The 143838-nt window shown below is 48.7% G+C and overlaps 1 protein-coding gene across 7 annotated transcripts; it reads left to right on the top strand.

Annotated features, from left to right (window-relative positions):
- The first annotated feature begins 27351 nt into the window (after window positions 1-27351).
- WNT7B (Wnt family member 7B) lies at window positions 27352-106536 on the top strand. Of its 7 annotated transcripts, none has more exons than XM_071551501.1 (4): window positions 27352-27863; window positions 69045-69267; window positions 93646-93917; window positions 103256-106536. In XM_071551501.1, the coding sequence occupies exons 1-4, from the start codon at window positions 27834-27836 to the stop codon at window positions 103733-103735; spliced, it is 1005 nt and encodes a 334-aa protein (XP_071407602.1). In that variant the 5' UTR covers window positions 27352-27833; the 3' UTR covers window positions 103736-106536. The 7 variants fall into 7 exon arrangements, with proteins under 7 accessions (XP_071407602.1, XP_071407601.1, XP_071407603.1 ...); XM_071551500.1 differs by having other exon boundaries at window positions 69045-69271; XM_071551502.1 differs by lacking the exon at window positions 27352-27863 and adding an exon at window positions 28752-28827.
- Window positions 106537-143838: the final 37302 nt, after the last annotated feature.

The following is a 143838-nucleotide window of genomic DNA, read 5'->3' as shown; positions in this document are numbered from 1 at the left end:
GCAATATGGTACCTTAATAATCACTCAGTATTATGTAAAGCCAAACCTGCTGCCAGACCTGAAGGGTGCCAAGGCAACACTGACCTGCAGATAACCATTATCACAGTGCAGAGCTTTTCCTAGATAAGAACTTCACTGAAAATGAGTTTGCACAAATCAAAGCAGTCCCTAACTCATGTCAAATCTGGACATTTTTTTCCAGTGACAGAAATCCTTTGGCTCTATTAATGCAGTAGATGAAGAGCATTCAAAAGCATGACCCCACAGCACAAAGGTTAAGGCATGAGCTGGGATACCTATTTTGCAGTTTCTGTTCCAAATCCACTAAAGAGGAGATTTTATCCTTTAGTTCTTCCTCACTGGGCTGAGAGTAAAAGGAGAGGGGCAAGGAGAAATAATGAAAATTAGCATGTGCTCCTCTTTATTCAGATATATCACTATTTCTGTTTACATCCAATAAAAGTGCCCAGAAATATTTCACACAGACAGCTATGTTAATATGCCATTATTACATGTTTGAATTTGGTTCTACGTCAGTGTGTTCAAATCTCATCCTGGCTGCCGAAGCCAAAACATCATTTATTCACCTGTTTTTTTTAAATCAGTACCTTTAATGATGTATTTTCCAGGTCTCTCTTCCTTTATAGAAACCTGCCTTGAGGAACCCTGCCATATCCAGAGAAACAGGAGGGATCACATTCTGGCAGGATGGAAAAACCTCGGTGCAGAGACTGGGGCAGAAACAATATCCCCAGTCAATAACTAAGCGAATTAACACAGAGCTCAGCATGTACCAGAGAGCAGAGGCTGCAGGCCTGTAGCCAGTTATTCCCTGTGTAGAAAAGCAGATTTCTATCAGTAGGAATGTTTAATTCCATATGCAACACCAATGAACCCCCTGGAGCAGGTGCTGGATTGGGCCCTGAGCACCCACCCCCTTTGCTGAGCTCACCCCCAGTCCCACCTCAGCCACATCACAGGCAGCTGAAACACACCCTGACACCACTCCCATCTCAAATAGAAACCCAAGAAAATTACACTGATATATTTCAGAGGCTTCCCGAACATTCCAAGGCCATTGAACTGCCCAAAGAAGGTTAAAGGAATCACAGCAAGTAACAAAAAACAGACCTACCTAGCTGGGAACCTGTTTTTCCAGGGTTGGGGATACCTAATTCATTTAATATTTTCTTTTCTTTCACAAGTTTCCTGTTTCAGACATTTGAAGAAAAAGCTCTATTTAAGATGTCCAAAAAAAAAAAAATCTTCTCAAGAACCAGCAACACTCTCTCTAGGGGTTATTTTAGGCAATTCTAATTTTACAGTTTCCTCCTCACATTGGATAAGGATCTTGCATAGTGTCAGGGATTTGGTATGTGGACACAGTCTTGGCCCTGGGATGTGAGGTTGTCATGGCTACTCTGGATGGTTTCTAAACATGACCAAGCCCTCCACAGGATCCTTCCCGGGTTTCAAGGTCTGCAGGGGCTTCTCTTCAAAAAACAAGAGTTTGCAAGACTGTAATGCAGTTTTTCAGGTAGGGTTTGTCACTGTTCTTTTGAAAATACACATTTTTTGAAGTTACAGAATAGGGAAAGGGTGAAAAAGAAAGACTACCGACCAAATAAGAGAAAGTCATCACCTGAAAAGAGAAGAAAACGGTCCATTTCTTTCATGCAAAGTATACAATAAATTCTGGTTTGGCCACAGCAGTATAAAACTGGAATAAATTCATCAACACTGGAGAAGCTGAGCTTGGATTATACCTGAACAGCTGAGAGCAAAGCCAGACCTTTAGTTTTTACATTTTGTCCAGCTCTTCTACAGGTTGAGAAGAACCATCATCTCTGGAAATAAAGTAATTTTCATTCAGGCCTAAACACAGAAGAATGGTTTAATTTCCTTTATCTTCAAAGCAATAATCCTGGACTGAGGTATGGACATTCTTCAAAATATGGCATTTTAAACCCTCTGACCCAGGAGAAAGCAACATGTTCCAAACTGTGTTTTACCCTAGATATTCAGGTTAGTCTCTGTTCTTTCCCGTTGTCAATGCAGGAGGCAGGAGCAGGATAAATCCTGAGCAGGCATTGTTCATTCCAGAGGTGACTACAGGGTATGTGCATGGCAGAGAAGTTAATCAGGAAATTCTAGTAAATGGAAAGTGGTTTAAAATAAGCTCTTCAGTGAGAATTATTGCCATAAAATACTGCTATTGAAATAAAAAAAATAATAGAAACCCAACCCATCTTAGTAGGTTAGGTCTGCTTTGAGTAGGAGATTGGGCCAGATGACCTCCCAAGTCCCTTCCAATCTAAATCATTCCATGATTCCAAACAAACTGGACTTTTCCTTGTAAACATATTTGTTCAAGAGACTAAAAGAGATTTAAAAACCAAGATTGATGGCATAGGTGCTTACTATAATAGCAAAAATTACAAATAGTCACTTACAAGTAGCAAAAATATTACTTCCTCAGAAATACAAAAAATAATGACCTTATCATTTGTCATCCAAGTGAAGTCTGGTTGAAGAAAAATATGGTGTAACACTTTTAGTGTTTTTCCTGAGTTTTCCCACTGATGGAACACAACCTTTTGGTCAGCTGCAGTCCTCTTGCTGGATTCCAAAAGACCCAAGGAAATGATGTTGTTGAACACAAAATTTTATGAATATCATGATGGAAAATGTTTCAGTGTAAAACTTACAGGAAATTTAGCCTTAAAATGGGATATGCATCACTCACAAACAGGGCACTTAATTATTATTGCCTTGTTGACTAAGTTAGATGTGTTATAACTCCTAGCAACTTTTCATCAGAACAGGAGGCTGTTTTACCATATTTTTTACATTGTGCTTCTCTGGAGTGCACTAGGAAGTATCACAAATGCAGACAGAGGACTGTGATATTTCTGCTCAAAAGTTCAATCTAAAACTTGCCATAAGACAACAATAAAATGGAGTATAAGGCTGATATTGAGGTAAAGAAGTGGAATTTGGCAGAGTGAACAAATGACAAGAGGAATATGAGAGGTGTATTAGGTGAAAAACAGGAAATACATGAAGTTTTTGGTACTGAGTCTCCTGTTGCCAGCCCTCTGCCCCCAGCCTGCTCAATCCAACCACAGCACAATCCCTTGTGATTTCAAGGAAGATATTGGAGTCAAACTGGGCTCTGTCACACTCATTTGAACAGTAAATACAGTGATTGTTCCTAGTGCACTTACAATATGCCCAGTGAGCTCTGAGTTCAAAGGTGGTCATTTTTATGTGTGCATTTATGTGCAGATCTGTAACCCTGGGAGCTCTTTTGGTACTCACCACATCCATCTCTGTGTTTTCCCGGTGTTTTGAAGCCATAGATATTTCCTGACACAGGGAAAGTGCAGAGACAACAAGTGTCTCCTTTCTCACCAAGACACATGTGTGCCTTCTCACTTTTCTTCTTTTTTTTTTTCTCTTTGTTAATCATCATTACTTGGAAATACAGATTTACAAAACCAGTCTGTGTTGAGGAGGGCAGGTTATCACCAGTATCTGGACAAGATGCTATAAAGACACCAGCTATAAAGACAGTTCCTTCCCTGAAGAGCTTTGAGGGCTTTGTCTGCTATGTCCTCTCACTTAATCCTTTTCAAAGCCACTGCCAAGGAGGGAAGATCCAAAGATAAGAACTCAAGAGTTCTCTGAGGACCCACAGGTGGGGACTTGACATAGCTGGAGGAGAAAAGTGTTTCCCCCTTCTGTGTCCCTCTTGCCCCCTCCTGCCCCATGCAGTCCCCTCCACACTCCTGGAATATTCTGATTTGAGCTTGACTGTAACCAAACTCCACATTCCAATAAGGCTCAGCTGAAACACCTGATGAGGAGATGCTGCTGAGAAACATCTGGGCTTTGGTTTAGGCATCTCAAGAGTTAAAATGATTGTCATCAGTCCCATAATGTATAAAAGCCGCAAACACCCAACTGCAGTGTCAGACTTCCAAATTGTACAAACGTATTTGTCTCTCCTATTAGTGAATGTTATTTGAACAGAAATAGCACATTGTAACAGCCTAACAAGAAGCAGTCTTCCTGGGGACGTTTGAGCCTTCTTTGCTCCACTGTATGGAAGTATTTAAGACTTAAAAGACTTATATTACAAAATAGCATTTTAAGTGGGTCAGTCCTGTTTCCCCCTAAAGAGGGTTTTACCATCAGCTTCAATGAAAATGGTGTAAGGACCAAGATGTATTTTAACATGACTTTTTTTCCCCTGTGTTGTTCCAAGAGTCAAGAACTCCCTCCAAAAGTGCCCCTTCTTCTCCCTCAAAAAAACATAAAAATCAGGGAAGTTATCAAGTGTCAGCCACTGCCACAGCCAGATGTGAAGGGCCATCAATACCCTCCCTCAGGTGGCAGAGAGGGCTCTGAGTGTCAGAGCTGCACCAGGCACAGCACACTGGCACAGACACACTGGGTGTTGGAGGGGTAGGCCTGGAAAGCTTTCTGAGATACTTTCTCACAATACCCAACACACTGTCCTATTTGCTCTGGGACAAGAATTTTCACCTTACACACACACTGGAAAGATAAAACTCAACACAGTCATAAAATCTTATCCTATAAAGGGATTTGTGTTTGAGGAAACTCACCATCCTTTGATGCATTTCCTTTTTTTTCTTTGATTGACAGATGCTAAATGAATGACATAAATGAAAAAACCAGCCCCATATATTTTTAGAATCCGTATTATAACTTAATAATGCAAGAACAAACACCATTTCTCTTCAGCTCAGTTTCTCCACCATCCTCCAGGATTAAAATGTTTTTCTGTTTTGGTTTTTATGTTTTTTTTGAACACATTTTTAATACATCTTTAGGATATGTATTTTGCATTTCTGTTGATCCTTAAGTGATATGTAAATAGCATAAAAGTTTACAAGAAACATGAAAATGACACATCCTAATGTTTAGGGTTTTTTTCCTTCATCGGTTTCTGATTTATCTTCCTTTTTATTAATTTATTTAGAATTATAAGCTCTGTTGGAAACTACACACTGTGCATATGTCCAAGGCCCACCCTGATGGGTTCTTGAGCTAGTTTTGGTATAGATAAACGGGGCACAAATCATGAAGAAAAGATGTTGATGCACATCCTGAAACTTGTATTAAGAAAATGTGTGAGCATCCTTTAGTGTGGTCATGTGTATCACTGGAACAGGACTCACCTGGTGCCAGCACTCAGGCCTGCAGTGCCCTGTCTGTTGTGTAAGAAGCAGTGAGTGTTTCTGAGGTCCCTGCACTGCAAGTCCCAGCTGAGCACACCTGTGTGGCAGTGCTGGGTGTCTGTGCAGGGCAGGAGCTGCCCTGGGGGGTCCTGTGGGGCACAAAGGGAGTGTGTAACAGCTGGATCAGACACAGCCCTTGGGCACAGAAACACAGTGGCAAACCCTGCGGCCCTCACCACACCCCCTGTCCGTGGGAATCCTAGCTCGGGATTGCCTGAGGTCTCAGAGTGAAACAGCTCTGTCCCTGCAGCACAAATTAATTTACCCCCCAGATGAGGGCCTGGCCCTGCACCCCTCGGGCTCAGAGCTCAGCACCCAAACCCCCCGGGGTGCAGGGGATGCTCTGGGTGGGTACTCACTGCTCTCCTCCGGGCTCTGCTTCGCTGTCCTTCCGCCTGCAGAGCCCTCAGTGACCCGTTAGCTTTCCACACAGCCAGGCAAACGCTTATCCCCACGATTATGAGGGGAAACAAGGGAATGTCACACAAAAGCGATGCAGCCACTTAATTAGAACCAAGTTCAGAGAGACGGAGACGCTGTAAATCCCCGGAGGGTGCTGAGGTGCTGCTGCGGGAACACGAAGTCCTGGAAGTGCTGGGAAAGGGCAACACAAGGCCGGGAACACACCCTCACAAACCCGAACCAAAACAGACCAACGCGCTTTTTACAGCAGGCAAAAAACGTTCCACTCTAACCGTGTATTTTGAGAGGAAAATGTCAGCAAAGCCTTGAGGGCGAGCGGCCAAGGGGTTAACGTGGAGCAGCCCGAGGGCTCCGGCGCCCTCTGCTGAGGGGCGACAGCAGGAGTGGAAATCTCTGGGAACAGCTTTGTCCCCAAGTTCGGGCACAGAAAAGGACTGTGAACCTGCCCATAGCACGAGGGCAATGCCCCTTCCCAAGGGGAGCTTGGCCGGGGGGCAGCTTAGTGTGGGGTGATAGGGAGAAGACGGGGAAGGCTCCTTATTATTACCGTTATTGTTATCATCATTATCATTTTGTCTTGGTTTTTCCTTTATTTCTGCTGCGGAGCCCCAAACTGGGCCGGCTGCACCATGACGAGAGGAGCCCTGAAAGGAGTCAGGGAATGAATCCTCGCCAGATTCTCGGGACAAACATGTTTAAAAACATAAAAATAAACTAAAACCATGTCCGTCTCTTTCCTTCCCGTCTGGAGCTTCCAAAGGAGAGCTTAGCCCAAGCGAGCGTGGAGGGGAAATGTCTTCTGCCTCCATGACTTTAATACTAAAAGGAAAAAGCCGAAAAAGATTTAAAAAAAAAAGAAAGGCCTTTGCGACTTGAAGCACCTCTCCCTCAGAAATGGAACCTGCTCCCCAGTCCCCATCGACACCCTTATTTTAATTGCTAGGAGGGCGAGGGGCACTCTCTGCTGTGTGTGTGGCTCGGCTTCCCGAACGAAGATTTGGGAAGGGCTGTCCCCACATGGGTGTGCCCTTCCAGCCTGCGCAGTGGATTTTAGGTGAGAGCGTGTACAGAACTGGCCCCACCGTTTAAGTCCTGAGGTTCGTCTGCCACGGCCGAGCGAGCTTGGACAGTGCCAGTGAAGTCCTCAGGACTAGAACCTACAGTACCCGGCATTTCCCAGGAGGTCTCCCATCCAAGTACTAATCCGAGGCTGACCCTGCTGAGCTTCCGAGATCTGAAGGGATCGGATGTCAGGGAGGCATTTAACTGCCTACCCTCTGCTAGCAGGCTACAAATTCACACCTTTTTAACACCTTTTTTTACATGTTTACCACCATTGACAGCAACAACAGCTACTTTTGAGGAACAAATGCACCAAGCCTACCTGTAATCACGAAGGCGCTGCCAGAGCAGAACCGCGAACCTCAGGGCTGTTCCCTCACGAACCTGCTGAGGGAATGTGAGGGGTTTAACCCTCAAAACAGGGGCGGGGGGCGGGGTTGCTTATTGGGGTACACACTCACAACAGCTTTGCAGCTCATCTTTACCAGCTGTTCTTCCCTCATTCCTGATCCCCTCCTGTGAGAGGGGTCCTGGGCTGTTTGAGGGGTGTGGGGTTGTGTGAGGGGTCCCTCAGGCTGTGTGAGGGGTCCGGGGGAGTTTGAGGGGTGTGGGGGTGTGTGAGGGGTCCCTCAGGGTGTGTGAGGGGTCTGGGGCTGTGTGACGGGTCCGGGATGTTCCTGATCCCGCTGCCGGGCACGGCGTATCATCCTCTCCCCTCCCTTCCCCGGGGCTCGACCTGCTGAATTCACCCTAAAAATAAAACATAGATGTATTTAATTAAATTTCTCTTCTTGATGAGACTTTTTAAAAAAAAGACAGGTTTTGTGTTTGTGTGGGTTTTTTCTTTTTAAAAAAGGGACTTTTTGTGCAAGTGCTGTCACCTCCCGCCCCTGACAGCGCTTGAGGAAGTTTGGGGAGACGAGCGCAAGTCCCTGACGGCCGCTCTACTTTCCCATACCAACCAAAACGCGTTTCCTGCGAAAAAAAACAGCAACCAAACCAAACCCAATTTATTTACGCCAAGCCAGCAGGTTTCTTGGTCAGGATGCACCCACCCCATTGTGACACACGCGCGTGGGACTCTACCACCCCGATCCCCCATCCGAGTGTTCTGAAAGGGTAAAATGCATTTGTATTGCTTTAATAAAAGGCCCCATTTTGCAGCCAGCGATGCCAAAGCAAACTGTGGCCGGATTCCTCAGGAAGGGTCATGCATGGGTGGCCGTGTCCTGTTAACGGGACACGGGGACAGCTGCCCTGGGCACAGCGTGGGATGTGGGCTGGGGTGACAGAGGGGGCAGGCACGGAATGGGGACTGTGTGCATGTTCAAACGCTTCGGGATTTTTGCATTAAACAACATTTTAGACGATGCTCCCGTGGCTTTTCCGCTGGCAGGACGCGCGATTACCTGGAAACAGTGGGAAAATGGGGAGGAAAAAAACCCTGCATGCAGACAGCTCCCGGTGGGAGGCTAATCAACATTATAGACTGTACATGTTCTACTGTCAGGAGCTGCTTTGCCGCAATTAGTTTTAAATAATACACATATAAATACAGGAAATAACTGAGACCACATCGGAGTTTACGTGCAAATGACTGGAAAGGAACAGTGCATTCTCGAAACACTCAGTCCCTTCCAGGGACGCCTGTGGATGCTGAAAAAATGAGAAGCAGTGGAAAAAAAATAGGGCAGGACAGTGCCCCGACCCCAACGTTGCCGTGCTTAGGAGGAAACACACAACACATTTCTAAAAATGCCGCTCACCTGGTTATTACTTTTGTAGTTACAATATTGGCTGAGGCGGGAGATGTTCGAGACCTCAGTAACATGCGGTTACAGACTTCGGAACGTTTAAAACATGACCCCTGCAGTTAAAGAGGCAGCATTTTAGGTGAAAAGAGTGCCATAGCTATTCATCTTCCCTAACTAGAAATTAATTTATTTTTTAATGAGTCCCGTTTGCAACAGAGACTTCACAAAACAAGATTTCAGTATTTTTGCTTGGACTGTTGGACTGATCTTGCCCTTCACAAGCAGTAAAAACTGCAGAGTTCAGGAGGTGTAGGGTTTATGGTTGGTATTATTTTATTTTTTATTTTATTTTATTTTTTTATTTTTATTTTATTTTTTGTCTTTTTTGTTTTGTTTTGATTTGTTTTACTTCATTCTGGGTTCTCTTATTTAGTTTTATTTCGAGCTTTTATTGTTTAGGGTTTTTTTCTTAATGGCCCATTTTATATCCATGTTTACTACATTAATCTATTTATAAGGATTTCCAGAAGAAAAGACCCCAAAACCCTATGGAGGCGATGAGGAGGGCCTGGCCGTACTTCTGTAATGAACTGGAAGACAATTAGGTGGGAAGCTAGTGAGGCCCTACAAGGATCTGCGCGGGGTGTCCCCTGTGCAGGGTCCAGGTGGGTTCCCTTTGTCCCCTGACCCCTGCGAGCCGAGTGGGACAGGGCACGGAGCCTCTCCCAAACCGCTGCGGGATCGCTCCCCGCCTCCCAGCACCATCCCAAACCGCTCCGGGATCTCTCCCCGAGTTCCAGCATCCCGCCAGAACCATCCAGGGGCTTGGCAAACACTCCTTCCAAGGCGCAGCCAAAAGGGCTTACACTGAATTATCGAGTATCCCGCAATATTCGCATTTCATTCACGTTTCGAATAAATTATTAGCTATTTATTAGCGACTCATTAACTGTTTTAACGACCAGTGTTATTTAATGACCAGTACTCCGTGAAAGTTACTTATTTGAGAGTTCTTTGCGGTTTCCGGTCGCTGTTCACATAATATACACTATTAGTGTGAAAGTGAAAGGGCTTTCAAAAACACAGAATTAGTCCCGTTTATTGCAAGACGGGATTGTGTTTATATTACGTCCCGGGGATGCTCGGCACAAGGAGAAGAGAGCCGAGGTACCCCCGACCACCCACCAGCCAGTCACTTTTATTCCGGTCCGGCCTTCCCAGCCCATCAGATGTTTATTCCGAGGTGGGGCAATAAAAAAGGGCCCCCAGTCCCCAGCACTCGGCCCCTGTCCGGCTCGCAGGGACAGGCAGAGCCCGTGGCACACACAGTGACCCGGGCAGGGCTGCGGCATCGAGCCCGCACCTCAAATCAGCAACAGAAAGAGTTAAAGAATTACCTAAACCCGAATCAGCGTGGAGAGCTCAGTAGAACAAAGAAAGAAAATCAAAAAGCAACAACAAAAATACGAGCCTAGGACGGGCACACAGCGGCACAGCACGGCACAGGACAGCACGGCACGGCACGGCACAGCATGGCATGGCACGGCACAGCATGCATGCTGCTCGGGTTTCCACTCGCGATGCTCCCATCCCGGAGGGAAGGGAAGGAACATTTTTCTGTGGGTTTTTCCCTCCCTGCAGTGTCTGTTCTGCACGAGGCAGCAACGCCGTCCCTCTGCACCAGGCCGTGCAGAACCTCCCCAAACAGTTTAATAAAAGGGAAACCCGGGATTAAGATATATTCTGATTGACATTGATTTTATATATAAAATTATTAGATAATATATATATTTATATGTAATTTTATATATATTAAACCCAACGCTGCGCTTTTCAATATATGGGGAACAAATCAGACCCGAGGTAACGCCCCGTCAGTGACAGGAGCAGCTTTTCTCGCCGGGCTCTGTTTGCGGGTGGTTTAGACGGTGCTCAGTAAAAGGGATTGCCCAGAACGCTCGCCGGGTGATCCCGAGCACTATGACAGACGTAGAGATAAAATGTGACCGTGCCACGCTCCACAAACTCTTCGGGACGGTTTTAAAGTGGCACATCCCCGGTTATCCCTCTACCTCTGGGCTGGGGCTGCTGGAATTAAATCCACCGTCACACGCGGTAAAGTTCTCAGTCCCAGGACTGACCTTCCTCTTCATGGACAGTAAAAAAATGCAGAGTTCAGGAGGAGGAGCCGTGGGCTCCTATGTAAAAATCGTGACAGGAAAACAAGGCACGTCTCTAATATCATTAATTTTAAATAGTAATATCTTTCAATAAAAAATGCAGAGTTCAGGAGGAATAGCCATAAACTCTAATTTAAAAATCGTGACACGGGGCAATTAATGTATTTTCAAATAATTGTTGTGGTTATTTTTAAAGGATCACTATGATTCCAGCAACCTTTCCTTTGAAATACACTCCGGGGCCCGGAGTGTTACGTGCTTTGCTACTCGGGAGGGAAAGGGCAGTTACGGATATTCGCATTTTGGGGAATTTTTACCAGGATTATGGCAGTGCCCCAGCACAGGAGCGGGGCAGGCGGTCCCTACACACAGCGGGCACAGCTTGGCCATCGCACACAGCCCCGCGCGTGTGCATGGCACGGGCTGCGGGACACGGGCTGGGATGGGCTGCGGGACACGGGCTGGGATGGGCTGAGGGAGCGGGACACGGGCTGGGATGGGCTGAGGGAGCGGGACACGGGCTGGGATGGGCTGCGGGAGCGGGACACGGGCTAGGATGGATGCGCTCCAGGAGCGGGACCTCCCGCGAGCCCGACAGTGAACAAAAGAGATCGTAATAATGATAACAAGGGCAGGGAACCGCGAGTCCTTCCTCCTTGGGGGCAGAGGGGCCTCCACGTTCATGAAGATGTCTCTGTGTGTGTATCGGTGTCTGTGCGTCTCTGTGTGCGTCTGTCTGTCTGTATCTGTGTCTCCGTACCTGTATCTGTCTGTCTGTGTCAGTGTGTTCCGGCCGCCCCGCCCCTGTGCCGGCACAGCGCGGGGTTCCCGCACCACGTGGAGCCACGCGGGGCCGAGGCGGCAGCGACCGGAGCTGCCCCCACTCCGCCTGCCTGACCTGGCCCCGCACGGGGTGGTCTCGGTCCCGGTCCCGGTCCGGGCCCCGCACGGCTCGGGGCGGCGCCGCACGTGGGACCCGCACGGAGGGTCCCGGGCCCGGGCCCGGTCCCGGTCCGGGCGCCGCACGGCTCGGGGTGGCTCCGCGGCCCTTCCAGAAGGTTCCGCGCGGGCGGTGGCCCCCTCTGGCGGCCGCGCCCCGCATCGCTCGCGGGTCACACACAGGCAATGTTTAATTACTCATTTAATGACAACTCCTTTAATAGCTCCTTTAATAACTCCTTTAATGACCCGGCGCTGGCTCGGCACCCTCTCCGCGCGCAGTCGGGTCGGGACTGTCAGTGCATGCCCAGCCCCAGCAGCGCTGAGTGCCCCATTCACTGAGCGGAGTTAGACTCGGTGAGCGGCACAACATACACGAGCTTCCCATTCTGTTCCTCTCCAAAGCACGTTCCTGTTTTACCACCCTTTATGGTGGTTTGTGGTCCCACTGAACGGCCCCAAATATCAGATCACAAACACTGAAAATGTAAATCCAGCTTGTCTAATCTGGAGTTTGAAATATTCTTGTAATGTCACAAAGTGATGGCTTATAAAATATTTTCATTTAATTAGGCAGCACTAAGAGGATTTCTGCAAGGAAAGAAAGTAAAGAGGAGGACGCTCGGTTTGCATTATTTATGTGCTCTGAACTGTCATGATTGCTGCTGAAGCTTTTCAAGTACCAAAATGCAGGCTTTGCTTGCTTTTCTTTTCCAGAACCTAATTCTTTCATTATTCATTCGTGTGAATGGGGATTAATTATGCAGGTAATCAAGGCTATATTCTAAGTTTGCTTTTAAAAAGCAAAGATTGGCTGATACTATGCACAGTCCTGCTGAAACTGTTCCTGCCCTGAGAGACTCCTTTAAGATGTCCTGTATTGTCCTGCCTTGGGGACAGGGCACAGGTGGGTGGCAGTGCCGACTCTCAGGATTTGCCAGCCATGGGCTGGACACTGAGCTGTGCTGGCACTGCCATGGCCATCACGTGCAAACCCCTCCGGTGTGGCCTCTGGAGAGGCTCCTGCCATGGGTTAGGGGAGCACACCTCCTCCCCGCCCTCGTGTCACCTTCAGCCTCTCAGAGCGTTGTCCCTTCTGCCCAGGGTGGGAGCAGACACCTCCTCCCCACCCTCGTGTCACCCTCAGGTTCTCAGAGCATTGTCCCTTCTGCCAGAGCGTTGTTCCCACTGCCAGCACTGAGTGGATGGGAGAAGAAAGGCCAAGGAGCTGATCCTCAGTTGTATGCAGTGAACAGCAACAGATGGAGAAGGGGAGACAAATGAATTCTCCCTTTCCTTTCTGGATCTCTCTCTGGATTTAATTATGCAGGGATTCTGTAGCTGTCAGCAGATGGATGTGCAGTACCAATGCCTGCTGGCTAATCCACTTTGGGACTGCATTAGATTGGCTGAAAAGTGATTGAACTAGAAAAATGTTCTGCTGTAATGTAAAACAATAGTGGGAGAATGAGGAAGTCTTTGGAAAAAGTATTACTGGTGTCAACAGAACAAACTGAGTTGCAGTTTCTCAGAGGTAAATCTGAGTTTCAGTTCATTAGTGCAGCACCACAGGAGTTGCTTTCTTAGGAGATTGAAAATTACATTAAAAAATTGAAGACACAAAAAAAAAGAAAAAAATTAGGCTTGATGGTCCTGTGTTTTGTTAGCAAACCAAAGAGAGGGTATTAAATTTGGCTTTTGTGGTCAGCAGCATCCTGTAAACCCAGAACACAGAAAGTGGTAAAACAGTAACAAATGGAAGAAGAGAAATGGGAAGATGCAGACCCATCAAAATAAATGTCAGTGATGTCCTAGAGTGTTGCCTTGTGCCATGGGAATTCCCACTGTGTGTGCCAGTGTCTCACAGGGTGGGTTCAGTGCCCCCCTGGCTGCCCTGTCCTGGAGGGCAGCTGAAAGAGGGACCCTGTGCAGGGACAGGGACAGGGGCAGGGGCAGGGGCTGTGGTGACCATGCAGTGACCTCGATAAACGTGGAGCTGTAGGAGGGTTTGGACTGAAGGACCTTTCAGGATCCCCCTCCAGAGCAGAGGGCAGATGTCATGCCAGAAAGGCTGAGTGGGGCAGCTCCTGCCCTTTGGGGCCTGGCTCAGGAAGCCTGGCCTTGGGTTGGAAATAGTTTTTTAATGTTTTTTGTAGTGCATGTGAGGCATGTTAGGGCTACATCCAAAACACTGCTGAGAACATTTGGCAGTGATGAAAGAGTAGAGGGAGTCAACACCACTTAAGATTTAAAGCCTGGTCTGTACAGACATCTTGTACTGAGTTAATCAGACACTGGATTCAAACAAAGAGTTAAATCTGAGAAGCAAAGTATGTGCTTTTAAACATCCCAGAAATTGCTTGTAACTGCACAAAGTCCCGCAGGGTGCATGTGAGCACCCCCACATGGGGCTGAACTGCAGCCAGAGAAAATATCCTGCAGCTTGTGCTGATAACACTGATGAAAGAGGGGCTTACTGGAAGAGAAAGAAAATGTAGGAACAATTTGGAGATAAGGACCATTCTCAGTCAGTGACCTGAGGGAGGACATGATGCAAACAGCATTATTTGATGAATCATTGAAAACTGGAAGGGGAAGAGTGACAAACCTCTGTAGATATTTCCAAAGTCTGGCCATTACAGATATACACATGTAAGTTAATGCAACCAGTGCTGCTGCATCCCAGAACTGCAGGGAGACAGCACAGCTTGGTTAGTCCAACCTGACACAGAGAACACAGGGGAAAGTGTCCCAGTGACAGAGACAAGTGTTCTGGCAAACAGATGAGGGATGAGTGAAGGGTAAGCTTAGCTGGACACAGCCTTGTGGCACCACTCACTAGGCACCATCTTCACCTGAACACCTCCTACCTGGGGCATTTATTTTCGATTTAAGACACCAGAAATATACAAAACTGCTGAGAAGTAACGTAATAAACGGACATTTATCTCAGCACTGCAGACCCTCTTGGGTAAGAGCAGTAGATGTTCCTTTGTGGTGGCTTCTGGAAAAGACAGAAAGCTCAACAAACCAGTGTCCTCGTGGTTAGGCTGGCAACATTGGTATCACCAACTCTGTGCTTTCAAAAGTAATGACATGATTAGACTGACCTTAAAAATCAGGCTAAGTTTAAAAATAGCAGTTCTAGATGTGCTTCCTCTTCTTAGAAGGCCATGGTTTCTGTGAGGAGAAAAAAAAATCACATTTAGGAGTTTTTCTTGCCATCTCATGTGTATAGAAAAAAATAATACAGAGAATCTGACTTGTTAATTAAAAACATCAAGTACTGGAAAGCATATAATTAGCTCCTGAAAGCTGGCAAAGATGTGCTGTCAAATGTATATAAATATGGATCAGCAGAGTAATTTTTAAAAACAATATACATAAAACTGGGAGATGGTATTTTTATTCCAAACAGGAGGATTCATATTCACACAGATCAATCTCAAAATAGTAAGCAGTATATAATAAAACAAATTAATAATTGCAATATGAATAAAGCTTATAGAGCCCTGTTGTCCTAGTTCAGCAGGAGGGACCAGTTAACACTGTGTGTGGGGTGATCAAAGCTGTGTATTCTACCCCCTCTATTCATTCCCCAAGGACAATGGACCATTAGCAGCAGCTGCCCAGGGAGTCACACCCAGCCTGAGGGGGCGGAGCTCCTATTGGGCCATCAACAGTTCAACAATACCCCCTGGCTCCCAGAGTTAATCACCCATTGTGTGAGTCCCCGCCCAGGGGGAGGGACTGGGTGCTTCCTGAGGGTACATAAGTAGTGTGTAAGAAGACCTCGGGAACTTCTTGTCAGATCCAGAGAAGCAGCAGGACCTCAACAGGAGGAGATCACCGGTCTCGGCCAGACTACAGCCCTTGCCTGCACCAACAGGTTTTTCATTTCCTTTTGCTCTAGACTTGGGGGAGCCACAGGGGGTCTCAGCACAAGGGCAAACAAACCCCTTTGGGTTTTTGCCCCAGGGTTATACTGCTGGGTTTTTGTGAGTTGAAAGCAATTTCCCTTTTGTGCCAGTGTATTTATTGTAATATTATTATTAAATTTTAGCTCTGACTTATAATCTCTCTTGTGGTGAGTTCATTTCCCCTACTGGTGCGCCTTTAAACCAGCACATCTTTTGGTGCCCAACATGGGGCCACGAGAGAGAAGTCAGAATTACAATTTCATTTTGTGTATTTGGATACAGAAACTCTCTGACTACCATGTTGCTTGATGTATTCATGTGGATGGTGTATCTGGGCCTGTTCATATTTCCACACATGGGGAACCATTTGCCTTTTTTGATGCTCCCTTTAATACCAGGGAGAAGGATCAAAATTGCTTTATTAATATACTATGTTTATGTTGTCATAACATCAGAAGCAATGAATTTCATTGTGAATGTATATTCAGTCTGGTCTGCCTGTCCTGGTTTGGGTTGTGACCTCTGGGGTCTCATTAATAATAGCACCCAGACTGTGGGGAAAACAGGCGGAGATAGTTACTTCCACCTTTTCACCTCTGCTACAACAATCATTGAAAATATTGAGCTTCCTTTTGATGTTAGGGACAGCATAATCTTACTGTTAGTGCTGTTAGTGTTGCTTTGCCTCCTCTGTACTGTATACACCATGTTTAGGGTCCGAACTGGGCCTTCTAAGGAGACTTGCTGGAGGCCTGCCCTGGGAGCGGATGATGTTGAGTGGCACGGGAAATGGGAAGATATGGGCCAGTATTTGGAGACCTTCTCTCCTCAAATGATCTGGAAATTCACCCCAGAACAACTGCAGGACCCTGCCAAAATGCTAAGCTATGTGAAAGGAAGATGCTCTGGTAGTCCCAGAGATGTGCAGCTCACAGCAACCTGCTGGGCCCTGGCCACTGCCTATCGCACACTGCTTGGTGTGGTACAGCATTGTCAGGAGGAGGAGAAAAGGAGCAAATCCACAGGCACCATGCCCACCCAGACCACGACTGAGCCAGAGAGGAAGAGAGATACATCAACCAGCACCATGCCCACCCAGACCACGACTGAGCCAGAGAGGAAGAGAGATACATCAACCAGCACCATGCCCACCCAGACCACGACTGAGCCAGAGAGGAAGAGAGATACATCAACCAGCACCATGCCCACCCAGACCACGACTGAGCCAGAGAGGAAGAGAGATACATCAACCAGCACCATGCCCACCCAGACCACGACTGAGCCAGAGAGGAAGAGAGATACATCAACCAGCACCATGCCCACCCAGACCACGACTGAGCCAGAGAGGAAGAGAGATACATCAACCAGCACCATGCCCACCCAGACCACGACTGAGCCAGAGAGGAAGAGAGATACATCAACCAGCACCATGCCCACCCAGACCACGACTGAGCCAGAGAGGAAGAGAGATACATCAACCAGCACCATGCCCACCCAGACCACGACTGAGCCAGAGAGGAAGAGAGATACATCAACCAGCACCATGCCCACCCAGACCACGACTGAGCCAGAGAGGAAGAGAGATACATCAACCAGCACCATGCCCACCCAGACCACGACTGAGCCAGAGAGGAAGAGAGATACATCAACCAGCACCATGCCCACCCAGACCACGACTGAGCCAGAGAGGAAGAGAGATACATCAACCAGCACCATGCCCACCCAGACCACGACTGAGCCAGAGAGGAAGAGAGATACATCAACCAGCACCATGCCCACCCAGACCACGACTGAGCCAGAGAGGAAGAGAGATACATCAACCAGCACCATGCCCACCCAGACCACGACTGAGCCAGAGAGGAAGAGAGATACATCAACCAGCACCATGCCCACACAAACTATGGAGGAGCCAGAAGGACAACAGAAACCGATAGCAGTTGCCCCTGTCCAGAAAAGAAAATCAAAGACCAAATCAGTTCGTATAGTGCATGACGAGGAAGAGTCAGAACCTTCATCTCAAGCAGAAGAAATGGAGCCAGAAATAATCACCCGGTCCCTATCCCTGGGAGAGCTGCGTGAGCTCCGGAGAGAGTTCACACGACAGGCAAATGAGTCCATCTTGACCTGGCTACTTCAAATCTGGGATGCTGCAGCCAATGATACAATTCTAGATGGGAGTGAGGCAAGGCAGCTGGGATCCCTGTCTCGAGATGTTGTCATTGATCAGGGCATTGGAAAGAGACAGAAAACCCTCAGCCTCTGGAGGCGACTGTTGTCAAGCGTGAGGGAGAGATATCTTTGTAAGGAGGACCTCCATGTACAGCAAGGACAGTGGAACACAATGGAACAAGGTATCCGGTGCTTAAGGGAATTAGCCGTACTGGAGATAATCTTTTCAGAGGATGAGAGATTCCCTAAAAGTCCAGATGGTGTCCAGTGCACATCCCAGATGTGGTTAAAATTTGCACGACTTGGGCCAGAAATGTATTCTCTCTACCTTGCAACATTGCAGTGGAGAGAGGGAGAAGACAAGGTGGGCGCACTGGTCAGCAAACTCAGGATTTATGAAGACACTGTCACTGCTCCATTACGATTCCACGTCTCAGCTGTGGAAACAAAACTGGCTGAACTGGAAGAGAAGATTAAGGAAGGACTCTTCCATATCTCTCCAGAATAAACGAGAGTCTCTGCCATCAGAAGCAGGCGCCTTCTGGCTAAGGAGAAAGGGTACACTCCACGCGGCAATCTGTGGTTTTACCTCCATGAGCATGGAGAAGATATGAGGAAGTGGGATGGGAAACCCACCTCTTCCTTAGCAGCTCGGGTATGTGAATTGCAAAGAGGCACAACTAACACAGGGAATTCTTCAAGGTTGAAGGCTGCTCCGGTCTCTCGTGGGCAAGGCTCCAGACAGTATAGGAATGATGATGTTATGCCCGATCCTCTTGAAGGAACCTCCCGGTCATATTCACAGGGAGAGCGCAGTGAATACCATGACCAGGACTAGGGGGGCCCTGCCTCTAGCCAGGTAGAGGAGAGGGACAATCGGGTTTATTGGACTGTGTGGATTCGGTGGCCTGGCTCATCAGACCCATAGAACTACAAAGCTTTATTTGACACTGGTGCACAATGCACGTTGATGCCATCAGGATACGTCGGGGCAGAATCCATCTCTATTTCTGGGGTGACAGGGGGATCCCAACAGCTGACTGTACTGGAAACTGAAGTCAGCTTGACAGGGAAGGAATGGCATAGACACCCCACTGTGACTGGTCCAGAAGCCCCATGTATCCTTGGCATAGACTACCTGAGGAATGGATATTTCAAAGACCCAAAGGGACTGCGTTGGGCCTTTGGCATAGCTGCTGTGGAGACAGAGGAAATCAGACAGCTGAGCACCTTGCCTGGCCTCTCAGAGGACCCTTCTGCTGTGGGACTGCTGAAAGTTGAAGAACAATTGGTACCGCTGGCCACAGCCACAGTGCACCGTCGGCAATACCGCACTGACCGAGACTCTGTGACCCCCATACACAAGATGATTCGTGAGCTGGAGGCCCAAGGGGTGGTCAGCAAGACTCACTCACCCTTTAATAGCCCCACATGGCCAGTATGAAAGTCCAGTGGAGAGTGGAGGCTGACAGTGGATTACCGTGGCCTCAATGAGGTCACACCCCCCCTGAGTGCCGCTGTGCTGGACATGCTGGAGCTTCAGTATGAGCTGGAGTCCAAGGCAGCCAAGTGGTATGCCACCATCGACATTGCCAATGCCTTTTTCTGCATTCCATTGGCAGCAGAGTGCAGGCCACAGTTTGCTTTCACCTGGAAGGGGGTGCAGTACACCTGGAATCGACTGCCCCAGGGGTGGAAACACAGTCCCACCATTTGCCATGGACTGATCCAGACTGCATTGGAAAAGGGTGAGGCTCCAGAACATCTACAGTACATCGATGATATCATTGTATGGGGGAACACAGCAGGGGAGGTTTTTGAGAAAGGAAAGAAGATAATCGAGATTCTCCTAAGAGCTGGTTTTGCCATTAAACGAAGTAAGGTCAAGGGACCTGCTCAGCAAATTCAGTTCCCAGGAGTGAAGTGGCAAGATGGGCGTTGCCAGATTCCAACAGAGGTGATCAACAAAATAGCAGCTATGTCCCCACCGACCAGCAAGAAGGAAACTCAGGCTTTCCTAGGCGCCGTGGGCTTTTGGAGGATGCATATCCCTGAGTACAGTCAGATTGTAAGCCCTCTCTACCTTTTGACATGGAAGAAAAATGATTTCCATTGGGGGCCTGTACAACAACAAGCCTTTGATCAGATTAAACAGGAGATTACCCATGCAGTAGCCCTTAGGCCAGTCAGGACAGGACAGGATGTGAAGAATGTGCTCTACACTGCAGCCGGGGAGAACAGCCCATCCTGGAGCCTCTGGCAGAAAGTACCTGGGGAGACTCGAGGACGACCGCTGGGATTCTGGAGTCAGGGATACAAAGGATCTGAAGGCAGCTATACCCTAACTGAGAAAGAGATCCTGGCAGCTTATGAAGGAGTTCGAGCCGCCTCAGAAGTGATTGGCACTGAGGCACAGCTCATCCTGGCACCCCGACTACCAGTGTTGGGCTGGATGTTCAAAGGAAAAGCTCCTTCTACCCATCATGCCACTGATGCCACATGGAGTAAGTGGATCGCTCTGATCACGCAGCGAACCCGGATAGGGAATCCTAATCGCCCTGGGATTTTGGAAATCATCACTAACTGGCCGGAGGGTGAGAGTTTCAGATTGTCCTCTGAAGAAGAAGAGGAGCAGGTGACACGAGCTGAGGAGGCCCCACCATATAACCAGCTACCAGAAGAGGAGAAGCGATATGCTCTCTTCACCAATGGCTCCTGCTGCATTGTAGGGACAAGCCGGAAATGGAAAGCAGCTGTATGGAGTCCTACACGTCGAGTTGCAGAAGTGACTGAAGGACAAGGTGGATCAAGTCAGGTTGCAGAGCTGAAAGCTGTTCAGCTGGCTTTGGATATTGCTGAATGAGAGAAGTGGCCAAGACTCTACCTTTACACTGACTCGTGGATGGTGGCCAATGCTCTGTGGGGATGGCTGGAGCGTTGGAGAAAGGCCGGCTGGCAGCGCAAAGGGAAACCCATCTGGGCAGCTGAGATGTGGCAGGACATCGCTGCCCGGGTAGAGAAGCTGAGTGTGAAGGTCCGTCACGTAGATGCTCATGTACCCAAGAGCCGGGCTAATGAGGAGCATTGTAACAACGAGCAGGTGGATCGAGCTGTGACACTTGTGCTGCCATCAAGCAGGCCAAGCGGCTGAAGCCTCTATGGTATGGTGAACGGTGGTCGAAATACAGGTATGGGGAGGCCTGGCAAGTTGACTACATCACACTTCCCCAATGTGCTGGTTTAAAGGTGAACCAGCAGGGGAAATGAACTCACCACGAGAGAGATTATAAGTCAGACCTAAAATTTAATAATAATATTACAATAACAACACTGACACACAAGGGAGATTGCTTTCAACTCACAAAACCCCAGCAGTATAACCCAGTGTCCTGGGGCACAAACCCAAGGGGGTTTGTTTGCCCTTGTGCTGAGACCCCTGTGGTTCCCCCAAAGTCCAGAGCAAAAGGAAAAGAAAAACCTGTTGGTGCAGGCGAGGGCTGTGGTCTGGGCGAGAGCGGGGATCTCCTCCTGTCAAGGTCCTGCTGCTGCTCTGGATCCGACGAGAGGTTTTTCGAGGTCTTCTTACCCACCACTTATGTACCCTCAGGGAGCACCCAGTCCCTCCCCCTGGGCGGGGACTCACACAAAGGGTGATTAACTCTGGGAGCCAGCAGGTGTTGAGCTGTTGATGGCTCTACCATGGTCAGCACGTAGCGCTTGCCTTGGTGTGTTTGGGTGTCCTAGTTCAGCAGGAGGGACCAGCTAACCCTGTGTGGGGGTGATCAAAGCTGTGTATTCTACCCCCTCTATCATTCCCCAAGGACAATGGACCATTAGCAGCAGCTGCCCAGGGAGTCACACCCAGCCTGAGGGGGCAGAGCTCCTATTGGGCCATCAACAGTTCAACAATACCCCCTGGCTCCCAGAGTTAATCACCCATTGTGTGAGTCCCTGCCCAGGGGGAGGGACTGGGTGCTCCCCCTTGGGTTTTTGCCCCAGGGTTATACTGCTGGGTTTTTGTGAGTTGAAAGCAATTTCCCTTTTGTGCCAGTGTATTTATTGTAATATTATTAAATTTTAGCTCTGACTTATAATCTCTCTCGTGGTGAGTTCATTTCCCCTGCTGGTTCACCTTTAAACCAGCACACCTGTATTTTTATGAAGAGATGGTTATCAAGCCCTTTAATGAGTTATTCTTAGGTGAAAAACGAATGTTTAAAAGCTCAATTCACAATACTGAATATGACCCAAACATAGGTCTGCTTTTATGGAGCTCCTCACTGGTTGCTGAAATTACTAGAATATCTTCTTGATATGAGAGGAAAAAAGATGCTATTAACCTGTTTTCTGCACTTACTGGTTACCTTCCAGTGTGTCTCTAAGAGGAGACTGCACAAAGGGCAAGACACAGATGGGCACGTTCACTCTAGGCCTGAGATTTCTGGGAAATGTAGTTTAGAAACCAGAAAGAAAAAAGAACAGAGTTGCTGCCTGGTTTTTATACCCATGTTTATTTGCAATTAGTGAAATGACAAGATTTTGTATTTGCAATTAATGAAGTAGGAAGATTTTTGTAGTGATGCTGTTCTGGTGCCATGGCAGTCCCAGGTGGGTGTTTGTTCTGATGACAGAAATTCATGTAAGGGATTGTCTGAAAGACTGTGATTAATACCTGCCAAAGGAGAAAGAGGAACTGCTAAAGAAGATTCACTCAGTGAAGCTGCATTACCAGGAGTGTATTGACAAATAAAAAGAGGAGTAAGCTCATCCATGTTGTAGTCAAGACAGTGGAACTGAGTCATCTCCACACCTTGGGAATTAGAAATGAGTGCATTCTCTCTCACTGTTTGTCAATGAGGGCAGAAGCTGGAGGGACGGAGATGGGACAGGGTGAAAGGAAACCTCACTACACCTCAGAGCTCCACATGTTGATGTCTGACTCAGCTGGAGGGGAGAACCATTGTAACATTTTATTTACCACTACTGCCCTTCCCCACTGTGCTTCTCTCATTTTCAAATGAGTATTCCTGTTGTATACCTTTGGCAATCCTTACCAACCTGCCCCAGCTTCTCACAGTGAAAAGCATGTAGGAAGCAGGTGAGGAAATGAGAGAGGGTGATTTAAGGAAGGACTTCATATCCAAAGGCCTGGTAACCTAAATACTAAATGTTAAAGTAAGTACATATACTTAACATATACAGTTGTAAAGAACATGTGTAAATTGTATGTAAGATCCTGACCATCTGCAAAATACCTATCTTTGCATATATTTTTTTCATTTTTCTTCTGTTATTTCTTTTCCCTTCTTTCTTTTCCAACAATACATGCTCTGGATGTTTATGTTCTTAGTGTTAGATGGGGCCTTCATCTACAACTGCATGGAGCAACAGTGCCAGAGAGTGGCGGGCTGGGATAAATGCAGCTGGATTTGTCTTGTAGTTAAGTTGGAACCTGTAACAAACACACACAGACTCTCAGCACACCCCGAGCTGGAAGGGACCCACAGGGCTCATGGAAGTCCAGCTCCTGGCCCACTAATCTGAGCAGTACAGAAAGGCATGTAAAGTGGCCTGTCATGGAGGAATTCTCTCTGTTGTCTGCATTCCCCACAAATTTCATGGGATTTGCTCTGATTTTGAACACTATGCCTGGAAATAACCTCTAGGGAAGATGATGTGAGCTGTGACCAACAGTTTAAAATTCCTTTCCCCTTTGGCACTGCTGTCTCATGATTCCTTTTCCAGGGCTGTGTAGGCTGCAGGCAGCTCTGATCCTGTGGAATTGCCCCTCCTGCTTGGGCAGAGTTCCCCCTGTGACAGCCTGCGAGTCCCAGCCAGGCAAACAGCCCCGCGTCCCTCGCAGCAGAGCCGGGGATAACCCAGCCCCGCGTCCCTCGCAGCAGAGCCGGGGATAACCCAGCCCCGCGTCCCTCGCAGCAGAGCCGGGGATAACCCAGCCCCGCGTCCCTCGCAGCAGAGCCGGGGATAACCCAGCCCCGCGTCCCTCGCAGCAGAGCCGGGGATAACCCAGCCCCGCGTCCCTCGCAGCAGAGCCGGGGATAACCCAGCCCCGCGTCCCTCGCAGCAGAGCCGGGGATAACCCAGCCCCGCGTCCCTCGCAGCAGAGCCGGGGATAACCCAGCCCCTGCCCTGGACAGTGAGTCCTGATCCTGCCAACTCCATTCGTCAGCACACCGAGTGCGTGCCACTGCCCTTGAATGCCTGCACACCTGGCAGTGACTCCTCTGACTCAGCCCTCAGGGACACAGCCTGCCCAGTCACTCCTGAAGGTCACCCGGTGCAGGAAAAGCCCCTCCAGCTGGAGTGGGATAAATACATTTGTGATGGATTGTGAAAGCTGAAGCCCGACAGGACTTGGAAATCTTTTACTACAGGAGCCACTTCATCAAAATGCTGCGGGGAGGTGTGAGGACCAGGCAACATAGATGGCCTTCCCTTCTGCAGGTTTTGGAGGAGCAAATGCCAAGTTTTGTCAGGTGGGAAAATGAATTACTGAATTTTCAATTGACTATATCACCTGCCATGCCAATTATTCTGGATAAGTAATAAATAATAATTGTGCACTAGAAGAACATTCTGGAAATGGTTTCAACCCAAATCTACCCAATGGTTTTGTAGTTATGATTATTACCTCATGTTCAGGAAGTCTTCTAGCATCACTGAAGTGATATTTGGTTAATGTAATTCAATAAGCTTTATGTATTTGGCTATACAGTAAGTATGTGAATCTCTGAATGCTAATGTGAGAATCATCCATTTTAATATTCCACAAGGTTTGGCTTTCTTTTTTTTTTTTCTTAAATAGCAGAGTTATTAAGCTTCACAAAATCTTCTTATCCTCAGCCTAAAGGTTTCAGGAATAGTTAAACTGGTATTTGAGGGGAAGGAAGGCTATAATTTTCCCTCAGTCCATCATCTTTGAATCAATTAGCTGAAGATGACAGTGGACTAAGGACCAAAAATACAGAAAGATTTTGCCATCTGTCTCCAAGGTGGTTTAGGTACAATCTAGTTTAGTTTCTATTGTTGAAACTTCTTGAGTTTGCATGAACACATGGGGAATACTCACTATGTGCAGAGGCCAGCGGGACACCCTGGGCTGATGGGGAGCGCACAGTTACTGAGGAGGCGGAGCCAAGCTCAGTTGTGGTCCCACTTCGTGAGGGTTGGCAGAAAATAGGCGAGCAAGTACGAGGGGTCTGTAGAGAAGAGCCGTAACAACAAGCACTCGTGATGCTGAGACCCTGACTCCTCCTGCTGCCCCCGGCCCGTGAGTCCCGGTCCTGCACCCAGCCTGTCCCCCCGCGCCGGTTCCACACCGTGCCCGGGGCAGTGCGGGGCACAGGGGACGGGGGCAGCTCACGGGCAGAACCGGGCTCCTGTTCCCACCCCGGCCTGGCAGGTCCCGAGCGGGTTCCGGCCCGGCGGGTCCCGGCCCGGCCACCGGGTGTCGCTGTGACCCCGCGGGACCGCCCGGCGCCGGGGCCGCTCCACCGCCGCGGGGCCGGGACACAGCACGGGGCTCTTCCCCGGGGCACATCCCAGGGACACAGCCCCGGGGCACATCCCCGGCACGTTTTCCCGGGGCAGTTCCCCGAGGCACATCCCCGCTGCCCTCGCCCGGCCTCACCGCCGCCGGTCCCGGCCCGGCCGGAGGAAACTCCCTGCTCACCCCGCGGCTCCCGGGGGGACACACGACACGTGTTCTCAAAAAGGCTTCAAACACCGGAAAAAAAGAGGGAAGGAGGGAGAGGCGGGTAGTGATGGAGCTGCGTCTTATATGCCCTGTGCGTGTTGGTCGAAGAGTTTAGGAGGCAGCTGTGGGTAGTTAGGAGGCTCTTGGAAACATGGTTCTGCAAAACCACAGAATCACGGCATATTTTGAGTTGGAAGGGACCAACAAGGATCATCAAAATCCATCTCCTGGCCCTGCACAAGACAGCTCTGAGAATCACACCAGGCCTGAGATTCTTGTGATTTTGTGAAACACGGCCTCATCTTACAATAAAAATCCTTAAAAAATTGTGGGGATGGAGAACAAGAAAAATTAGATTGAGTCACGCAGTGGGGGGAAAGAATAAATGACATTTAAATAAAGGAAAATATTTTGAAGGGAAGGAAGATTCAGCAGACTTTTTAAGGACAAATTGTCCGTAGTTGAGTATAGCCGAGCGGTCTGGAGCAGAGCTGGCTGCCTGCGAGAGCCGGAGCGTGGATTATTAAAGAATAAAACCGAGGAATGCGGAGGGAAGGGCAGAGCCAAACCGATCCGCAGGCAGAGAGAGCGAGGCCGGCGCTGGGGTGGGCAAGCTCGGCCGCCTCCATCCCTTCCGCGGCGCGGCCCTTCTCTGTCCGCTTCGCTTTCCCTTTCCCAGGGACGGGCTCGTGGGCTCCGCGCGATGCCCGGACAGGACCCTCTTTTCGGGAGCTGGGGGGCGATGGCAAGGTGCGGGCAGCCTTGACTAAAGGAGACATCCAAAAGTGCCCTGTGATTCCACACTGCCCCTCTTCAACCACGGCAGCCTGCCCGGCCTTTAAAAACTCCTTTGTTTTCTCCGTCGGGATAGATACTTCACGATGAAGTTCTGTGTTCAGCCTCTTTTGCTTGCTTGTCACTGCCTGCTTTCCTTTCAGCCTTTGCCGGTGTGTGTTTAGCCGGTTCCCTGAGATGCCTAGAGCCATCTGTGCTGACTGTTGCTACACGTATATGAATGTGTGTAGGAGAGGGCAGAGGTGCAGGGGTTTAGCCCTATCTGTGTAACTCCCCACCGCCTCGTCCCCGGGCGCTATGTCAGCGTGCATATGCATGTACATCTATCTGTGCCTCCGGACAGGCACACCGGGTGTAGCAGACTGGAACAGGTAATTCCACAGAATGAGGGAAAGAAAGAAAGAAAGAAAGAAAGAAAGAAAGAAAGAAAGAAAGAAAGAAAGAAAGAAAGAAAGAAAGAAAGAAAGAAAGAAAGGAAGGAAGGAAGGAAGGAAGGAAGGAAGGAAGGAAGGAAGGAAGGAAGGAAGGAAGGAAGGAAGGAAGGAAGGAAGGAAGGAAGGAAGGAGAGAGAAAGAAAGCCTTGCTCCAGTTAGTGTCAGAATACAAAGTGAGATTTTGTCTCACCGGTTAATCTCCCTAGGAGCAGCAAACTAAATATCCAAAACTCCTGTTAAAAGCTAAGTGTATCTGTTTCTCAAAGCAGAAAGAACGTTTTCTTACTGCGGAAAAAGAAATCGAATTTGGTGACAGGCGTTTGTGTCCAGCAAAGTCGGATGGTCGAAGGGAAATAGTCTGGACACTCGTACACACGTCGCCTTTTAGGATACGGAGCTGCAAGCAAGCGGAGATTAGCGCCTGCCTCGTTCGATTAGAAAGGGAAAAGGAAAAAAAGTTTAATAGACCCTTTTGCGAAGTCCGTACTTTGCAAATCCCGCCGCGTTGCTGTACTAGAGGAAATGAAAAAATGCTTCGGTTTGAGAGGACGAGTCCTTTCTTTCCCTTATTGGATGCGTTTCATGTGTTTTCCCCAACAACTCCTGCTTAAGGACATGCCTTTTGAAACACAAACACGCGCACAACTCGCACACGCACACAGACAGATAAGATACGTATTAGATCCTGACACATACGGGGTGGGGGGAAGAACGGGAGAGAGAGAGAGGAGAGAGAGATCCTCCTACCTGGAGCCATAGATTGCAAGATACGTAGTGTTACCTGGGGAAGTCAGAACAAGTAAAAACAGATTGAACTTCAGGGCTCTGTGAGGCAGTTGATCAAGATCAGTGCTTGCTCATTCTCTCTCTCAGACTGTCTGTCTTGGGTTTTTGTTTTACCGTTTTGAGCAGCCCTTTCTATTTTTTCTTCCTCTTTAGCTTGAATATCGGAGCCGGTTTCGGTCACCATGGCTCTGGGAAGAGCTGCCTATTTGCGCGGAGTTGATCTTTTACAGCTCGGCCGGCTTTGCTCCTGGGTAGCTTCAGCAATGCTCTTGACTGGGATTTAATCGACAAGATCAGTTCGACTTTTTGTGCAATTTTTATGGCTCAGTCCATTTTCTAGATCATGCACAGAAACTTTCGGAAGTGGATTTTCTACGTGTTTCTATGCTTTGGAGTCATCTATGTCAAATTAGGGTAAGTCCTTGTGCACGACAAATCTCCCTGACTTTTTGGGGTCACGGTAGTGGAGAGTTGTGAGTAAAATACCGCAAAGAGGGGGAAAAAAGAAAAGAAAAGCAAAGAGGTGATATTTCTGCCTCCGCCCCCCGGTGCCCAAGCGCCGGCAGTCCCTGGAGCACGGCGGGGGTGTCCTGGTGCCGGGGGTGTCCCGGGGTGTCCCGGTGCCAGGGCTGTCCCGGTGCCGGGGCTGTCCCGATCCGGGGGGGTCCCGGTGCCAGGGGTGTCTCGGTGCCGCGGGCGCGGCGGTCGATGCCCGGCGGCGCAGGAGCCAGCGGGAAGCCGCTCGCGGATGATGACGGATCCTTTTATTTTGTACTGCTTAAGCGAACTTAAATATTATCTCTGGCGTACAGTACTCTCAGAGGGAAAAAAAAAGGCAGCCTGACAGAGTCAACTCAGGCGCTTCTGCTGGGACAATAGAGCAGAGCTGAGCTATTACAGAGACGAAAGGGGCGGGAGGAGGGGGATTCCCTGCTATGAACCTGCGCTCAGGGATTCGGTTTATGCAGGCCTAGACACAATTTGCGTTTCTATCCATCACACGGACGTGTTGAAATTAAGCTGACAAGCGGCCCGGCTCCCCCCGCCGGAGGGCCCGGGCAGCCGGGCGGGCTCGGCCCTGCGGGCCCCGCGGGCCGGGGGCTCCGGGGAGCCGCTGTTTGCTCCTCGCTGTTTGATCACCGCGATGGAGAGCACGCGGTTATTTTAGTTGCCAAGTTTCGCCCTCTCTCCCTCTGCCTCTCCCCCCGGTGCCTGTATGCCCTTATTAATATTGCTCGTCGCAGTAGGCTGACTTGAGTTGAATTTCCACATTCCTGAGCCCCAGCCGAGTCCTTACCTGTCGAACTACAAACTCTTTAAAGATCCTGTCTTTGCATAGCTGCGGGATTTTTTTTTTTAATGATCAAGAATGCATAAGGTGAGTTGCAATCCAAAAAGGTTCGCTTCCCACCTTGAAGTCAATACGGGGAAGAGGAGGGGGAGCCAAAGGGCAGCCCCCAGAGGCGGGGCAGCTGGGGCAATTCCCCGGAGGTACGTGCAGGCGGCTGAGCGCCCCGTCCCGTCCCGCGGTGGAGCGGGCAGAGGGGAGCGGGCAGCGGGCAGCAGGCAATGGGCAGCGGGCAGAGGGCAGTGGGCAGCGGGGAGCGGCCCGGCCCTGCCCTCCGGGACCCGCCGGCGCCGCGGGCGTTTCTCTGGGCACGATGCGCGGCGGGGACAGCCCCGTGCCCGCTGGCAGCAGCCCGGGCGGCGGCGGGAGGGAATCTGCAAAAGGGAGCATTCCAGAGCTGAGCAATAAGGTGAAACCTGGGAGCGAGGTGGAGGGGGAAAGAATTAAAGCAGGCTCCTCGGGGTGCGAGGGGGAGCGGCGCTGTCCCCCGGGAGCTGCCCCAGCTGCGGGCAGCACCAGGGCAGGGCAGTCCCGCTCCCACCCCGGAGCTCCGCAGCAGTTGCTCGGCAGGCATGGGCCGGCCCACAGCCCGCCGCGCTGGCTCCCCTGGGTGGTTCTGGCAGCGCTCTTGGCCCTTCCCCGCGGCCGCAGGTGCCGTCGCGGGGGCCGGCGGAGCTGGGGGCTGGCGCTGCCCCGCGGAAGTTACGCGGCCGCGGAGGGGGAGCGGGGCGCACTCTCCGCCTTCCCCCGGCCCTGCCCCGGGGGGCAGCCGCGCCCGCCCCTGCGCACACGCCCGGGGCTATCCCCAAATCCTGCCTGCTGCAGACGGGAGGTGTTGGCGGTGCTCGAGCCTCTGCGGGGCCAGGTACCTGCGCCGCCCTTGGTCGTAGCCGTGGTCGGCAGCCATGGGCTCTGTCGTCCTCCAGGCTCGGACTGCCGGGGCTTTAGATGAGGAGTGAATTTGGTGAGGCTGAGTATCCATAAATGAACCGACGACGGCGTCCCCCACCTATTCCAATGGCTGCAGCACTTGCTCCAGCACACTCTCACAGAGAGGCAGGCGAGCTCAAAGAAAACACTCAATAAGGGCAATGATACTGCTATTCGCTTTCGCTGCGGTGAAAGGGAACAGGGCTGGGCACATGTTAGAGTCTGGAAGGCAGTTCTCTTGTCAGAATTGTTTATGGCTATTTTATAAGGGGATTCAGATCAAAAATCACTAGAATGCTGCTGGGCTGAGCCTGGAAGTGAATCTGAGAGGACAGCAGGAACAGTAAAAGCCCTTGCAGAAACCCTATAAGATCCATCACCATGCCTGTAAGGCGATGAGGATACTTCACTTTCTCTGAACAATAGGAGAGAAATTTGCTCTGAGATCCAGGGCTACTTCTAGGCTAGGCATGTGAGATGCAATTATTTCCTCTTTCATCAGCCACTGGAATTACCATTTTCTTGAAACCATATCCTTGGAGTGTAATGATGCCTTTTCTGGTGAGCTCTCTGTATTGAAACGGGGCAGATAAAAAGCATTCTGTCTTCCAGGGCTTTCGATTGATTTTCAGCGGGAAGCAAAGCGCCGTCGTGTCAGCCCCGGCAAGGAGGGAAGGCTTGGCAGGCTTTTTTTTCTTTTTTTGCTTGCTGCTGAGCACGTGTTCATGTCTTAATAAAACGTGCAGAAAGTTCCACTTGCGGTGTCAAACATGACACCGAGGGTAGAGGAAATAACGCAATATATAAGCTATTGGACGGGTCGGAATGACACGGCAGAGTCCCGGAAAGAAGCTACGGTGTTCAGCTAGGAGGGGAGGGCAGGGTCCCACGCAGGTAGTCCTTCCCCTCAGGGAATTCCCCCTGTTCCCGTTTCTATTCCCTGCCCCCTAGTTTGCTGGAGTAACAGCCGTCAGGTGAAGCACCCTTTGACGTTTCTGTCGATGACGTTTCCCTCCACACATCGAAGCTTAAAGCCCCGCTGACTCCATGTAATTCCCCGCGAAAACAGGTCACATCAAATACTGACCTCGGGTCGTAATGAAACAGAAATATTTCCTGCCAAGATTGCAGAGCATTTGGCTCCCCTGTAATTAATAAATACGTTAGAAATTAAAAATCCAGCAATGCCACAGATGCAAATCACAGTGGATGCTCTGGGGATGAGTGATGTGACCCTCGGAAAGACGGAGTTGCGGGCAATAACCGGATCGGGGATCTGGGGGTAAACACCACCCTTTTAATTCTGGAGAGAAAGATGGGTGACAGCCGGGCAGCGCCGAAGAGAGGGAGGATCCCCTTCCCTGCGTGGAGGTTGGCACGGTGCGGCCAGAGGGATGCGTGGGGGGCACAACGAAAGGTGCCGGCCCCGCTTCGGGGGCGGCGGGGACGCCTCCTCCGTGCTCAGCCGAGCCGAGCTGGAGCACATAGGGCTGCGGGTAAGGTCACCCGGCCCACCCTGGGGTGGCCGGAGCGCTCCGCTTCCTCTCGGGACTGCAGGGACCCTGCGGCGGGGAACGTGACAGCCCGTCCCGCTCTCCTGCCTTCCCGGGGAGCTCGCCTTGGCTGTGCGGCGTTCGCAGCAAAAGGCCAACGAAATGCCGCTGCCCTCGCCGTGCCCGAGGCTGTCCGGCCGAGGGGAGCCCGGCCGGCCCGGCCCCGCAGCCCTCGCAGGAGCGGCCAGGGCGCGGCCTCCACGGCGGCAGGACGTGGAGCACCGGGAGCCGCAGCGAGGGCCCGGCAACGAACCCGGGGGGGCTGCTCCCCGAGCCCGGCGCTGGCCGGCCCTGCCCAGGCACCTGCCGAGCTGCCATCGCCCTCCCTGCCCCACCACAGGCACCTGCCCAGCTGCCACCACCCTCCCTGCCCCGCCACGGGTACCTGCCGAGCTGCCATCGCCCTCTCTGCCCTTCCACGGGCACCTGCCGAGCTGCCGCCGTCCTTCCTGCAGCCCGACACCAGCTCACGTGCGGACGCTTCGTTTCCTCCTTCCCCCGGCACGGCACCTGCAGCTCGGCGAGACACAACAAATACCTGGTCCTGCCCAGAAAGGCCCCCGGGGTTTGCCCTCCGGGCGCAACTTTCAAGCCCTTCCCGGCTTCCGACGTTCCCTTCTGCTGGCCTCGCCCCATGCTTAAGGTGGGAATGGAGCTGCAGCTGGGAATAGAGAGATAATAGGTGGGAAAACATCACAAAACACCCAGCCGAATAGTTTATTCGTTCCTACTCTGTTTCATCTGCCCGATTATGATGTCGGCAACCATTTCAGTGCCGTTCTATCCCATTTGGTCCAAAATACACCTGTTTGTGGCAGAAGGAGCAACAGATGCTGAAGCTGCCGTATTAGGTGTGACCAACAATGCTTCTCTTCCCGTATGACATCATTTTATTGAAGAGAATATTTGCGTCTCCAATCAACAAAACAAGTGTTCTTCTCGCTACTCCCGTTCGACACACGCATAGGATGGAATGGATGGAATTTAGCAGGTTATTCGTACCATCATCATTCTCCTTCTCCTTATTTTTTCGACGTAATAACCGGCTCGTAGTTTTAGAATAGAAAAGTAACTCCCCAAACAGAAACGGTACAATTTGGTATCTTTACACGACTTTTCTTCCCCTACACAACTGAGCTGTGGATACGAAAACTGCAGAAATTGGCAATCCGTCTTCGTTTCAGCTGGATTGCGTCAAACTTTGCCAGCACCGGTTCGAAGTTCTCCAGCTCCAGCATTTACTTTGCCTTTTTACAATCCACTTTCTCCCTTCTTCTGTCCCCGAGGCATATCTTTAAAAGCAGAAGTACATTTGCAATTTATATCTAAAGTGGATCAAATGCTAGAAATAAAACATTCGAAGTGGCTACTCGTTGTCCTGCTCGACGTTCAGCACAGCTGCCCCAGCCACGGCACGAATGTCGGACGGGAACGGGCACTGCCGGGGATAGCGATCTCTCACTATATAGACACTCGCACACACGCTTACAGAAGTATAAATACGACCATTTTAGAATCTTAAATAGTTATAAATAAGACCATTCTGGGACGTAAATAATCGTTGAAATGCTTAAGCTTCTGTCTCTTGTTCAACGAGATCAGCATTTCTCGAAAGGATGTTGACTGCCACAGCGTCTGTGCTGAACGTGGAGATGAAAGTGATTAAAGCAATCAAACCCCGAGGAGATTTTTATCGCATAGTGGGCGGCATACAACGATTTTGCACCGAATCTGCAATTCCCATTCCATCTGAAGGAATATTTCGTTGTGTCACGGAGACAGCTGCTGGGACTGGTTAACTGGAGGTGTTGTTCCCAGGGTGTTTGGGAGAGCTCTTAGCCAAGAGTTCTCCTTCAGTCATTAGGCAATTAATCTGAGACGAACAATGTCAATGTTCGTTTCGAGGGGACTTGGGAGCCTGGTTCTTGCTCATTTCGGCTGCATTTGTGTTAAGGTGTCTGCGGTGCTCGTTTCTCTTTTCGGGGTCAGTTTGCAAACCCCAGCCCCGGTATCCGCAGCGCACATACTGCACCATCGCTCTCAGCATTTTTGGAAAAAAGACAGACGGCCAAGGAGGCAAAGAGGAAAAGCGACTGCCTCCTGCACGACTGCGGCTACGCGGGGCCAAGGAGTCCCGCCGGCCGGAGCGGGAAAGGTTGAGCATCTCGGTGCCGAGGGGCAGGAGTCGCCCGGCTCGGGGGCAGGGCAGGGGAGAGGCAACTAACCTGCCGGGAAACGTCTCTTCGGACTGGCAACTTCCCAGGAAGGAGAGAGGGGCAGGGAAGAGAAGAGCCGAGCGCCGTTGTGCAGCGGCGGCGCGGTGTGGGGAGCCGGCAGCCTCCCCCGCACGCCTCCCTACACCCGCTGTTCCAGACCAGTCCTTCCTTCCCCTTCCCTGTGAAACCCAATCTCGCCAGGCAGCTACGAGTGTGCATGTCTTTATTTCTCACTCAGGCATGCTACGACTACATATACGCTTCTTTTTGTTTGTTTTGTTTGAAAGTTCCCCCTGAAATCAAAGCTTAATTTTCAATACCGACGGGACAGGAGCCAAACCCCTGCCGAGGCTGGAGGGACGGTGGAAGCCTTCGGGAGAACTGGGGCAGCAGCCCATACTAAAGCAGTGTGAGGGGCGCTGGGAGCTGCCAGCTCGTTCAGCATCTCTCGAGGGCGAGCCAAGGGTGCCACAGCAGGGGCAAGGAGCCCGCAGCCCGCCGAGCACGGGGGGAGAGTCAAAACCGCCCCATGGACGGGTGAGGAGCCCTTGCGGGGCGAGGCTATGCAGAGAGCTCAGCCAGGGAGCACGGATTCATTGCAGCCCAGGCTAGATCAGTGTCTATTGTCATCCTCCCCTTAAAAAAAAGGGAGAGGGAGAGAAAAAAGTAGGCGGATTGCAGTGACTGACTGCCCAATGGCAGCCCCGGGTCTCAGGAGAGTTACTGAGAGAGGGAGAGAGAGAGAGAGAGAGAGGCACTTTCTGCCATCCAAATCCCTTAAACCATCCTCATTCCAACACGAGAACCCACTGTAACAACTTCCAACCACTGAGACATGACAGGCAGGAGCCCAGAGGCAGCAGCAGCAGCAAGAGCAGCAGCAGCAGCAGCACACACTCTGCACAGGGAGCAGCATTAGCACCAGGGGGATACTACACACAATACAAACAAACAAACAAACAGACAAAGCCCCCCCCAAGCCCAAGGGACTGGATTCCAACTCAGATTCAAGCCACAGCTGACACCAAAAAGGGTGGGAAATTACGACCCGGGGGGGCCAGGAAGGAATAACCAAGGAAGCGAACTCCAAGAGTGTAAACGGGATTCAGCCATGATCCTTTTTTCATCTCGAAGTGTGTTACTCTCAGTGTATTACCCTCAGATTTTCCTCATCCTTACCAGTGGGAGTTACCTGTAAGTGATCCAGATTTTTTTTTCAAATACTGTTTGCAATGCCCTCGCTAGCAGCTGCCTATGGGCAAAGCGCAGAGCGAGCAGAGGGAGCCGGGAGAAGCCAGCCCGGGCGGCAGCTCCGCGCAGTGTGTGGTGGTGAGGATGGTGGTGGTAGCGGTGGCGGCGGCGGAGGAGGTGCTGCGCTGGTGGCGGTGCTGGCGCTGCCGGTCGGAGCCCGCCGGGGAAGGGACACACCGCCAGGTAACTGCCGGGGCTGCCCCGCCGGCCAGGCCGGACCCGGCGTGCCCGCAACGGGGGCGGCGCACCTGGGAGGGCGGCGGGGCAACGGGGCACGGAGCGGCCGGCGTCTCTCCTGGGGACTCCGACCCCGACTCCTCCTCCTGCCAGACCGGAGATGGGCATCGCTTGGGGCCCGTCGGGGGCAGCCTGAGTGAGCGCGGAGATGCCGCGGAGCCGCAGCCGGCGGCGAGCGCCCAGCCCGGGCCGCCCGCGGAAAGCCGGGCGCTGGTCGGCCGGTGCTCCCGCTCCGGAGGGATCCCCAGTCCCGCAGTTATTGCTGGCTCCAGGACCTTTTCCTTGTGAGGAAGGGGGTGGAGGTAGGGGTGGGGGAAATGAGAGTCGGTGGGTGGGACTGCGAGGAATTTCGGTCTCTTTTTTTAATATCTGTATCTGTATCTAACGTTGCGGTGCATAAGGAGCGGCTGCGCTAGGCGGTGCGGGCTGCGGAAGGTGTCGGCGGTCGTGCTGCTGCGGGTCTCCCGGCAGGTCGCTGTGCCTGCCCCGGGGTGGCAGGGGCGGCGGGCCCGGGTCCCTGCGCCGGCCCGAGCCCGTCCGGGGCCGCAGCCGGAGCCCGCAGCGGCTGCCGGGACCTGACGGGCTCCTGCGCTCCCGCACTCCGGACGGGACCCGCCCGCGCTGCGGGACGGCCGGGCGCCGGGAGCGGCAGGTACCCGGCCCGGGGAGCCGGCTTAAAATCGGGGAGACTTCTCCCTCCCCTGAGCATCCCCTTGGCCCTGGGGGACAGCAAGACCCTCGACGCCGGGACGCGTGGGTCGGGCGCGGGGAGCTCCGGGGAGCGCAGCGGGCGGGTCGAGGTCGGTGCGGCTGCCGGGGCCGCGGCACGGGGGCTGCCCTCGGTCTCTGCTCCGCATTCCCCTCGGCTGCCGGGGCCGCGGCACGGGGGCTTTGGGCACGGGGGCTGCCCTCGGCCGGCGATGAGCAAGCCACCCTGCCATCCCTGCCCCGCATTCCCATCGGCTGCCGGGTCCGCGGCACGGGGGCTGCCCTCGCTCCCTGCCCCGCACTCCCCTCCGCTGCCGGGGTCAGGCGGGTTTCTGTTCTCCCACCCCCGTGCCGACCTCAGAGTTTTTTGTATCTAGACGGGTCAAAAATTGAGCTTTTATACCTGAACTGCATGTGGATTTACATATATATATATAAATATTTTTTCTCTGTATGCGTGCATGGGAACACATGCACATAAACAGGCACGTGTGCGTGTGTTCCTCTGTGTGTGTGTGTGTGCGCGTGTGTGTGTATTTTCTGTGGGCTGTGCTAAACATAATCCACCGCTATGGGAGAAAAATAGGAATAAACACATCCATTAAAAGAAACTAAAAGCCTATTTCTACATTCTTAATTCTTAATGAAATGCACATGTCTTGGCTACCGATTTGTAAAGTTAGAGTTATGGAAGCACGTCAGGTTTAATTCAGCCAGAGCTGCCTGTTTCTGTTCACAGAAGGGATGTGTCTGCTGGGTAGGTGACCGATAGCTGGTAAAAAAATTTTGTTTTTTTTTTAGACAGGAGGAAAGAGTCGTAATAAATAAATAAATACACCCTTTTAATATAAGCGAAGCCATATTTTTCCCAAAACCGTAGGAAATTACTATCCTACAAAGTTTTCCTTCTATAAATAGTTCAAATCTTAAAACAAAAGTTTGCAACCGCACGCCAGATGCTGGGATGCTGGCGGTTTCCCTTGCTGTGTGACATAATTATAAGGTCTGAAAGCAAAAGCTATAGAAGTATAATAATAATACTAAGGCGACTGTTGAGGGGAAATACAAGGGAAGCAATGCCTGCTTTATTTTGAGCCAACTGCTTGGGGACCTTTTGAGCGCTGCCTCGCGACAATGATAAGTTGCGGAGGATAAATAATGCTCCCTGGCCTTTGCCGGGGCCGTCCCCAGTTCATCCCCTCCGCGGCGGGTCACTCGGAGCTGGACCCGCGGAGCCGGAGCCGAGGGGGCTATTGCAGCCCAGCAGAGCAGAAGGGAAAGGGAGCAGAGGTGAAACCCAACAAAGCAGAGCCCCAAGGCGACGCGCACCTCCCTCCCTCCATCCATCACTCGGGAGGGACGAGCCCGCTGCCTCTCCGCGAGCAGGCAGCGCTGCCAGGGCCGCTGGGGACAGGCTGCCGGGACTCCCTGCCCCACTCCCACCTTGCCACCCCCTGCCCCACTCCCACCGTGCCACCCCCGGCCACACTGCCGGGACGGGACCCCCGGCCCCGCTCCCACCGTGCCACCCCCGGCCACCCCGGCTGCGGCTCCCCTGTGTCCCCTCCATCGCCCGGAGAGCCGGGCGGGCTGCGCCGCTTCGCTCGCTCCCCTTGGCAAGTGACAGGAAAGAGTTATTTCCGTGCTCATTGGAGAGTAAACGAGAGAATTTGTGGTGTTTAGCTGGCGGGTAAATATACTTCTCTGGTTTACTAATGGTAGCTTTTGAAGATTAAAGCGGAGTAGAGCCTGTGCGAGCATTATCTGCCGGTGTCTGTTCCGGCTACTCTCGCCCTCCGCAGGGGTGGACGCTTCCCAAGCTATTTATTTAGTGAGCTCTCAGGGACTGTCAATGGTTATGTTAATTTTCCCCGAGATCTCTATCATCTTTTGGCTCTGGGGACGACTCCTCGGCTTCCGCATTGCCGCTCCTTCAGGGATAGAGACGGAATTACCCGGCGATGCAGCGGGCGAGCAAATGGAGAGCGCGGTGTCCGTGCTCAGTCGCGCTCGGGGCGAGGGTGACGGGATGCTGCCCCGTTATTCTGCCACTAAACCCGTAAGGCAAAATCCTATCGGGATAAAATGGGATTATTAGAATGAAAAAGGCAACAATGCAATGAAAAGGCACGGGGGGGGGGGGGGGGGGCTCAGTGTTTTGTGTGCAATAGCTGGGAAGAAAGTTAAGTTGTAGTAGACTACGTCCAAAATGAAAGAACCATCTTCTTTCTAAAATTGGTTTCTGTACTGTAAAGGTGCTATCTGATAAAGTCATCTTCGCTGCTGTGCTTGCCTGCTAACCTCTGGCCCGCTGAGACACTGTAAACATTTTTACAACCAGAAGCAATTAGTGTCTGACTTTGTGAAAAAGGAAACTAACTGTGGCTCGAATAGCTGGTAGTGGGTGATTGATGCCTTTGAATGCACTAGACATATTTTGGTAATCCAATTAAATATTTAAAGTATAAATCTGCCATTGAATAATATCAATGTAATTAGTATAAATGTCTAAACCCGAGGATTATATATCATACTGACACCATTTCTTGCAGTGCACGTTGGGGTGTGCTTGTGTCAGTACATACATATATTTAGCTGCTTCTAAAGATGCCGGTGCTCATCCATCCTCCATTTGTGTACCCCTTTCACTGTTCATCTTTTTTAGGGCTGGATGCATTCACTGGCAACATGAGAGTTGGTTCTTAAGAGGCTTATTTTGGGGATTATCTGCTGGTACACAGACAGAGCTAATGCAGTTATTTGCTAGGAAGTGATTGGGGATAACTTGTAAGAGAGTGTGTGTGTGTGTACAGTGACAGCAGCACAAATCTTCAAAGTGGATACATATTTTAACACTATAATACAACAAATCATTTATATTGGTGAGGAGATATTACTGCCTGGTTAGAAAATGTAGAGGGAGAAAAATCCTCTGCACGTTTAGCATCTGTTCTGCTGGTGCTCCCACGTCCTTACAATTCTGCATCCTTTACAACGTGGCTTCTCCACACTTGTGGGAAGTGGGTTAGAGGGAATGCATATTTTTCCTATACCTACACGACAGTGCTCATGCCTAATCCCTAAAGATTAGGACAGCTGGAGAGAGTCCCTGAAGTTTGCCTTTTAATCTGTGCAGTGTGGGAGGGAGCTGCACAGGCAGAGGGCAGCCCACCTGCTCCGTGGCATGGCCTTGGAGGGCTCAGTGGGCACAGCCTCACCAGTAATGCCAGTAATGCTGCCCTGTCACCAGGACAGTCAGGGTGGCCCACTCTTCCCGTCCTGGTTAGAGCAGGGCAGGATCAACCTCTGTGATTAAACTGATTTAGGGAACAGGATTCTCTCTGGCTCAGTCACTGGCTGCAGTGTAAATCCACCATTTCCCTGCTTTTGCCCCTTGTTCATTTCATAACTGAGACTGGAGGCCAAGCTTGCTCTCTCAGCCTCTGTTTGTGCAGTGCCCCAAGCCTGAGAAGGGCTCTGCTGAGATCCTTAGACTGTCCTTTTACATGGTACTAACAGTCCTCTACAGAGGATTCGGAGCAGGACTTCCACTTTACCATTCCCCAGAGATGTGCTGGCTAAAAGACAGAACAGGCGAATCTCCAGAGGGCACCAACTATTTTCTGGATCTAAAAGCTAATGGTTTAGCTCAGCAGAAATGACAGAGGTATAGGGCATTTGCGTGGTGTCTGCCATAAGCACTGTGAGCTTGGCAGACCTGTCTGACACAGGACATTGCCATGTATTGAGGGAGCTCCAGAAAGATGGGAGAGGGATTGTGATACGAATTCTTGGTAGCTCTGGAAGGTCAAGCCCATCATTTCACTGAGAGACCCAGAATAAAACTCCCTGTCTAAAACCACAGAGCTCTGGTAAATCTGTGACTGGCTACTCCTCTCCACCAAGCACTCAAGTTCTGAATATCCTTGAATCTAAACACATTTGGATGAAGGCAACTCTCTCAATCCTTTGTGGCATTTAGGTTCTGGGAAAGAGATGTTTAGCACTCCTTGAAATTGAAAAAAACGCAATGACTTAAATAATTATAAGGAAAAGTAGCAGCATCCAGAATTTGTAGGACGACAGCATGGAATTATGACATATGTTGCATTACTAACATAACAGTGGGTTAAAGCAGCATGAAATATTTAGATGAGCAGGTAAGATTAAATGCAGATATGTTTGCATATTAAACACCCAACAAGGCTAATCCCTCAGAAGACAATATTTCAAAGGAGGTGTTAAAGTGCTAAACAAAGCCACCTGCAATTGCAGTTACACTGACAAGCACCTTTCATGCAGTGGCAAAGCTCCCTGTGTGTTCCTGCCAGCATGGCCTGCTGCAGGCAGGATGGGGCCATGGGTGTTCTCAGTGCATGGACTGAGTAATCTGGGCTGAAATGCTGTCAGAGAGCCTCCTCACCCCAAAATACAGTTTAACTCTCTAGTCCTCCCAAGTTATCACCAGCAACAGAAAGCTGGGCCCAGCTATAGATAAAGGAGTTCTGCAGATGTGCTGACACCGTGTATGACAGAGCTGGTTACTGCTGCAAGCCCAGTTTCTTCAGGCCACAACCTCTGTGTGTTGTTTTACCCTCGGTGCACTCTCATCAGCGCCCTTCATGCCTGCTGGCAAAGCACCATAACCTGCTACCTACCTGACAGGTGGCTTTTTGCAGCTCCAGGCTCACCTTTCTGCTTGGTTCTTCTCATTGTTGTTGCCCCTTCCTCCCTGATGCTGCAGTGCCCTCCTGTAGAGCATCACCCACCCTGCCCCGGGTGTGCCACTCAGAGTGGGGCAGCAGTGCCCCGTGGGAAAGGGCTGGATGAGACCCAGCCAGGCCTCCCTCCCTGAGAACCATGACCCAAGGCAAGCTCTCCATGAGTTGGGTGTTCTGGGACTGTGCCATGCACAGGGAACAAACACCCTGTCACTGAGCTGAACAAACCTGGCACCAAAAGCTCCAGGCTCACAAACCCAGAGGTACAGGGGAGGCACAGAAAGGCCAGGAGTGTGGGGACAGGAAGCAAAGCCACGGAAGGCAGATTCCTGGACAATGCCTTTCAGCCTTTTAAGGGTTATTAGCACCCTCTCCTTCTGTTTTACTCTCCCTTCAATCCTCCCCCAAGGGTAAAAGGACGTATTTTCTCTCCACTGTGGAGAGTTGCACAGGACTTGCAGTTTAATTCTTACCAAGACAACTCCTATGTATTTGCTTTTGCTACAACATGTGCCTAAGGAACATGGCAAATACTTCAACTAGAGAAAATGTGAAGAAATCTTAGATACAGAGACTAAAATATTTTCTCAGTATGTTTTTCTGTTCATCATTTCTCCCTTTTGTCACTGCCTAAACGATGTCAGAACAACTTTTAGATAACGTGCTGTGATAACATGCATGATAATGGAACCCTTTATGAAAAGGTTGTCTTTTCCATGTTTTCCTTGTTTTCTAGAAGTCAGTTTTCTGGATAGTGCAATGGAGCTGAAAGTTAACAACCTTGTTCAGTTCTGAGAGAATACTGGCAGCTTTTCTGCAGTTAAGATAGTTAAGGTCAAATAGTTGCTCTCATCATAAAACGTCTTTCTTCCACTAGGATATGACAGCAAGGTGATTAGCACCTATTAATTATTCTACAGCAAATCACACCTTCTTTAGAAAATCTCAAGACAGGCTAAATCAGAGTTATTTTATCTTTTTTTCTGACAATGATATTAGTAGTGCATATAGTTTGTACCCATGTTGCCTCTACAGTGTGGAACATTCATTTTCTTTTCAGCCTATGACTGTGTATCAGATTTCCCTTAACAAAGGATAAATTTCACATTTTTGCAAAAATCCCACTTAATCATCACGGTGACACAGTCTTTGTTCCAGCTCTTTGTGCAAGGTCAGATTCCCCCCAGGTTCCTACCACAGTAACCAAAGGACATCCAGTGCTACAGGAAGTGTGCAAATGAGGCAAAGCCAGGCTCAGGTGTTGGAGATGTGGTTGAGGCACTTTCCTCTGTGTAGTGGCACCAAGTCCACTGGTCCCTGCGTGTCCCCAGTGTTTCACTTGAAGTAGAGCTCCCCTGTTTCTAATCAGTGGCACCACTTGCAGATCTGGGGGCACTCTGTGGGCTTTACTGTAATGCTAAGGGGTTGCACTGCCCACCAGAATGTACTTGGAATGCACAACAGAGGCATTAAGAATCACTTCCCTCTGGATGGTCAGTACTCCAGATCTGTGCAGCACTTTGGGAAGCTCTTACCTTGTCTCTTCAGCACTGAGGGCCTGAGGCTTTACTCCCCTGGGGTCATATCCACACCTCAGCAAGCTGGTAAAGCAGGAGTGGCTCTGGCTCAAGCAAGAGGAGAACCAAACAAAGACAGCACAAGCCCTGCTCCTCCAGCATCCCTGTGAACACAGCCTTGGTACAGGCTGCCATTTTATGCAATTCACAGGGAATGTGGCCATAGTTCTCAGGAACACACAGCAAAAGCAATATTAATAGGAGGCCATGCCAGACAATCCCCAAAAACAGTCTATGGCCATTGAAAGAGTCATGGCCTGAGGAACCAGCAAGAGCAGACAAAAAGACAAAATGTTACTTATTTAAGGGGACAAGCACTTCAAAAGCCCTGGAGCATTTGCTGTTTATGTGTGAGGCATGGCAGGGCAGCCCAGCTTTCAAGGCTGGAGCAGGCATTAGGCAGAGAGATACAAACCACTGCCTGCCTGCAGGCAGGGCCTGGGAAACACTGGGAGGTGTGTTTAATTTAAAATTCTGAAGTGCTGCAGTCGTGGGACTGGATATCATATGCACGCTCCTAATCTCGCAGAAGTGAGACATAATTAAGAAATGTGACTACTTTTTAATAACAGTTTCTTTCATTCAAGGATTGCAAGTGAATGAATCCTACCAGCATTCATGTGCATGGGGCAGGATCCCTTCCTCCCTGCTGGGCTGGGCTGAGGCAGCTACTGTGCAGTGCCCAGCAGAGCTGCAGGAACATACCCAGCCCCTGCTCACAGTCCCAGCAGCAGGGCAGGGCAGCAGCTGGAATGGCCCAAGCACATCTCTCACTGATGTGGGCAGCGCCAGCCCCTCCACAGATTGCACTGCGTCAGTGGGTTTCCTTCTGTGGTGAAGGCAGGAAGGTCTGAGCCTGGCACAGGCCTGGGATGCTGCCCAGCAGTGCCATGAGTGCTGCTGCCTCAGTTCCCCACAGCTTCAACAGGGCACCAACAGCGCTGGCACAGCCTGAGGGGAGGGGAGGGCAGGACAGCAGAAGCTGCCACATCACTTTGAAAGAGAAAATGCAGTGTAAGCTCCTCGTCATGACTTCCAGTGACTCTTTTTCTGACCACAGGCAGTAGAGACCATGTGATTGTGTCTCACCTGAAATACGGCATCACCACCATCCCCTGCTTGTCCAGCACGGCCTCAGGAGAGGGCAGGGCAAAGTGCTGCTTACCAGAGTCCCAAGGTCATTCCTGCCAGTGCCCTCTGCCGCCAGGGAAGCCTTCCCATGGGAGCCAGGCCTGGCACCAGAGCTGCTGCCTGCCTGGGTGCGAGGGACTGGCAGGACATGGTTAAGGCAGTGCTGAGGGAATGGCCACATCTCTCATGACTCCTCTGGCTGCTCGCCAGGGAGCCATGTGACTCCTTGGGTAAAAGAGTCCTCTCAACCATGAGACACTTTTCTTCCCCCCTCTGGTTGTACCTTTTCTTTCCTGAAGTTAAAAGAAAACAAAACGTACCCACAAAACTTCCCACATTAAAGTTATATTGTAGTGGGATGACTCAGGGTGATAAATTCAAGGGGAATGAAGAGGAAGGGGAACATTCTTGAGTCAGACCTGTTGTGCTGAACCTCAGACGAGAGGAGGATTTTGCTGGCTGGAGAACAGCACTGCTGCACAGCACAGTGAGCAAGGAGCAAAGGATGGGGCTTAAATCCCTTCCCTGCTGCTCTGCACTCCTGTTAAATCTGTCAGGGCAGCTTCAAACCCAGTGGACTTTGACGCTATCAAGAGGGCTGAGGGTGGGAGTGCAAATAAATACGGTGTCATTTGATTCACAGTAAATTCCTTTTTCTCCACTCCCATGGCCTAAAGGGTACATCAACCAGCTTTACAGTTTTGTTTTCTGGTTGGGTTTTTTTTTATTGGCACCTCTCATCATAGTATCTGAGCACTGCCCATAATAATGAGATTGGCACATCCCTGCTAGGCTTCCTGGAGCCTTTTGTTTTTCTGCCTTCTCTGTCTGGGGAGCTCTGCCCAGCTTAGGTGCTTCTGAGGGGAGGGCTGAGGTCAGGTTATTGTTGTCAATGTCACCCTGGTTACGTTGTAAAAGATGTATCAAAGAGGAGGTTCTTGCACTATGACCTAAAGGTCATCAGACTCAGGATTAGGCTAATCTCTGAAAGTTTGTTCCCCAGACAGATCCTTTCTACCGAGAGTAACTTACCTCTAGGCACAGAGGTTTGTCTGCTGTTTTATGATTCTCATTGTTCCAGAGGAGCTCAACAGACCTGGCAGAGGCAGAGGTTTGGTCTGTCTTCCCTTGCTGGGCCATGATCCACCAATGGCTGTGTTGAGGTCAGGCTTTACACCTGTGGAGGGAAGAGCACAGGGGAGATGAGAAGGACTTGCATGGAGAGGGGACGTGCAGTGTAACCTCAGCTGAACATGTGCTGGACACTTCAACATCAATCTGCTGTTTTCATGGCTACAGCACTTTGGAAGTCAAAGGCTTCTGTCGCACTTTGGCTTCTTTTTGGAGGAAAACAGTTTAAAAATGGCCAGCCAAGCAATTTTCCAGGCTCATTGGTCTGTGTGGGACTCTTGTAGGCTGCACCTGATGGAGAGCAGCAAGCTCAGGGATTGGCATTACCCAGTACCACAGAATGCAGGCTGTGCCAGGGTGTGGGGTGCTGGGCAGGACTCAGCAACAACAGCTTGCTCCTTGTCTTGTAACCCCACACAGACATGCTGCTGAGCAGAACCAAGGCATCCTCTGCGTGGGAATACTCACTTCTAAGGAATGCACTTGAGAGAAGCATGTGTGCCTGGCCCTGTGTGCTCCTCTGCTCTCCCCACCCCACCTGCACAGCGTGCCAAAGCCAGTTCCTCAGCAACAAGACTTGGCAGGTGGCACCTGATGAGATAATCGTGCCCCTGGGACATCAGGAGCAGCCAGGTGCTCCTGATCTGTCCATGGGTGTGAGCTCTGTGGTAACCACACCCTCAAGTGTTGTCTTACTGCAATTAGGAAATTTGTTCAGTTTGGGTCAAGTACTTCTGTTAGGGTGCTCTTCACATCTAACACGTGTGGGCATGGCAGGAGGATGTGGATGTCCAGGGCCAGGCAATGCCCTCGGCTGAATGCTGCCCCTCCAGCTAACAGGGAAGAGATCCTACTTTTCACCACTTGGATCTCTGCTTCCTTCCAAATCTGGACTTTCCCTGCCTGGAAACCCACTACTCTGAGCATTAACCCAGGTGTAAATAATGAAATGGCTCCCTTGGACAAGCTGCTCCATTTTGTGTGCCACACATGAGGAACCTTTAACAGTTTGCCACTTCTGCTTCCTGGGATTTCCATTCTCCAAGAAGTGCTTTAAAAGCTTAAACATATGAGGGCTATACTGCAGGGGAGATCAATGCCAGTTCCTTTCTGTAGGCTGGAAATGCCTTGCTGTCCCAGGCTGGCTTACATTGCAATCTTACTGTCAGTGTGGGAACTGGGTGTTAAATCAGTATAATAGTGAGAAACACCAGTCAGATACTTGCATGTTTTTATCAAGCCTTGGTGTGACAGGTCCAGCAGGCAGTGAGGTGCCCTGGTCATCGGGGAGGTGGGTAGGAAGGGGGCCCCCAGTGCACCCCAGGGTTTGTTCCCCTGTCTTTCCTCAGCAGATCTTTGCTTACGTGATAGTTGCTATTGTATACCTTACTAGAAACCAGCTTTAGCTTTCTGACAATAGCTGGCATGGATTACATCCACTCTAAGACATCTTTGAGATAATTAAAGTGATGACTGACAACATAGCACAGCAAAAGGAATGTTTCTCCAAGCAGAGCTGCTCTACAGGTTGCTTGTGTGCATTTTGCTAAATGTAGCCCAGGTATAACCACCCTGACTTTGGTGAATTCCCCAGAAATTAATTGAGCACTCTATTTTTTGAGAATAAACCCTGAAGTTCTCTAAGTTTCTGTCTCCTTCTTAAATTAAATGCATGTACATGAGTACGCTGCTTCTGAAGGCAGCCTGAATCCCAGCCTTGGAGATGAATTCCTGTCCTTGCCCACAAAGCCAGGGCAGCCCAGGCAGAGGGTGTGTGAGCCTCCCCCTCCAGGCCAGCCCTGTCCTCAGCCATGACCCAGAGGGGCAACCTCGAGCTGGGCATGAGCGGGTGGCTCAGCTCTGCACTCATTTAATCCCTGGCCAACCTGCCAGGGCTGCCAGCGAGGGTGCCAATTGTGGTGGTGGTTGCTGTGATGTGGAGAGTTGTGCACTGGGAACTGGATTAGGCCCATCAGCTCGTTCCAGATACTCCAGGCCACAAGGCATGTGCCCAGTGGGAACCATTTCTGTGTCCCTGCTGAGCTGGGCCGTGTTTGGAGCAGCGATGAAAGGCCTCGGATCTCAGCACCGACCCCACAGCCACACAGCTGCCTGGAATCAGTCTGGAAAGAAGGGAAACATTCCTTTTTGTCCTGGAGTCTACTTTGATCTGCTGAGTTTTATGTGCATATTGGCACTTCAAGGTGCTAATTTCCATTACTTGATGCTGAGGGTTGAGATGCTGGGAAGGGTTTGGGAAGATGGCAGGTGGTGTGGTCCAAAAGAACCTCTCAGAGATAGTGGTTGCACACTCTGGCATCCCAGCTGGCATTATATTTAGACCTAAAACTGACCTCACACCTTCAAATGTATCTCACAATCCCTCAGAAGGAAAACTGCCATTAAAATTGAAGTTCACTTTCTCCCTTGCTCCTGTTCCTTTGGCAATACCAAGTTATCTGTGTCAGATCTGTGCCACCAGCCAACTTTTCTGGTAGCTCTTCCAGCAGCTGTTTGTGTTGCCACTGGTGCCTGTTGAACCCACCACACAGAGTCCTGCACATGCCCACCAGCACCCCCAGGGTTGGGCTGGGCCTCACTCCCAGAGGCTGTAGAAGGGCAGGAGGCAGAGGCTGAATGTCTGCTCAGATCCCACAGCCCAGCAGGGCAGGGAGCTGGGGGTGCTGAGGTGGGCAGCGCAGGGAGCAGAAGGGCACTGAGGGTGGACAGTACAGGGTGGGCAGCACAGGGAGCTGGAGGGCACTGGGGTGGGCAGCACAGGGTGGGCAGCACAGGGAGCTGGAGGGCACTGGGGTGGGCAGCACAGGGAGATGGAGGGCACTGGGGTGGGCAGCACAATGCCAGGCTGCTGCAGGAACCCCCTCCTGGCCTCTCTCAGGTGTGTGTAACCATGCAGTATTGCCACCAGCAATGCCTCGAGGTGACTGGGTTTTTCCTTCCTGGCAGTCATTTGCATTTAGCACAAAGGCACTACTTGGATTGCATGAGTTCTTCAGAACAGGGAGGTACCTGCCTCCTCCTTGCCCATGGCACATGGCAGTGACACATGATGGGAGACCAAGGGAGTGACTGCTAAAAGGACAGAAAATTCTCAGCAAGTCCACTACAGCCCTGGACACTCAGAGCAACAGCTGGAGGGAAAAATGAGAGTACTGACTGATGGTATTGTTAGTCTGGGGTAGAATAGATTTCTCTCACACAGCCATGTCAGACCCATCTTACCAGTGGATATCTCACAGTGGTTTATTGGTCTTAAGACTGAAACATATATTTTAGAGTTCCTTTTATTTTGTTTAAAATAAGACAAAAAAAAGAGATCTTATTCAATGTATCCTTCCACTGGGAAGAATTGTTTCTGTTAAAAGAAATAAAATAAGATAGAAAAAGTAGGGAAGAAATTGTGTTTAAAAGATTATATGTGGTCATATAGACCTGTATAGAAATAGTGATTCTTTAATTTTTTTAAAAGCAAGTGTGTCTCTACAAAGCTCTCTTCTTTTGAGTTTCTCTGTTTGGAGCCCTTTATGTATAGTTTCCCTTTCCAGAACAGAAACTTCAGGAGTTCCCTGGGTACAAAGGGTTTCTAACACATGCTTAGCTTTCCTAAACCAAGCTCCAAATCTGGGTGACTGCTTTCAATTTTACTTTTGGGCTTTCAAAAGCCTATGAAAAGTGAGCAGAAAATGTAGAGTGTCAGAGAGATCTCAGACTGGGATGTGTGAGCTTATGTAAGTCACTCAGTGTCCCTTTCAGCCTTTGGCTGTGAGCAAAGACCAAGCTGAAGGTGCCAGGAGGTGTGAGAGGAGAGATGGTGAGGAGTGATGGGTGGCAAGGCAGGCACTGCCAGGAAAGGGCCTGCCTGTTCCCCAGGAGAGGGAATGGACAGAGGGGTGGGCTGGGAAATCCCACTGGGAAGGTGAGTGAACCAGGAAGGAAAGAGGGGAAGGAGCCTGACAACTGAAAAGCAGAAGGTGAGAAGTCAGGGAATCATGGAAAAGAGGGAGCTGGAAAATGGAACAGCCTTTAGGATGGTTTCCAGAGAGAGAGGCAGCTCTTGGGAGGTCCAGCATTTAACAGAATTATAGTTCAACCTGTGCTGTTGGTCCAAGCCATGCCCCACCCCTTGGTCAGGAGTTTAACCCGCCTGAGAGCAGCTTTTTGCCCCTCAGCATGAGGCCCAGGGCTGGAGAGCAGCAGCACTGTCACCAAGGGTGGTGTGAGGAGCACCAGCAGTAGCAGAGCGGCTCAGGACACCCATGGGGCTGCTCGGGCTTGTCTGTCCCCAGACAGGGGTGAGAGACCACTGCTGGCCAGGCAGAGGCACAGCAAGCACAGGGCACAGCCAGCAGAGGATAGTCCTTGAGCTGAGGGGGAGCAGGACAGGGAATGTGAAAGTGGTGAGAGACAAAGCGCAGTTCACATCAGGAAGAGCATTTGGCTTCGGAAGAAGATTTTCTGCATGGGTGCTCCACACAAATTGTGCTTAGCTCTACAGTTGCAGGATTTTGAGGTCCCTGATGAGGCTCTTGAATTGTCCTAAGGACAATCTGCTATTTGGCCTCCCAATATGCCCCATCCCCAAAGCAGGAAGCCTTCTGTGGGCACAAGGTTTGGAGACTCCGAAGAGCTGCAATAGTGATGGTGTGAAGGGACATGGATTCAAGGTGCCCTTACAGGGTTTAATTCCTGAGTGTGGGGTGGAAGTGCTGCTTGGCCTGAGGGTGCCCACTCACCATGGCAGCCCCTGGTGTCAGAGCTCAGTGGTGGCAGCAGATGCTGTGCAGGGCTGAGCTCAGCCAGGCACTGCTCAGGGGGTGCTCAGCTTTGCCTCCTCACAGCAGGAATTCATTCCAAAAGCCAGGCTGTCGGGGGGTGCAACATTGTCTGTGTACAGCCAAACCAGGCGGGGCTTTCTTCCCAAATTGAAGTCAGCTCTTTTCTTGCCATCTTTAGAACTAACTCTTTTCAATATTTCAGCTGACTGAGATCCAATTTTAAAAATATATGTGGGAGCCTTTGCTTGGCGCAGAACAGAAACCTTGGCTTTTGTAGCATCCATGCACTACCAGGGTCTAGTTTATTACTTTGAGAATTATTTTTGGAATATGTCTTTCTTTATATAAAGTCCAGTACTATGCATACTTCACATTTCTCCCCTGTTGTTTTCTTCATGAACACAAATATATATAAAGGTTTTATAAGGAATAGGAGGACTCCAGAGAAGGTACTTTATGAGTGGTTTGAGGATCTTCTTTTGAGCTTTGCTCAGAGTTCTCTTTCCAGAGTTGCACATAGTTTTAGTTGCAATTGGTGCCTCATACACACATCTATGATTTCAGTGTATCCAAGCCTGATTGTGAGTTTCACTCAGCAGTTTTCACTAAGGACATGCACACGCAGACCTGAGACAGGCAGAGGTTAACCTGAGCCGGCTACTGTATCTCCTCTGTCTCGGGAGCTCAAATAAACTGCTCGGGATGAGCAGAACAAGGTTGGCATCTGAAGTGAGCTATTTTATCAAAGCTAATCTCAGTGTAGCTATGCCAGTTTCAGCCTTGTCACACATTTTTCTCCCTCTCCTCCCTTCCCTCCAGTATTGTTTCTAAGAGAAAATGATTAAGGAAGGAAAGAACTGACAGATAAAACACATGAAACTGAGAGGAGGCTCAGAAATCACCTGATTCCCACTGCCGGATTCTACTATTTGGAACAAACCTCAAGTCAGCTGCTTTCCCTGCGGTGCCAACACCAAACTGTCCTTCCCAGGGGCCAGGAAGCACCTGGCAGACACCTGGAGAGAGTCTTGGTGCCATGGGCAGCAACACGGGCAGGCACACACGAGCAGCTGCCCAGGCAGAGCAGTCAGTGCTGCCTCCAGCGCTCCCAGGCCAAGAACACAGATCTGGGCAAATGTAGGTTATTATAACTCTGGACAGCAAACCACAAAGGCATTCAAAGAATCACCACCACAACATTTTGCAGAATATTATTACAACTGTCACTAGTAGTTCTGTCAGAAATCTGGAAATTGCAAAGGACAAAAATTTAACTACTGAGGAGCAGGGAATTCTTATAACTTGCCCATTGGTGTGCTGGCACCTTTGGCCAGGCAGGAAAGTGCTGGGCTTTGCTGCTGAAGATCCTGCAGAGTAGAGGGGCAAAGTAATGTCAGAATAGTGCTCGTGTATCCCTGAAAGATACTCATGTACCCCTCCTTCTTTAAGATCCTAGTGCATTCTCCTTAGTTTGCCTGTCTGACTGCTCTGCTCCTCTGAACTGCACCACCTCTGGGGCTGGACTAGCTTCAAGGAATAAGCTGAGCACTGTTCAAAATCTCCAGTCATTAGAGCTGTGACTTTGGAAACCAGTTTTGAGTTTTGTGAGAGGGAAAGTGAACAGAGCTGTGCTCATCTGGCCTTTACCTGCAGCAGCAAAATGTGCCACAGCAACCCTGCAGTGAAATTGTATCTTTGGGGCCACATAGGACATTTAGTTGGGCATGATCTCTGGTGCTGTTTAAAGACTTACTTTGTGCATTTATATATATTCTGATAAAAAAAGCATAGCATTTTGTGTTGCACTATGAATCCCTTCCCTGTGCTTCCTTAATGCAAGAGGAGGTCAGAGGAGAAGCAGAGATTTGGACACAAAGATCTGAAAGTTTTGGAGCTTGGGAAGCTTCCACAGGAAGGGGTTTTGGTGGCTTGAGCCCTTGGGATATCTTCTAAAAGGAGGTGGAGTAGGGTTGTTATACAAAGGTGCAGGACTTGAATTCCTTCCTTAAGTCCCACATCAGCAATGGCTCGGAGGAACCTTCTCCCTGCTGCTTCCTTTTATAGGTGTAGCTGCTTGGAGTCCCACACATGGCACACGGACACCCTGTAGGTGCTCCTGGTGCTGGGCTGGCACAGCAGTCAGTGATGCTGGGGGTACCAGCCTTCTGCCTTCTCCTGTGATGTCCTGCACAGAAAAAAACCTTTATCCTGGAAATACCTGAGAGAGTTATGTAACATTGTTTTTACTGCTGGTCACACCCAGCTCCCTCCAAAGCCAAGTGTCTTTAACACTGACAGTTCAGAGGCTTGTTTGCAATACACCCCTGGCACTGTGGAGGTGTGAAAGGGCCCAGTTGTGCAAAATCCTTTCGGCTGGCACTGCCCTGGTTACTTGGAACTTGATGTAGATCTGGAAACTGAAGTTCAACATCAGTTTGACAGGACAAGAGGTCCTCAGGCTGTGCCACGGGAGGTTCAGGTTGGACATCAGGAGGAATTTCTGGCTGGAAAGGGTGGTCAGGCATTGGCAGGGGCTGCCCAGGGAGATGGTGAACTCCCCATCCCTGGAGGTGTCCAAGGAAGGACTGGCCGTGGCACTCAGTGCTCTGAGCTGGGGCATAAGGTGAAGATCAGGCACAGGGTGGACCTGATGGTCTTGGAAGTCTTTTCCAACCTAAAGGATTCTATGGTCATTGTCCCAGAGCTGGATGAGATGTTTTGTTATCTAGTGTAGTTACTTGCAACCAGGAGAAAATACAGTTGTGTTTTTCTCAGTGTACAAAGCCTCCTAAACTGCAGCCCACGGGGTGAATGAGAACGTGTTGGGCCAGGGGTGCATTCTAGGCACCCTGAGGCCACTGCCCACGTGAAGTGTGGATTGCCCCAGAGTCAGGATGATCCTATAAGGCCTGGGAACAGGCAGCAGACAATTCCTAGCCCCTCAGGGGAACAGCATGCTCCCCTCCAGCCATGCTGCCTCCTGAGCCATGCTGCACGAAGCCTGTCAGTCCCCCAAGGCTGGCTGTGGTGCCTGACGTAGTAAATGATGCTGCAGGGGAACATGTTTGTGTGTGTGCTGTGGTTTGCTCAGTGCTACTGAGCCTGGGGCTTCAGCAGTGGCTGCAGTGCCCGGGCTCACGGCTGTGAGAGCAGCAGAGGTGTGGGCTCAGACCATCACAGGAGTGCCACAGCTCCCAGCTGGTGTCCCCACAGAGGGAGTGACACCAGTGTCTGGGCTGAGCCAAGCCCTCTCTGGTGCTGGGTTCCCGTCCAGCCTGGCTCAGTAGGAGCCTGCCTGGTATTGTGGCCTAATGTCACTAAAATGCCCAAGTCTGGCAGTATCCCACTGGCTCTGGTTTGAGCTCAGTGGGAGCATACTTGTGTTTAAAGCCTTCCACACACCCTCCAGAGCTGTCCAAAGCCAGGTCCCGTGTGCTCTGTGGGGTGGGCACTGCAGGGCCGCGTGCCACCAGCAGCCACTGGTGACGTGTGTGCTTGGGTCACAGCCTGCTCCCCTGGGTGGGCATTGCTTCACCAGACTGCAGTTACAATCTTTCCTGACCAGGGATGTTTAGTTTGTCCATTTGCTCAGACAGTTTGTGTTGCTCTTTCAGAGCTGCCTTTAATGCAGGAGCTCAGACCTCTCTGGGGAATCTGCCTGCAACCATCAAAATCCAAAGGGGCAAAACATGGAGCATGTGAATGTGGAACAGCACGTAATGTCCCAAGGAGATGTCCAAAGGGGATCTGTAGGGAGTCAGATTGTCCCTGTGCTGCACATCTGACTTCCAACTCTTTGGAAAATCTGGGTGCTGGACAGATTTGCTTTCAATCATCTGCCTCTTATGTCACCTTTAGCACTGACACAAGCTGCCTCACCACCCCACATACAGAGACATGGTGTGACCCTTTATTCTTGCTCCTCTCCAGCTCTGCTCTAGGTGTGCTCACTCCACCTCCAGCACTGCTCTTTCCCAGTCTCTGCCATTCTGATGTTTGCTGTGTATTTTCTGTAAGCTGGGCTCTACAGTTGCCCGTACAAACTATCTCCAGCAGGGTCAGTCGCCAGCACCTGTGAGGTTCAGCACTCACTACCCATGCCCTGCTCTAGCAGGGAAGGAAAGGGGAAAACCTGTGCACAGGCAAGGTCCTGCACAGGACAGGGACACTAAGGAACAATCACGAGTGCAGGAACCAACAGAAACCCTGGTTTCCTGTTATACTTCTTGCCAGTGAGAACAGTAATTTCCTTGGAATCCCCAGAGACTTATAGACTTAAATGGACTTTGGCTCAGGTCACCTTTGTTTGATATATCATTTGCTTTAATGGTGTGAGTCAAATTACTCCAGTTCCCTCCCAGTCTGAGGCACAGCTGATGGAAGGGAAGGGTGTGGAGGTTGCAGTGGGAGGGAGGAAGAGGGAATAGTCTTCTGTGAATGCAAATAAATGCTACCGCTTGTGCTAACTGCATGAAAATGAAGAGCTCAGCCATAAAGGGGAGTGCAGGTCTGAGATTACTTGACAGCTGTGTTATTCAAATGCAGAATGCAGCACGGAGCAGATAGAGAGCAGCTCAGTGCTGGGAAAGGCTCTTATCTCCCCTTGTGAAACCACTGTGTGCGTGACAAGCCCTCCCCAGCCAGCCAAGGGGGATTAGTGCACCCCAGCAGCACTAAAGGCGTGGGCACCAGAGACTGGAGCTGTGGACCCAGTGGCCCCTGCTCAGTGGGGAGCTGGCACCTCAGTCTGGGTGCAGCTCACATTCCTCTCTCATGGAGCACCCCAAGCCCACCTGTCTGTCACATACTGATGAACACATGAAGTGCTCTGAGCACTGACTTCCCAGTCCCACCAATCCAGTGGAAAGCCTCCTGCTGTTCTCAGTCAGCTCTGGATGCTGCCCAGGAGAGGTTGATAGCGCACACTGAGCATACCCCTGTGGCCCAGAAGGATGGCAGACACTGCTGCTGGTGTTTGGCAGCTCCTGTGAGAGCCAAGGCATACCAGAGTGGCTCCTCAGAGATGACTCGCTGTGCAGTGGCCGAAATTTGGCCTTGGTGTTAAAATCCAGAGTTGTTTTCCAAGTCAACTGGAATACATATTTGTGTGTCAGATTTTTCCTTTGAAAAACTCAATCTCGGAAACCACAACTGCTCCATGATAAGAGGTAAACAAAGAGAGGCACAAAAGGAGCGGTGAAAGGCAGTGATGTGTTGCAATCCATCTGAATGTTTATCTGCAGCAACATGCAGAGGTGGATTCATGCAACCACATTTAAGCAATGAGGAGAGGTTCCCAAGTTAGGAGTCTGGTCTCCCTGGGTGCCTCCTGTAGTTGATGGGGGAACGGGCAGGTCTGTGGGGTAATTCCATCCATCCCCACTCTGAATCACCCTGGGAGGTGGCTGGCTCTTCCCTCGGTGGCAGAGGAAACCTGGGGCACCTGGCTGCCTCCCCCAGGCACAGCTGGCAGCACTGAGCAGCACAGGAAACAGAGGCCAGTGCAGAAGGCTACAGAACTCAAAGTATTCCATGACTCATTACAGTTATTTACACTTAGTATGGCTGCCTGAATGCTGAGATGCAAGAGTGAGGAGGGAGCAAGTGAGATGCTGAAGAGGCAGAGGAGCAAACTCTGCTCTTGCCCCTTATTCCATCACACTCTTGAACCCTACCAGCACCAGGGAAAATGCAGCACTGTCAGCCTTTGTGCTGCATGCATTTTTGGGTTGCTCAACTGGAGCTGTAAAAGCCCCTCATAAATTGAAATAGTCCTGAGGTGCTGCAGCAGCAACATCCTCCTTCAGGCTGCTGGACCACACCACTGATAGACATCAAGAGTTCTTTGAAAGTGGAATAGTGAATCACATCCTGAACTGGAGGGGACCCCCAAGGATCATCCAGTCCAGACCCTGGCCCTGCACAGACACCCCAACAATCCCACCCTGTGCCCCAGAGCATCATCCAAACACTCCTGGAGCTCTGGCAGCCTTGGGGCCGTGCCCACTGCCCTGGGGAACCTGGTCAGTGCCCACCACTCTCTGGGGAAGAGCCTTCCTCTGATAACCAGCCTAACTCTCCCCTGACACAGCACCCACTTACACCACCCCACTCCTGTTGCTGAGGCCAAACACCTTCTGGGCCTTTGCTCTGGGTTATCAGTGTCCAGGCGAGAAGGAACCAGAGCCAATGTTCTCTGAAAGAGGGAAGGGGCTTGGCAGCACTTTGGGGAGAGGGAACACAATCTGTGGTGCTGCCAACGTGTGCTTGAGACTTCCAGGCAGTGAGGGTGAGTCACAGGGAGGGACAGGGAGAGGAAGGAGCTCAAATCTGGGAAGGTAGAGAGTGTGGGTGGAAGGCAATTACCACGAGAGAGCAAAGGGCTGCCATGTGAGTCAATCGAACCCTATAGATACCAATACTCATCATAAATACCCTAGAGGTTTCAGCAACTGCTCATTCTCAGAAAGCAATAAATGAGAACTGTTCCCTGTGGTCAGTAGGCCCTAAGGAGAGGCTGTGAGTGGAGCAGGAGGTGTGAGCCTGTGAGTGCAGGGGAAGGGGTACTGCGGCTATGACATAATGGAACTCCATCAGCAGCAATTATGTGGCATGGGCTGCAGGAGCACATGATTAGCTTTTCCAGAAAGATGCTGTGTTGTTTTTCCCAGTAATCTCTTATTAAATGGGTGCTAGAATGCATGAACAATACAAGAAAAACCCTTCTTACTCTAGTGGCTTTTCTTTCCATAACCGAGTAACTATTGCCCATAAAGCACTGCAAGACACTTGTGTTTTTAAAGTGCTCCTTTATTTCGGTGTTGTGTGTCTTGCCTGCTCTGATTTTCAGGTGGCACTGACTGTGAGCCCTGCAATCTATGCAGAAATAATTTCATTCTGAACGTTTCTTTTTGGGAGCTCAGTCAGAGCAGAGACCACTGTTCACTGCTTTCAGTTCCCAACATGATCTCTTAGGAGGGTCTGCCCTGTGGGGTGCAACAGCCTGTCAGGGCTTCATTTATCTTCTTTCTTCAGAAAATGCACTCAAGGGTGAAGGAAATGATAAGCATTATAACTACCTTCTTACTCAGCTCTTGGATTTTGGTAACAAAACAGACATTGTGAAATAAAAAAAAAAGAACTGCATCTTTGAAGGCAAGGCAGCACTGCAATGTCTGGGATAATGCAGAGTTTTCTCTGAACCTTTAAAAAAGTTATACAGCCCAAACTTTGGGCATTCCTAACATTCAAAAGTTATTTTCCCCCCTTCTCTGAAGGACAGAAAGCAGTGAATTTCAAATGTAATTGTCAATAATGGATCTAAACTGTGTTCAGTGATTCCTTTTACAGGAGAAGTGTAACACCATTCAGAATGGACATAAGGGTGAGAAACTGTAAGTGAGGACTACACATACAAACCAGAGCAGGGAGATGGAATTTTGATCTGAAATTATAGTAGGGATGCATTTGAATTGGTGGGTCCTGAGTGTGGCTCCCACCTACATGTGTGTTAGTGAGTGATCTTTAATTCACAGTTCTATTCCTACAGGATCTCTGCCCCAGGAGTGCCCTCCTGGGCATCCCCTTCAAGTGACTGAGGGTTGGTGGCCTTTCCTCCAGGGGCTGTGTCTGACCATGGGGCCTGGGGCAGCAGAAGGGTCCTCTGGGACCCTTTCTGTGAGTGTTGTATTTGACTGTTGCTATAGACAACTGCTTTGGGGTTTTTTAAGTGACTAGCAGCTATTCCCTGTGTTTGGTAGCTTGATTCAGGTTCCCAGGGTATGACTTGCTGAAACAGGGAACAATCCCAGCTGCAAGAGTTAGAGGGATCAGTGCTTCAGAAAACAAAACAAAACTGTCCTAAGAGTTGTAAAACTGAGCTCCCTGGATCAGGGAACACTTCAGAGCTGAATCCTGCTGAATTTCTAAGGTGGGAGCAATCATGTCTCCCTCCCTCAAAGGGACATCACAGACTGGTTTTTCTGTGATTCTCTCACCCATCATATAGATCCTCACTATCCAAAAGCCAAGGTCAAGCTGAGAATTCATCAGTAAAATGGAGTTTGAAATGCTTACAAAGCCTGTGGTGTGCAGAGTGGACAAGGAGAAGGCAAGCCAAGGCAATTCCCCTGAAGGGAGTGCAGTGAGTGCAGGGGAGTCCTGTGCACAGCCAGTGTGTGCTGTGCCCTGCAGGCTGTGCCCACACAGGGCAGGGAACTCCAGACTCACTGTCAGCCCTGCTCATGGCACTTCTGACTTGCAGTTTTTGACCTTGTGACCTAAAAATTTTTGTGTAGAGTTGCCTTCCATCAGTTAGTGCAATGTGTGCTTACAGAGGTCTGAATGGGAGGACTGACAGAATGAATGAGGATGTGAAATCCTGATGTAAATTGTCTTTTTTTTTAATTTTCTTTTTTTTAGGGAATAGTTTTTTTCATACTTGATTTTCTGAGGCTTTATCTAGGATATATCATAATATATTGGCTCCCTCACTTTTAAATTACCCAGCTAACTGAAGCCTGTTAAATCCTAGAGTTTAACAGTGTGGCATTTTAGAGGCACTGCTCAAATCCATCCATTGCATTGCTCTAATGACTCTGGTATTTGGCTTCTGGCACCCCTTTCATTTGGGAAGGCTAATCCTGTAGTCTGACTCAAAATGAAGAGATACAGCAACTTGGCCTGTTACACTGGACTCCTTTGTGTCAATGACTCAGTAAACAAAGAGACATACCTGGATACCTTTGCAGGGAACAAACCCCCAAACAACTACTTTGTGACTTGCCAACAAAACAGAAGCACTCACAGAGCAAATGAAAACTTTGCCACAGAGCTGGTGGAAAAGTGCTAAGTGATAATTTCACATGGAAGTTTGCTGAAGGTTGCACCCTGCTTATAAGCTCTTGATTAAATCCATCCTGGCTCCTAAACCCTGAGTCCTATTAAAACAAGGTCTATTTTTAGATAAAGATGTTAGAACAGACTGTAATTTCCATGGCTGATTGCACCCTGCAGAGCAGGGCAGCAGGTGAGGGGTTGGGTGTGTGAGCACAGGGATGTGTGTACGTGTGTGCTGGTACCTGAAACAAAGGTGGAGCTCACTGGGACTTGAAAGAAAATATCAACCTCAGCAATGTCTGATTTTGCTTTGTTTTTTTCTTTAGAAAAAGAAACCAAACCTTGTAAAAGGTGCCTGCAAAGCAGCTTGGCTGTGCTAGGCCGAGCTGAGTGGAGAAGGGTGGTAGGAGCAGCAGGATATTGTGGAATGTGTCTGGAGAGAAGAGTGGCTGTCCCAGTCTCCCTGAACAGAGACCTCCAGCCTCACAGGGAGAGCCTCAAACTCTGCCTGGAGCAGTGTTAGCTGGGGGACACCATCCCTCACAGCTGCTGGGGAGCCCAGGAGAAAAGAGATGTTGTGTCTTGACAGCAGCCCCCCATGGACCCCACTTGTGTACCCAGCAGAATTAACACCTCTGTTCCCAGCGTGGCTCCAAGGCCACCAGGGAGAGGGGAGAGTTCTCCTGGAGACACTCCAGGCTGTGGCTTGACCTGTGCAGTGAGCACTGTAGTCCCACAGTGGGAGCTGGGAGGAGCCCGAGGTCAGGGAAGCAATGGGCTAAACTGCTCTCCCACCATTTGAGTATGGGATGAACTGGCCTATCACGCTCCTGATTCCACACCATGGTGCTGAGTCTTTCATTGAGAAGGACCACAGGAAACTCATGTGGTGAAATACTGCACTGAGTGTGTGCCATGGGGGCTGCCCATGCCATTGAGGAGCTCTGCAAGCCTCTGAAATGTGGGAGATACCAATGCAGACAACCAAACCCAGCAAAACTGAATCTAATGAATTGAATCTAGCTGCTTGGTTTGGATCCTGTTTAAAGGTGTACATCTCTTGGAAACCTTAGGTAACAGTTATGTACAAGCTCCCATCTGGGGTTCAGATCCCTGCCTTTCACGCTGTGCTGTAATGGTGGAATCAGCCCCAAAAGGAAACAGGTAATCCTTCAATTTTCAGTAAGCACCAAGTTGAGCAAGACTTTGGTTGGCAAAGATACTGCATGTGAAAAAGTACACTAAGTTAGGATGGTAGGGAGCCAGTTAAGATACTTTTCTCCTGAAGTGAACCAGAAGATGTTACAGAGTAATTGCCACACTCAAATTCAAACCAAACATTTTTGCATAGTTCTGTACTTCAGTATTCACACTTCTAATAGTGCCACCTCTCATCTACTGCTATTGCTATGAATTTTCAATCCCTGATTTTTTTAAGACACTAGGCTTTTCCTTAGTTCACACAGGACAGTTGGAGGATTCCTTGGTCTGCCTGTAAGGTGTCCCACCATGCTCAGAGGAAGGTTCAGAGCGTGTTGGCTCCATTGTCAGCTGATGCCAATTAAGGAGAAATGAAGGGAACCAACGTACTGTAGCAAGGATAAGTGTAGAGTTCCTGCAGCAACATTAAATTCCTTGATAAAGCTACTGCACAGAAATTGCAGGAGTCTGGCTTCCATTCCCGGCTGCAGTAACTCACAAGATCTTCTGAGGGACCTATTTCTTCATGGTTTCTTTTCAGCCATCCCTATCAGTGTCAGGTTACCATTTGGCTGCTTTCTGCACAGCTTTCCTTATGATTTCAGCCAGACCAGGCCAGCTGTAAGCTTGCAAGTCAACAGCTTGCAATCAAGCCAAGGATCTCAGCCACGAGGATGACAGTCTGTCAATAAGACAAAAATAAGAAGTGCCCAACAGTTTATGGTGCCTTGTTGTCAGGGATCTCTAATTCCATCTCCTCTAGCCTGGAGGAATAGCAGGTTGAAAATATTGGCTTACTTCTGTGGGAGCTCCAAGAATTTCGTGAAGTGTGTGGCATACAGGGGGAATCCTGGTACTCTGTGCAGGATCTGAAACCCATGAGGGTGAGAGAGAGCTCTGAGACAAGTTACTGTCCCATTGTTGGTTCTGATCCTGGTGACACCAGCAGCTTTGCCTGGTGTGGGTGTGGGCAGGGAGAGCCCTCATTCTCCTCTCATTCTCTCATATAAAATACATAAACTATGTCTTGGAAGAACTAGATAAGAATCTTTTTATAACTGAAAAAAGCCATCAGGCAAACACTGAATTATCACTTTTTTGTTTGTTTCTATGTTGGCTATGCAGAGTTTTATTTTTCTCTGGAAGCCCCGAGTCATCTGAGGTCAGGCAGCCCAGTGCTCTGTGCCACAGTGCCATCCTTCCTGGGACACTCTGAGCTGCTGGCACCCCTGGGCAGGGCAGTGTCTGTGAGCACCAGCAGTGCCACCATGTGCAGCCCCCGGGGCCAACCCTCCTGTGCAGCTCCTGCCACAGGGGAGCCCACCCCTGAGCAGGGTACTGACAGGGGCACAGACAGGGGCACTGAGAGGGGCATGGACAGGGACACTGAGAGGGGCACTGAGAGGGCAGGGCATTGACAGGGGCACTGACAGGGGCACGGAGAGGGGCATTGACGGGGCACTGAGAGGGCAGGACATGGACAGGGGCACGGACAGGGGCACTGACAGGGGCACTGACAGGGCAGGGCACTAACAGGGCAGGGCACTGACAGGGCAGAGCAGCAGGGCTGCTCTGGGAGCTCTCTTTCTCCCCATTTCCCGTTTTCCCTGCTCTATCCTGTTGGATTCCTGGAAGTCCCCAGCATTTCAGCCAGGTCCTGCTGCAGACTTCACTCAGTAAAAGTGACTCCAGTTGGCTGCAGTGTGTTAGGGCCTTACACCACAAGCTATTTGAGCTCTCTTTTGGGTCTACATTTTCCTTCCGAGTGACTGATTCTTTGGCACAGGAAACATTTTTATTCCTGATGAACCTTCCTCTCTGTGCAGGGGTATTGTCTGGCCATGGAGGGTACACAGTGCTGAACATTTGGCAAAGAGAATGATCCCTTCACCAAGACACTGGCTGTCAGTGTTTGTCATCCATGGAAATAGCACAAAGCTGGATTTGAGCTAAACAACCAAACTCACCTGGGAACTTATCATGACACTTGTGAGTCAAAAATGGCCTATGGTATAAAAATCATTATAATGTCAAGTTTCTCACTGAAGCCTCCAGCCCTGTGAATGACATTTCCCCTATTAGTAAAATAAGAATGATCATCCCTCCTGTGCAGTGTGGCTTCATTCATTACCATTTCTAGAAAGCTCTGAGAACCCCAGAGCACACAATGAAGGGCAGCAGCAGTAAGCCCATTTCCTAAGGCTGGCTCTTTTGGCACCCAGAGCTCCTCTGGGGCAGGTCATGGCCCAGATCCATCCTGGCACTGCTGCACTTCTCCTGTCAGAGAGCACCCCAAGAGACACCCCAAATCAGACACTTTTTCCTTTTGAGTTAAAAACGCATCTGCCTACACTATGTATGCACTGTATGTAACCAGGTAGGAATATGCAGTATTTCTGTCCCTGAAGGAGTCCCAAGGCAGTCTCAGGACCCCGACACGTGTGCTCAGTTTGACATTCACAGGATCATCCCCCTGGGCCATAGAGTTAAATGCCATGTCTAAACTCCTAGGTAGAATAATTTAATTCTGAACTGGAAGATACCAGCCATTTAGCAGGAAATTATCAAATTTACTCAAGTAGCCAGCAGGTTTCTTGCCCCCAGCACAAAAAGCCAGAAGGGTTCTTATACCAACCAGATGCAGAGCAATTATTTGATCAGAAAGAGCAGAGTACAATACACAGTTAATACTTACAGGAATTCTACACAGGCAAGTTTAATTATCTGCCTTGCCATCAGTTCTCTGATTCCCCAAAATGCTAGAGGATTTTTACCCCCCCGCAAGAGCTCCAGGCCTGTGTTTCATCTCTGGGAGGCACATCGAGCTGCAGGATGTGCGTCACCCTCCACCAGCATATCCTTGCCCTGGGAACGAGCCTCGGAACCTCCGGAGCAGCAGGATTGGGGCTTAGCAGGGCATCCCATTGTTTTGTTCTGCAACAAAGCCGCTCATTCCCGGTAACTTTGGGGAGTTGGTTTGTGATGTTTGGATTGTATTAGCAGGATCAGGCACCACATGGGTTGGTTATCAGATCCCTCATCAAGCGATAGTTTTCCCAACACCAAACACGAACCCCCAAAGGGGCGATTTCCTTACTCTCGTGTTTCTGTAAGACAGAAGGAATGCTGTGCATTTTTTTTCCTTTCTGGTGACAGGAAGTTCTGAAGCATAACAAACAAGATGCTTAGGAGAGGTCTAAGGAATACTTTAAGACATGGCATTAAGGTATTATAATTTTTTTTTCTGACAGCACTCAAAGCATTCTTTTGATTAAAGTTACTTAACGAATACATATGTTGTTAACTCAGTGCAACTAATTTTTCCTCTAAAATAAAGATTTTTAGCATTCTGTAAGCATTTTTAGAACACCCCAGAAGACAGAATGAAGGCACTCCCTCAGCTTGAACAACACTGGGCACCCCAGGAAGAGCTTGGGAAGATGGATTTGAAATGAGCAGTGCTTTCTGCCCTGGGTGTCTGTGGGGTGGTCTTCCCCACACAGACAGGCAGTTTGTGTCTCATGGTCAAATTTTCAAACCAAGTGAGAATTGTGTTGACCCTCCATTTGGGTGGCCAACTCCTCACAAGGAATTGTCTGTCAAGTGAGCAGATTGTGACAGGGGTGAGCGGTCCCACTTACAGACTGAACCCATGACCTCCTAATCCCAGCCCATGTGTAGTGCCTGCCAGACTGCTCAATGGGCATTAGACCTGGGTGAGCAACTGGGACAAAAAATGGAGCCTTTCTGGGAATTAAAGATGCAAAGCACCCAACCCCAGTCCTCAGACACTTGGGGCTTTCAGCTTCCACTCACTTTTATTGTACAGTGGTGTCTTTCCCATGCTACATGTTTGTTTGGCCATGGCAGCAAACCATCCTGCATCCTAAAGGCTACACTAGGAAAACCTGAGGATATGGCACAAATCCCCGTGTGTGAGCCACAGACACTGGAGCTCAGGGACTCACTCTGATGGAATAACGCAAGGGTAATCCAATAAAATCAGGCACTTTGATTTTTACTGGGGATGAAATGCTCAGAAGTTGGATAAAAAGAATGTTAGCACTGGCTTAATTCTAGAGCTGTTCATTTAAAGTGGTATTGGATAAGAAAGTTTTCTACCACACTCTATAAAATCTATGAATTACAGGAAATTCAGAAGGATCCAATGCTTTGAACTGCTCATCTTGACTCCTGGGGCCCTTTGAGTGTACAGAGTGGCCTGGAAATGAAACAGAGTGACAGCATTTCAGCCTGCAATGAAATACCAACATGTCCTGCTGGACAAGAAGAACTTCTCTGGCTTTGTTTGGAGATAGGAATGGCTGGAAGTGCTGCTGCTTCGTTTCCCCCAGCTCACACATCTCCAGCCACAGCAACTCTGTGCAGTTGCTCGATTGTCCCAAGTGCAATGAAACCAAAATGATGCTGTTGGTAGTTAAAGATTTTCTATATAAGCCTACAGACCCTACAGACTGCACACGACTCACTTCTATGGAGCTGTTTTGGTACCACCTCTGTGGGCTCAGCTCTGAATCCCAAACTTTTCTTATCAATTCCTTCTTTAGAGCTCTCCACTCTTTGGACTGCATGGCCAGAATGGGATTGTTTCCAATTCTTAGGTTTGGAAAGAGAACTGGAGGAAAAAGACATTCCAGAAGCCTGTAGGGAAGGCAAGAAGCAGCTGAACTGGGGTCAATGTGCACGTAACAAGAGGGCAGGTAAATGCCTGCCTGTGTGTGACTGACAGGGAGTGTGGGATCCTCTGAGAGAGGCTTCCAAAAGGAGAAGGATTTCTTGCAGCTGCTTTCACAAGCTCCCAGTGATCTGCCAAACACCAGGGACACACCCAGCACGGGCCACTGGGATAATAACACAGATGCACAATTTTTATGGCTGCCTACCAAATTTAGAAACTCCCTCTGGAAAAACAACTCAAAATGGCTTTTGCTAATCCTTCTGAACACCTGGGAAAAGCTTAAGGAGACAGGGAACTAGAAAAGTTACCGTGTGGTTTACCAGGGCTCTTACATCACTCAAAAAGAAAATTTTGAAATAAGCAGCTGAAAGAAACCTTAGAAATTCATGGACAGCCCCGTTGGGTGTCACATTGTTTTATGCCAGTGTTGACAGTTCTGATTATAAAACAGAGAGTTTCTGTTTGCAGAAAGCCCAAGTGCTGCACACAATAATGCTGTGAATGCTTGGAAGTCTGCAGAGGAAATGCATCTTTTATATTCTACCGTTTTAGGGGATTCACACTTGAGGCTTTCTCAGACTGCAGCTATTTTAGGTACAGGTCTGAAGGTCTGCTGAGACTGTGATACCCTTTCATCAGATCTCACAAATTAAGCAGGGTATGAAACAAGTGTTCCAGTATGATTTCTAAATCTGACAAAGTTCTGTTTAGAAAAGGAATCAAATAATTTTCTATCACCACCATTCTCCATTAGGTTCAGTCAGAAAAGTGCAATGATGCCATTCCCCACCCTCATCACTGACCAAAGCAAAGCAGGAACGTCCCAGCCCTGTGGATTGCCCTGTGCATGCCAAAGTTGCTGCTGCCCTCCTGCCCTTCCAGCACAGGCCCTTCAGTTTCCTCTGCTTTAGCAAACCAAACACTGCTTAAACCCTCCGTGCTTGGGAATCATTATTTCCCCCACTTCAGATATTTTAATATCCTAATTTATTTTGATTAATTTTGTTGGCTTAATTTCCTACATCCTCTTTTGTCTATGTTAGTTGGGATGGAGTTCTAAGCTCCTCAGAGAAATCTCAGTCCTCATCTGTGCCTGTCCAGGACCTTGGGGACAGCTCCAAGGACTGCCTGGTGTCTGCTTTACATCTACAAGTCCAGTTCTGCTCCATAATTTTACCAAAACTCACACTCTTAACAAGAATTACAATTAGATTTTTTCTCTTGCGGTCAGAATTTACTTTATGCATTTTCCACTTGTGCAAAGACTCTAAGCCTCTCTATAAACTATCCCTGTGATGACCTCCCTCCATGTGAAATGAAGCTGAGGCTGCAGGGACACAATAACATCTGAATTCACTGACGTGACTCCTGTTCAAGTTAAGCAAATGCTTCCATTAGTAAATATAAAACTGAGACTCAAGAAAGCAAACTATGAATGAAGAGCACAATTCTCTTCCAACCACCACTACTGCGTTTCATTTTATGCTCTTAAAACTCATGTGACCTTAGGCCTTAGTGTTTAATTCTGAAGTGTTTCAGAGACCTTTACTTTTATGAAATGCTTGAAATACGTAATAATTTTCATTTTGCTTTGTGAAAAAGGAAGCTGGACTTGCTTAGGTCCTGCAGAGAAGGTACAACCATAACAGGAAATACAGTTTAAGGGGAATTTTCTTTTTTCTTTTGTGACAAGATTGTGTTTGCATAAGTAAACAAGCATTATTTCAGAAAATAAGCTGCAACTTGTTTCCCACTGCCATGAACTTCTGCTTGCTGTGACACAGTCCTAGTTATGTTTTCAAGGGATGAAAAACTTGATGTCTCAAGATTCTGATGCACAAACCAGGCCTCCCAAAACCTTGTTCCTTGGGTTTAGTTCCTTGGGTTTAGTTGGGACTGCAAGGTCCTATCCAAGCCCAGATCTGTTTTTGGTTCTTTTTTTTTTGTTTTGTTTTTAATTTGGGTGTGACTGTTTATAACCATTGCTCAACTTCAGTGTGGTGTTTCCCTTGGACTGATGACAAAGGGATGGGGAAAGGAGAAGGCTCCGCATGTGCCAGACCTAGTCCCTCAGGAACTGTGGCACTGCTGCACAGGCTGTGTTTGGCTGGATGAGCCCCGTGGGTGCTGGTTATGGGATACCCCACAGGGTGACTATTCCCCTGGCTCTGTTCAGCTGGATGAGCCCGTGGGTGCTGGTTATGGGATACCCCACAGGGTGACTATTCCCCTGGCTCTCTTCGGCTGGATGAGCCCCATGGGTGCTGGTTATGGGACACCCCACAGGGTGACTATTTCATGGGCTGTGATTGGCTGGATGAGCCCGTGGGTGCTGGTTATGGGATACCCCACAGGGTGATTATTCCATGGGCTGTGATTGGCTGGATGAGCCCGTGGGTGCTGGTTATGGGACATCCCACAGGGTGACTATTCCATGGGCTGTGATTGGCTGGATGAGCCCGTGGGTGCTGGTTATGGGATACCCCACAGGGTGACTATTCCATGGGCTGTGATTGGCTGGATGAGCCCGTGGGTGCTGGTTATGGGACACCCCACAGGGTGACTATTCCCCTGGCTCTGTTCAGCTGGATGAGCCCGTGGGTGCTGTTTCATGGGATACCCCACGGGGATGCCCCACAGAAGGCTCCAGGGGTGTGGGGCTGTCCTGGTGGGGATGGTCACAGCCAGTGCCCACTGCACCAGGAACCCTCTCCAAGTGCTGCTCACGTGTCCCATGTGACAGAACGAGGGAATTCTGCCCTGCAAACAAAGCTGAGCTGGAAGAAGATGCCCATTTGTGGTGTGGGGTTGTGCCCTTGAACAGCTGCAGAGGGAAACACTCTGTACCTGGTACAGATCCTGCCCCTCCAGCCTGCCCAGGGGCAGAGCCCAGCACAGCCCCAGCTGTGATGGGGGCACAGCCCAGGGACGCTGCAGGACACACAGGGGAGGAAGGAAGCTGGAAATGCTGCTGGGTGCATTTCTCTAATACAGACAAAGCTTTCCAAAACCTCAGTTTCATGATTCAGCTTTTTCTTTGGCACTGAAATGGTAGGAACAATTTAAAAGTAGGCTAAACAAGTCTGAGGGAATATGCTGGTAAGTTCAGACCGGAGAGGGGGCCGTTCCTGGAAGTAATAACAGAAAAACTAAGGCCCTCAACCCCAATAACTGCAGTTAAATTGTTTTAATACACTTCACAAACACGTAGGAATTACGGGATCGTCACCATACCTTCTGAGGCAGATTTGATCACGCTTATTTTCTGGACAAATAAACTGACCCACGGTATTAAAATACTCTGCCCAAGGCCTGCTCCAAAAACAATGGGAGACCAAAGAATACACTCTAACCTAATTATGAGACAGCAGTGATGTGTATGGAGGAAGCAACTAAACTGAAAATTATACGTGGGTTAGATGCTGTGGCCAACTTTCTCTTGCTTTCTTTTGTTTTGGAAGTCATAAGGTTTTGCTGCTCAGCTTGAGATAATGGTTAGTGGAAACTGTGAAGGCTCCCCAGTCTGAAAAAATGATGTCAGGGAGTTATAACAGTTTTTATCAGTTTTTAATTAAAAAAAATTGGTATCATATATGCAAACAACTTTTATGTATTCCTTTTGCCAGGAATTTGATGGCACAGCCTCAGTAAGTTGACTTTCAGACAAAAATCGTAAAGGTCAGAAGCCATTGTAAAGGGAATCTTATCTCAAATCCAATTCATAATATTTTTTTAAGATTATCAAATCTCTTGGAAGTCCTGACTCAAAGACATCATAATTTAAATATTTTATTAATTTTTTTAAGTAGAGAAACACTTTTTGCCAGAAACAAAAGCTGAGCTCAAAGCCTGCCTGAATCCTGGGGACTCTCTGGCTCCAAATGAGGCTCCAGCTGTTGCTCAGCACCCTCAGGAACATGGAGTGCAGCTCAAGTCTGAGTGCTCAGAGCTGCCACTGCATTGTGTTCCTGGGCAGCACCACATGGGGCAAGCTCTGTTTGTGACACTCTGGCTCTGCATCCATAACCCCTCACAAGCCATAAATAAACTCACAACTGCTTCACTTCTCATGGACTGGTAACTTTGGAAAAGATGCACAAATACCTATTGGAGACAGAGTGAATCATCAAGGAATTTCCATTCCCCAGTAAGACCAATATTTCACCTTGCCCAGGGAAGCGTTCTCCATTTCACACGTTTTGCTCTGACTTTCCTGTGGCTTATTGAAATGGCAAACTGAAACACTCCAATTTCGTTGAAATACAGCACTTAGGTAATTTGCAGTCACCTTTGTGACAAAGTTGGTAAATTCCTATAAAATTAATTGATTTTGTTTAGTCAGCGTTGCCCAAAAGGAGCCTTTCCGGTGGGAGGTTTCTAACACCACGAGGAAAGGCTTGGGCTGGTGTTCAGGGAGGAAAGGAAGGGACCAGGGAGTAGGTCAGGTCAGTGTGCTGTTCCTGGGCTGTTTGGAGACAGTGGCTCTGTCCCTGTGGAACTCCACACAAACCTGTAACCTTCACACAAGCCTGTATAGATGTTGAAAAATGAGCCAGTAAAGATGTTGAAAAGTGAGCTGAAAAATGAAAAATAAACATGCCCAAGTGAGAACATATGGCAGGTGCATGTTATATGCAAACCTTATAATGAATTCTGAAAATACACTCCAGGAATGAGAACTGCCAATTGGTCTAGTCTGGATGGCACATAGTAAGGATCACTCCCATGTGCACCACGATGTTTGGCAGCTCTAACAGCACAGTATTGCTGGTGAACTTCATTAATCATTCAATACCCTGAGCGTGATAATGGGCAAGAGGGTTGGTAGTGTCAAGTCATTCTCTAAATTGTGCTTAACAGTTTCAAATGAGGGATGGATGAACTGGCTGCAGTAACCAAAACACTGAGCCTGAACCTACATTCAAAGCACACATGAGTTTCAGAGATTTGTGGATGATCAATTATCACTAATTTTTGTTTTTAAGTAAGTCTTGCTTTCCACATCTCACAACTGATGGCTCTGTGTAGGACTGGAAGTGAAAGTGCCAAAATTCCATTTCTTTGTTTTTTCTGGCACAGATTTGATCAGGAATGACCTCAAAATTTTCAGCCTCCTTTGCCAGCCCAGCAACAGTGGGATGAGCTGGCCCAACCAGCAGCTCCCACCCTGCAGCCCTGCCCTTTGCCCAGCGCCTCCCCATGCCAGCTCAGTCAGTCCCTCCATGTGGTTCTAAGGCTCCCTCTGCTCTCTCCCCTCAGAGCTCTGTCGTCCGTGGTGGCTCTGGGAGCCAACATCATCTGCAACAAGATCCCGGGGCTGGCGCCGCGGCAGCGAGCCATCTGCCAGAGCCGCCCCGATGCCATCATTGTGATCGGGGAGGGTGCGCAGATGGGCATCAACGAGTGCCAGTACCAGTTCCGCTACGGCCGCTGGAACTGCTCTGCCCTGGGCGAGAAAACAGTCTTTGGACAAGAGCTCCGAGTAGGTAAGGGCGTCTCTACTGAGCTGCTGAGGGGTGGGTGGAGGTGGGCCTGTCCCTTCTGCCTTTTCTGCTGGGGTCCTGCCAAGGTTCCCGCCCCTCTGTGACAAGCTGTGGTAGTTTTAGCTGGGTTTCTGCCAGCTCAACCCAAGACATGTGCCCACTGGGGCTCAGCAGTGATGCCCCCAGAGCAACTGTGCCCTCCATGTTCCCACTCACTGCAAAGCAACTGGCAAGGGACACGAGGTCACTCCATGCTCGCCATGCCTGCCCCTCTGTGCTGGGAGGATGTGCTGCAGTGTGTGGCTCTCACAGGACACTCGCTGGGACACCAGCCAGCTTCTCAGGGGGTTGTTCTTCTCAGGTCCCATTTGAATCTGGGGACAACTCCTGAATTCAGTGGGTCAGGTGAGTCCTGTGCCTCCAACACAACTAAGTGTGGTCAGACATAAGATCTCATTAAAACTGCATCAAAAAAAGGCAAAACATTTCCCCTCATCTGAGCAAAGAGGAACTGACTGACACGGTGCTTTGGCTGGTAGAGATCAAGGCTCTGGGTTTTCCTGACACTCTTGGGAAGTGAAGGCCCAAAGCTGAGGTCCCACTTCAGTCAGTGAGGGAACTGAGTACTTTTCCCAAGAACATGCAAGTGTGAGACTCTGGCAGAGGTCTGCGTGTTTTAAGGGCACAGTGGCCCAGCTGTGAAGGGCTAGAGTGGAATAAATCCACTGGCATCAGGGCAATGGACTCACAGGGAATCTGTTGTGTTTTGCTCCACAGCAAACCTCTGAAGTGGAGAGGGCTAGAACTAATAACAGAAACAACTGGTAAACTGGCAAAAGTCTGAACTTCCTGAACTTCAGAAAAAGGGCTGGTAGAATTTAGTTGTGATGCTGAAAAGCTGGTAGTAAGGAATTTTCTCATCAGTGTTTCTTCCATATTTGTCCTAAGATATTTATAATTCTGTTCAGACAATACTTTTATCCTAACTTTTGTTTCTGAAAGAGTGTAAGTGGAAGGCTTTAAACATTCTCATATCACCATAGACAGGCAACAATCTAATATTTGACTTCTACCTTCAGCTTTAAATGAACCAGAAAAAATTCTAGTCTTGACTACCATAAGCAGGTCTGGTTCTCCCTGGTTGGCATTATGGTGGTTTGCCTTCAGTTATGCCCCGAACGATGGTGCTGCCAGAAAACACACAGCTGCCAAGGATGGCCCTGTGGTACTTCCCATGCTGTGTTTTCATTCCCAAAGCCAGCAGGGATGCTCTGCCCTCAGGGAAGGAGCTGTCTCAGCCTCTGTGAGAGGCACAGTCTGGAGGGCTGTACCAGAGCTGGTGTCACTACCAAGCCTTCAGCGAAAAGGTGTTCACAGTTTGTGCCCTCCCCTTTGAGCTGCAGGAGTGGTGCCTGCTCAGCTCCACCATCGTGCTTGGGGGTGATAATCCTCTTCACCAGAGAGTCCTTTTGTCCTCAGAAACCTTGGAGTGCAGCCCAAATGCCTGAAGATTGTGCTTCTGCTTTTATTCTGAATTATTCTATACAAAGTAAGAGCTACAAGAACAAAAATTATGGACTAGCAATCAGGTTGGTCAAGTTTGAAAAACCAGGGTTTTCCTGAGCCACTGTCCAAGCCATATTTGCCAAAATGTTTGCCAGATTTTGACCTCTTCACCAAACCTGGGTGGTTTCTTGCAGCTATGAAATGACTGATGTGGAATTTGGTGGGTTCTTTTATGGCTTAACCCCAACACAGCCCAAACTTGGCAGCTGCAGCTGTTCTGCTGTGACATTTGTTGGGTGTGAAACCACACAGACCCCAGTGGATGGAGAAGGTTTACATGGCCCTTCCAGAGGAGCTCCACACAGGTTTGTGCAGGATCCCACAATCCACACCTCTCGGTTGTTTTACTGGTGCAGTAGCACCCAGAGATGATGAGGGCAGTGACTCGGAAAAGGGCAGGGTTAGGAAGTGGTAGTGTTAAACTAACAAGGGGAAAAAGGTAAAAAATAGACAAAGGTTTAAAACCCTACCACTTAAAGGTACAAAACACTTGCAAGCATAAATATTCACATGTGTAATGAAATACATGCAGAAACACCAAACCAGCCATTTGGTTCTGCCTGAACACACTGACGGAAGGATTAACCCCCAAAAAGACAGGTATATTTTCACTTCATCCCAAAGGAAAGCTTCGTCCCAGAACACTTAGGGAGATGAACATTGGACTTACTCAGGTCACAAGGTGGGAGGGTAAGTAAGCCATGATAACATGGTACTAATTGCTCTCTAGCTGTGTGGAGAAGAGAGGCCCTACTCTTCAGCCACTGGGCCAAGATTCTCCCACCAGCACTGCCAAGTGCAGAATTACAGTTATTCTGCTTTGTATCTCAGTGCAACACTCCCCCTTCGAAATTCAAAGCAATCCCTGAGACTCCCCCAGCGTGAGGTTTCTCCAACAGATGTGTCTCTGCTCCTGCCACCCCTTCTCAGGGCCATTGTGCTCAGCTGTGTGTCCTGCAGCAGCTGAGGGCAGGACACAGGGACAGATGTCCTGCTCTGGGGACCCTGCTGTGCCAGGGGGTGCTCAGTTTGTGGCAGGACACAGGGACAGATGTCCTGCTCTGGGGACCCTGCTGTGCCAGGGGGTGCTCAGTTTGTGGCAGGACACAGGGACAGATGTCCTGCTCTGGGGACCCTGCTGTGCCAGGGGGTGCTCAGTTTGTGGCAGGACACAGGGACAGATGTCCTGCTCTGGGGACCCTGCTGTGCCAGGGGGTGCTCAGTTTGTTAGCTCAGCTGCACAGGTGAGGAGCTGTTTATTCCAAGAGGTACTGCAGTGAATAAGGGCTGTACCACCAATATGGTACATGCAATCTGTATTAAAGCCAACTGAAATAGTCCAGAGGGAAGAAACACAACTGTAGCAATAATGTTAGGCATGGGGCATTTGTGTTGGTGTGAAAGATTTATAGCAGCCAGAGATGAAAAGTAACAGAGAAATCTAAATTAGTAGCATGAACAAAGACTGTAGCATGGGATGAATTAGCCAAGCATTGTGTAGAGGTTATTTTGGCATCATATTTATAGCTGGGAACTTTTCCACAGTCCTGCCATCCCCACAGGAAAGTCAGTGCTGTGCTCCCTGTGCTCATCCTGTCCCTGTTACATGGATTTGCCACCTTCCTGCACTCATCCCTGGTTTCCATGCCAGCTCCTCACACAACCTCTTGCACTCTTCACTCATTCCTCTTCCTTTCAGCTTCTTCAGCAAATCACCTCTATAATGATTACCTCTTTAACAAATGGACTCAAAAATAAATTGGTTAAGGATATATCAAATGTTATAATTAGTAATCATTGCTGAAAGACAATTGCCCTTCTAACACTTTGAAGGCCAGGACTCTGTTGTGAACAAGCAAAGCCTCTGGTCCCCCCAGGGTATTGATGCAGAATTGCTCCAGCACTGGGGGCCAGTCTGTATCCCTCAAAAGGTGGGCAGAGAAACCTGTCACCTGCGCACCTCTACAGTTACACATCACTAACAGCAGCTGGGAGCAAACCCAGCCAGCAGCCTCTGCAGAGTGGAGTCTGAATCAGTAATGGAAATGAAACCTGCCTTTGTTCCTTGGCAGTGGATTGTTTGGCCAATTATTTGTGCACTGACCATTCCACTGCAATTCTCCAAACTGTAGGGTTTATAAACAGAGAGCTCTTACCAGTTCTAAACCCAGGGCAAAACTGAGGTGTGTTGAAAAATGTATCTGTCAGGATATCAAAAGTCATCTGCAGCTGTCTCTTTCTCAGAGTCATGATGTGGAAAATGACTGTGACTTAGCAGTATTTGTCTATGTCATCAATGCAATGATTTGGCAAATCATTGAACCTGACAGGGAAGTATCAACAAACAGACCAAAACCAAGGGAGTTCTGAAGCTGTTTGTTTTTTTTTAACCTCTGACCTTTTGTATTGGTCTGTAGGTTTCTGGTGGGTTGAAAGGATGCATTTGCAGTAAAGTTACAGCTCCTGTTCTTAGGAGAACATCTTAAGAACCCTCCTGTCACCTTTTAGAAACTAACCAACCCTGTGCATGGATTTGATGAAGTCCCAGGTGAAGCAGACTCTACAAGTTATTCTGAGCAGCACAGTCAGAACACAAAGTTGAATGTCACAGCTCCATCCAAGCCTGCACTGTCCAGACACACACACAAACCTCCAAGGTCAAACAGAGCACTGCAAAGCCAGGGGACAACTTTTGAAGGGAAGATGCTCATAAAAACCAGCGACCCTTTCTCTATTTGTGCTGGAAACAGGTACCACTGTAAGTCCACTCAGATCCCAGCGTTCCAGCTGCAGGCCTGAAAGAACAGGGGACTGGGCATGGAGGATGTGTAAGTGATGGTGTCATGGAGAAATGGTTGGCATCTTATCAGACGTGCTGGGGGGGTATCAGTCAGTAAATTATTCATGGCTCAGGCCATATATAGGCTTAATTACACTTGGATTCCATATATGAAGCCAGTCATTTTTATTCTGGGCTATAATGGTGGTTGAACTGAGATGCCAACTGTTCATAAAAACTTCCTACCAAAAATGGGAGGAGTAGAGAGGCTCATTATTCTCCAAAAATGGCAATTCATGCCCAAGCAGACGGATGAATCCAGCACAGTAGTGTCTAGTGTGGTATGAGTTGGCCAACTTGGAAAGCCTGACTCTCAGAGCAAGCAGAGAACTTCCACTGCATGAAGACAGGCAGAATTCTTAGGAATGCTTCACAACCATATTGGACTTTAATGCTACTAGCAAATCAATAAAGGGAACCATAAATGAATCCAGACAGTTTGCTAAAGTAAGTACTTTTCTAGCTCACTTTCTGTCTTTCTTTCCTCCTGCCATTTCCTTCTCTGCTACTTTATGTTCTCATTCTCTATTTTCTTAAAATCAACTTATGTTGTTTGTTCTATATTTGTTAATGCTTAGCAATATTCATAGATCAGGTTGACTGTATGTTTATTATTCTAACATCTGTGTATTTATTATGGGAAAATCTATCTTTACGGACTTGCACTATATCCAATAAAAACAATATGGGGGAAAGAAAGGAATTGTACAGCTGGAAACAATTTGGAGGGGGAAAATGAGTTGGGATTAGATTATTTTAAATATGATCCAGAGCAGGGCACACACTTCACCGACGGAAAGGCAGTAATTATCTGTGTCATAGCAGTAGGTGCTATGATTGCTTTAGGCATTTGTCAGCCTTTGGGAACCTCAATTGCACAGTGGCTTTTGGACCCAACATGGCACCATTTCGGGGTTTGCTGCTGCTGCAGAGCATGGCCCCAGACAGCAATGTCTGTCCTCTCAGCACGCAACCAGCTGCCCAGAAAGACATGAGTTTTCAGTGATTGAACTGGAGGTTGGAGCTGGAATAGGGTGAAAAGCCTTGCAGTGTGAGGGGTGGCTGCTCAGGGCACGGCAGCAGCTCCTGGAGCTGGGGCAGTCTGGGGTTCCAGAGACAAGGGCACAGGATACACCATCAGCTGAGACCTGCACCAGGACTGTGGGCAGCTCCAGGACACAGCCAGAACCAACACACACAGTGCCCTTATTGCTCACACAGCTGACCTGGAGGGCCTGCAGATGTGCACTGCCCAAAGTGCCAGGTGCAGGCATTGCTCTTGCAAGTGTGATTTAGTTAAACTACAAATACCATGGCACATTTAATGACCTGTGGCTTATGCCAGGCTAACTCTTACTGGAAGCATAACAAGATCTGTATTTCTTAGTTATTTAGAGAGGGAGAGTTTTCTCATTATAGGCCTGAATGAAAGTAAATAAATAACAAGACACACATAATGAACCACCACCCACCCCCCTGGCCTCAGTGCCCCCCAGTCTCTGTCAGTGCCATCCCTGCTGCCTGAGGGAGCTGCAGGCTGTGCTGGGGCACACTGGGCTGTGCCCACTCCCCTGGCCTCTGTGCCCCCCAGTATCTGTCAGTGCCATCCCTGCTGCTTGAGGGAGCTGCAGGCTGTGCTGGGGCACACTGGGCTGTGCCCACACCCCTGGCTGCAGTGCCCCCTAGCAGAGGGGTGAGCCCCCTGGGGCACCCAGGCTGCCCCAGCACACCAGGCTGCCCCAGCACATCCCAGCTGAAAGCCAAACAGGGGAAAGGGGTGAGGCTATCGGAGTTACAAGCAGAGTGTGTGAGAGGCATTTCAGTTTGCACTATCATCCTTGGAGGAAATGAAGGGGTTGACTCAAACACTTCATACTTTTTGAAAGGAGAAGGATGGATAAGGTTTTCACTATCACAAGTAGCAAGGCAAGACAGTAACCCAAACCAGAATAAGAAAATAAACCTCCCAGCTGGTGGTAGCTGAGGTTGTGAAGGAGCGGTAAAGAAGTTATGAAACAACTAATGTGCTAAGAATTTATATTGTTTTAACTGAGGAGGAGCAGTAGGTTCAGACTCTTCTACATTTCTGCCACTTGGGGGTTTTTAGAAAAAGAAAAATATCTTTCTATTCTAAGGAAGTACTGTTGTATTAAAGAAACATCCTGGTTTGAGAGAATGGAGGATTCCCAGCTTAGGAAATCAATTTGAACATTTGTGGGTGATAATTTCTCTGTGCTTTAAGAATTTCTTAGATACCACAACCTCATAATGATCTGGTGAGGCTTTAGTAATGTTTTCAAAACATGCTGTAAACCAGAGATGAAAAGAGAAACATAATTGGACAGTGCCATTTCTAAATTATGAGCTGACAGTAATCAATTTTGTTTGACTTTACTAGAAGAAATGTGTTTGCTACATTAATTTTATCATCTCTATTTCGTTGTCTCCCTATAAAAGAAATATCTATCATATATAATCTGTAGCGTGTCATAATTTCTAGCTGTGAATAGATGGATTTTTATATATCCCAGTTTACCTTCTCTATTCCCCAGTATTTTTGTAAGGTTTTACTGTCTAGTTCAAATGTAGCTCAGTTGTGTTTTCTTTTCCTTCAAGGGTCATGAGTTTGAAGAAAAGTATAAATTCTTTTAAATGAAAATGTTCTTGTTGCCATTTCAATATTTATGTTCTTGTTGCCATCTCAATATTTACCTCTTTGGCAGTAGCCTTGCTTTGAAAGGCAGATGTCCCTATTCCAAAGACAGCACTGACATGGCAATACAATCACTTGGTGAACTCTGGCTTGCAGCTGGATGAGACTGCCCTGAATGAAATCTGCAATTTCCATTCCAGGGAAAGGGCCAACTTTTTAAACTTCTGTTTCATTCCATTTGTACACATAGAAATGAAGATTTTTCTTGGAGCAGGTGCTTTTCTGTGGACATTTTCAAACTGAAGTCCACTGCCCCACCTGACTGAGCAGCTCCCCCTTGGCTGTTGTGCCCTTGGTTTCAGATTTGCTGTGCTTGGATGTGACCCGATGCCAAGGCCTGTACCTGGGCTGGGCTGGGCTGGGCTTTAATACGTTGTTTCCATGGTTCAAAACACCTTTTTTGTTGTATGTAATAGCTCCCTTTAAGGGCCAGTATGAAAAAGAAACCTTTTGTTTTTTGAGGGGGGTGGGTACTGACAGCTTTTGGCACTCTGATCACCCTGATGCATGTCCTTACATTTTGGGTACGGGTGTGTGTCATGGGCCCCCACAGGCAGTTTGTGGTCACCTGAACTCTGATCAGCCCCTGCCTGGCACTGGCCAGAAACAAAGTCCTCCTTTTCTCTCGCTTTTGTCTTTAGCTCAGAGGTCCTGTGGAAAAGATAGCATGCAAATTCTAGCCTACTATTTTTGATTACTAAAATTTGGACACAGGGCTAACTTTGCATCGCAACTTTCAGTTTGCCATTTCCTTACTTCCAAGTTCTTCCAAGGCGACATTAATGTTCACTTAGTGTCACTTTTTCATGTCACTGTAACAAAATTGCTGGGTACAAATGAGCCATAGCAGGCTGACTCATTAGTTACTTCACCATCTCAGTCTATTGGGCAATGACTTACAATGTAATGCACGCTTCAAACAGGAAAGCAAATAACATTTAAAGTCACATAAAGTGGTGCTGGCCCTCATCCAAAATGACAGGAGCCAAACTCTGCTCCTATTACTGCTGTGGAAATTTTGCCACTGCTTTCACCAGAGCCACTAAAAGGCTCCCTGGCTTTTGGTTACGAGCAGAAGCTGCAAGTCATAGCAGGGACTCAGCTAAAACCCAATTAGTTAACTGGCAATCCACTACACAACACTTGACTTTTTGAGTGCAGGTAACTCTGCAAAGAGGCAGGTGCTGCCAAGGCCTGGCACTGCAGGAAAGCTCTTTGTGGAGGAGGGCAGGTAGTGCAGCCACCTGAGCTCCTGCAGTGGCCTGGGCTCTGCTGCCTCGGGACACTCCCCGGCTGGCCAGGTAGTGCAGCCACCTGAGCTCCTGCAGTGGCCTGGGCTCTGCTGCCTCGGGACACTCCCTGGCTGGCCAGGTAGTGCAGCCACCTGAGCTCCTGCAGTGGCCTGGGCTCTGCTGCCTCAGGACACTCTCCGGCTGGCCAGGTAGTGCAGCCACCTGAGCTCCTGCAGTGGCCTGGGCTCTGCTGCCTCGGGACACTCCCCGGCTGGCCAGGTAGTGCAGCCACCTGAGCTCCTGCAGTGGCCTGGGCTCTGCTGCCTCAGGACACTCTCCGGCTGGCCAGGTAGTGCAGCCACCTGAGCTCCTGCAGTGGCCTGGGCTCTGCTGCCTCGGGACACTCCCCGGCTGGCCAGGTAGTGCAGCCACCTGAGCTCCTGCAGTGGCCTGGGCTCTGCTGCCTTGGGACACTCCCCAGCTGCACTGCTGCGGTCACTGTGCTGGCAGAATGCCCTCCCTGGAATTACAGATGAGAGGCTTGGGCATCCAGCTCAACCTCTACAGCAGCAGGACAGGCTAAACATAACATTAGCTCTCACAGTGACACATGTAACAGCACCCCTCCCCTCCCTCCCTCCTCTGTTCTTTGGGATCCATCTGTTTCCCAGTGGAAAGCCTGAAATGCACAGAGTCAAGAGCAAACAGCAGGAAAAGCACAGCATTTGTTGATATTCACGGTTTGCTCTGCAAACAAGTGTTCAGCATCCAGGCTTGGATCACTGATCCATGCCCGCTGCTGTCGTGCCTCCAGTCACAAGCAATTTCTTTTCCTAATGAAGTGGCTGATGTATTGCAAAATATTACATCTGACAAATGCCTTATTTTCTAATTGACAACATTTCCTTGTGCGTGTCGAGCCTGACTTTTTGCACTGCATTAAATTGAGTGTGACTCCAGTTGGTTACCTACTGACGTTACTGTTACTGAGAGGAGAGACAAAATCAAATGGCAGAACGAAGCAGGTGAGAGAACCATATCATCTGTTATTGGGAGGCTTGAAAAAATGAATCTGGCACTGTAGCTCTGAGGTCATTGCTCCCTCAGGACTCAAATGGGCCAACGATTTCAGCTCTGCTCTGTCTGCCCAATGTGTGATCCACTCTAATCCTTCCATTTTAAGTCCTCTTAAAGAGACTTTGGAAGTGCAGAAACAAGTGGTTTGCAGAATACAGAAATCATAGTGAAAGTCAGCATGCAAGATTTTGGTGATTTTGTGATGATCCACTTGAAGTGGATCTAGGAGACAGCTTTGTAATGGTCTCTGCACTGCAGAGGCTCAACCTCTGATTTCTGGGAGTCTCTGAGAAAGATGATTCCTAAGACTTAACCAGTGCCAGTTCAGTGGGCTTGGATTGCAGAGGAGGCTTTAAGTCATTTGCTCTCACCCCAGAAGCCTCACTGGTGCCCTGGGAGAGGACACTGGTGTGTGTCTCTGGGTAGAAACTCAGCAGACAGGGACTGCACTGCTGTAGACTTGAGAGCTCTATTTGAGTTGCTACAACAAAGAAAGGTTACTCATGAATCATGATTTCGTTTTACCTGTTCACTCAATGAAAATGTGGAAAATCATTTTGTGTCTGCCTCAGCCTGCACCCTCCCTGTTCTTAAGCGATGTCCCTGCAAAGTCCCACCTGACACAGTCAGTGCAACTCAGCACTTTCTGAGGGGAAAGGCACAAGAGACAGCACTGGCTTCTCTCTGCTGTTGAACTCTGGACAACAGAGAAATGAGGAGCCCCTTCCTCACTTCTTCCCTTTGGCTCAGTTTTATACCACACAACACCAGGCATTTGCATGAGATGTGTAAGATAGAACCAATCAACCTGTATTCCTTGTATGGTCAAAGAAGGGAGAGAAGCTCTTGCAGGGGGCGATTTGGAGTTTAGTTTGACTGCATGACTGTCCCTGTTGCCTATCCTGGGAGCTTAGCCTCCCTAATTAGGTATCAGGCTTGCTAATGACTAATTGTTGCTTGTCTATTCGATTTTCCCACCTCTCTGTGCATGTTTGTCAGGGGAGCATGTGGTCCTCTCCTAAAGTCATACCTGCTTGCCCCACACAGCACACATGGAAACCTGATCCTCATGTCAAGTCCTGCCTATTCTTAGCACTCACTCACCAGTAGTACCTACGAAAGTTGTCTTAGCTGATGACTTTCAGATACTGGTAAGAAAACCCCAAACCCCAAAAATGCTGCAACCACAGGCATAGCTCCACCACTGCTCTTTGGAAATTTAAGAAGTGGGAGTCCAAAATTACCACCAGATGGTGCACCTATTTAGCAAGTGACAGAGACATGTTCCACAAGAAAGGGTAGCCACAGCCTCCAGCAACCCATCAAGGAGCTTCCCCTGCTGTTTATCCTCAGCTGTGATAGAAATTGAATGTGTTTGAGACAAGGACCTGCTGGCCATCCTATCCTGTTACATTTAATAGGGAGCATGTTTCCAATCTTCCTGAGAGAAGCCTTTCAGCTGCCTGGCTGGGGCCGTGGGGAAGTGGGAAGGAGCATAGCAGAGCTCTGAGTGCATGGAAAGGGAGAAGGGGAGGAACGAGCTGGGCCAGGAGCAGCAGAAGCTGGGAATGGTGGGGGGCAGTGAGCAGCACCTAGGAGCAGGCTGGGCAGCACAGAGCAATGTGCTTGGCTGCTCTGTGCCTGAGGCAGCTCTGGCTGTCAGGGTGGGACCTGTCAGGGCCTTGGGAAGGGAGATCTTGATGTCCAAGCCAGCAGTTTGGGAACCTGCCAGTGCCAGTGTGCTAGGCAAGCACACATAGAGTGTTCCATGCACTGCATGGCAGAGGAGCTGAGCCTTCCCAAGCAGCCAGGTGGGTTTTACTCTCTGACTGCTCCTCATTCCCAAGCACTGGGGTGCTCTGTCCTCACAGAAGGGTTAGCACCAGTCATAGCCATGTATTTTCTGCCATGTTTCTCACAATGTCACAAGACCATGTGGTTCTTTCAGCTAGATTTGCTCTACATCATTATATTATCGTGTGTAGAACATGAGAAGGTATCTATTCCCATTCTACTCTTGCTTTAAAGGAAATTCTGAAATAATTCCTAAGTTTCCTGGCAATCCTATTCCATGAAAGTGAGGCAGAAGAAAATATTACAAGTCTCTCATTCCTTTGTACAGATGTGTCTTTTACAGCTTTCTATTCTTTTGTTGTGGTTTAGATGATGCCATAATTAGAGTATTGATAGAGAATGATTAGAACTATTGCACTTTTAATTACAATCTGACCAGTAAAGAAAGGTCTGAAGCAAAAATTTCCTCTGAGCAAAAAGTGGAAACATTTGAATATTCTTTAACCTGAGAAGTGTTCATGAAGAATGGATACAGTAATTTTTCACTCTCTTTGTCCAAGCTGAGAGAAGGTCAATACCATTCCCTCCCTATTCTTTCTCACATACCTTGTGGCTCCAAGTTCAGTGTGAGAAGCATCCTTTAATGGGTAAAGCATGGACCAGGAGACAATGGACTTGGCCCCTGCTCCCAGCTGTGCCTTTTCCTGTCACCTTGGCCATGTCACTCCTTACCTCGCTGGCTGGCGACTAAAGGTGACTGATTTCAGTGAGGAACTGAGAGCTTTAGTTAGTAGCCCCCACATCAACATTTGGGACATAGCCTCAAACAAAAATGGTTGCTGTCAAAGTCTTCTTATCCAAAGAGAAAGCAAAGGACAGAAATGTTGTGGAGGGATTTGGTTTTCTAGAAAGTGAGTCTGAAAAAAACCTATACTGAAAAATGTCTATAGAAGAGGCCAGGAAGGATTATTATATTGATTGGCATAAGAAGGAAGTTTGGAAGCCTGAGGTAATTGTCCACAAAGAGCCTGAACTCAAATTTCACTCAGAAAATGCTCAAGTCATGCTCAGTACTTACATACAACATCAGGGAGAGAACAAAGACCACAGGGAGAGTAACTGCTGGTTACTTACTGTATGTGCTGTGATCCTCTCAGTAAATCTTCCTGTCTGAGATCCCGTTTTCAGCTCCTGGTGCACAGCCAGGGGTCATGAACACCTTTTCCCTCTTTCTTTCTCCTTGCTGTGCCCATTTTCTCTCACCTCAGCAGTTCAGTAATGCTGAAACCAAGTTCCCTTCCCTTCTGTTTGCTTTTCCTTTGTCCACTGATGAACCCTGTTGCTTTATTACAGACACTGTAGTTGTAACTTCAGAATAAACAGCAGCTCTGAGCAGGAGAGCCAGCTGGGTTTTCCCTGCCTCTTACACACCCCAAGGTTCTGCAGCACCCCTTGTTTGTTTTCAGGGATTAGAGGCAATATCCCACATACTGCTGACATAATGAGGCACTCAGGGAAGGCAAGAGCTGGTTTTGAGAGCCCCTGGAGGGCTGCGTGCCTGGGGATGGGCAAGGCACATTGGGAATGCAGCAGAGCGCCCTCCGAGCTGGGTGGCAGTGAGGGCAGTACATTCCCATGAACAACACTGTGCTCTGCTCAGAGCTGATGCAAAGTGCCCGCATGGAGCACCTCCCAGAGCAGCACGTGCATGCTGTCAGCCTGTGGCAACCAGAGCAACGTGGCATCATGGGACAGACAAAAACACCCCTTGGGCCCAGATAGCCCAATCCAAGGCTTTGCACGTGAAACATTTGGTTTGGTTTGAAGACACTGGCCTTTCTAACTGCTCTGTTTTAGTTAGAGCTCAACTAGCGATGGATTTGAACCACAAGCGATGGATTTGAACTTTCCCAGAGTTCAGTGGTGTTCAGAGCTGACTTTTGGTTTGGCCCATCACAAGGACAGGGTCAGCTCCAAAGTTCAGATCTGCAGCCAGGCTGCTGCAGAGTAGGGGCTGGAGGGATCATTTAGTGAGACCCACACCTTGCTTTAGTGGGCACTTGCAGCACAGACACTTGCTGGTGGTTTTTGAAAGTGTTTGTACATGGGCAGCATCCCAAAGACTGGTGCTAATACCAATACACCTACTGAAACACTGAGGTATTTGTACAGCAGAAAAGGACTTGGAGTACCTTAAAAACATGTGTTTTTTTTTCTTCTGATCTTGGTTTAAAACTCATCCCTCATTTCTAGGTCTTGAAAACAATGGAAGCTCTTTGTGAGCTAGAGATTGATCTTTATATTCTTAGAACACTTAGTTTTTCCAGCAGATAACTTGCAGGGCTGGCATCTGCCATTTGTCAAAGCCTGGCAGGTTGGATCAGCATTTTAGGGTGAGCTTGCTCAGTACATGGCAAGACACGAGCTTAACACAACACAAACAATAAACAACAACCACTAGTCTAGTAGATAAGATAACTTGACCAGTAGGGTTGACTGCACAGGCCCAGATTAAACATTGATTCAGTACCTGTCAGGAGTCCTGAGAAGAGTCAGGTAATTCTTCCTTGTTTATGTAGATCTTGTCACTTCCCAATTCCTGTCAGGACCAGAAACTCCAGAGCTGAAAAAAAAAAAGACTTTGCTCTTGTGATGCTTCCAGACTCATTTTGCAAACCAGAGAGGTTTGGACCAGAATCTAAACTCTGTGTATTTATCCCAAACCCTCTGAGCTCTTTACTCCTAAATCTCTTACATATGTGTGATTTATGCCATGTCTTGTTCTCTGGGGTTACAAACGTGACTGCCAGGCCAGGACCCTTTGAGTCCCAAGAAGCTCAGACATCACTGCTTGACCCACCTCTCCTCCCAGAAGGATGGTCAGCAAGTCAAACACTTCAGGAGGTGACTGCAGCCACACAAGCAGTGCACAACAGCATTGGGGAAACAGAACTCAAGAGCAACTCTCAGCCCAGCCCTTTCAGCAGAACTTTCTTATTGCCCTGCACAGACTGTGAGCTCTCAGGGGGTGGCAGTGCCTGGCAGGGTCAGTGCCCAGCTGTGTGCCCTGTGCTGGGAAGTACGATCTCTGGGCAGAACCAGCACAGCAGGGCACACCCAACCAGCCTGCACAGCCAGCCCTGCTGCAGCCACCGAGGCACTGGGGCTGGGCTAAGGCAGTGGGGCACCGTCCAGCTGCTGCCATGGAGCTGCCAGGGCAGTGGGAGCATCCCAGACAGCCACAGGAGACTCCCTGTGTCCTACCTGCCAAACACTGCCCTGCCAGGGATGCAGCAGAGAACACAGGAAAGCCCCACACCTGCAGGATGGGGCTCCAGGGACAGTGGCATCTGATACACTGGCAGGTCTTCCAGGCTGTCCTGCCAGGTGAGGGAACACATGGCAGCAGTTTATGTGAGCCACAGATCTGCAGGACAACCTTAGTGCAGAATTATCCTCCAGGAGATACCCAACAGCGAATGCAGTGAGAACCTGTCTCTGCCACATTCCTGTGCAGAATTTCACAGAAAAAGACAACATTCTGGTATGCTATTTGATACAAATTGGTTTTCCTCTTTTTTTGTCACCCACAAGCAATGGCCTTTTGTCTGTGTCTGTAGAGTTCTTTAGAAGAAGGCCTACATTGCAGAGCAGAGTGCCCAGACAGGAGAGCATGACCATGCCTGTGCTGGGAGTGTTGTCCCGGGCACACAGGAGCTGTTTCTCCATGGCCAGTAGCCTGAAACACTTTTAAGAGGCCCCAGACTGGCTGCCACCATTGCAGAATTTGGGCAGTACATCTTCCATATTCACTGCTGTTACCACAAAGCGGTGTGGAGAGCAAGGTATTTCTACATTCCTAATTTCACAGTTATTGCACATAATGCTCCTCCTGTATTGCTGTTGCAGTGAAAGCTACAACATGATATAGGACTATGACATTTTATGGTATTTGTCTGGATTTAGATTAGAAATCGGACAAATAATTGAAATAAGTGCTTATTTATTAGGTCCACTAGACCCAACAGATGCCTAGTGTATGTGCTTCAGTTTAATAAAAGATACTGCTCCTCTTCACAAATCTTATTTTAGAAATGTCATGACTAAGTAGAATTAGTACTTTGTTTAATATAAACTCATGCTAATTCCGTACTTAACAGAATCAAGTTAAATGACACTGAAAAACACAGAAAAATACAGTAGGAGAAGTTATACTGTGCTCAATAGAATGTCTTTTTACTAATCGGTGCAACCAACAAAGTCATCTGACTCTTCATGTAAAGAAATGTTTTTTCTCCAGTCAGAACATTTGAAGGGTGGGCTCTCCTTTTCTAAACCACCACATCCTCTCAGCAATTACACTCAGCAGATTGCTGCCAGCAGAGCTGGAAGGGCTCACTGTGCAGGCAAATCTGCCTTAACTCTCTGCTGGGATAGTTTAGACTCTCCCTTTCTTTGCCTTTTCTGCTCCCAGTGTTGGAGCTCCCCATGCAGCTTGCTACCTTCTGCAGTGTGGCTTTTCTGGTGTCTCAGTGCCTGGGGAGGCCGGAGTGCTGTGCTGGCCACATGGAAAATCCTGTGGGGAACAACATCTAAAAGACAGGCTTGGGAGCCAAAACCTCGCTGCAGATCTAGCTCTGGGTGTCTAGCTCTTGCCCTAGAGATGTAATTAATTTTGTATACTGCAAACATGGGTATCTAGACTGAAAGCAGTGTCTCATACCTGCAGAATGTCCTGGGCCAGGCTTGCTTTGTATGTGTCTCGCAAAGGAGGTTTCTAGATTTATATATATCTACAAAATAATGGTGTTGGCTAACATAAAAACTGAGTCCAAGGCAAAAGCCTGTGCTGACAAACAGAAGCAGCCAGCCTTTGAGATATGGCTTGGAGCTGCACAGATCTGCCTGGTTAGTCAGGAGATGTCATCAGCTCCAAATGGAGATGTGAGAGTATTTAGCAACTCTGAAACAGACGCAGATGCAGCCTCAGCAATTGCTCTGGGCAGACCCCTCAGTCAGTTATTTTTCCAAATGCAAAGTGCAGGAGGTGTGTGCTGCAGTGCCATGCAGGTGTGGCAGTGTGAGTGCCAGCAGTGCCTCAGGTGCCATGCACTCTCTGGCAGCACAGGGATGCTGAGCACTGCTGTGCCCAGAGCCCTCCATGCCTCTGGCACTGCATATCCAGCTCCGTGCTGTGCCAGAGCAGCACGTGGAAGAGCAGAGCAGGGAATTCCCAGCCTCAGGAGTTACTGTTTCTCCCTGGGAGCGCTCCTGTCCCACCATGCATGTCCATGGGTGTCTGAATTGGTGTTTCAGTTGCTGCTTGGGAAGTTTGCAGCCAAATGCCTCTGTGAACCAACCCCTAAAAAACTATCCAACAGGAGGACAGTTTGTCCTCTCACAGGTCCTTGTGCCCTATAGATAAATGCCTGACCCTCCCCATGCCTTTGTGAAAGAGAGGTAATAGTATCTCTAAAGAAAGGTAATATTGGGTTTATCTTTCTATGTGAAATTCCCCATAAAAGAGACCACAATGCATTGGCAAACTCTACTCACAAGAACTGCTGTTATGAATAGACTGAGGCAGCTGAATTATTAGGAGAATAGATAATACTCTATTCTAGAACAGAACAGGACAGTATAGAACAGAATGACATAGACCACATAACCCATCTGGTTGCTCACAGCTCCATGTGCTTTAAGGACACTGGCACACTTCAGGCCCCAGTTCCTCTGCAGTGCCCTCAGGATGCCCTGCTGTCTGCCAGGGAATGACTCTCTCAGAGCTGCAGAGCAGTGAACTGCCCCTCGTGCTGCCCAACCCATGCCCTGTGCGCTGGTCAGTGAGTGCCCAGCACCCTGTTCTGACTAACTGGGACACTCACAGTGAACTGCCCCTCGTGCTGCCCAAGCCATGCCCTGTGCACTGGTCAGTGAGTGCCCAGCATCCTGTTCTGATTCACTGGGATACACACAGGCAGTGCTGCTCTCCGACCCAAACTTCACTGCCCCCTTTTCTGTAAGAACAGAATACAGATTGTTTGTTAGGGCTGAGTTAGGGAGAAATATTTGGTCAGACAAATATTGCTTTACAGTGGAAAACCCAAAAATTTCGTATTTCTCTGGGCACTTCTAAACATCCTTTCAAAGATCACAGCAAACTTACTAACCTCACAGAACTGTCCCAGAAAACTTCACCAAGGGACACGTTGCCAAAAGACAGACAAAAACACAACAGAATCATGCTCACTGGAACAGAAATGCTGACTATTGTTTAAGGTTGCCAGGACTTAACTGAATATATTTAGGGGATAAATTAAGTAAAAAACCCCCTGTAAGTCATTGGAAGACTCATTACAAAAAGCCCTGTGGAAAGTACCACCAATCCTTTAGAAAACGACCATGACATTCAAAAACATGTTTGAAAAAATGTGAAAAGCAGAGGTAGGGTACATATCTCTTTTTAAGAGACATGCTTTTAAAAGTATATAAAGAGTGACAGAAAGGAGCTGCAAGAAGGCAAGTGTGAAATAATTCTAGTTCATGTGCAGCCCAATCTCAAAGCAAACCTGACAAACCCACATGAGCAACAGAACACAATCCAGTTGACGAAGCAATTCTAAACTGATGACCAAGATTCTGGCACCTCCAACATATAAACTTAGTGGGAGCCTAGACATGCAAAATGCTGAGTAAGTGAAGAATCCCCAAATAAACCATTATGACCTATCACACTGTGGGCTGTGAGATGTGCAGTGTGCTCTGTCCCAGCCATGTGCCACTGGAAGCACAGCCCACGGGCAACCAGGGGAAGCTGCTGACATGCCATGCAGCTCCTGCTGCAGTGCCAGTCTGACCAAACAGGCCTGTCTGGGGTGACACAAAACAAGACAAGGCTATTTTAATTAGCTGGTAGCAGAACATCAAAGAGAACATTCCCACCATGACCACCAGCAGACTCCAGCAGGCCTGGCCAGGCAGAGCTGCCAGAGGGACAGACCCAGCTCAGGTTCAGCAGCACTGTGGGGCACAGAGGGCAGGAGGGGCCTCAGTCATGCAGGGCCATGTCTAGCGGGTTCACAACAGGCTGCACACAAATCAACCAGTCTGCACTCTGGCATGGACTGGGAGATGCAGAATAGAAGCTGATCCACTCAGGGGAGGGGGCCCCTGAGGAGGGTGTAAACCAAGGATCACAGCAAGGAGGCCGAGCACTTCTTGCCTCAGCCTTCACTAAAAAGTTACAGAGCTAATGTCACCTGCAGGGGAAAACCCTCAGAGCTCTATGCAGGAGGCAGGACCTGTCCAGCCAACACTTTCCAGTTTAGTTGTCCCTCATCTAAGAACATTTAATGAAGCCAGTTTAGAGCTGGTAGTCCTGACAGTCGCTAGGGCCGAAACCTTGTGGAGAACTCTAATAAAGAAGGATTGAAAAGAGAAATGTATTGCCTTTCTCTAAAAGGAAAAAAAAAAAAGAAAGGAAAGGAATTATAGGAGTGATAATCTTAAATAAATGAAAAAATATGGGAGCAAAACATTTGTAAGCTCATAACTAAGAACAAGATGAGTAAGAGTCAACAAGGATCTGTCAAGAACAAATCACGTTAAACCCATCCAATTTCCTTTTTGGCCACCCAGGGCCTGAGAGGCAGAGAAGCAGCAATTTACAAGGGAGCTTTTGACACTGCTTTATAGGACATTCTCACAAGAAAACTGAGAACATGCCAAATGGGTACAGACCATATGGAAATCATCCTTGGAGGGTGTAGTTATCAAACTGGGACAGTGTTCTGTCCTTGCGATCTGTTCTGGGTGTGGTACCAGTCAGTGTTACACTCCTGACTGGACCAAGGGAATAACCGTGCACATCTAATTTATGAATTATGTCAGGGTGGGAAGGAAGTTGGAGGAAGTTGGGGTCAAAACTGAGAATGATCATGGAGAAATGTGGAAAAGAAGAAAGAGTTAGGGCAAAGGAAGAGGAGGCAAGTCAGAAGGCAAATGCAAAGGTCTGTATGTGGGAACAACCAGCTGCACAAATGCAGGCTGGGGAACTGTGGTGTGCCAGTGACAGCAGCTGCAGAGAAGAAGGCTGCAAACTGAGTCAGAGTCAAGTGTCCTGCTGCTGTGAAACACCAGGCTGGTGTGAGGAACAGCATGTGTGAAGGGCTGCTCCTGCTGCTGCTGCAGCCCTGAGCAGGCAAGGCCTCAGCTGAGCAGTCAGCTGCCCACACAGCCCAGCCTGCTGGAGAGCAGGGCAAGGGTAGAGCTCCTGGAGGGCTGTGCAAGGGCTGCCCATGGAACACCCCTGGGGAGGGCTGGAGCCTTCACCTATGGAAAGGCTGGGGCTGCAAGGAGGGAGGAATTGGTTCTCAGCATCCAGACAGTTTCAGGTCAGTATTGGTAAAACACACACCAGCAGAGGTCCTGAGGTACTGAACAAACTGTGGAACCTTCTCTACCAAAGATGTTGCAGAAAACACTGAGTAAAAGCTGCTGTGAAGGACACTTGTGTTATCAGCCTGTGTTGGGCTGAGGCAGAGCACAGACCCTGCTGAGCTTCCTGCCAGCCCTGCTCTTCTGCCTGGCCTTTTCTGCTCACACAGACTGATCTCAGTGGTCTGTGGCTCTGACATGCAGCACAGGGCACACACAGTTAGAGGCACAGAGTAAATAAATCAATCCCTGCTTTTATAAACCAACAAGCTGAAAATTAATTACACTGAAAATGCAAACAAAGGAAGGATCTGCTCCAGATAGTGGAAAAAGCTCTCCCTGACTTGTTTTGCCCTTGCATCAAACTGAAACAGGAGAACCTGCACTATTTTTCTTGAGAATTGCTAACGAGTGTGTTGAATAAAATACAAAATCACAAAGGAAATAAACTTGTCTGTAGAAGTCTGCATCCAGCACTACTTAGGGTGCAGTTCTCTGAGTTTTAGTTTACTCAGTTAGATGTATCTGTTTTCTTTTGCCATAAAAATTTACTTCATCTGTCCTCAGCTTTCAAGACTTGTTGAAAAGGGTAGGTTTGGCAAAAAAACTAAACTTCTTCCGTGGTTCCTTTCTTCTTCCCACTGACCTATATTGTATACTGTCATATAATCAATCTGGTGCCTTGTGGAAGTGCATGAGGAATCTGTTTTGTTGAACAGCAGCATGCAGCACTTTCTGTCATTGCTGAGCCAAGATCTAGGAAATCACTTGCCAAACAGTATATACTCTACAGTTTAGTATCTGAAGTCAAATTATAGCTCTAATAGCTGACACTCACTGGCAGCGTTGCTCGTCCAGTTGCTGCCATGGGTCATTTCAGGATGGTGTGTGCAATGGGAACATCCTCAGGTGTTACTCAGAAGGACAGATGCCTTGCAGGTCACTATGGCCTGGTTAAATCCTGCCCCCTGAGCTCGCAAACTCTGGCCTGGTTAAATCCTGCCCCCCGAGCTCACAAACTCTGGCCTGGTTAAATCCTGCCCCCCGAGCTCACAGACTCTGGCCTGGTTAAATCCTGCCCCCCGAGCTCACAAACTCTGGCCTGGTTAAATCCTGCCCCCTGTGCTCACAGACTCTGCCCTGGTTAAATCCTGTCCCCTGAGCTCACAAACTCTGGCCTGGTCAAATCCTGTCCCCTGAGCTCACAGCTGCCTGGCTGAACTGTGTTTAGCACATGTGCCCCTCAGCTGAGGGTGGTTCTGAGCAGTGCTGGATCTGGGCACGTTCCAGAGCAGGAGAGCACAGCAATTATGGAACGGGTAAGAGTTTCCACAGCAGCCCAGACTGAGCTTAGTGCTCAGTGAGCAGGCCAGAACTTAGTCAGGAACGACACCTAAGTGGCACGGGCTGCTGCAGGACTCCAGTCATAGATCACCAGGCTCCTCTCACCCCACCTGCCACAAGGCTCTCCCTCAGGGAGTCAGTGGCCCAGTCTGTGCCTGTCTGACCAGCAATGCCTGTGCTGCTGGCACCGGAGCCCCTCTGCAGCACAGCCCCCTAGCACAGTGCAAGGGGCACGGGAAAATGGCACTAACAGCTCAGCAAGCACAGCAGGACTCCTGCTGGCCTGGCAGAAGGCTACAAGTGGCCTTCAGCACCCTCACCAAAGACAAAAGGCTTCATTTCCATTAACACTGGTGGGCATCACCTGTTGGGGTTCTTAGATCAGATGGCTTTCAGATCAAACAGGTATCAGATCATGTTACTCAGGAATACATTCCTGCCGTGTTTTGGGAATCAAACCAGAACTGTCACCTCTGACATCAAAGCAGGCATTTCTAACACAGAAAAGGGTGAGTCCAAGGGTTGCAATGAAAGCCAAAGCAGTGTCTTACCTAAATAAAAACCACAACAGAATTGTTCTGGTCTATGTGACAGAAAAACTTAGGAAGTCAAACAAGAATTTTTCCTCCAAGTCATAGATACTGAGCATATACAGTGCCAAGTAACTGATAATCAGGATATTCCCTCAAAAAAGAAATATGTAGCCTCAAAGCCGAGTCAAATCCCAAATCTGCTGCTATTTATGTCTTCATTTCATGATCATTTCTGGAAAGACTCGTCTCTGTTCTGTTGCAGAACAAGAATATTTTTGAAATCTCAGAAAATTCCATAAATGAGATTATTGTTCTCCATTCAGGTATCACAGCAATCATTACTTAAATATTTTTAGCTGCCTAACACAGACTTGCTCAGAACCGATTCCAGGTGATGACATGCTAATGGAAAGCTTTGTGTACAGCAGACACATTATTTGAGGCCACAGTTCCCTCCCTCCCTTCCTCCCTCCCTCCCCCAGCAGCAGTTCCCGATGGACTCTATGGATCCTGGGACTCACTGAACTGCTGAGGTCATGCTCACACTGAAGTTCAAGGGAAGGTTTGGAAAATACTAACTCCCCAAATCCTTAGCTCTTTGCAGGACAACTTAACTTGGTTTTCAGGCCAGATCTTATTTCTAAGCCCTCCTTTAGAGCTGTGTGAAAACAGAAGAGTAATCTCTTCAGAGTGTCACTGTGGTTTCCATTTGGTGCTACCCCACGACTTGAGAGGGTTCCAGCACTGCCATGGCTCTCAAGTCGGTGGAGGAAAGATGTTTTCCTCTGTTCCTGGAGGTCATCGGGGTATCATAGGAATGGGGGCAGAGAAAGGAAGATGGAGACAGGATATTCCTTAGTTTTACAAAACTGATCAAGGGAAACACCATATCCTGAAGAAAAGAAAAATATATCTATATATGTAGCTTCTATTGCATCTCATATTTCCAATGCTTCAATTTATAGATTAAGCATATTTAAAAGCAAAAAAGAAAGAAATCCTGCAAGTCAACAGGACACATTTTAAAACATGGGCCCCAGCTTTGACTTCAGCTGGTGAGGGAAGAAGTGAGGATTGAATACTGCTGTGTTTATAGAGATCACACCAGGACTAGAACAGTGATTCCCAAACTGTTTTGGATTGTTATCAACCCTCAGAATCTCTCATGGACCACCAGGCATCGTCATCATCAAACTTTTAATTGAAACCACCGTTAAAACCAGTGTTTAATATGGCTCTGTGGAGTAGCTGCAAGCCCTTTCCCGTGGGCTCTGGCCCACCAGTGCTCTGTGCCCCAGAACCCCTGACCCCCCTGCACACATCCTGCCCCACCAGTGCTCCGTGCCTCAGAACCCCTGACCCCCCTGCACACACCCTGCCCCACCAGTGCTCTGTGCCCCAGAACCCCTGACCCCCCTGCACACATCCTGCCCCACCAGTGCTCTGTGCCCCAGGACTGGGAACCGCTGACCTCCCTGCACACATCCTGCAGTGGTGTAATCTTTCAGGAAGCTATCCATGAAAACAAGAAATATAAAACATAACCCTCCCACACTGTGAACTGGTCACTCCAGAAGAGTTACAATATCTATGGATTCAAAAGTTAAAACATTAAAAATAGCTTCCAAGGTTTTGGGGTATTTTCTCCTCTGGAAAATTTTCTCCTGTTTTTCCCTTCCCAAATCCATTAACGATGCTAAAGCTCTGTGTGTGGTCATTGCAGCATTTCAGCAACTTTCTGCAAATTCTTTGCAGTTATTCTTTGGCTGCAGCACTACAAGTTTGTCTGTTTATCAGCAGAGAAACGCACAGAGGACAAAGAGGAGATCAGTGAGAAGGGAACCCGCGGGGGAGCGTTATAAATAAGAACAGAAAGGACATAACGCAGTCCTACCCAGAGTCAGTGCCAGTGAGGTCTCTCCTGGAGCAGGATGGGCTGTAGCTTCCCTTCTGATGGCCCAGCCTGGCACCTCCCGCACCCCACAGGCAACTCAGCCAAACAGGAGAGAGGGGCTTGTTTAGCTCATTGTCAACAGCTGTAACTTGGAATTGGGAATGAGGAACCTTGGCCAGCAGCAGCACCATAGAAAAGGAAATGATCTTTTTCCTAAGATAACTTACAGGTTTTTTTAACGAGACTGTGCTTCCATAACACTATCTCACCTGCTTTGGAGAGGAAATAGTGGTGCCCTAGGAGTTCCATGCCCCTTGTATGCCCAATGGCCATGGCAAGGCAGGAGTTTGAGACAGACTGCGAGTGGAAAAGAGTTACTGCAGCAAAACTAACGCACAGAAGTCAGCAAGGGACAGGGGTAACCTCCACTTTGCCTTCAAACACAGTGAAACCTACCCAGCTCTGGTCTCTGTAGGCTCTCCTGCAACACCTCACATTCAGCATCACTAGTGGATGCTACCGGAGCATTTATAAAGTTAGATTAAGAATCTGCCCCATTCGTGTCCTGGCTTTTTGTGTGTTGTCTGAACACTTTTAATTTTCCATGCAGTCCAGTGCTCAGAGGTAACTATTGACTTGGTTGTTATTACTGTGAAATAGAGAAAGTTCAGCTTGCACAGCTGAGCAGCCAGTGTAAGAACAAGCATTGTGGCCTCAGCTCAGGCCTGGGCAGCCCCTGGCGAGGGTTCGGTGGGTGCAGCCCCGGCTGATGTGTTCAGCTGAGCCCACCCCTGCCCACACACAGCACCCGGTAAGGCTGAGGCACACCCGGAGCAGCCCCGCCCTGCCCTGCCCGCTGCTGCCTGACCCCCTGGTGCAGATGATGGTGTGTGTGTGCAGTGAGTACTGCCTTGGTGCCAACCGCTGCGCTTTTGGCTTCTCTCCACAGGAAGCAGGGAGGCCGCGTTCACCTATGCCATTACCGCTGCCGGGGTTGCACACGCTGTCACGGCCGCCTGCAGCCAGGGCAACCTCAGCAACTGCGGCTGTGACCGAGAGAAACAGGGCTACTACAACCAGGAGGAGGGCTGGAAGTGGGGAGGCTGCTCCGCGGATATCAGATACGGCATTGAGTTCTCCCGGAGGTTTGTTGATGCCCGAGAAATCAAAAAGAATGCCCGGAGGCTGATGAACTTGCACAACAATGAGGCTGGAAGAAAGGTACTCCAGGAAGGCGAGGGATGGGGGTCCGTGTGCGCTGGAGACCGGGGGGGAGGCTGGCTGGGGGCAGGAGCATCCCCACCCATGGCGAGATACCCCAGCGCATCTCATGGTCACGTGTTGTTGCTGTTCCTTTCTATTGAGAGCTGAACGTGTGTTAGAGATGCTCCCTGGAAATTGCTGCTTCCTAAGACTTCTTTCCAGCCCCCCTGATAACAGAGAGGACCTTGATGGAGCTGTTTGGCACACTGATAAACCACTGCTTTTCATCTGATTTGCTAAAATCCAGCCAGGGGTGTGTGATGGGACAGGGCTGAGTGTCTGCATTGCTCAGCTCCCACAGCACCTGTAGCTATTTATGCCATCCACTCCCAAACACTGACTGGACCCCAGCTTGAATTAAACACACATAAACAAACACAGAGTGCACTCCTCAGCAAAGGCACAGCTGTCCCTCTGTCACTGGCACAGACACAAACAGCTGCAGCAATGTCACTCTGGAAGAAACAGCTTCATGTGTACAGCCATGACTGACACAGCAAACATCATAGAGCTACACTGATTTATGTCCACTGAATAATGACCCTCACAGGTCCCAAGGCTTGCCCTTTAAAAAGCACAACAAATCTTTCTGCCTAATATATACCTGCACTAGGAGAGATTTTACTATATCCTTAGAAGTGTCCTCCAGGTTTAAAAAAAGCTCCTTCTATACTCCAGTGTTGCAGAAGAATCCAATATACCAATATACCAATCCAACATAATCCTTCCCCTCTGGCCCACAAAGTCAACCTGAAATTTCCTTCTCTCAAACTGTGTGTTTTCAGTCCTGCCCTGAGCACTCAGCAGGGAGGGTTGAATTGGTGGGGATGGAAACAGTGCAATGCTCTTCCTGCCTGGATTTTCCTTGTTAACACTCCCTGCAGTTGTTGGTGCACTGAGACTGAAGGGGCTGGGTGGGCAGCTGTGCACTGGGATGAAAATACTGGATAAATTCCTTGTGCTGAGAGAGGCACTCTCAAGCATAGAGACAGGATGGCTACTGCAGTGTTGGCACCACGTTCTTCAGGTGTGCAGGAGGCAGCTGCCTGCAGAGCCACCAGGAAAGCTGTCTTAAGAGAGGCACAATCCCTTTCTTTCCCCCCAAACTTGGTGTGAGGGTGTAACAGCACCTCATACAGCCTGACAGAGCAGCCCCAGCCCTGCTGACCCCTCCTAGGCTGGGCAGTCTGCTCAGCATCGTGCACTGTGTCTGGAGGCAGAAGATGGAAGGCAAAGGTCAACCTCGCCAGGGAGCATGTCCTGCTGCGGGATCCATTACCACCCCTGCTCAGGCTGCCCCTCTGTTCTGTGCCCTGTGCCACCCACAAAGATCCGGATGCACACCCTGTGGGAACACGTCAGATGGTAGTTAAACTTTCCAGGGAATTTCTGATGACTGTGGAAATGAATGAATGCCCTCATTGCCCCACACTGCATCCCCTAATGGCTCTGAATTACGTTCCTAGGAATTGTTTCAGCTAATGGCAGGTTTGTAAAGTTTCTGATAAACCTGTAATAAATAGCACCAGTGGCAGAATCATAAACTTGCCATTGGTGCCATTTAGAAGAAACAAATGCTTAGGGATTCCTGGTGACGTGCTGGAAGATTCATGTTCTGTGGCCAAACAGCTCTGTGCTGTGTGAAAGAGCAAAGAAATGAACTTCCCCATCAGCTTTGAAACATCCACTATGATTTGGGATGGAAAGTACCAGTGTGGTAAATGAAAACAAGCCCCAAAGGAGGACTAGAGCAAGTCTAATGCAAATGTTACTGAGAGAATGGCTCATTGCAAATCTGAATGATTACAGAGAGATCTGTGGGCAGAACTTTGATAGAGGAATGAAAAATTAAATACCAACAAAACCAAGTCAGCTTTGATGCTGTTTTATGAGGAAGCTTTCTACCATGTATTTTTAGAAACAAGTATCTTTATTCCAGGATAAATGAATTTAGAAGGAGTAACATCTGTGAACACACACCATTAATCTTATTTTTTTGTTGAAAGCTTCAAAACAAAGACTGTCTCTCTTGGGGAATCTGATTTATTAAAATTTGGGGTTCTGTTTGTTTTGAAGGGGTGAGTTAAAACAACAAGCTGACAAATTGGTAGCAGATCTCAGCTTTTAGCAGAAAGAAGAGCAGAAATGTTTGTAACAGTTTATCAATCAATTAGGCTCTTCGGAAAGAACAGGCTGGGCTGTGCCCTTCCCTCCCAACACCCATCCCACACAACAAGCAGCTCAGCCTGGGGCCAGCCCAACAGCTACTCCTTTGGAATGGCAATGGATTTGTCTTGGTGTTTTTGGGAATGCCTGCAAGTTGACAACAGCTGATTTTTTATTTTGAAACAATAAGAGTGGGGGGGAAAAAGAATAATTCAGATTCTTTTCAACGGAGACCACACTTCCATCTAGGCCATGGCTTGGTCTCCCAGCTCCTGGCACCACAGCACTGTGGGACTGGGCAGGGATTTTCTGCTGCCTTGCCTTGGCTGTAGAACAGCTAATGAGGTGATCTGCTGGTCCCCATTCATTATATAGATGCACATACACACAGACACATGATATATGCAGTGTGTGCACGTAACTACGGATATTCATGCAGATTTGTATGTACTGCTTGTATCACATGTATTAGAATATCCAAGGTAGTGTGAGGTCCCTTCAGCTGACAGGAGACACCCAGGTGCGCAGCACGCCCTGAGCTGGGCACACTGCCCTCACTGCCACTGACAGACAGCAGGGGCACAAACAATGCCCAGAAAAGGACCCTGGAGGAAATGCCCCCAGGTCGCAGTGGAGGCTGAATCCCAGTTTCAAACGTGAAACCCAACTAATTTTATGCTCTCATAAGCCTAAAATATTCCTAAAAATGTGACTTTATTTCCTAAGCCATTTCAGCGATGCAAAGAATGTGACTCTCCAGGTTTTACAGCCCTGAGCCCATCATTGCTGAAAGTTTCTTTCTCTGAAAGCAACAAATGATTTGACTGTACGGCCTTGAGAGAACAGCCAGCAAAGCAAAGCTTTCCATAGCTGTGCTTCATGCCACACTTTCCACTTTCCCACTTAAACTGATTTGCAGACACATATAAATCCAGTTTCAAGAAGTTTGGTGCTGCAGCTGGGGTGGGTTAGATGGATAACCAAGGCTTATCCATACGTCCTGAATATGCTTTGGCTCAAAACCTCCTGAGGACAGACCTCCTGCTTCCACTTGGGCTGCAGTTACCAGCCTAGTTTTTATTTCCAGAAACACACCCTTAACACTGACTGCCAGAAGCTACATCTGGTACTATCCTACTTTTTGAACATTTTGCTTTAAAATTAGAGGGGGGAAGAGCCAAATATTTTAGGACTTGCTAAATGGTTTTATTCAAGAAATGTGCATGCCCATGCATACCAGGCAATGCATGCAAGACAGAGACCATTCATCTAGTGAAATTGCACTGCACACTCTCAAACCTGAAAGAATAACACTACCAATGAAATATTTTTAACTATTTCAGGTGGTATTTAAATGTTTACCTTCAAGCTTTACAACAAATTCCATACACAAGAGAGTGAAACACTGCAGTCACACTTGCTTTGGGGATGATTGGGAGGGTCCAAGGATAGGCGACACCCTGTGACCTGCACCCGCCCCTTTTGGTGGACAGTACCCAAAACAAAAGCTGATCACTCGCATATTTGATGGGGGAAAACTGCTAAAGTCTTCTATTTCTTTTTGATACTGCAGTCAAAATGTAATACGGATTCTGTTACACTCAACATCTACTCCAAAAATGTGCATTTCCACTAAGGAAAACACAAACCAGAAAAGGCAAGCCAAAACACAGACACACACAAAATGTTACTATTGTTTTTTCATACTTTATCCAGATAGGATTTTTATTATGCACAGAAACTGTATCTGATGTTATGCAGTTGGGTCTAGATATGAAACTTGAAAAAACTAATTTCTTTTCATGTGTATCATTGTGTTTAATTTTGGTCTTCACAAGTCTTTTTCTCCTCAACTGGCAGTGGACAGCCCTCAAACTGCATTTTCAGTGTATGATTTATATAGGTATAAGAAGATGTGGGATTAAGAAGGCTTCAACATTGTATTTCACAATTCATTTAACACAGTGGCAGTATTTGGAAGATTTTCCTTGGCAGGAGCACAATGGGGTGGGAGCAGACCTGGATGTGGAAAGGGACCTAGGAATGTTCCTCTGGCTGGTGTGAGCAGCAGAGCCCAGAGATGGGAATTGCCCTGGGAGGCACTCCAGGTTAGCCAGGAGGCAATGACAGGACAATGACAGTGCTGAGAGCGGGTGGGATGAGCCAATGATGGCCAGTGTGTAACAGAGCCCCCAGCCTGGCACAGGGCGATAGAGATGAGGTAACTTGTGTCTGTGAGCTCAGGGTCAGAGCTCTGATGGAGCTGTGCTGAGGGAGCTGTGCTGATGAAGCTGTGCTGAGGGAACTATGATGAGGGAGCTGTGCTGAGGGTGCTGCTCTGATGGAGCTGTGCTGAGGGAGCTGTGCAGAGGGAGCTGTGCTGAGGAAGCTGCTCTGATGGAGCTGTGCTGAGGGAGCTGTGCTGAGGAAGCTGCTCTGATGGAGCTGTGCTGAGGGAGCTGCTCTGATGGAGCGGCTCTGATGGAGCTGTGCTGAGGGAGCTGTGCAGAGGGAGCTGCTCTGATGGAGCGGCTCTGATGGAGCTGTGCTGAGGGAGCTGTGCTGAGGGTGCTGCTCTGATGGAGCAGTGCTGAGGGAGCTGTGCAGAGGGAGCTGTGCTGAGGAAGCTGCTCTGATGGAGCTGTTCTGATGGAGCTGTGCTGAGGGAGCTGTGCTGAGGGAGCTGCTCTGATGGAGCTGTGCTGATGGAGCTGCTCTGATGGAGCTGTGCTGAGGGAGCTGCTCTGATGGAGCTGTGCTGATGGAGCTGTGCTGAGGGAGCTGCTCTGATGGAGCTGCTCTGATGGAGCTCTGCTGAGGGAGCTGCTCTGAGGGAGCTGCGCTGAGGGAGCTGCTCTGAGGGAGCTGCGCTGAGGGAGCTGTGCTGAGGAAGCTGCTCTGATGGAGCTGTGCTGATGGAGCTGTGCTGAGGGAGCTGCTCTGATGGAGCTGCTCTGATGGAGCTGTGCTGAGGGAGCTCCTCTGATGGAGCTGTGCTGAGGGAGCTGCTCTGATGAAGCTGTGCTGAGGGAGCTGTGCTGATGGAGCTGTGCTGAGGGAGCTGCTCTGATGGAGCTGTGCTGAGGGAGCTGTGCTGAGGGAGCTGCTCTTATGGAGCTGTTCTGATGGAGCTGTGCAGAGGGAGCTGCTCTGATGGAGCTGTGCTGATGGAGCTGCTCTGATGGAGCTGTGCTGAGGGAGCTGCTCTGATGGAGCTGCTCTGATGGAGCTGCTCTTATGGAGCTGTGCTGAGGGAGCTGCTCTGATGGAGCTGCTCTGATGGAGCTGTGCTGAGGGAGCTGTGCTGAGGGAGCTGTGCTGATGGAGCTGCTCTGATGGAGCTGGGCTGAGGGAACTGTGCTGAGGGAGCTGCTCTGAAGGAGCTGCGCTGAGGGAGCTGTGCTGATGGAGCTGTGCTGATGGAGCTGCTCTGATGGAGCTGTGCTGAGGGAGCTGTGCTGAGGGAGCTGCTCTGATGGAGCTGTGCTGAGGGAGCTGCTGTGACAGAGGTGTGCTGGTGGAGCTGTGGAGAGGGAACTGTGCTGATGGAGCTGCTCCTATGGAGCTGCTCTGATGGAGCAGTCCTGAGGGGGGCTGTGCTGAGGGGCACTCAGGGAGCACAGCACAAGCTGCTCTCCGTTTAGAGCCCTAGCAGGGCTCAGAGCTGCCCCCGTGCCAGGCCCTATGCTGGGGCTGGCACTGGGAACTGCTCAGACACCCTGAACACACATGCACCCCCAGGAGAGCCTGGCTGGGCAGCAGGGACACTCTGTAGCAGCTGGGTGCACCCAGGGGCAAAATACTACTTGAATCTGCTTAGTCTGGGCCTTGGATTCCCTGACCTCCAAGCGTTTGGGCACAATTTGATACCCACAGCTGACTGTGGGCATACAAATTATAGCATTCAGGAATTTAACTACCTGATGATTGGGCCTGCGCTCAGTGTTGTAACCCCAAGCATTCCACATTCATGAGAGAAGTCTCCAAAAAATAAAAAAAACCTCTGTGAGATTGGATTCAGGAGCAGGAATTAATACTTTTTGAAACTTCTGCTGGTTTTGAGCCTGCATGGCTTGCATTTGCAAGTTGTTCCACCATTACAAACAGGGAATAAATTTATTAAAAAAAATACAGTAGTGAAATCAGGTCTCTGCTCAGTAAAATGAGTCACAAAACCAGACCCTCAGAAAGGCAAGGACAAAAAAAGAAATCAAGACTTAGGATAAAGTTGCTGGAGATTGTACTACAGAGGGTGCCAGGCAGTGTATATAAATCATATATCAAATGTATACAACACTGCATATAAATGGTGGCATCTCAACCAAATACACACAAACATATACACAACAGAGAGATTCATACACAAATACACATTTACAGAGGTGTCACCCAGGACACCAGAATGGGTGATACGTTGTATGACTGAGGGAAGTCCAGCAGTGGCAAAGGCAGGGGTTTCCTGGGACAGTGCCCAGAGCTGAGCCCAGAGAAGGATAAGGAGCCTCCCAAACCTCACCCCCTTCCACTGACCAAAGCACAGACACCAGGAACATGTGAGGAGCATGACAAAACGTGTGCACCTCGGCAGGACTTACTGCTCAGGGAGGGGTGTGGCTCGGGGGGAGGCAGATCCAACTGGCAATGCTTTCCTAGGAATCTCAGATCTCAATAAAGGTGTAGACAAGTTTCCTCCCTCCACCTTTTGTCACAGATTTTGCTGCAGTTCTTAGAGCTGCAACTGCTTGTTAAGAAAACTCTAGAAACAGGCTGGTTTCAATAAAACCAAACACATTTCAGCAATGTCAAGCACAACTTGTAAGCACTTTCATACAGAGCTACAAACATATCTAATACCAACAGATTATTTGAACCCAGATTTGTGGAACAGCATTGAAATCTTGTTTGGGGGTCTTTGGAAAAAGACTTCTTGTGCAGAGGGACCCTGGAAACCCCTGAAAGACCCTGGACTTTGTCATAATGAATTTCTCTCCTCATTGCCACTGGAATGCTGCTGCTGCTTCCAGCTCAAGATATTCTATGGTTCTTGCATAGGTTGCTCAGCTATCTTATACTTGCTACTGTATGTTGGCAAGGGAGAATCCAAACCAAATATTCTCTTTAATATTGAAACCCCAGAAATTTGGGAAAAAAACAAACCATACAATTTAAATGAAACTCAAACAACTCAGGAGGGTGCCCTCTATTTGCAGGGATAACCAGATCTGTACAGCTTTTATTTTAAGGCCAGTTTCTGAAGCAGTAAGCACTTTTTCCTCTCTCCTACTTCATTATGCCATTGTACTCAGATTTCGGCCCTTTCATCCCTTGCCCATTTCAGTCATGTTCTGGGATCTGCAGCGAAACCACGACAGGAGATGGTCTGCAGCATCAGTAATGCCTTCAGACAGGCTGGGGAGCTCAGATTTCGGTGTGAGCATCCCATTGCGAGGGGGAGACATCAGCTCGCTTTGTTCTCAGGCCCTGATTTTCATAAGCTAATGATGACTGTGGGTGCAATTATGGTCAGGCTTAAGTGACAGCGCGAGGGCAGAGGAACAGGGAGGCGCTGCCGTGGGGCCGGTTTGCCCCGCGCCACTGTGCAGAGTGGGAGGGCACGGCCCTGCCTTCCCTGGGCACAGCCCTGCCTTCTCTGGGCACGGGTCTGCCTTCTCTGGGCACGGGTCTGCCTTCTCTGGGCACAGCCCTGCCTTCTCCTCCCTGGGCACGGGCCTGCCTTCTCTGGGCACGAGCCTGCCTTTCCTGGGCACAGCCCTGCCTTCCCCTCCCTGGGCACAGGCCTGCCTTCCCTGGGCACGAGCCTGTCTTCTCTGGGCACGAGCCTGCCTTTCCTGGGCAGAGCCCTGCCTTCCCTGGGCACGGGCCTGCCTTCTCTGGGCACAGCCCTGCCTTCTCTGGGCACGGGTCTGCCTTTCCCTCCCTGGGCACAGGCCTGCCTTCCCTGGGCACGGGCCTGCCTTCTCTGGGCACAGCCCTGCCTTCTCTGGGCACGGGCCTGCCTTTCCCCTCCCTGGGCATGGGCCTGCCTTCCCTGGGCACAGGCCTGCCTTCCCTGGGTATGGGCCTGCCTTCCCCTCCCTGGGCACGGGCCTGCCTTCCCTGGGCACAGCCCTGCCCCTTCCCCTCCCTGGGCACAGCCCTGCCTTCCCTGGGCACACACCCACCTCCTGGGGCAGCAGGGGTGTGCCAGCCTGCAGGGGCTTGGGGACAGTGGGAACGGGAAGGTGGGAGTAGAGCATGAGCACCCACCAGCTCAGGTCTGACACTCGATTAACCTCTGATACACAACCCCCTGGACCATGGGCAATAATAAATGCTCCCAGTTCTCTCTGGCTCACTGTTGAGCAGGACCCATCAGGGGAGTTTTTTTCCCCTCTAATGTTGTGCAGTCATTGCCCTGGTGAGAAAAATGTATTAGTGGCTGACTGTTGGCTTTATAGCTGAGCTGAATATTGGAGGCAGTGCTGCTTTTAAAGGGGATGGGGCGTTCTGTGGGGGAACAGTCAACAAGTGTACCAGTGCCAGGACAGGTACAGGTATAAAGGCCAAATCTTTCACTATGCAGTGAATACAGAACCACAGAATCATACAATGTGCTGGATGGGACCCTACAGACCCTCTAGTTCCAAGCCTCCTGCATGTATGTCATGTATGTCAGTCCAGCCACACACTGTATACTGTTATGTCATTTTAAAGCTGGTCTACCTTTTTTAAACATGCTTTCATCATTACTTAAAGCAATTAAATATTCTGAATCTTATGGCACTTAAAAAAATAAACACCAACATTTCCTTTTCTGTTTTCAAAATGGAAGTGGTTTGAAAAATTGTAAGTCCCCAGCGGCTCTAAAGACATGTCCTCTGAAAGTGAAGGAAATATTTTCCAGTATTTGAAAACAGAATGGAAATGCTTTCCAACAGTGACAAAACACTGTATTTCCAACCAGGTGTCACACAAACAAAATGCGTTAGGAGCATTCTGTTGGGAGGTGAGAAGATTTACGAGCACACTTTAGAAATATATCAACCATCAGTAATGAATGTTCCTATGAACTAAACAGACTGAGGTTTAGGAAACCTGCAGTAACAATATGCAAATGTCTGTGCACACAGGTTCTTGAAGAGAGAATGAAACTGGAGTGCAAGTGTCATGGAGTTTCAGGCTCCTGCACAACCAAGACCTGCTGGACAACACTGCCTAAATTCCGAGAGATTGGATATATCTTGAAAGAGAAGTACAACGCCGCGGTGCAGGTGGAGGTGGTGCGAGCCAGCAGACTGAGGCAGCCCACCTTCCTGAAGCTCAAGCAGATCAAGAGCTACCAGAAGCCCATGGAGACGGACCTGGTGTACATTGAGAAGTCTCCCAACTACTGTGAGGAGGACGCGGCCACGGGCAGCGTGGGCACGCAGGGCCGGCTGTGCAACCGCACGTCCCCCAGCGCCGACGGCTGCGACATGATGTGCTGCGGGCGCGGGTACAACACGCACCAGTACACCAAGGTGTGGCAGTGCAACTGCAAGTTCCACTGGTGCTGCTTTGTCAAGTGCAACACGTGCAGCGAGCGGACAGAGGTGTTCACCTGCAAATAACGGCGGCGCGCGCGGAGAGCGGGGACAGCGCCCACAGCATCGTTTGCACATCGGACCGAGGAACGGAGCCCCAGCCACACCACCACCCACCCCCTCCCCACCACTCACACCTCCAGGAGGGCGCACTGGGGCTGGCTGGCTGTTGTAACTGCTTTGGAAACAAGGGCAGCAGGACTAAGGTGATGTTGACAACCACAGGAAACTTTCTCTCTCTCCTTTTTGTTTTGTTTTGTTTTTTTAACTACAATCTGAGTGTTGTAGAGTTCTCTTAGTGTTTTAAGTTATACATATCAGAGAAGGTGATTGCATTGCAGCTCCCATGACATTTAAAAGAAAAAGACACTTTCTCCCATTTTACAGCATCTAAACTGTTGAGCCCTGCGCAGACTTTTTTTTGAGGAAATGAAATCTTCACTGACTAGAACACAGCAGTCTTGCTGCAAATACCTAAATTCCTAAGAAAGCAGGTAGAAAGAAAACAACTGGTAGGGAGCAAAATCTATAGCAGAAATACTCCGCTATCAGTTTGGGAAAAAAAGCAACAAACGTTCACAAAATTACATCAGCTGCCAGTGACACTGGAACTCTTTGAATGAACATTAAAAAGAATTATTTATGTTTTTAATAGTATCAAAAAATTCTAAGCACTAACGGGTAGTTATGTCTTAATTCTGTACTAAATGTAAACTTACTGGAACTCTGACTTTATGGCTTTTGTATTTGGTTCTCCCTAAGTTCTTCAATGCTACTGATCTGTTGTCACTCCACTCTTAGAGAGTTCAGTTACTGTAGGCCTTAAGCAATTACCAGAACTGAGCAGTAACATCACATGAACTGTGGTTACAAATGTTTGATAAAGACTTTTCCCACTTGCCTCCTGAATGAGAATGACTTGTTTTAGACTCAGGCCTGAGGTGTGGAGAGCCTGTTCTCAGCTCCTCGAAGGGAGTTTTAGGATACAAAGACATGCTTTGACAAAGATCAAAGGGTTTGCTTTGCTGTCAAATGCACTGGCAGGATCTTCCAACACGTGTTTTGCCTTGAATGGCTGAAAGTTAGTATTTCCAAGAGTTCGAAATACCTTATGCTCAGTGTGCACTCAGAAGTTAATGGCAGCTGAGCTCCAGGTTGCTGCAAACCTGTGAGCTGTGGTGGCTTCATGAGCACAAGGAAGCTGAACTCTGGGTTAGTCTGTGTCATCATTGTGCCAAGGCTGGCAATAACATGCCCCTGGTAAATACAGGAACATTAAGAGAGCAGCTTCTTTCTTCCATAGCACTCAATCCTAATTCACACACCTTTTCCCTAGGAGAGATCCTCCCCACGAGAAATCCACAGATATTTGACTACTGTAAAATCTGGTGGGTTTAACCCCAAGAGCCAGACATGCCCACTTATCATACAACCCATTCAACCACAGAAATGCCTGCTTGTCCCAAGAGTCCTGCCCTGAATGTCCAAAAACCTGGATTAAAAACTGCCTTCCATCTGCATATCTGCATTTCCAGCTTTTGTTTCATTGTGCCACTTTTGCTGAGGGGCTGCACAGCCCTGAGCCCCCCCTGGCTGGCACAGGAGCACTTGCCACTCCACACGGTGCCCCTGGGACAGAGGCTGTGGGTCTGCTGCTCCACCTGCTCCATGTGGATCTGTGCATGACCCGGAATTACCTCTGGAATTGGTGGGCCTCTTTTATCAAAGTACCCACTGACTTGGGAGACCTTCACTGGAACACTAGGGGGGCCCTGCCTGTCTCTGCCCTTCTGACCCCAAGCGCTCACCCCCTGACAGTCAGACCCCTTCCATCAGTCTCCCAGGGAGTAACATAAAACTGCTCCTTTTTGCTGATGTTGCTGTTGGTTTCCAAATACCAGCCTTGGCATGAAAATGTACAACTTCACACAAGTCAAGAGGGGCCCCCAAAATACTAGAGCCACTCCATATCATTTAAAGTCCCTTTGATTCATGGGTATTGTTGCTGAATAATAGTGATATACTGTACTTTCACTACATTCTTGACAGGAAGCAAATAAAGCTCCCAAACACAGTAATGCACAGTCTTATGGTACTAGATACTGTAAATATATTAGAATAGTATTTGTTAAGTACAACTGAGGAATCCAATTAAGTTATATTATTGTATATCGTTTAAATGTCTATAGAGTATTTTAAATTATTGCGAACTACACTGCGTGAAAAAGAGAAAAAGGTTATATATGTAACCCAACCACTCTGAAAAGTGGACTAAAGTGACACTTTCTCTCTTTTCTACTCATTCCCCTATTTCAGATAGCTCTATCTGCTACTGTAAGACCACTGTAAGTCCTATGATTGGGTCAGCAGTCTAGAAAATACTGTCTCAGAGCATCCTGTAGAGGCTTTGCTCATGTGGGGATGCAGCATTCCAAAAGTGCCGTTGGCACAAAGCAGAGGATGACCATGGGAACACTTGGACTATGAAATATGTCCCAAGGAAAAGCAGTTTGGGTCAGAAAACACCATAACCACTAATGTACCCCAAATGGTAACCTTTTAACAAAGGTGTCTATGAACAGAAATGGGTTACACACAACTTTTATTTTAAAAAATGTAGTTTGATGTCAAAGAACTGTGACCAGAGAGGTTGGAATGTGACCAGCAACACGTGGTTAACCATATCTTAGCCACGGCAAGTCTCAAAATACTGTATGTTATTAAAAAACTTGAGAGCAAAGATCAACCTGTTTACTAAGTTAATGTTTATGGCAAGCAGAAAACAAAAGAAATGTGTTTCCATTAAAACTTAATTTTTTCCCCTTCTAGTTCCCTTTTCCTTTTGTTTGTTATTCATTTAGGAAAGAAAAGGCATCAAGGCCTTATGCAAAGGCCATTTGTGTACAGGCCATTTGTCTCCGGATGAGAAGTGACAGGCCAATTCCAAGTCCAAGCAGGTTTTGTGTTTTGTGACACACAGCAATGAACTGCCTGTGTGGCATCACAGCCCAAAGCCACCCACCCACACCAGAGCAGAGAGGAACTGGCACAGGCACCAACACTGCCACCACCAGAGACTTCAGCTGGCTACAGTGAGATGATTTTTTGTGAAAGAAATGTTTTGTGACAGAAATGTGGCCTGCAACTCCAGAATTGGTTCTTGGCCATGAAGCTCACACAACAGACTAGCAAACAGAGAGGAATGAGAGGTGTAGAGGAGAGGTTTGAAGGCACTGACTGAGGCACCTGCACATGCTCTGGTGGCTTATTCCAGAAAGTTATGGGACACACCTGAAAACTCCACCTGAAACTGAACCTGAAAGACTTGACAGCATTTACCTCAGTCAGAATAGCAGCAACCTCCTTGATACTGAGAGTAGTGTCTTCCTCTACAGAATCTAAGGAAAATGTACAACATTTGCTGTATTTACCCCTCAGGAAAGATTTCCAGAGATAGAGGTATAGCCAAATTCTACATGAACAAAGTCCAAAATAACTTCATTAAATGAACTGAGTTGGCCTGGGTTTACACCAGCATAAGTATGCACAGCATTTTACCCAGAGATGCCAAAGAAAACACTGCACCTTGTGTCTAATTACATCATGGGAAACTTGTTAATAGAGCTGCAGGAAGTTTTTATAACACATGGTAATATTACATTCATTTCCATGATGACATCTGGAAAGGAGACGAAACTCACTGAAAGGTTTGCAAATCTTTTAACAAATTTAAAGCATGTTGTGAGTAGGTCACCTAAACTTTTAAACATACTTCCAGGCGTTTCTTTCTTGTTTAAGATTGAACCCCCAGGTGATACTGAAGGTAGCACACCAGGACCTCTCCTTGCAGCAGCTTTCCCATGCAAATAGCCCAGTGTGCCTTTCACTGCTGAAGGCACAGTTGGGCACAGCAGAAAGCGCTCTCTGTGAAGCCGCAGCTAATCTGCATTCATAGCAATTTCCATACTGGCCAGAGTGACTGCAGGGTCCCTCCCCAGCCCCGAGCCCTTTGTGTCAGTGGCAGTTCCCACAGCGAGGGCGCTGCAGAGCGCGGTGCAGCTGAGCCCAGCTCTGTGCTCCCCTCTCAGCGACGGCCACAAGGACAGGCGGGGTTCGCCCAACACCCTGTGCCCAAGGGAATGGGCACCACAGCTGTGAGGGCACGGGGAGTTGTGAGCAATTCCAGTTTGCCACGCTGCTGTTGTAGAAACCTCCTGCATGCAGAGCAAACCGCGCCGCGGGCTGAGCTGCACCCACCAACTCAGCTCCCCTCCATCCCAAGCACGTCCACACTGCAACAGGCACTCCCACAGGCTGGCAAGCTTTACTTTTTGGTGTTTCACCCGCTATCAGAAAATTGTAGGGCATCATTTTCTGACAGAGGACATGCATTTGTGCATTTAAAATTTGCATCTAACTTTTTAAATGATGATTTAGGGTTTCCCCCTCTGGACACTCCTGCAGCACAGACACGTCTGCTTTATACGATTTGTTTGGTGAGGAATAAAGATGGCAGTTTTCTCATAACACGTGGTGATTGTTGTAATGTGTTCCACAGACTGAGACAGAGGGAGTACCACTGCTGCAAACCCCAATCTGCCCCGTGCTGACCTCACTGAAAGCAAAACACTGAGCATGACCCATTTGGAGACCCAGTGGGAGTCCATTTCAATCACCCTTTTCACAAGTTACTGCTGTGAAAGGCCAAACCCCATGAAGTACTAAAGTTTGCTTTGTTCCCAGGTCCACTTGTTCTTGATGCAAACAGACTATAAGATCAATAAAACCCAGCTTAATGACACTAAACCTGTGCCTAGTATTAAAAGCGATTAAGAAATTTGTTTCATAGGCAATTGCAAGCAATTGGCAGGCGCAGCAGCCCCTGGAAATGTGTGCATGGAGACCCAGCAGTATGATTAGCCCCTGCCTTCATCTGCCCAGCCACTGAGGGGAAACCCTGCATTTTAGATCGCAGACAGCTAAAAGGAATTCCCAAGGAGATTACAAGATTTTGATCTTATTGTTTCATTCCTGTGGCTGAGAATGAAAAGGAGCATTCCCTCAATCTCTGGGTAAAGGTAAACCCAAAGGTTTTGAAGACTATTCACACCACTCAACTTAAAAGACTAAAAGATGGGCTAGGGGAACTGACAGCCCCTCCGGAGTCCCTCTACAACAGGGAGAGCAAACTTGCTCCAGGGGCAGCCTCAGTTCAGCTCTGGCAGACTTGCTCCTTCTCTACTGGAGAAAAACTCCAGGGAGACATGCTGGATAATTTATCTGCTAAAATTTAGCACCAAAAATGGTGTCATGTGAGTGATCTTCCACTTCCCCTCCACCATGTGCCTCAGCTGCTCTTGGGCACTAATTATATTTTCCTTAGCTGTTTTAACTGCAAGCATTATCATTTTATGTGCTGTGGAGTAGATGCTCTATCAGTGAAATTGGCTTTGCTTTTCCTTTTTACTGCCACCCTGTCCTTGTCTCTTCCAACCAGCCTCCAACTCCTGATTTTATACACGGAATATTTCCCTGCAGAAATGATTTCAAAAGAGAACTGTGAAAGCCACAGTTACCCAGTGATTTGATTGGAGCAGTTTCCTACACAGCTGGTTATTTATGACTTTGAATTACTGCTAACATATCAGCTGTGCAGAGACTTCTAAGCCACGGGGTGAACGTTTACTGGTATTATGATGCTGGTTGAGAAGGATCCCCCTGGGTGTCCATTGCAACCCTCTCCTGGCTCTTTCACCAGAGCACATCCAGGCTGGAGCACACTGGGCATATCCCAGTTACCTGCAAGGACTGTACCCTGCCACTGAAGGCCAGCTCAGCCTTCAGGTTAGGCTTGTTCAGGAGGCAGTGCAATTAAAAGCTGTGTTTTCTCAGCAGTGCTAAACACCACACAGATGATGGTTACTTGCCTCAGCACCTTCCCGAGGTAAGTATTATATCCTTTGAAGACACAGAAATATACACATAACAGGAGGGCCAGGCTGGATCTCCGGGGAAGGCTCTTTCCCAGAGGGTGGTGGGCACTGACCAGGCTCCCCAGGGCAGTGGGCACAGCCTCAAGGCTGCCAGAGCTCCAGAAGTGTTTGGATGACGCTCTGGGGCACAGGGTGGGATTGTTGGGGTGTCTGTACAGGGCCAAGGCTGGATTTGATCCCTGTGGGTCCCTTCCAAGTCAGTACATGCTGTGATGCTGTAATTCTATGATACAAGAATTAGCATACCCAGAGAGGAAACAAGGCACTCCTCAAATTGCATACTGTATCCCGAATGAAAAGCCTAAAATGCACCCATATCATATGTGCATTTCCATGCACATGTACAAATACATGTAAAACTATTAAAATTATATAAATGTGTGTGTTTGCATATCTGAAAAATAATGACTGCAGAGCAATTTCCAAAAGCTCCTTCCTCTATTTTCCCTTTTCAAGGCAAGTGGACTCTGTGGCCTCTCACTGAAATACAGGGATACAAATTTTTTGTATTTTCTTCCAGATACCTGTGCCATCAACACCACTGTAACACCTGACAAGACTCCCTTCTTTTATTTGTAGGGGTTTTTTTACCATTTGTAGGTCTCAAAGAAAAGCAGAACTAAGCATGGGGGTTGGACAGATGGTCTTTAAGGGCCCTTCCAAACCAGACCATTCAGTGATTGTATCACTTTGGAGTGCCAAAGTGGGGAGATGTGAAGACTCAGTGCCCTCCACCCAGGAAAGAGGCAGCCTAATTTAGCTCTAACCCCCTTTCCAAGGCCCAGCAGAAGCCCAGCCCAGCCCAGCTCCGATGCCCCAGCGCTCCGTCGGGTACCCAGCGTGGCTCCCGCAGCGCATGGAGTGACAGCTGTGATGGATATCCCTTTATTGGCAGGCTCCTCACAGCCCTTCTTCCTTATCTCCCTCTTCAACAGATAAGCTCCCTAATGTTTGCCCCTGGCTGATACCAGCAAATGTGTCACGCTAGGCACTTGCAGTGCTCCGGTGCTCACCCCTGGAGCGGTGGGAGGAGCAGCACGGTGTGCTCTGGGAGCACAGCAATGACTCACACACGTGCTCGCTGTTTTCAGCAGGCCACAAGCAATGCAGCAGGACAGGTTTGTCCACCCACTGCATTTTGTTCCAGCAGCTCTGGCAGAGATCAATCTGGGATCAAACAGGCTTAGGAAGCCAACACGCCAAGCCTGAAGAGTTGGCTAATGTAAATATATAATGGCGTGGGAAAAAGGCTCTTGTTTGTTAATATTGGGTGATACAGAATATCTGCTGCTCAGGACAAGGAACCACAGGGTTGCTGGATTTCATTCAACAGTGCCCAGTTGTCCTTGTCAGTGCAGAGGTTGTTCTGCTCTCTGTACATTTGTGCACATGCACTTGCCAAGGATTTAACTAAGTCAGTGCATTAATAAACTTTTCATTCCATGAAAAAAGGGGGAAAAAAGGTATTTAGTGGGAACCTAAGAAAGAAGTACCTGGAGATGGGTCGCAGCAGCATGGTAAGAAAATATGTGCTTTGGAAATTTCAGCTGACTACCTAATCCAAACCACTCCTGGAGGAAGGGGAAGGAATGAGGAACTCAGTCTGTGGTTACCACTTCTCTGGCTGTGATATCCAGTACATAATTATTACAGGGCTACAGTTCAGCCAGCTTTTGACAAATGAACTACCAAGAATTTTCTCTGCATGTTTTCTATTCAAGTGTGTTTAGTCATAAATACTTGATTCTAATGGCATTTTCTTAGTCAAACAGAGCCACTCCTAAGCATTAATATTCTTGTATAAGCCTCTGTTCTTTTATTCTGGTGGAAGATCTTTTTACAGAAGTTGAACATCCTGGATTTTTCTCAGCCACACTAATTTCGGTTAATAACACTCCTAGCACTCTGCATCTCCAACCCCTTTGCAACAGTTCATATACTCTGTGCTCGAAGCCTTCTCTGTGATGTCCACTGAAGTTATCAAATTAATTTTATAAAAGGAAAAAACTGTAGCAAAAAGACATAGACATCAAGTCAGAACATCACATGTCCTTGTTCCCAAGGGCCTGCTTCAAATTCAGCTTCTCTAGGTCTTCAGATGAGTTTATAATGCTCCCATTAGCTTGTCCAGAGGTAACCCCATTTTAGAGAGAGATAAATCTATGTATGTATGTATGTATGTATGTATGTATGTATGTATCTATCTATCTATCTATCTATCTATCTCTGTAAATATCAACTTTCAGTCCCAAAGACCTGGAGGAGCAAGCAATGAGCCATAAACAATCCCTGCTGGTGCTACTCTGCTTTCGCTGTATTTGACAACTTAATATTTAAATAATAATGTTTATTTCTAATCAGTGAATATTTTTTAAATGTTACTACTTTTGAAGTGAGAAGCAGTAGTCTTTTTCATTCTTTGCATTTTTACAACCAGATGATAAGAGGTTGTACACCCCCCTTTGGGGATGGTTTCCTCAAGTGGAACTTAAGATTTAGTAAATCAAAAACCCTCCTCTAGTATTTGAACCACTTTTAAAGTTTTTGATTCTATGTGAGCAAGTCATGTCTGTATGAAACACATTTAGTGAAGTGCCAACACTGACAAAATAGACACGCTGCCCTTGGAGCGTGTTGTCACACACCTTCAGTACAGGCTGAGGACTCACTCCACTGTGGATGAGGCAAACAAGAAAACACTCCCACCCAGATGACAAAGCAAATATTCCATCCATGTCATTTTGGCTGTGCTTGTGTGAGGAGACCAAAGGCCCTTGGGAGCCCACCCTGTGCCCAGCGCGTAGCCAGGGCTGAGGAGCTGGAGGGGCACAAGCCCGGCCTGAGCACAGCTCACTTGCTCAGTGTTTGCGTACTCAGGGCATGAATAAAGGCAAATTTTTCCAAACTATTTTAATGTAAATACAGGGGCGTGCACAGCCAAGCAGCACAGCAGTTCTGCTGGGACGGCTGCCAAGGGACAAATGCAATGGAGGGTATTTCATCTGCCCCCAAACAATAGGGCAATGGCCCTCTGTGGCTGTTCCAGCAGCGTGCCCAGCGCTGCCTACGTGTCTGCCCACAGGTGCTGTGCCCCGTCTGTTAGCACGGATCTGTTCCCGCTGTTTGCTTCCCTCTCCCAGCCTGTCTGCTCAAGCCTATCAGAGATTCCCGGCCCAGCAAGTGCAAACAGAGTGTGCAGCAGCAATTAGAGCTGCTGAGCTTGGGTGCAGCGCGGCAATCGCGCTGGCCAGGGGCCAGCAGGGCAGGAGGGAGAGCAGGAGCTGGGGAGGGAGGGCAGGACCTGCGGGAGGGAGGGCAGGAGGGAGGGCAGGAGCTGCAGGAGGATGCTGCACTTCCCCAGCCCTGCAGGAGGGAGGGCAGGAGCTGGATGAGGATGCTGCGCTTCCCCAGCCCTGCAGGAGGGAGGGCAGGAGGGAAGGCAGGAGCTGCGGGACGCAGGGCAGGAGCTGCAGGAGGGAGGGCAGAAGCTGCAGGAGGCAGAGCAGGAGCTGGATGAGGATGCTGCGCTTCCCCAGCTCTGCAGGAGTGAGGGCAGGAGCTGCGGGACGCAGGGCAGGAGCTGCAGGAGGCAGAGCAGGAGCTGGATGAGGATGCTGCGCTTCCCCAGCCCTGCAGGAGGGAGGGCAGGTGCTGCGGGAGGCAGAGCCAGGGATCCCCTCTGTGCCCACGCGTGTTGGCACCACCAGCTCCTCTGCTCCCCTGCCCATGGACACCTCGTGCCTGCCCTGCCCCGGGAAGCTGCTCCGCTGCCCCATCCCTGAGACCACATCAAACAGCAGCATCAGCTCCATTTCCCCCCCAGCTACTTGTGACTGGCAAACCAGCTGCTGCTGCTGCCGCTGCCGTGAATTTATTGCCTTATTAGAGCAAATACTGATGGCTCTTTGTTGGTAGGGTGAAAATTAGTGAAATTTCGTGGCCAAACCAAAAACGTAGAAGATAATTTGCTGTTACACAATAACGGCGGGGGGGAAGGAGGGAGGGGGCAATTTTAAAGCCTCAAATTAAGATACTTTGTCAGTTTACCGGCTTTAAATGAACATGCACAGAAACAGTTTGCTCAGTTGTAACCGAAGTGTTTTCTACGTTCTGGGACAAAACCCTAGCATAGTAATGATGATAGGTAGCAAAAAATCTGCCAATTCTCTGAGTTTTTCTTTCCAGTATTTTTTTCCATCATTAAGTATATACATTACAATAGGGAAATAGATTCAGCTGATGCAGTTTTTCCTTTGGACATACACATAGAAAAAAAACTATAATCACATGGTTCACTGCAGTGCTCCCCAAACTTTCACCTTTCTGTCTGCTGTTCTATTGCTGTGAAATAACTAGAAGTGCATGCTGGATATTAGCATACAAATAGTGTGTATAATTCAGTATAAACCGAGTTGTTTATAAACATCAAACATTGTTGATACTGCTCACACACACATCACCATGGAAACACAGTAATCGCCACACCATTAGGGAAGGATTTCTCTGTGCAGCAATGGAGAATGGCAATTTATCTGCATCTGGGTGGTTTCACATTACTGCCTGTGGTCACTGATCTCCCCTCCAAAGCAGCCTTTGGATGTGAAATTAGTTTTGATTACTGAAGAAAAGATTGGATCAATATAAGAGTGAGATGACTTGAAACAGAAGAGCACATGTGCCAACACTGCAATTACTGCACGGGAGTGCTGTGACCTATTCAGTAGAGGGGATTCAAAGCCAAACGGAGGAATTTCAAGCCCAGCCAAAGGTCACTGTTGCCAGAGTTTCCCATCCTGCCACTGCCGATGGTCGCTGTTTACTGCTGGGCAGCCTTGATGAAGGACAGTATTGATTACAGATTCAAAAGGTAAAAAATTAGCAAGAGGAGACATTCTTGTTCATAATCCTGCCAGCAAGGTCAAGGATTGAATGGAGCAGAGAAATGCTTTGTTCTTTAAAGAGAACAGAGTATACACAGTGGCAATATGTAAAGGTAGAGAAGAGTAGAGAGTCTGTAAGGGCCAGCTCTGTCTGCACACAGAGACATCAGCTGAGGCACTGACAGCACTGCTCTCTGTCTGCACTGGAGTTGGGGGCTGTCGTACACTAGTGCACCCACCAGTGCTAATGCCCAGATTATCACACCTTGGCAATAACACCTCCCTGCTGGGCAGATCTGCCCAACAACAGCCCTTTAGGAGAAGCACAGGAAAACAGATGGGAATTCATCACAGCACCCTCACACCAGACTGTACTAAACCGTGGCCTGAACTGATCATACATGTTTTAACGTAAGAAAATAAACCAGATCTCTCAGCTGTAACTATCATCCTCTCAACCAAGATGTGCAAGGATGAGCAGAAAGGACTGTTGTTCTTTTGAAGAAAGGTTCACACTGAGGCTCATTTTGCAATCCCACTGCAGGGAAAGCTCTAGAGATGTTAAGTCAGAGCCACAAGGTTACTCCAGAAAGATTGTTGTGTAGAAAGTTCCATTACTGCAAGATTTGAGCTTATTTCCCAGCTATATATTTCCTATGAAGTGTCCTGCATTTGTTCCCATCCAAAAGTGCTCCTGAATTCAGAATGGAAGATTCCTTTGTGCTCTCTGTCCTAACAACATGAAACCAGAATGGCTTCTCTATTTCTGACAGAGGTTTTCCTCTCACAGGGGGATGAAATGGCTTCTCCCTCCTTGCAGATGTAAATTCTGTGAAGTACTTTGGGAGCCTTCAGGACAAAAAACTTGCTTGAGTAAACACAGGGTATAATTATCATCATCTGTCTTCTCTGTGAATACATACATTTTATATTCCATTTAAAATAGAAAAAAAATCCTCGACGGGACATCTTCCAGAGAACCAATTTAGCTAATGAGAGTGAATATCAATGACTGCTAGCTAATCAGAATGGTATTAGCATAAATTTTACTTAATGAGGACATATTTGCCTGGTGCCAGGAGGAAAATGGTACAGAACTAGACTGTAAAATGCAATGGATGGTAAGTCTCAACTGGAAAAACCCCAGCAGATCAAATGAAGAACTGTATCTGAGGTTCCTGCTAAACCAGAACTCCTGCCAATCTGGGATTTTAACCTCACTTGAGGCTTTTCAAACTTTTTCATTATAACAAAGTATTATCAACTCTTTAAGTGTGATGAATTAAACACCCAGGGGAAGAGCCTGACAAGAGGTTCAATTAAACTCCTTTAAGCTCCTTTGGGTAGGAAGATGGCTGAGGGCACTGGCTTTCTGTTTGATTTCAGGCATGCCATAGATGCAATGTGGGGCAGGACAGAGTATAATCCCCCTTTGTGCACAGTGAGGTCTGCCCTGAACAGCCCTGCTGCTCTCAGCCTCAGCAATGTCACATTGCCCTCTGCCTGCCTGCCTGTGATCCGGGGTAGAAAACCCCCTTAGGCCCCACTGGGCCTGAAGGGGTTAAGCCCCAGCAGCATCCCAGCACAGCTCTGCCCACTGCATTTCCTCCTCTTTACACAGAATCCCTACCAGACAGTCTGAGAAGTCTCCATCAACAATATGAAAGATTTTTGTCTGCAGTAACATAAAGGGGTTAGAGTTCAATACTCTTACAAAATATTTAATCTTGTGAAATGCTTTTTGTAGTGTCATTCTTGTATATACCTGCTTTGAAATTCCTAACCTCAGATTCTTCTATGTAAAGGAATATAGGGCACAAGTGTTCTTACCTTTGATATACTATAGGATCTAACAATATTTAACTGGTGAAGTCATTTTTGTTTCCAAACCTATGTCTCAAATATGCTTGGGAACGTGGAAACTCACAATGCCCTTATTCATGACATCAAAATCAGTTCCATGGTAACACATTGTGATGACAAAATACACAGATTGCAAGGTCACAAGTCACACTTAAGAACAGGCAAGGGAAAAACTGTTAGTTTAATGAATAACATTAGCCAGTTCCAATAGGAATAAAAATAAAGAAAAAAATAAAGTGCCTAAAGTAAACACCCTTAAATGCACTTCAGAACCATTTCATCTGAAGTAGTTCTTCAAAGGCAGCAGGCTTCCACAGCTTTCCCCTCTGCAGCAGAGAGAAGCCCACGTGAAAAGAAAAGAGCTAATGATGGCCCTGGCAATGCTCTTCCTCTCCATGCACAGAGAGCATCAGCACTGCAGGGTAGAAAGGCTGGGAGATAAGGAGTCCCGTTAATTCCAGGCTAAATCCCCAGAGTAACTCACGATGCTCATGCTCAGTGAGGCCTGGGTTTCCCACTCAGCACAAGGCCCTGCTGCATTTCCCTGGTCTGTAGCCAGGTGTTTGCAGTATTCCTGTCACAGCCCTTGGCAGGAACAGCTGTGGGACAGCCCCTCCTGCTGAACTGGCAGTGATGCCCTCCCTGCCCATTCCCTAAACATGCACCACAGGAAAGCAGCCCGGTTTGTGGGGTGTTACTGCACACAGGCACCCCTGACACTGAACCCCTTCTGCTGCAGGGACCCCAGCACGTGTAGGTGTGAGACAGCCCTGCAACCACCTCAGCACCTGGGCAGGTACAGCCTGCAAAGGGCAGAGAGGAAGGGAAAACACAAGGCAGCAAATTGCCAGCCCAGGATCCAAACAGATGCCAGGCTCTCTCAGACTTTGACATCACCATCAGATTTGCCTGTGACTTCTGAGGGCAATGGCAGGAAAAATGTGGAGCACTCCAAGCACATGAACCAGAAAACCCTGTGGTTAAGGGAACGTTCGTGCATATGGCATGTCTTAGTCATTAGGTGGTTGGTCCATGAAGTCACTGTAGAGAAAGGAACAAGAACACTTTTGAATGAGTTTTCCCTCCTGACTCTTCTCTTACATCTAAACCTTCTTTGAAATCACAACTGGAATATGTCACATACAATCTGTTTGACGTGACTATGTCATAAAATTGGCACTTTACAGTCTATGCTTACCACAGTCTGAAAGGTCAACAGAGAGGATAGATTTCCTTTAACCTCTTGCTTAAATAGCATCTTATTTTTATTAGAAAAGATGGTATTTTTTTTTACCACATCATGGCAGACAGCCCTATCCCAATACATCCTTACATAAACAGTGACTCAATAGCCAAAAAACAAATTGCAACTTAAACTCTACAAGGAGAACCACCACGGATTAGTTTTCTTTCCATATATCAGAGCAAAGGATTTGAAAGGCAGGAGCATTTCAAAACAGGCTGGGGAGCAGCATCCTTGATTTTCATGTAAATGATGTAAAACCACTGGATTATTATAAAATAATGAAGGCTGCTTTGGTGAGGCATTAGCATGTGCAGCCTGTGAAGGGGATGGTGACACTCCCTTCCTGCTCTATCAAACAGCCTGACAGTTGCACACACACTGAGCCACAGGTGGGGGCTCTTCTTAATTTGGTGTCTATCATGTGATGCTTCATAAGCAAAGAACAGCAGGCCATGCTGCTTTATTCAGCTGGGTTATGCTTTTACTCTTTCTTCCTGCGTGTGAAAAGCATAACAGGGAGCTAGCAGAGCAGAAGTAAGATGTGTTTTGTTAGTTGTCTGAAGCCCTGGGGCCCGGAACCGGATAAGTCCTGATATTATACCCTGGATTGAGCAGAATAAATCCATTTTGTTTCCTCCAAACATTTAGCCATTAAAAAAATATGAGATAGAAAAACAGACTTTGCTGTCTGCATGCCTTCTTGTAAAGCTTGTATTGTGGAAATGTCAGAATCATTAGGTCATTGGCATATATTTTGCAAGCTAATGCTTCTACTTTAATTCTCACTGGGGACTGCATGTCTGCTTTTCAAATAAAACCCAGACTGAAGAAGGTGAAGAGAGCTTAAATGATGCTGGTAACGCTCTGTGATGGCTGATAACACGTCAGGATATGAATAATTAGGAAATATCAGCCGAGGTTGATACAACTGCAGCTATTAAAGCACCAAGCCCCACAAAAGTAATTGGTAAGTGTTAAAACTGCCTCATAAATACTTGTGGCTCCCTTTAAATGTGCAGAGAGACACGACTGAATAAAGTTTTAAAATAAACACAGCTCAAGAAGTAAATTTAATATGTGAAATCATGCACAAAAGAGGAGAAGCACAGCGGGTTCTACTTCAGAGAAGACAAGTGGATGAATTTGCTCCCGAATCACCCAAGACAGATGCAAACAGTGGTCAGGGAAACACAAGCCCCATTCCAAAAATAGCTGGTTGTCTCTCCAAGCACATATCCCTGATAAAATCTGGCGTGAGTTGAAGGAGGAGGTTAATACGAGTAGACATAATAACACAAGCAGAAGCACTGCACTCCCAACTGGCTAAATGAGTCCTGAACTTGCAGTGGTTTCTGCTCTGCCAGAATGCTGACTGCCCAAATCGGCTCTCTGTACACACACACACACACACGGTTCACTCTCTGCCGGAGCACAGCAGCACCTCTGCTGCAGAAGGACACACAGTTCCCTTCCTTCCCTTACCGTGCTGCTCCTGCAGCGGCTGCCCCTGCAGCCCTGCCAGCCCCAGCTGCCCTGCCAGCCCCTGCAGCCCTGTCAGTCCCAGCTCTCCTGCCAGCCCCTGCTGCCCTGAAAGAGGCTCCTGGTGGACAAGGGGACAGGCCTGGCACCAACTGCCCTGTCAGCCCCTGCAGCCCTGTCAGCCCCAGCTGTCCTGCCAGAGGCTCCCGGGGACAGGCCTGGCACCAGCTGCCCTGCCACCCCAGCTGCCCTGTCAGCCCCTGCTGCCCTGTCAGCTCCAGCTGCCCTGCCAGCCCCTGCTGCCCTGCCAGCCCCAGCTGCCCTGTCAGCCCCTGCTGCCCTGCCAGCCCCAGCTGCCCTGTCAGCCCCTGCTGCCCTGACAAGAGGTTCCTGGTGGACAAGGGCACAGGCCTGGCACCAACTGCCCTGCCAGCCCCTGCAGCCCTGCCAGCCCCAGCTGTCCTGCCAGCCCCTGCTGCCCTGAAAGAGGCTCCTGGTGGACAAGGGGACAGGCCTGGCACCAACTGCCCTGTCAGCCCCTGCAGCCCTGTCAGCTCCAGCTGTCCTGCCAGAGGCTCCGGGGGACAGGCCTGGCACCAGCTGCCCTGCCACCCCAACTGCCCTGTCAGCCCCTGCTGACCTGCCAGAGGCTCCCGGGGACAGGGCACAGGCCTGGCACCAGCTGCCCTGCCAGCCCCAGCTGCCCTGTCAGCCCCAGTTGCCCTGTCAGCTCCAGCTGCCCTGCCAGCCCCAGCTGCCCTGCCAGCCCCTGCTGCCCTGACAAGAGGCTCCTGGTGGACAAGGGCACAGGCCTGGCACCAATTGCCCTGCCAGCCCCAGCTGCCCTGCCACCCCAGCTGCCCTGTCAGCCCCTGCTGCCCTGAAAGAGGCTCCTGGGGACAGGGGACAGGCCTGGCACCTCCGGGCTCTCCACCTGGAGCCTGGGGCTCCAAGGAACTCAAAACAGCCCAACACCCAAACCCAGCCAAACCACCTCAGTTTTATAGCATGGCCAGTTTAAACCATTCGAAACCACAAGTTTAGTGTGATTTTGATACCAGTTTATAAAACAGCCCAGATTTATGTGAAAGTTCATTTAGAGTCAGTAGGTAACTTAGTGAACTTGAGTGAAACTTCAGACAAACATGGTTTTATGCTGAGTTTCTAAACAATTCCTTACACTAAACAAATCTCGTGCAGTTTCTGCTTTCACTGTGAACATCTCACAGGCCTAACCAGATGCAGGTTTGGGGTCCATTTTTACACTGCATGCTCCATAACAACCCTCCAGGATACACCCTGCCTGTGTCTCACAGGAGCTGCATGCACTGTGACACACTGGCTTAGAGTTACATGGCTCCAGAACAGCAAAATCAGCTGTGACCACTCAAAGGTGTTATTCACCTGGCATTTTTCAGGCTATGAGTCGAACTTTTGGGTACTTTAATAAATCAATACTTTCCTGTCAACTTCTTTAAAGTGAAAATGCAAGACCCAAACAGATGTGGGCATGTGCATAACTCCATAGCCATCAGAATAGATACACACTGTAAAACCTGAATCATGCTCTGATGCAGAAAATTTCAAAGTTTTACTCATCCCTTTCTTCAGCCTGCTCTCCTCTGTATTTATTTGACTTAAAAATCAGTGTGGCTCTACAACCTCTGCAAAACCCATCCTGTGTCACTCCTCTGAAACTGTGACATTGGATTATCCTGTACCAATAAAAGATGAGTTTACAGCCTCTCAGCTCTCACCTGTCAGTGCCTCCTCCTTTCTCCACTGCAGAAGTCTGTGAGATGGCCAGGAAATAACTCATTAGAAATTGCGTTTTGCTCAATTTTGTTTATGTTTCATTTTTGTCCTTCAACTAAGGGTACTTGAAAAAGATGAACTCCCAAAAGCTTGATTACTGAAATAATTTTCAGAATGTATGCCCCAAAAAACATTAAAAATACAATCTATGCATTTTAAATAATCCTGTTAAAGCAGCAGTGTCTGACAAAGAGCAGAATGTCATCCCAAGCATCAATACCTTCAATCAATGTCTGTGGCCTCTTCAGAGAGGAAGATGGTTCACACAGAAATTTGAATTAACACAGTCTCTTTGAAATATTGTGGAAGACAAGTAAGTTTGGACACATTTTCAAAAAATGAATACATATTTTCAGAAACAGTTTTGGATATACATTTTCTCTGATTATTAGATCAGTGGTACATCTGTTCTTAACTGCTACACAAAAAGAGTTTGCCAAGTATTGGACTCAGGTATTTTCCTTTCCAGATCGAGCACAAGAGCAACTGGAACACGATTAAAAAGAAGGCCGTGTTACTGCTCCTGTGAGGGTGATGTTTCTGTGGGTCAGAGCAAAGGAGGACAGGCTGCAAGAGAACGGGCCCCCTCAGCGGTGAGGAGCATTTCGTTTTGTCCTGCCCTTGGAGTTTTGGCTGGCTGTGTGGTGAGCCCTAATTCCCTCTTTTCACAGTTTTGTCACTGTGGGACAGGCTCCTTCCAGCTGCAGGAGCAGCCCAGCAGCACCGTGAGGCTGCTCCCTGAACTCTCCCGAAGGTGCTGGTAGCTGGGGCAGATTCCTGCTCGCTGGAAAAAGACAAACAGCACGTACCTTTGGAAGGAGGATGGCCCAGGCCAGCCAGCCTCACCTGAGTCCCTCCATGGAGCAAATCCTGACAGCAGCTCTTTGCAGGCATGGCAGGGGCTGACAGGGACGGGAGCAGCCAGTGGGTCCCCAAGGACAAGGGACAGGGACCAACTCCTGCCTCCTCTGACATGGTGCCCAGCCCCGTGGACAGGGGCAGAGGGGAGGGCAAAGCACGCTGTACACATTGGCCTTAGCAGGGCTCGGACATGGGCAAACCCAGCACTGAAAGCAACAGGGTGTGTGTGCCAAGGCAGTGAGAAATAAGAGAGCAAAATGGTGTGGGACTCTGTGCATATACAGTTATGAGTTTTTATAGGTTAGGATTGGGTGCAGAAGTTATTCTCACACCCAGGGAGTGTGTACAGGCTACCAGTCAGCTGAAGTTACCAGAACTGTTTTGAAAAAAAACCTTATTTTACAGGAAGAGAATTGATAAAAGCTTTATTTGGTGGCACTAGAGTGAAATCAAACCATTATGTGTGGATATGAACTGCATGTCAAAGTGTAACAAAATCTTGAAGAAATAACATTTGTAACTGTTTTCTTATAAAACATTTTCAGGAAAAGGAATACTTACTCAAGGGGTGAAAATGCCAGATATTAGGCTGTTAAGAAAGTGAATACAGTAGGAAGACAGAAGCCATTAAAAGCTCAAAAATACATTCTCAGATGTTTTTAATGGCATAGAACAGCTATCAACGGAATACAAAATAAAGTTAACAGAATTCAATTTCCCTGTTATAGGCGTGCCAACACATACTTAGAAACATATTTAGATGAAAACTTAAGGAAGAAATTAGACTTACTGCTCTGAATCCAGAGAGAACTGATGCAGCTTGGGAAGGCTCTTTCGTCTCACAGCTCCAGAAGAGGAAGGGGACACCCTTTACTTACATCTTTAGCCTGCAAGAAAATGGAGAGGGACTTTTTACAGGGGCCCGGAGTGACAGGACACAGGGAACGGCTTCACACTGACAGAGAGCAAGTTTAGATTGGATATTGGGAAGGAATTCTCCCCTGCCACAGGGTGCCCAGAGCAGCTGTGCCTGCCACATCCCTGGAGGTGTCCAAGGCTGGGTTGGAGCACCGTGGCCTGGTGGGAGGTCTGTGCCATTTTAACTTGCCCACTCTGCACACAGTGTTTCACTGGACCTGTTAGGCTGTGCACCTGTGTGGTTTCCCAAAGGGATATCCCAAAGGATATTCCCATCCTAAAGTATGGCAATGTACTGAAGCGTACTGATGCTATTTTGCTGTAAGATTGAAGGATGGAATGGTATCATGGACACAGAGCTGGTGTGTAAGCTTGGAATTTAACAGACAGCAGTGTGAATGTAGGAGTGAATAATTAACTCCTGTAAGAAAAGCAGGCCTGATCTGGGGGCCCTGCTAGGCCTTGGGGGTTAGAGATGGTTATCAATATTTCTTTACTTGCAGAGAAGGAAAGTACAGATGAATGATAAATTTGGATGGAAAAAATCTCTCCGTTTCAACTGCCATAATTGTTGTCTAAAAACTTTAATCTGCAAAAAATGTGTCTGAAAGACACTAATCACAACAATTAGCCTAAGAACAGCTTATGAAGAAGATGCCCTTCCTTTGATTTTCTGACGGTAATTGCTGTACAAAATCCTCAGCTGGACCCACTGTGTGAGGCCTCACAGCAACACTTTGCAGGGATGGGACCCAGCAGAGCCTGTAGGGAGAGCAGCAGGAGGCCCAGGGGAGGCTGAGGCCAGTGGAAATGGCCAGGAGAATGGGAAGCTGAGGCCAGGACAATGGCCAGGAGAATGGGAAGCTGAGGCCAGGACAATGGCCAGGAGAAGGGGAGGCTGAGGCCAGGACAATGGCCAGGAGAAGGGGAGGCTGAGGCCAGGACAATGGCCAGGAGAAGGGGAGGCTGAGGCCAGGACAATGGCCAGGAAAAGGGGAGGCTGAGGCCAGGACAATGGCCAGGAGAATGGGAAGCTGAGGCCAGGACAACGGCCAGGAGAATGGGAAGCTGAGGCCAGGAGAATGGGAAGCTGAGGCCAGGAGAATGGGAAGCTGAGGCCGGGAGAATGGGAAGCTGAGGCCAGGAGAATGGCCAGGAGAAGGGGAGGCTGAGGCCAGGACAATGGCCAGGAGAAGGGGAGGCTGAGGCCAGGACAATGGCCAGGAGAAGGGGAAGCTGAGGCCAGGACAATGGCCAGGAGAAGGGGAAGCTGAGGCCAGGACAATGGCCAGGAGAAGGGGAAGCTGAGGCCAGGACAATGGCCAGGAGAAGGGGAGGTTGAGGCCAGGACAATGGCCAGGAAAAGGGGAGGCTGAGGCCAGGACAATGGCCAGGAAAAGGGGAGGCTGAGGCCAGGACAATGGCCAGGAGAAGGGGAAGCTGAGGCCAGGACAATGGCCAGGAGAAGGGGAAGCTCCCAGTGCCTGTGCAGGCACAGCCCCACCTCCTCACCTGCACACCCAAACCGCTCATGCCAGTGTGGAGAAAAGAGTTATTATGGATGATTTACAGCTGGAATACAAACCTGGAAAAGACCTCGTGTCAGCAGACAACCCTGTCTGAGTTTCCAATAAAAGAGAGGGAGTGCAAGCAGCAGAGTCTGATGTTGTTCATGTGAAGAGGTTCAGGAAAGTTCTCTGGGTCTCAGACAGGATGGGTCTGTCACTGCAAGAGACCACACCACAAAAATGAGACTCTGCAAAAGGTAATGCCAGCAATTAGGGCTGGCTGGGCTGCTGAGTGTAACCCTGCTCTGTTCCCCAGCTTTTGGGGAGAAATTCAAATGGCAGATGGTGCTCTGCTCAGAGGCTCCAGAGCACTGGTGTGTAACACTGCAACACAGGAAATACAAAAGTGAGTCCATGAAAGGTGTGTGGACAGCAGGAGTGAAGACACATGGTATTTGATTGAAAATTAATGCTGATTCGGGAAGAAAACCCCCTTAACATAACTACAGTAAATGTCAAAAATAGGAATGTTGAGAAACCAGGGAGGGTCGGGGAGACACCGGAATTTTAAACAGAGTAAGATCAGAGAGCACATTTGCTGCTCACAGATGTACATACATAGGTGAGCAACTATTCTGTAGTTCTATGGTTATCCCTAATTTCCAAAACTATCAGCATTAGAGTCTGCAACCGTGACATCTCTAGTCCCACACAACAAGTCTCTGCTTTCACAGAGGTTACTTGCCTTGGAGAAGCAACGATGCTATGAATGCATTTTTGTAAATTTTTATAAATATACTGAAAGAAACTGAAACAGAATATATACTGTATCAGTATATCCCATGGCTTAGAATCTTCTCATGCACACAGTAACACACAGAAGGTATTTGATGGCAGATGCAGTTAGGGAAATCCCTTGTGCCCTGTAAAACTAGTTTGTTCATTTTTCTGAGGAGATTACTAAGACAGTCCACACAAATAGTGCCCACCTTAAACCTGCACAAAGAAAGAGGAAAGACAAACATCCTGAGGCTCCAAGATGCAAATCAGAGCAGACTAGATGTGGAGTGGGTAAGAACTGAACAAAATGGGGAGAGCTACAGGTAAGGGCACAACAGCTCAGAGTCTGAAGGGCAGCTACGAGGAATTTTCTGCACCATCACTTGAACTTTCTCCCCACCTTCCTGGAGAAATGAAAGGCCTCAGTGAGGTCCAGGACCTCATTTTAGTTTGCAGCTATTAATGTGAGCAGCCTGGCTTTGCTCAGGGAGCCATCCCCCTGTCTCCTCTGAGCTTGCTCTGAAAATGCCAGGTCAGTATTCTGGCCACCACCTGAAAACACAAGAGCAGCCTCACAGAACTCACAGTTCAGGTACACACTGTGATTGATGGTGACAGATGGGAAAAGGGAGCACCAGAAGCTGAACGTTTAGACACACATACTAATTCCTTCCGTGCGTTATTAAAAATCCCCATTTCCATCTCCACCAGCATCTTCTTTCAGCACAGTTCAAAGAAACAGGATATCTTCTGGGCAAACAGTTCTGAAAACGAGAGGGTGAGAGACTGGCAATATTTATGTAATTTGCTCCATGGGAAACTGCCCCAGGACTGTGGGGTGCAGTGCCCTGCAGTGCCTGCTGCTGCTCAGCTGTGCTGCTCAGCCAAGCTGGGCAACAGCAGTAGGTCAAGATCCCTGAAGTAACTCTCTAGATTTGCACAATTTATTACCATTTGGTCCTGATCCCTCCTTAGACTTCTCCCCTACTTTGTGCATTTAGACCTCAGTGGAGGAAAGTAATTTATAAATATGCTTAACTCTAAGGAGGCAATTAATGCCTCGAGACATCAATAGCAGGTAAGCACATAATTACTTAGGTCTAAAATAAAGATGAGATTTGTACCCTCTAAGTGCATTCCTAAAAGGATTTCTTAAGCAAGACTTTTTCATCTACTTTAGCTCACCTGTAGAGAGTCTAGCACAAAGATTACTGTAAAGGAAAAAACAAAAGGCAGAAATGTTTCCTTGGCAGGGATGTTTGAAAAAGAAAAAAGGCTTTGATTTGCTTGCAACACAGGATATTTTAACACACATTGATTTCTTCAAACATTTGCAGAATCTGTCTGAGGGGGTTGTCCAGCCAGCATAAGCCATCTTTTGACTTTTCAAGAGCAGTATCTGTGTCTCTGCTTGTGCTCCCTCCCCTTTCTGAAGGCCTGTTTGATGCTGTCCCTGATCCTGACTGAGCTGCTGACTCACCCCAAATCCAAATCCCGTCCTTTGCAGGGTGACTCACGGCTGCCCTCGGTGAGGGGGGGGAGCAGGGATGAGAAGAGACAGCGCATTTCTGGCCAGCGTTGATGGCCGAGCGCTCTGTGACTCACGCCCAGGAGCCCGCCCGGCACTTCCAGCTCAACAACTGCGGAGATGGAGCATCAGCTGCAAACGGGCTTTCAAAGGGAGAGGCAAACAGGAACTGTGAAGGTCCGGAGCAGGGCTCACAGCCACATCCTGGAGCCTCACTGAGGCAAGGCTCCCAGGGACAGCACCTTGAAGGTTTCCAAGCACTAAGCTCAGAGTTCATGGTTTAACACTGACCATGAGTTAGCCGGGAGTTTCAAAGAGCCCTGAGTTCACTCAGTAGAGTTTGAAAATAATTATTTTTGGTCAGGTTTAGTAACAAACAGGAACCCAGAGAGCTGTATGTAATTTTCCTTCTCATACACACATTGTTATGAAAACAGTGGGCATGTGCAAGGTTACAAGGAAGAGCATACGAATGGGAGCATTTCCATTTGCTGGAAATTAGGCATGGAGGACAACTCTCAAAGAAGTAACCAGTAAATCATTTTTGCATCCCATCTAATTCTACTCAATATGGAAAATTAATAAGGAAATATAAAAATGCCTGTCCATACAGCAAAGCATCTCTCTGCTCCTGAGACAGAAATAACGTATCGCAAAATCAGTAAGTCAGAAGTGCACTCACTTTGCTGTTCACCATAGACAGAAATAACCATTTCTTTGCAAACAGAAGTGAAGAATAGTTTTATTCAGTTCACTGAAAATGGAAAGAGATTTTTGGCGATTCCCTTATAGACTGTTTTCAGGGTGTTCTTTTTATAAATCAAAAATTGTTCCACACATTACTTTTCCTACCTTCCACATACACTGCTGCATGAGCCCCTCTAGTATTCAGGTACACCAGGCTTAATTGCAGGACTGATATTGCTCTCTTTGGAGGACAAGGAACCAACATGTCCTTTGCACAGGAGCAAGACTCTGTCTTAATCCCATAATAATTTTCTAATTCCTTTCATATTCCTGTCACTGGTGCTTAAGACAAAAACTTGGCAAAAGGGCTTTAAGACAAAGTCGAGGTGCTGCTTAGAAGTTTAAAAAGAGCAAGGAAGAAGAGATTTAGCTATTTTTAGTGCAGCAGTGAAACAAATACTTTAAAGAGTTGGGATGACTTAGTTAAGAAAATTTGGGATTAAAGAACAAACACAATGAGGATTACTTGGGAATTACACTGATGTGATCAGTCAGTGATCCTGCACGGAGATACCCTGTGAGATCCTGCAGAGATATCCCACTTTTACCATCACTCTTACCAGGGGAGGGCACAGCACTGAGTGCCAAGGGTCCTACCCATGCTCGTGAGCAGGCAGCCATCCATCCAGGATTCAGGTACCACGCTCCCATGGCACCCCTGGACATGTGGGTGGTACCCAGAAGCCACAACACAGAGATGTCCCCCTTGTTTCCTGCTCTGAGCAGACCTTCTGGGACACTTTCTGTTCATTCAGCATGGACAACAGCCACCAAAACACCTGCCTGACTTACAGTGTTAATAAGCTTAAAACTTTCCATCTGCCAGAACTGCTCCCAGAGGCCAGTCAGGCTCTCACAAGGCATTGCTCCTTTAAACCAGGGCTGCATTTCTGTCTTGCTAGACCTGCAGTAACTGCAGCTTTTGGGTCTTGGCTACCACTGAAACAGGTTCTGTAAAATATACCACAGAGAGCTCCTAATTTGAAAATATTTGCATGAGTAGCAATGTGTGTCATGTGCGTTCAGCCAGTTATGTCCTTGGTTAAGAGAGCAAAGCCTCTAAGAGACGGTTCAGAGGAAACCTCCACAGAAGGGACTAGCATGCATTTGTGGGGCTGCTCTTGTCTGTTTAAAGTAAAAATAGAAAATTAGGTTGGCCAGTTTTACTTTTTACTATAACTTTCAAGTTATAAATATTTTTTATTTATATTTATTTTTAAAAATAAATAATGTTCTGTCATATTTTACATAGCAGTTTTCTATTTCCTCAATAAAATGAGATTTTAAAAAAATAAATCTGTTAGCCCCCAGTCTCACCCACACTTGTGGCACCCTCCTTTGTGGCACAGCTGGGCGCAGGTTTATCCAGGGCAGCCGAAGGGTTTTGCTGACCCCTCATTGTGGATCCCAGGTGGCCCCTGCCCGGCTCATGGCACGGGATGGAGCTGGGGGTGTGGCACCTGCAGGCGCTGCTGTGGCTCCCAGGATGGAGGTGGGGGTGTGCCACCTGCAGGCCCTGAGGAGCAGCCTCTGCCCTGCCCCAAGGGGCGGGCACCCCACACTCCTGGGCTTGCTGAAGGACCCTGGTTCCTGCACACCCACTGCCTGAGATGCTGCCTGCAGGGACACCCCTGGGTGCCATACAGCTCACCCAGCCCTGCACACACCTATCTGTCCTGACCACCATAGGTAACCAATTAACAGAGCACTGAATACCAACACTTCCTGGTCGGGTCTGTCCAGCTCAGGTTTGGTGTCACTCCCAGTGAGCTCCACTTTGTCCTGCACTCATCTGGCACTGCAGGCTGTGACCAGGGTCCCACCTGGGGATTAGGCCACAGGCACACACACAGAACAGCAGCAACGAGCAGCGCACTCCATGGGGCTGGCAGCCTGAGCAAGGACAGGGGGCAGCACAAACAGAGGGCAAACAACAGGTTGAGAGGCTGAAGGATCAGTCTAGGAGCAGAAATCTCACTTACTGTCACAGTGCTTTTGAAAACTGCATCCAACGTGAGTTCTCCAAGATGGCAAAAAGTCAGCACAAAGCTGGTATGAGCAGCGGCCCAGCATCCACAGGATCCCACAGCTCCTCCAGGATGGCTGGATCTGATCCAAGTCACGAAAAAAGGTGAATAGTCCATCAGTGCTGCTGAAAACAAGGAATATGCACTGGCACTAACGCTGACCTCAGCTTCCAAACCACTGGGGAGAAAACCAGCAAGGCTTGCAGAAGAAGAGGGCTCACAGCCCCACAAACAGTTGAGAGGGAGAGGGCAAAGGACCCACAAACTCTGCAATCATCCATACAAAACTGCACCAAGATGTAAGGCTAGAGAGGTCCTCATGGTGTGACGAACAGGCACCCCTGGCTCTGACTCACTGCAGGCTGAAGATGAGAGAACTGCAACTGGGAAAGAAAGGGAATGAAACCAGAGGAAAGTAGAAAATGGAAGAAGACCTAAGGGGGAGGGGACAAACCCAAGTCCCTAACTTCTCCCATGCAAGGAACAGAGAGTTACAAACTTAAGGAACAACCCTGAATTCTGGTTTGGGTTTTCTTTTTATGTGGGTGTTTTCTTTCTTCTAGTATTTTTTATTCTAGCATGATGCCAGCAATAACAAACCATATGCTGCAAGAGATGGCTGTCCAGGTAAGTAATGAGGTGGTAAAACAAGAGTTCCTAATGCCTCAGCCCCCTGCCCTGCCAAGGGTTGGCCTGGCTCCAAGGTGCTGAAGGACAAACCAGTGTGGAGGCCAAGCAGCCCCAGCCTTCATCAGTCAGTGGGCTCAGCACAGTCTAACAAAACTATCAGGACTTCTGAAGACTTTCTCTAGACAGCCCTGAAAGACCACGCAGAGGAAACATTCCTGCTGTGTTTGGAGCAGCGAGCAGAGAAGCTGCCAAGCCCCAAACTCTGCCCAGGCACACCCCAGGTCTGCACGTGCACAGCCTCACACTGGGGGCTCCAGGACACCTGAGCACACGAGGGGCTGTTACACTGCCAGGTCTGACTGAGGGGCTTCCTGCAGGGCGGGCACCAGGCTAGGGTGATGCACTCATGGCTGCAGGGCAAAGCTGACTCAGAAGCTGAATCTTGTGAAGTGCAGCTCTCCTTGCCTGGTGACACTGGGCACAAGGAACGTGGCAGGCACATGAGTCAGGTTTCAGGAAAAGGGAGCAGATGACAGACATACAAATGTGAAGGTTGCCCTAAGGAGACAAGGCAGAGCTTTTAGAAAAAGGAGTGAGGCACTGCAGACCTCCTCTGGTGATTGGAGGACCTTCTCCTGGAAATCAGGGCTGCACCCCCCCCCCCCCCCCCCCTTCCCCAGATACAAAGCCTTGCACCAAATAATATTCCTGACTTGCACCACCAGTTTCTCCTCCCCACATGGAAGGTTCAGACAGTCATGTTATCCACTCCTCTAAGCTCCACAGAAACATTTGGAAGACTAATGCTGCCCCACAAATGATCTTGTTAAAAAGATTCCCAAGTGGCAATTTTATGCAGCTATGTTGTTAAGAATGTTAGTCCTGATGCCTCTTTCTCACGCAGCTGCCAACTGTGCAATGGCAATGCTCAATGGAGAACCTGCTTTTCTGGTAAATAATGGCAGGTATTGAAAATCCAGTGAGAAATCCAATCCTGCAGCCTGGTTTTGCTTCACACATGCCAACTCTCAGGAACAGACTCTGGGGACAACTCTTGAACTTTGCTGTGGGAAAGACAGGTCTCTTTTACTGAGAGCTGTTTGAAGCCTAGGAAAAGTGAGTGTGAAGGAGGATACAATCAAAAGGGAAAATAATTCAAAATAAGGGAGCATTTAAAAATCCTTTCTTTGGTTAGCACTGGTAGTAAATGTCTCACTTGAAATACTGCAAGGAAATTCAGCTTGCCTGCATGGGAGAGCCATGGCAGAGCAGGAAACTAAATGCAGTAATTAACAGTGAGATCTTAGCTCTGACAACATAAAGCAGAGCACAGCACAAGGAACGTTCTAATATTTTGCATTTTTCTATAAGAACAAGGGCAGAGTTTAAAATAGTGCAGGGGTTTGGGTGGAAGTTAATAATTCAGCAGTAGCTCCTGGCAGGGCTGGACTCTCTGTGGCCTACAAAGCAGGTCATGCTTTGCTGCTGTCCTGGCTCTACCAATCCAGCCTCCCTGCCCATGTAGGGTGCAGCAGCCACGCCAGGAACAGGGACACAGGGACACAGGACCTGCCTGCTCACCCAGCCAGGCCATGCTGGAGGACCCACCGCTGCCACCCCAAGCCCCACAGCCAGCTCACCCAGGAGCTGAACGAAGTAACAGCTCCTAATTCCCTCTCTGCTGTAATTTACAGGCCCTCTCCTTTGGCTGAACCTGCCAGCCATCCTGGAGGTGAACAAAGAGAATGTGCTAAAGTTGCCAGTTCTGGGGCCTGGTGTGAGAGAAACCCTTTGTTTCCAGAGGTTGTATTTACTCTGGAGACAGTTAATCAAAGCTCCGCCGAGCACTGTAATTCTTCCGTTCCCTTCGTTGGTTATGAACTTGGTGCCTGATCCCTGCGCTGCCTTTCAAATCCCCTCAGCAAGCTCACTCCAGAGTAACTCGCACTAGGGCCGGTTAGGAGGGCTCCAAGCTTTGTCAAAATGGCTTTAGATAATTAAATGACATCACTGGTGTTGTTGTGTTTCATATTAGCACCATGGACACCAGCTAACAGGGCTGAAATGAGCACCAGCACTACTGCAGCAGGAGGACTTTTGACACAGCCCAGAAGGGGCCGTGGATGGAGCCAGTTCCACTGGGGAAGGGAACACATGGGACAATATGGCCAATTTGTCACATGGCTCATGTAAAATCGAGGGACAAGCCATACAGAGACACATAAAACAGGCAGGTGCTAAAGGGGTGTGTCTTGTATCTTCTGATCCTCTCAATTCATTATTAACCCTCTGATGATCCACACTGCTTGGACCATAAAGCTGCACATGCAGAATCAACAAGTGGTAAGTCGTTTGTATTTCATTTCAAAATCACACAGAAAACTCCCTTTAATGTCCTCTGATGATACCCACATACACTTTTTTCAGATACAGCTGAACAAAGTAATAAATTATTTCAAGTAACAAGGCTCTTGACTTGATCTTACACCAAGTCTGGAGACTACAATGAAAGACTCTAAGGTAAAGCAAAACTACACTAGAGCAACTGGTGATACTGAGATTGACAAACCTAATTGTAAGCTTTGTTATAAAGCACAGCTTTCTCTTTTCAGCATAGAATTAATTATATAGGGAAGAAAGTGTTTTAATAAAAGAAATTGTGCTACTTTTCATGCAAATATTATAAACCTCTTTTGAAATACATGAACAGATTCATAAAGCCAGCAAAGGATTTTTAACATGGACATGGATGCAGTTATCCTGGATAAACATTAACTATGAAGATCACTCACTTATTTTTAAACTGCTATTTATTTTTTAAATGGTTCCATTACATAAATGCAAACAAAGTGCAGCAGAAACAGAGTGCTCTGAGACCAGTCCCCTGAGCTCTGCCTGCGTGCATAAATCCAGCCCAGAGTATGCCCTGTGGGCAGTGACCTCCAAAGAATTTCAGCCTATCTCCTTGGAGAGATTGCTGCTCTATCTAGGATCACTTCGGGGTGGTCTCAGTTGCATTGGAGGGCCTGTTTTAATGCAGATAATTCAACATTGTGAAGTATTTTGGACTGTCTGGGGAAGGGTGGTAGAGAGCAAACTGTAGTACTGAATGCAGCTCCTGCACTCTGTGTGTGAGATGAGCCACCCCTGGGTGAAGCACAGAACGGCTCCAAAGCTGCAGACCCTGCCCTTTCCCACCAGGGCAGTGCTGCTCCACTCCAGACTGTGCTCTGCTGGGAACTGCCTCATGACACGGCACTTGCTCCTTGACTTCTGAGCAGTGGAAACCACGAGGTGCTGACACACAATACCTGTCCTGCCTTCCCAGTCCCGTGTTTCAATGAAAATCACTGCAACAGATCCCACAGCAGCACAATCTGGGCTCAGAAACAGCAGGAAAGGTGATCTGTGAGACAAGCCTTGTGTGAAAGTGCAGGCTACCACACAAGTGAAATCAAGTCTCTGACAGACAGGGGAGGAGAGCAACACAACCCCAGCCCACAAACCAGGGCATTCAGATGCACTGACAAAAGATCAGGGCCAGTGGTATTAAGATACTTGAACACAAAGCCCTTTTGTGGCATCAGAAGGTGATTGTGATCTCATAAGTGCAGCTCAATATCCATCTGAAGCACTTTCAGTTTGTTTCTGTGCTTCCTCACTTTTGCTTTTCAGTATTATGTGCACATCAGCATCTTAGAGAGAGCTGCTTCTCATGGAGCATAGAGATCTTCACCCCACTCTTTATTCACACTGTGCCAGCACAAGTAGTGCCAGGGAAGTCACAGCAGTCATTCTAGGCCTTCAACAGTTACATGGGGCTTCTTCCCTTTGCAAAGTGTTGCTCTTTGAAGTGGCAGTTTTGACTTATTCTGTATTTGTTAGAAACTAAGATTGTGCCACTGAAAATCTGGGGTGAAATCTGTTCCCTACTGAAAGGCAAAACTCCCAGCAACTTTAGCAAGGCCAGGAACAATTTCATGCCCTGTATCTATAGCAACCCAGAGGCATAAATTGCATCCATGGGACCTTACAAGTCAGAAAGCAATGGGTGGTAATCATAATGGAGCTGGCTTTCCCAGGATTCTTAGAAAACAGAAGACAAATAAACAAAAATCCAGAATATTTTAACATTTCATTTCCCCAATCCCTCTTCATTAAGCAGCTACAAGTACTCAGACTTTCCCACTGCCAGTGGTCAATGATATCATTCACAGTGACTTTTCTACAGCCTTCATTCACTGGCCTTTCTTAGGGCTGGTACAGTTTCCTGTGGGCTTTGGTGTGATTTGTGTTTTCCTTGGCCATAAGCTGACCTGAAAATATGAGGCTATTTTAGGCGTAAGTATCAAAAAATAAAATGCTTTTTCAACCCCTATGACAACACTCCTATGCCTCCTGCTATTCTGCCCAGTTAGCATTTTTAGAGCATGTTATTTATTTATTATTTATTTGTGAGTTCAATTGGAATTGCAGAAGTACTCAAGGCAACCAGAGTACAAATACAGAGCCTTCATTCTGGCAGCAGAAATCCTGTTCTTTTGATGACCTGGATGAGGGCATTGAGGGCACTCTCAGTCAGGTCACAGGAAACACCCAGCTGGGTGGGAATGTTGTCTGCTGGAGGGCAGGAAGGCTCTGCAGAGGGGTCTGGAAGGAGGCTGGAGCAAGGTGGAGGCTGGTCTTGTTGACAGAACAAGAGGAAGTGGCCTCAAGTTGCATCAGGGGAGGTTTAGGTTGGCTATCAGAAAAATTTCTTCACTGAAAGAGTTATCAAGCACTGGAAAGGGCTGCCCATGAAGTGTTGGAATCACTGTCCTCGGAGGTGTTCCAAAAATGCGCAGCTGTGGCACTTAGGGATATGGTTGGCAGTGCTGGGTGCAAGGTTGGAGCCAATGATTTTAGAGGTCTTTTCCAACCAAAAGGACTCTGTAAGTTCTTGCCAGCAGACACTTGCAAAGGCTGTGCCGTGCTCCTTGGTCCCTCCCCTCATCCCACCCAGGTCCCCCTGGGTGGCACAGCAGCAGCAGGAGCAGCAGCCTGGCCCTGGGGACCCACAGCACCTTCCAGCACTGCCCAGGTGTTCCCTGGGCCTTTCTCCCCCCGACTCTGCCCGAGCAGGCCCTGATGCCACGGCAGCATTAGGGGACACCACAACACACAGAGGTTGCACTTTAGCCTCCTCTTCCTTCACAGGAAACCTGCCAAGCTCGACACAGCACCCACGGACAGAATGCTTTAACAGACTGCCTGGATGTCTGTGCACAGCCAAACATATCATTGAAGGAGTATTCTAATATTCAATTAGTCAGATTTATCAACTGGTATGAGTCTTACTCTGTAATCATGACATTAGAGGACACTTGCAGAGTTTGATGTGGTCTTTTTATAATAGCACACGAGGCAATAGCATCATTTTGTCCAACTGAAAATCTCCACGGTGGCACTGAATCTAAGTTTTTCCACTTGCTGAAATGAATTTCACCATTCAGTAAGAAGGGATGAAAAAGCCCTTAAATGAATTGTATTTCTAATTTATTGAAAGCTGCACATAAAACAAAACAACCTCCCAACCCAGAACCCTGTGGATTTATCCAGTCCTCCTTGCGTGTTAAGGTGCAGTCATGAGGGAACTGTACATTATTTAGGATTATTCATCATTATTGTGAGTGATGCTACTTAGAGCTGTATTCCTTCTTACTGAAGAACTGCACATACAGAACTACAGACCAGTCTAACTGCTGCAAAACTACCTTGAAATGAATAAAGCCATTGAAGAAAATGGGAAACAATTTTACCAGTGGGATGTGGTTAAGTGGAGCCTGTGAGATACTCTGCATTTAGTGCAACATTCTGACAGACTTGGAGAAGTCACTTATTCTCTGATCCAGCAAAGCAGGTAGGCACAGAAACAACCCTGTGAAGCTCCCCCGAGTCACCATTGCCCAGGTAAAGGTGGGAGGGACTCCTCACAACCTGGGTCATTCCTGGAGAATTTTAATCCAATCATGGCTTTGGAAAATGTCCATTTCATGTTTTTGACAGTCTCCCTGAGTGTGCTGTATGACCAGAAAACGTGTGAAAGAGCTATGTGGAAAGGGCCAGTGAGACAAAGCTCCCCTAGAGCCAAATAAGCAGTACAGTGGGTATTTGGCAGCCCTCAGTCCCACATCCAGATGATTCTTCTTGCTGTTGCTGTCACTGATCCGGCCTCTGGTCCCTCCTCCTGCCAGGCAGCAGAGGCACCAAAGGCTAACACTGGCCCATAACCATGATACAAGTCATCTCCTCCCTGAGGAGCCCATCAGGTCCTGAGGTTTGGATCTCCCCTGTGAGACAGGCCAATACCCCTCAACTGTTCTGCACCAGAGCTGGTGACTTAGGTCCTGTCAGCACCCACCTTCCACAGGGGCTTTGTCTGCAGACACCAGCAGGCCAGGACACACCACTTCCTTTAGACTATTGTTGCAACACATAATTATTCTTCATTTAATCATTTCCTTCAAGTGCTCCACTGACTCATTATAAAGTCAGTGATACTCACCCACATGAATACAAACTCACAGGGCTTCAGACACAAACATGCAAAGTTCTTTATCTGTGCTTTTCATCTGCAGCTGACTTCTCCCCAGCCTTGCTCTGGCTGCTTTGATCTCACCCTGGCCAGCTGCCATGCCATCCTTCACTGCTTTTGGGAAACACTCTACTGTGTCATTGTCAGAGTGGGTTTATGCCAAGCTCTGTCTGTTCAGAGATGAAATGTCCCAAAGTGGTACCTAATTCTCCTTTCCTAAACTGTTATTTGAGCACTTGGGTAATTGGTTTTGGTTTTGAAAGATTTGGGAGTATAAGGCATCCTCTGACAGGAGGTATCAGGTGCAGCTTTATGGAAAAAACAGATCTTGTTTTCATGTTCCTAAATAGCAAATTAGAATTACAGGTTTTCATCTGTGGTCTCAAAGATCCTGACAGGAATGCCTACCCACTGGATTATAATTCCACATCATTTGGCAGTGATTGCTCAAGTTGTCACCAACAGTTTAAATCTGCACCAGTCACATAATTTGCTGGGTAAAACCAGATGGTGCAGGATGCAAATGTTAAAAGGTGTCCACATGGCACAAAGCTGGGTCTAACAGACAGACTTACAAGACCTCTAACTGGTACCAGAAGTAGGTGAGTGCCACATCACAGTCCCATAACTTCAGCCACTTTCTAACTATTTCTGGACAGCAGCATATTGCTTTAGAATGGGATTCGAAACTTTCATTTATCTAATATATGCATGTCCCACCATCAGAATGATCTATTTTAAAACGTGTCATGTATTTAACCCTAACTCTGTGAGACTGTCAGATTCAGCCTGGATTGTTACTGTGGCTGTGGAGCAAACCTTTTCTGCACTGCCAGTTCTCCAGTTTCTAAAGCCAGTGGCATTCTGCACATTTACTGGTATCAGCATCTCAAGTGGCTAAATCAGCATATTTAGCCTCCATCTGCTCCATGGCTATTTACGAAAAAGCCCTTCAGCCCCAGGGGAAAATAAGACATGCCCAGGCCCCACACAGTAGCAGTGGCCCCCAGCCTTCCTGTGGGAATGCCCTGCTGGGCTCTGTTGCTTTGGAGTCAGCTGCCTGGGCTGACTTTGCTGCCGTGACCACTGCACACTGATAAGGACCTCTGTGCTTACAGAACAATTCCTCGTGGAGCTGAGATGGAGACCAGCTACTTCACTTCCCAGCCAGCATCCTGACTTCTGATCTGGCCTTCCTCAAACCAATCCCTGCACAACACCAATTCCTGCCACCCAGGGCTGCAGCTTGAGGACAGCTGAGCCACCAGGCAGAGCCTCTGCAAGGATGGCAGCTGAGAAGCTGCGGACTGGACCCCAGACAGAGGCTTGGCCTCCCCGTGGTACTGCTGGACAATTTCTACCAGGGACACAAGGAAAATTCTCTCAAGTCTAGATTTCCTTCACATCCCTACCTCTCTCTGTGTTAGCCTAAGGTAGCTACAGCCCGTGCACTAAAAAACTGGAAAAACCCTTAATCTGGATCACCGCCTGCCAACAAAAACCTGTAGGCTGAGTGGTACAAGCGTAGGGCATTCCCCATATGTCTCCTAAAATTGATGACAAAGGATGTCCCACGGGCACACTCCCTGTAGCTTTTGATGGGAGGAGTGATTTCAAACCATACTGCACTTCATCTCAAGGAAAGCATATTTACTCCTCATTCTTCTGTTTGAAAAGAGCCATGGCTCTTTCCTGCACTAGGTGAGAGGTTTGCCAGCAGGACCGCTCGGTGACATGGGCTAACACCCTCTCCTGTGGGAGCTGCAGTTACACACACACACAAAGAACTGTCTCTAGAGGAGCACCCTCTGCTGCAGAGGCAGAAGCAGTGGCACCAGGAACACGGCACAACCTTGGATCAATGTTACACCACAGCACCAGGGTGTTCCAGATGGATTGTAATGACCCAGAGTGCAGAATGTCAGTTGTACTGAGGCCTCTGCTGAGTCTGATTTGTACATTTTTCTTCCTATCCCTCCCCCACTTTGGTCTCCTTCACCCCCACCTCACTTTCATCATGTCCCTTTAACAGTGTTCTCAAAGATCCCCATGTGAGTTTGGTTCCTTTGGGATGGAGCCCTGCACATAAAATTATCTAAAGCAATCTTCCTTTTATTCTAATACTGACATTCACAATCCTCTAAGGACTCAGAAGAAAAAGAAGGAATAATATAAATTATGGGGGAAAGGCTTTCATAAGCTGTTTGATCTGTTTTGATCTGTTAAAATAAAATTTTAAAAAAATGAGTCATTTGCATAACATTTCCCAAGCTAATCCCCAATATAATTCAAATGACATGATTTAGCATATAGAAAATAATAGAAATTCTTTCTATGGAACAAACCCACAAGGTTTTGTTTATTTAAAATAATTGCAGCTGTGGGACCAAGAACTTTCGCTGCACCAAACCATCTTCATCAATCAGATATTACAACAAGTTGCTTTTCCTCGTCATTATTTTAGAAGAGAAAGGTGATTACAAAGAAAAAGGAGTCCAGCAAAGCTCAGCTGTTGGCTATTTCAGCTCTTTGGAAGCCACAGGAGGAGTTGCTATTTCTACATTGCTCTATGTTCACTGAAAGCATCTGTCAAACAAATGAACAAAGGATTTACATCTTTTCCCCCTTCCCCAAGGAACAAACCAGGAGAGTGACGAGGTCTGGCAGCCATGTGCTTTTTAAAGCTGGGACAGCTCTAGGAATTGCTAACCTGAATGATACTTTTATGCCGTGGTTTCCTTGTTCCAAGTGAAGAGCAGAGCCCCAACCCCTGCTTTGGGCACCTGCAGTTACAGTCAGAGCTGGGACCAGGATTCGCATTTCTCTAATTCTTGCTGCTCCTCTATGTGAAAGAACAGCTGTCCTAGAGCTGCGCACTTGCTGTCAGACCAGTCACATTCCCAAAGATCCTGGACCCTCTCCCAGCCTGTCTCTCTTCCTTGCCTGACAGACCCCTCAAGCCCAACCTGGAAAACTTGGCTACAGTTTTATGGATGCTGAAGGGAGATGGTGCTATTTTTATTTCTTTTATTGCTGGACCAAACTTGTCCAGCTTTATCTACTCTGTCCTTCTGTAATTCCCCAAAGAACATCCTGGTCCTTTGCCACATCTACTTCCAGTTGAGAGCCAGAGTTTCTGAGGCACACACAAACTGGGAAGTGTGGGAGCAACATTAACAGCAGCTTTCCCAAAGTTCAGGTATCAACAGAACAAACAGCAGCTGAGGTGAAGGTTAGAAGGATGCCTTCACTTTTCATTAACAGATTTGAAAATGGTTCATATTTTGAGAGGGTATTGTTATGGTAACTCTTTCAGAATCACACACAAATAGCACCTGTCACATTAGCATACGCCAATGAATTATTATAAAGTGCTTTCCTATATTCAGGTGAACACAGACTGCACAGCTGACAGTCAAATAAGCAAAATTAATCAGTATTAACTTGTTTCTACTGAGTTGCATTGATATATCTCACAGTATTTGAGGCTGATAAATTTTACAGCCACTGGGAATAAGGGCTTGTCACTTTTAAAGAAAAATATGCTTCTAAACCAGGTGGCTGCAAAAAAAACAACTAGAAAGTGTAACCAGTGTTTGTGTGCAAGGTTCAACCCTCCACTTTCTTACTTTGTATTTCACATTTTTAGTCCAATCATATCATTACTTGACTCGTGATTCCTGAACACTGAAAGGTCCCACAAAGGACTTACAAGGCTGTTGGATTGTAGGATTTCTTCCCTGTCGCTGTGGAGGAAGTACCCAACCAACTCCATCTCCCTTCGTGCTGCTGTGCCCCACACACAGCCCCGCAGGAACCACAGACACAGCCAGGCTGCCTTTGCTCTGGGGTTTTAGCAAGTGTACACACTCCTGAGCACAGATCAGAGCCCTCCAGAGCACTCTGCTCTGCTACCGATCCCATCCAGGAATACTCTGCAGCCAACTGGCTTCTAACCCCTCACACCAAAAAACCAGGAAACATTTAGACAATTTAAAATGCTGATTCTGTAAGATTCAGGAGTTCAACATAAGCAAGAGGAATTGTCCCCATCAAAGGCAAACAGATGTTGCTATAACCTTTGAAAAAACCTGCTCTGGGAAGTGTTACAGTAAATTTGTAAACATTCTTTGAAATTGAATATCCTTCCTGAAGTGGAAGCCCTGGATCACAAGGGCTCTTTGAGAGTGTGTTTTGGTTTCAGGGGATTGTACACACGGCCAGGAGTCCCTGCTCCCCACAGGGCACGGACAGGGCACGTGTGCCCTCGGACAGCATCCTCGGGCCTCTGGCCGGACACCACGACACACTGCCCAGCACACCACAGGAGGGGGCTTCTGCCTCCACATAAAACAATTCCAAGCATTCCTCACGTCCTTGTGCAGTTCCCTCACCTCCCATAGCCTTTCCCTTGTCTGTTTATTCAACTTCTGCTTCCAGGAACAGAAGGTCTTAGCGCTGGCAGAAACTGCATTGCCATAATTATATCTGCACTATTAGAAATTAGCTGCACTTTCTTTGTTACTCAGACAGAGAAATGAAATTTTTACTCTTTTTTCACAGAACCTCAGGCTGGAAGGTCTCACGCCTGCTGCCACCTCCCTGCTCATCCCAGAGCACATGGCACAGGGGTGTGTCCAGAGGGCTCTGCAATATCCCCAGGGAGGAGACTCCACACCCTCCCTAGGCAGCCTGGTCAGAGCTGGGGCACTGCCCAGCAAAGCAGTTCTTGCTTCTGCCCAGGTGGCCCTACCTGGGCATCAGTTCCTGCCCGTTCCTCTGTGCCAGGGCTGGTTCCCCCGAGCAGAGCAGAGCAGAGCCTGGGCCGTGCTCTGCCCCTCCCTGGGGCACTGCCAGCCATGGGGATGTCCCCTCTCAGTGTGTGCTCTGGAGGCTGCACAGCCCCAGCTCCCTCAGCCTGCCCTGGGCACAGAGATGCTCCAGCCCCTCATCCTCCTCACGGCCTGTGAGAGACTACTCTGTCTCTAACTCCTCAGTGTTTTCACACCGATCAGGGCAGTAAACAATTAAGACACCAATGACCAAATAATACGGTAATTAGCCGCTCTCGCCGACACAGGCGTTAATGGGGCAATTAAGCGCCTTAGGCAAGGCTTCTTCGAAGCCATTTACCTCACAGGCAGCCATTAGCCACTCCACACTGACACAGCCTTTTCCATGGGCGAAATGTAGGTTTTGGAGCGTTCAGGAGCACCCCCGAACAGCAAGGCGACCGGACAAAAAGGCGGCACCGACCTCGGCTCTCTGCAGGGCTGTCCTCTCCGACGGCGGGCACGTTGGGCTTCTGGCCACCGTCCTGGGGAGCCATCGACGCAGGGGACACTTTGTGCCGCCGGGGGCGGAGGGGGGCGCGCCGCCGGCCGCCACGTTGCAGAGCCCTCAGTGCCCACAGGGGCTTTCCCGCCTCAGCAGCCCGGCCTGCCCGGGCACCACCACCCAGCCAATGGGCATCGCGAACGGGTCCGCCCGGAGACACACCAGCCAATGAGGGCCCACCAGAGGGTACTTGAGACCGTGCCCAGGGGCGCTCGTGGCCAGTCCAGCTGGGGTGTTCCCGCGGTGTGAGGGCGGGTGCAGGCCCGCTCCTTGCATTGCATCCTGCCTATCCTCTTGCTCGCCATTCCATCCTGCCTGCGCCTTCTCATCCTCACCATTGCCCACTTGCCCCTCCTCATCCTCACCATTCCACCCTGCCTGTCCCTCCTCATCCTCACCACTGCATCCTGCCTATCCCTCTTGCTCACCATTCCATCCTGCCTGCGCCTCCTCATCCTCACCATTCCACCCTGCCTGCCCCTCCTCATCCTTGCCACTACATCCTGCCTATCCTCTTGCTCACCATTCCATCCTGCCTGCGCCTCCTCATCCTCACCATTGCCCATCCTGCCCCTCCTTATCCCTCACCATTGCATCCTGCCTATCCTCCTTGCCACTCCATCCTGCCCCTCCTCATCCTTGCCACTCCCCATCTCTCCCTCTGCCCCACATTTTCCCTTTTAATTGCTATTAAAATAAAGCCATGACCTGTTTGAGACTTACCTGGAGTGCTGCGTTCCTTAGCGTGGCCTGAGTGCTCAGTCACAGCGCTGGGTGTCAGTCCCTGGCTGGGCTGTGACACAGGTCCCTGTCCCTGCTGTGCTGAGGGGACACAGCTGGGCAGAGGTGCCCGGGCTGGGACAGGGGCAGTGTCCCCTCCCTGCCCTGCTGGCTGGGCTGTTCCTCAGGCACCCCAGGGCTTCCTGGCTGGGGTACATTGGCCTGGGGCTCACTGCTCACCATGCACAGCTTGCTGTCCACGGGGACCCACATCCTTCTCCAGCGTGTTCCCTCCAAGGGTTCTGGCCCAAGCCCACCCACAGACAAGAGGATTGGGAAGCAGGAACAGCTGTTTGTCCTCAGGAGACAGTTCCTAACTGTGGAACATGGGTTTGGTGCAGCTGTAGTGAGTTCTGTCCCAGGTGTGGTGCAGAAAAGGACATTCTGGGCCAGCAGAACAAGCACGGAGGGTTTGGGGGTTCAGCAATAGCACAAACAGAGGCAGGACATGAAGAGACTGCATTGCTGGTCCAGAGAATGCTCTCCGGGGGGAAGGCACAGCAGCAGGACAAGGTGCTCTCTGTCAGGCCAGTCCTGAACCCCAACTCCTCAAGGGTGACACTGTACCCCTCAAGCAGCCAGTGTGAGCAGTGGGGAGCTCAGGATCAGCCTGAATGACCGAAACCAAATCACCTCACAAAGCATTTCATCTCCTGCACAATTCATGGCTCATAAATTTGAGACAGGCGATTCATAAGCTACTCATTGCTTGTGAAGTGTCTTCCCCAAATATTCCCTTGGACCACCTCCAGGGGAAAGAGCACTCTCTCAATCCTGTAACTGCTGCAGAAACCTACCAATGGCATCTGGGGAGAGTTCATGTGCAGAGAACTCTAACAAGCCTTTGCTTTAGGGGTGTAACCCCAGAATTTCAAACCCCCCTCCTCTGAGGGGCTGCCCAAACTTGCTCTGTGGCTGACACAGTGACACACCAGTGGCTCAGCTGCAGGGCCAGGGCAGAGGGCTGGGTCGAGGGGTGATCCCCGAGCAGTGTGGGGAGGCTCCTGCAAAATCCCACCTGGTGCATGTCCCACGTCGGGGCCGGGCTGGAGCAGGGCAGGCAAGTCCTGAGGTGGAGCCAGCAGAACCAGATGCAGAAAAAGCACGAGGAAGAAACAGCTACTTCTTGGGTTTGCTCTGGGACAAAACACAAAAAAGATAGGA

Source organism: Pithys albifrons, chromosome 3 (assembly GCF_047495875.1).
Source record: "Pithys albifrons albifrons isolate INPA30051 chromosome 3, PitAlb_v1, whole genome shotgun sequence".
Taxonomy (NCBI): domain Eukaryota; kingdom Metazoa; phylum Chordata; class Aves; order Passeriformes; family Thamnophilidae; genus Pithys; species Pithys albifrons.
This window is presented reverse-complemented; position numbering and strand designations above follow the sequence as displayed.

What these genes read in the sequence shown, in the direction of transcription:
- WNT7B (XM_071551499.1), top strand. Translation starts at nt 34,608, where the DNA reads ATGATCCTTTTTTCATCTCGAAGTGTGTTACTCTCAGTGTATTACCCT. An exon ending in CTTACCAGTGGGAGTTACCT is followed by an intron (nt 34,691 to 69,044) that starts GTAAGTGATCCA and finishes CTCTCCCCTCAG; the next exon opens with AGCTCTGTCGTCCGTGGTGG. An exon ending in ACAATGAGGCTGGAAGAAAG is followed by an intron (nt 93,918 to 103,255) that starts GTACTCCAGGAA and finishes CTGTGCACACAG; the next exon opens with GTTCTTGAAGAGAGAATGAA.